General features: G+C 44.6%; 2 protein-coding genes across 3 annotated transcripts; both read right to left on the minus strand.

Moving 5' to 3' along the window:
* Positions 1 to 519: 519 nt before the first annotated feature.
* PKD2 (polycystin 2, transient receptor potential cation channel) lies at positions 520 to 98714 on the minus strand. Of its 2 annotated transcripts, none has more exons than XM_040325795.1 (15): positions 97983 to 98714; positions 89801 to 89914; positions 72222 to 72355; positions 66129 to 66379; positions 62860 to 63084; positions 56999 to 57227; positions 53796 to 53966; positions 51132 to 51313; positions 39600 to 39720; positions 34641 to 34739; positions 19382 to 19503; positions 17608 to 17725; positions 8511 to 8671; positions 4699 to 4846; positions 520 to 1474 (listed from the first exon to the last, which is right to left on the minus strand). In XM_040325795.1, the coding sequence occupies exons 1-15, from the start codon at positions 98533 to 98535 to the stop codon at positions 1235 to 1237; spliced, it is 2868 nt and encodes a 955-aa protein (XP_040181729.1). In that variant the 5' UTR covers positions 98536 to 98714; the 3' UTR covers positions 520 to 1234. The 2 variants fall into 2 exon arrangements, with proteins under 2 accessions (XP_040181729.1, XP_040181720.1); XM_040325786.1 differs by having other exon boundaries at positions 8511 to 8674.
* Positions 98715 to 125607: 26893 nt separating this feature from the next.
* Positions 125608 to 132637, minus strand: LOC120915372 (flocculation protein FLO11-like). The gene is made up of 6 exons (XM_040325808.1): positions 132484 to 132637; positions 132314 to 132381; positions 130196 to 130225; positions 129693 to 129824; positions 128200 to 128364; positions 125608 to 126717 (listed from the first exon to the last, which is right to left on the minus strand). Exons 2-6 carry the CDS (start codon positions 132365 to 132367, stop codon positions 126505 to 126507), a joined length of 594 nt encoding a protein of 197 aa, XP_040181742.1. The 5' UTR covers positions 132368 to 132381; positions 132484 to 132637; the 3' UTR covers positions 125608 to 126504.
* Positions 132638 to 144179: the final 11542 nt, after the last annotated feature.

Below are 144179 nucleotides of genomic sequence, written 5' to 3' on the forward strand. Positions count from 1 at the left end.
ACACACGAGGGAACACAGTTAACCCCTTGATCGGCCCCTCGTGTTAACCCCTTCCCTACCAGTGACATTTACACAGTTATCAGTGCATTTTTATAGCACTGATCGCTGTATAATTGTCAATGATCCCACAATTGTGTCAAAAGTGGCCGATGTGTCCCCCATAATGTCGCAGTCCCGATAAAAATCGCAGATCACCGCCATAACTAGTAAAAAAAAAAAAAAAATGCCATAAATCTATCCCCTATTTTATAGACGCTATAACTTTTGCGCAAACTAATCATTATACGCTTATTGCGATTTTTATTACCTAAAATATGTAGAAGAATATATATTGGCCTAAACTGAGGAAATTGTTTTATTTTTTATTTTTAAAATTGGGGATATTTATTATACCAAAAAGTACAAAATATTGTGTTTTTTTTTTTTCTAAATTGTCGCGCTTTTTTGGTTTATAGCGCAAAAATATAAAAAACAGAGGTGATCAAATACCACCAAAAGAAAGCTCTATTTGTGGGAAGAAAAGGACGTCAATTTTGTTTGGGTACAGCGTCGCAATTGTCAGTTAAAGCGACTCAGTAGCGCATCGCAAAAAATGGACTGGTCATCGGGCAGCCAAATCATCCGGGGCTGAAGTGGTTAAAGGCAAACTAAGTACCGATATTAACATGTTCTGGTTGCCTGGTTTAAATCGTATAAATTGCATTAGCGGACCTCTGACAATGTTTTCTTTAAATTAAATCTGCCTTGCTTGCCTCTCCTCCTGAAAATGCTAGTTGCCTGGCTGTCAGGCAGACCCTTTTGCTTCAGCACTTTGAGGTTGCATTATTAAAGGCAAATAGGCTGTTCACTTTGCAAAGACATTTTCCCTTAGCTTAGTGAATGCGGTGAAAGCTTTGACATTGACTATGATGTCAGATCTTGCTAAATGCAAAATTTTGAGGCCAGCCCCCTTAATAGTTTTTGGCGAAATTTCAGACACAAAAATATAAAAAATAACAAAATTCAACATTTAAAATGAAGGTTTGTTGATCTTATGTTGGAGAAAACTTGGCCTCATGTTCATTGTATGCTTTAAACAGGCAATAACCAGGTCCCTGTTAGGCTACATGCGGCTCTCAGGTGGAGGATTTCTGGCATGGCCTTACGAAGTCTCCAGTTCCTTCTGCTAGAGAGCAATAGGCAACCTACACAAGACTCTATAGTGCACTTTCAACTTTCATTACGCTGTTGATAATTACACCTGGCTATTGGAGACACTGCTAGCCACTCCTCCCCCATCCAGCCCCTCTGTAGACTGGGAAGAGGGAGGCCGTGATGTCTTGGAGCGAGGTTGACAATTAGTTCCGCTTGGAGTCCCCAGTCTGTGGCTCATTTGGGAAGCTGTGTCATCAGATTCCCATCGTTCCAACTCCTCCCTCACTAGCCGCTCCATTTGTTCTTTGTGCAGCTCATTGTCCCGGCCAAGCCGTTCATCCTAGGGAAGGAAATATACAGCTTAAATTAAAGTTAAACTTTGATAATATTCTATAAAGGTTTAGATATATGCTGACTACATACAGTAGATATACACTATATTGTCATAAGCATTGGGGCGTCTGCCTTTACACTCACATTAACTTTATTGGCATCCCAGTCCCAGGGTTCAATATTGAGTTGGCCCACCCTTTGCAGCTATAACAGCTTCAACTCTTCTGGGAAGGGTGTCCACGAGGTTTAGGAGTGTGTCTATGGGAATGTTTGACCATTCTTTCAGAAGCGCATTTGTGAGGTCAGGTACTGATGTGGATGAGAAGGCCTGGCTCTCAGTCTCTGCTCTAATTCATCCCAAAGGTGTTATATTGGATTGAGGTCAGGACTCTGTGCAGGCCAGTCAACTTCCTCCACCCCAAACTCGCGCATCCATGTCTGTATGGACTTTGCTTGGTGCACTGGTGTTGGAACAGGAAGGGGCCCTCCCCAAACTGTTCCCGCTAAATTGGGAGCATTAATTTGCCCAAAATGTCTTGGTATGCTGACGCCTTAAGAGTTCCCTTCACCCAAATGATTTGGACCAGTGCATAAAGCAAGGTCCATGGATGAGTGAGTTTGGGGAGGTGGAACATGACTGGCCTGCACAGAGTCCTGGCCTCAACCCAGTAGAACACCTTTGAGTTTAACCAAGGCAGTGAGAAGGCAAGGAACATCTGAAGAGCCCACTGGCTTAAAGGGTTACTAAATGAAAACAATTTTTTTGCTGAAATGACTGTTTACAGGGTATAGAGACATAAACGTTAACTGATTCCTTTTAAAAATGATTAAAAATAGATTCAATTCTATCATATAATGTGCCTCTAGTTTCACTTTCGGTTTTAAACTGGTTTCATGTTTATGTGAAGTAAAGAGACCCACAGAACAAAAACAAACAAATCCAGGGCAGTGTTTTGTTTTTAAAATGAATCTGATTGGTTCTGAGGAGTTTTAGACACACAGCTTAGACCACAGTGAGAAGCTGCCATGAGTTTTTTCATAAGGAGCCAGACAAGCAGGAAGTGTGGAGATCACAGCAGAATTACAGCTACTTCAAAGCAAAAACGAACAATGAGGACATGAAACCAGTACTGCAGTAAGGTAAAGGAAGCTATTTAGCTAAAAAAAAAAATTCCTTTAGTGATCCTTTAAGTTAGGCTGCTCATAACAGACAAGGCTATCCTACTGTTGGTACTCCAGCAGGTTACCAGGAAAAGACATGCATATATGGAAGGAGCCCCAGACCAAAAAATAAGAGTCCAAATTCATTTACTGATGTTGGTATTAAAAGACATTGCATTATTTTGACCCATACCAATTAAATAAAGAATAGAAAAAAGAAAAAGACAGCTGACGCGTTGACCCCTGATATGCATTGGCTGTCTTTAACCACTTGCCACCCGATGGCCGTCAAATGACGGCTGGGCGGTGCGGCTCTTGTTCTGGCCGGGCGTAATATGACGCCCTCGGCACTCTAGGGGGCGCGTGCACCCGCCCCGTCACTCGGGTACAGATGCCGCAATGTCTGCCAGGCACCCGCAATTGCCCGGTAACAGAGCAGGACCATGGATCTGTGTGTGTAAACACACAGATCCACGTCCTGTCAGGTGAGAGGAGACTGATGGGGTGTTCCCAGTACAGAGGAACACCGATCAGTCTCCTCCCCTTGTGAGTTCCCTCCCCCTACAGTCACATTTACACAGCAATCAAGGTCAATAGTGTCCGATATGTCCACCGCAATATCTCAGTTATGATAGAAATCGCAGATCGCTGCCATTACTAGTAAAAATAAATAATAATAATTATAATAAAAATGCCATAATTCTATCCCATATTTTGTAGACACTATAACTTTTGCGCAAACTAATCAATATACGCTTATTGCGTTTTTTTTTTTACCAAAAATATGTAGAGGAATACGTATCAGCCTATTTTTTTTAAAATGTGGGTATTTATTATAGCAAAAAGTTAAAAAAAAAAAAAAAATTCAAACTTGTCACTATTCTTTTGTTTATAGCACAAGAAATAAAAACCACGGTGGTGATCAAATGCCACCAAAAGAAAGCTCTATTTGTGGGGAAAAAAATATAAAAATGTAATTTGGGTACAGTGTAGCATGACCACGCAATTGTCATTCAAATTGTGACAGCGCTGAAAGCTTAAAAATGGCTTGGGCAGGAAGGGGGTTTAAGTGCTGAGGTGGACAAACAGAACTTTAATAAATGAATTTGGCGCTCCATCCATATATACATGTGATACACACAGACAGTCTGCTGCTTCTGTTGGCTCTTCCTGGTGTTTCCCTTGTTTACTTCCTGCTTCCAAGCATATTACATCACATCCACCCGGAGGGGCTTTGTCACCACTGACCATCTGGAAGGATGCCACCTGTTGGTGACTTATTGATACGCTTTTTAATATCTTATAAATGGGAGTACATATTTATTGTTTTTCATTTCAGAAATAGGTTTTAATAAACACTACACTTAGTGCCGGTTCACACTACCGCGACTTGGGATCCGACTTGTGTCGCCCCAAGTCTTGCGACATGAGAAATGACATTAAAGTGAATGGGATCCGTCTTAATGCACACTACTGAAGTCGCTCCGACTTCAGAAAAGGTTCCTGTACTACTTCTAGGTGACTTCTAGGCGACTTGTACCCATTGATTTCAATGCAAGTCGCCTCCAAAGTCGGATCAGTGTCTTGAAGCAACTTAACAGGAAGAGAAAATCGTTTTCTCAGGCAAACCCCTCCCTCCAACAGAGCTGATTATTGTTTGATTGGCCACTGGCAAAGTCGCCTGTCCTGGAGGCGACTTGAAGTTGCCTCAAAGTTGCCTTGAAGTTGTCTCAAGTTGCCTTGAAGTTGTCTCAAGTTGCCTTGCAACGTTGTGCCGACTTTCATGTTGCTGTAGTGTGAACCGGCACTTAGGTAGTGACACTTTTCTCTCCTTTTTGTTTTGACACAGCATTACCTGCCACGCTGCTTATATCAATGCCAATCGAGGGCCATCGTGATCTGGCTTGTCCAATTTAGCATTATTGGATAAATAAAATGATGCTAGAAAAAAAAAATATTGTACCACATAGAAATCAATTTAAAGCCCTATTATATTCTATAAGAAACAAGAACATTTCATGTTAGTGCTCTATTCAGAGCCCCCCCCCCCCCCCCAAATTAAATATGTACCTCAGTGACTCCATCCAAAATTCTTGCCAGGACCTCTCTGCGCTTCACTTTGGCTCTCTCCATGGCTTCCAATTTAACAATCACGGCATCTATTTTGGACACAATACTCCCAATAGAATGCTCCATCCGATCCACTCTTCTCACAAGCCTATAAAAGAAAGTGTAATGGCTTAAATATTCTGGATTTGTATAGTAGAAACATATTTTGGAATACTGAATCCAAGGAGTTTGTGTAATTTAACAATGCTACGAGGACTGTAAAATACCAACATGAGAATAGTAGCAATGTATTATACATTTTGGAACAAGAACAAACCCCTTGAAAAGGAGAATATTACTGGGCCTTTCAGATGCTGTCATAACCTACTACTACCCTTTTCTGTATAGTTTCATTCATACAAGAATTAAAATTCAGCAATTTATAGGGGGTCCCTGACTTACAAACAACTCCTACTTACGAACAGGACGTATCTGCTGCTCTGCGAATGCGCGGCTATTTTCGACGGTGTGCACATTTAGACAGAACATCAGAAAACAACGTATCTCCCGCTCTGCGCATGCACGGCCATTCGACACATGTGCCATTTAAATTAGGCGCGCTCCCGCGCCGGACCTACTGCGCATGCTCCGTTTCTTAACTCCCGCCGAGCTTTGCACGCCGTGACGTCATTTTTTTGAACGGCGACGCGCGTAGCGTACTTCCGTATTCCCAGACGGCTTACGCAAACGACGTTAAATTTTGAATTTCGACGCGGGAACGATACGCTTGCTGACTAAAGTTAGGGCACCAAAAAAAACGACTAACTTTGCGACGGGAAACTAGACTAGCGGCGACGTAGCGAACGCGGAAATCTGTTGTGGATCCGCCGTAACTCCTAATTTGCATACCCGACGCTGGTTTACGACACAAACTCCCCCCAGCGGTGGCCCCGGTACTGCATCCTAAGATCCGACAGTGTAACACAATTACACCTGTCAGATCTTAGGGATATCTAGATAGAAACAGAGATACGACGGCGTATCAGGAGAAACGCCGTATCTCATTTGTGAATCTGGCCCATAGTCTGTATCTTAGTCTAACCTTCTCAATATAACTAGCCTGGTTAATATCTGATGTATAGCTCTAGTTCCTAATTTATAGCAGTTGAGAACGTGCATTCTTGAGTGACAGATCCAAACCATATTACGCAAATTTAAAGTATAACTAAAGGCAAAACCTTTTGTTTAGTTTTGGATGGAGTGGAGAAGGTTTAGAGAGTTTTTATTGCTGTTTGTGCTCCCATTGGGGAGATTCTTGCTCTCTCTTTGTCATGTTTACCGTAATCATTGAGGCTGCATTCACACCTGAGCATATAGTTTCAGGCGGAAAGTCATGCGATTTTACTGCCATTTTGCCGCAATTTTGTACAGATCAAAAGGTTACCAACGTAAAAAGCAAAAAACTGCCTTTAATCTGCCTAAAAGGAAACGTATGTACTTTTTTGAGCTTCAGGCGATAAAACGCTCAGATGTGAACAGGGGTCATTTAAATGAATGGGATTTTGCTTGTTGGGCTCTTTGGAACTTTTGAGATGAGCGTTTTACGAGCTGAAATCATTCAGGTGTGAATGGGCCCTTAACCACTTTCTGACCAGCCACCACAGTTTCACTGCGGCAGCAAGGCTCGGCTGGGAAAAACGACGTTATGTTACACGCTCCGCCCTGTGGCCACTAGGGGAGCGCGCGCTGCTGGCCCCCGGAGCTAATGCAAGTGCCCGGCAGACGCGATGACCGTCAGGCACCCACGATTGCTCGTGACAGTGAGAACCGGGATCTGTGTGTGTAAACACACAGATCCCGGTTCTCTCAAGGGAGAAATTACTCATTGTCTGTTCATACTAAGTATGAACAGCGATCTGTCATTTCCCCTAGTCAGTCCCAGTCCCCCTTCAGTTAGAACACAGAGAGGGAACAGAGTTAACCCCTTGATCGCCCCCTAGTGTTAACCCCTTTCCTGCCAGTGCCATTTTTACAGTAATCAGTGCATTTTTATAGCACTAATCGCTGTAAATTGTCAAATGTGTTCGATCTGTCGGCCATAATGTCGCAGTCCCGATAAAAATCTCAGATCGCCGCCATTACTAGTAAAAAATAATAATAATAATAAAAATGACATAAAACAACCTTTTATTTTGTAGACGCTATAATTTTTGCGCAAACCAATCAATATACGCTTATTGCGATTTTCTGTCTCCATAAATATGTGGAAGAATACATATAGGGCAAAATTGAGGACATTTTTTTTTTTTAATAATTGGGGATATTTCTTATAGCAAAAAGTAAAAGATATTGTGTTTTTTTCAAAATTTTCACTGTTCTTTTGTTTACAGTGCAAAAAAATAAAAACCGCAGAGGTGGTCAAATACCACTAAAAGAAAGCTCTATCTGTGGGGAAAAAAGGACACAAATTTTGTTTGGGTACAGCATTGCACGACCGCGCAATTGTCAGTTAAATCGGGGGTTCACCCAAAAAAAATTTTTTAACATTACATTCAGCCGAGTTGTCAGAATGACAATCAGCTGTTTTTTTTATTTTATCCCGTACATACCGTATTTTCACCGCCGCTTCCTGGTATGTCTTCTGCGGAACTGGGCGTTCCTAAATGATTGACAGGCTTCCGACCATCGCATACAGCGCGTCACGAGTTGCCGAAAGAAGCCGGACTGCGAGTCGGCTCTATATGGCGCCTGCGCACCAACGTTCGGCTTCTTTCGGCAACTAGTGACACGCAGTATGCAACGGTCAGAAGCCTGTCAATCAATTAGGAACGCCCAGTCCCGCAGAAGACATACCCGGAAGTGGCGGTGAAAATACGGTATGTACGGGGATAAAATTAAAAAAAACAGCCGATTGTCATTCTGACAACTCGGCTGAATGTAATGTTAACATTTTTTTTTTTTAGTTAACCCCCGCTTTAAAGTGACACAGTGCCAAGTTGTAAAAGTGCTCTGGTCAGGAAGGGGGTAAAATCTTCCGGGGCTGAAGCGGTTAAAGTGAAAGTACCAGGAAATTCCACATTTTGGTTTGTCCCAGGAGGGCCCAAGGCACTCCCTTAATTTGCAGGAATTTCCTCTCACTTCCTGTTTTGGCAATAGGACAGGAAGTGAAGGCAAATCTCCCCAATGGGACACAGATGGAAAAAAAAAAATGATGGGTTAGAACTCTACCTTGCTCTATCAAAAATGGGGCAAAAAAGTTGTGCCTATAATTCTACTGTAAAGTGAGTCTGTATTCCAGGCTCCAGTAAAAAAAAAAAAGGTAAAACTAAAATCAGAAAGGTGCAAATTAATAGCATCAATTTTGTTGTCTGTCCTGTGAGGCCCCGTACACACGTCCGAGGAACTCGACGTGCCAAACACATCGAGTTCCTCATCGAGTTCAGTGTTGAAGCCGCCGAGGATCCTCGTCGGCTTCCTCGCTGAAAAGTGTACACACGACTGAGTTTCTCGGCAGAATCCAGCTCCGATCGAGTTTCTGGCTGAATTCTGCCGAGAAACTCGGTCGTGTGTACGGGGCCTTAGATGGGACATTTACTTATAAACGTGTAAAATGAAGTATGTGTTCACTGTAATTCATAAATGTAAACGGTAAGGTTTTTCACCTTCACAGGAAGGACAGGGCTTGCTCCACTCAAAGCCCTGCTATTAAAGCACTTTGTAAAAAAAAAAAAAATTCTACCACTGAAAACGGATGAATGGTTGCATCTGAGTGTGGTATCTTTTAACTGATTCTAAAGAGCAAAAGCTTTCCACCCCATAGCTTGAGTACTTACACTTGGAACTCTTCATAAGAAACACCACTGGAGCTGCTGCCCCTGCGGCGAGAGCTGTGACCGCTGTCCTCATCATCATCCTCCTCTGAGTCATCCAAACTACGTGGAAAGCTGCGACCGCTCATGGGACGAGGTAGAGAGCCACGATCCAGCTCCAGGTCCTCCTTGTGGGAAACAAACATGCAGCTACTGATTGCTGATCATGAGAGATAAAGACAATCTCACAGTCCCATGACATTTACAGTGACATTAAGTAATGCATTTCTCTTTGCTTATTTGTTTAGCATATTGGCTTGTCTATAACGTGCCATCATCACTACCTATTATGTCCTTTTCTGCAACAAAAATCAGCAAAAAATAATAAACAAAAGTGACCTGGATTAAAAAAGAATACAATGAAAGTGAAATATAACAAGGACTGTTACTTTTACTTGGGGAGACACTCCAACCTCCGCTCAGCCCCTCAGCCTGAGGGATAAAATGTGCTGGCTGCGGGAGTCTTTCCTCGCTCCAACATGTCACAAGTCCAAGCAAAAGTGCCCACACACTAATGACGTCAATCCTCCAAAAGGGTGTGCACATCCTGAATAAGCTTTTGGAGCTTTGATGTCACTTTTGTATGGACTAAAGACGGCCATAGATTTTCTTTCTTGCAACCACAGGCTGCAGAAAAGCAAATCACTCACTTCCCCCATCAACGCAGTCAGTGTTGATGGGGGAATGCCTCCCATGGAGCCATTGTGATCTCCAGTCCCCGCCTGGAGAACACAGTGATTACTGCTAGCGACTATAATAGCCGCTAGCAATAATCACATGTAAAATCCAACAGGCTTGCTGTATCCAAGTTGATTGATCGATGAACTTGGGTACATTCAGCCTGTCTATTAGGGCTGCGCATCTTCACCGGTCTCACGATTCGATGCGATTACGATTATCAAGTCCACGATTTGATTCCGCGATGCATCACGATTGCAGCGCAAGTGCGCATGGCTCTCCTCCCAAAAATACTAAAGGAGATGATCAGAGACTGCGGGCATAGTACAGGAGATGATCAGAGACTGCGGGCATAGTACAGGAGATGATCAGAGACTGCGGGTATAGTACAGGAGATGATCAGAGACTGCGGACATAGTACAGGAGATGATCAGAGACTGTGGACATAGTACAGGAGATGATCAGAGACTGTGGACATAGTACAGATGATCAGAGACTGCGGACATAGTACAGGAGATGATCAGAGACTGTGGACATAGTACAGGAGATGATCAGAGACTGCGGACATAGTACAGGAGATGATCAGAGACTGTGGACATAGTACAGGAGATGATCAGAGACTGTGGACATAGTACAGGAGATGATCAGAGACTGCGGACATAGTACAGGAGATGATCAGAGACTGTGGACATAGTACAGGAGATGATCAGAGACTGTGGACATAGTACAGGAGATGATCAGAGACTGCGGACATAGTACAGGAGATGATCAGAGACTGTGGACATAGTACAGGAGATGATCAGAGACTGTGGACATAGTACAGGAGATGATCAGAGACTGTGGACATAGTACAGGAGATGGTCTATATTTCTCCTCCATACAGCCCAGTCCCTGCCTGCAGTGACAATGACTTATCACAGGTGACACATCAGATTCCACTACATGCCCGTACCCGGATCACAGCACCCTCCTCCTCCTCTGTTATTGACAAGATGCACATGAGTAGAAGCAATAGCACTTATTAGAGAATCATACATTAAGTGACCTCTCTGCTTTTTAATATCACATAGATGGTGCCACACCACAAAAAATAGGGCTTGTAGGAATACAGTCATCTTATCAGAGGTTGTACAAATAGGGCTAGCCTGCAATGACACAAGTAATGTGTAATTCAGCTTAGATAACTAAGCTGAATTACACATTACTTGTGTCATTGTAGGCGGTAATGAGATGGGCGATCTGCCTGCTCACCATCCCCCGATCTCCATTCCAGCTCGTCAGCATCAGCAGGGGGTTTGTATAAAACGTACAAGGCATTTGAGGAAAGAAAAGCAGCAGTGAGTCAACTTGTTTCCTATTCACCTACTATTCGAGATATTATATTGTATATAATATAATATCCTGAATAGTAGGTGCATAGGAAACAAATTAAAAGCCTGTAGTTCCTCTTTGCCACTGTTCCACGGCTGCTTTGCTTTCATAAACCTTTAACCCCTGATGTGCGTCTGGGCTTCATAACTGAGGATCTGTATATTTTCTCCAGTTATGAAGCCCAGAAGCACATCAGACAGGTACACAACATCATTACACAAGAGAAGAGACACTGGCTGTCACACACACACACACAGACATAGTACTGTAAGTGTGTCTTACTATGTCTGTGTGTGTGTGACAGCCAGTGTCTCTTCTCTTGTGTAATGATGTTGTGTACCTGTCTGATGACGATGAGGATGAAATGTCTCCTCTCCTGCTGCCTGTGTGATGAGACAACCACAGCCTGGCTCGCTCAGGTCTCTCTCCCTGGTCTGGTCTCCCAGTCCTGCTCCTGCAGCTGCTGCATGTGACTTGATGAGTCGGGTGAAGGGCGGACAGTCTCCCCTGGCCTGTGTGCAGTGCAGTGCAGTTCACACGGCTGCACACAGTGATACAGTACTGTACTGACTGTGCGGCCGACGAGGAAAGCTGAGCGTGAGCTCTGGGGACCGGGACCGGAGTCAGAGAACACATGTCTTCTCCTCTGTCTCACTCACTCTCGAGTCGGACTTGCGACACACTCTCTGGGCAGCTGGGGATGACGTCAGCCTGAGGCGGGAGGCCGGAAAAAAAGCGCCTAAACTTCTGCTGATTCCTGCTCCACTCGGCTCGGCGGACTGCATGACGCGACAATGACGTCATCAACATGCATCGATTATTTAAAGCTACAGCATCGATGCAGAATCGCCGGCGGTCGAATCTCGATGCATCGATTCAACGATTATATTCAGCAGCCCTACTGTCTATACATGGTTTGAATCTTGGCCAGTCGCTGCTGAACCTGCGGAGAGTTGAACCATCTATGGCCAGCATTAGGATTGTTGTTTGCTTTAAATGAAAATCAATGAATTTTATGATAGTGTTAAGACTAAAGTATGCAAATATGTTAATTATAAGCATCCATGATAGAAAGTACTTAATTCTCAAAGAACATCTGGTACAACATGTCACTGCCTGCTAAGTCTTCAAGAGTTTAGGTTGGCAAGAGACATGTTTCTATATTGATCTATAAGAAAAATAATTTCAGTAACCCTCGGAATTGTATTGCAGAATCCTGGTGCAGTTTACTTACCTTGTCACCGGGAACCTGCGATGTCCCCCCTGCAGTGTCCTCTGCCAGATCATCTGCCAGATGTCCTGTGTTCCGGGCTCAGTTCCCTGCGAGCATCGCGTCGCGGCGGCGAATTCAAAAAGTACACAAAACACAACACATACAGTACACTGTAATCTTACAGATTACATTACTGTATGAAATCATTTTACCTCCCTTTTGTCCCTAGTGTTTTCTCCAGTGTCCTGCATGCAGTTTTATATTATATATACTGTTGTTTCTGCCTGGAAACTGTAGATTGTCCATAGCAACCAAAAAGTGTCAGTTTACGTCAAAAGTGGGTTTAGACCAGCAAGAAAACAGCGATAATAAATTAAAACACTTGCAGAATTGAGCGATAGTGAATCGCGGGGAAATTTTATTATTATTATTTTTTATAATTATTTATAGTTTTTTATTATATTATAATCGTGTTTCAAACTTTATTATACCCGAGATGTCTACTAGACTCTTGTTCGGACAGATTTAAGTGAGTTATTCCTAAGAATTACAGGCCTACAATATAAAACGCCAAATTTCCATGCTAAACGATTGTACAGCTTTGAGACGCAAAAATCTGACATAATCATACCTCCATGGAGGTTCAAGAGGAGGTCTGGTGAGAACCCTGTCAACTGGATTTATTAGCAAATTACTTGTTTCCAGCAATCTACCTGTCTCTAAATTGTTTTCAATATTTTTTTTTATAAAGTCGAACATTTACTTTAAAACTAAGAATTCAGTGTTAGATAGACAACATACGCTATGCTTTTCTAATTTGGCATCAACTGTAGAGCTATTGCTTTCTACTGTGGTTCACATGCTGTACAGTCATAATCCACTATTCTAATCAAGCAGCAGCACCTACGGGCCTCGTATACACGACCAAGTTTCTCGGCAAAAACCAGCAAGAAACTTGCTGAGAGATATTTTTTTGCAGAGGAAACCGGTTGTGTGTACATTTTCGACGAGGAAACTGTCAAGAAACTCGACGAGCCAAAAAGAGAGCAAGTTCTCTATTTCCTCGACGGGAATGGAGAAACTTGCCTTGTCGAATTCCTCGACAGCCTAACAAGGAACTCGACGAGGAAAGCGATGTGTTTCGCCCGTCGAGTTCCTCGGTCGTGTGTACGAGGCTTAACAGTGGGGTAGGAATGCAGCTAAATAACTTTTTGTGCCCTTACTAGAGTAGCAGTAGAGCCTTTTTTGAAACCCGGAGAGTTATTTTGCAGCATTGGAAATCACCTGATCCCCCTTCCCATAAAGGACGGTTACAGTGTATGGGAGAAAAGTTTGGAGAAGTACATATACTGTACCAACATAGTGGATGCCCCCATAAATATGATAACCTTTGGGGGCCATGGTTGGACAACCAGAGCATTATCCTGCTTGACCCAGTCTTGAATAGTCTCCCGAAAGGTTAATGTATACCTCCTTTGGTTATCGGTTTTAGCCGAATGGCTGGATAACAAAAGGAAGTTACTTATGCTGTATGTCTTTCATTCACTGTGCCGCTTTATGATAAACTTGGTGGTCTCTGCTATGATTTGCTAAGTTTGTATCATTAAGGCCCCTTTCACACTTATACGACTTGTCCCACGATTTGTGATGTCAAAGTAGCATGACAAGTCGTTTCCCATGATTTTCAATGACAACCATTCATATTAGTACGACTTGAGGTCGTTCCGAACTTCAAAGTAGTCCCTGCACTACTTTGGTCCGATTTTAATGCCACTTACACAGGCATTCCCTGAAATCGCGGCAAATTTGTGGTAAAATCACATGACTTTGAAGTCGCAGTAGTGTGGAAGGGGCCTAACTGATTTTGACTCTGTACATGGAACGGTTGGCTTTCGCTTTGGTTACTGATCTGTTCTAGAATTGCTGTTTTTTTCTTCCTTCTTTTTAATAACATTTTTCCTGATTAAAAAAAGAGAACTTATTGTACTTTTTTGTATATTTTGTGTAGAACTCATACCATTCTAAGGGTATGTGCAGTCTCTAACATATGAACAAGCGCAGTAGAGGTAGCATCTAGTCTAAATACATTTTTGTGTAAGTGTGAAGAAAAAAACATGCAGATAAAATTCATCCTTAATACTCCCCGAAGAAAGGGAACGATAAGAAGATAAGATAACGTTTAGGTGTGTTATTCCACATATTTTGAATTAGTCATTAGCTTGTTTTATGAGTGTAAGTACAGCAATTGACATAATTAGTGCTTGTAATTTCATCACCACAAAGAAAAAAAGGGAGAATATGGTCACAAAGGAGGACACTAAATCTAAAGCAATTAAATCGTAACGTAATGACCAGTGGGTCAAATGTACCCTAGAAATGTGAAAGATAATAAACAAACTCCCCACTGTAAATTCACCTTAGTGACCGAGAAGTGCCCTGCAAGTTTTTCCATGAGCCTTTACAAAGTGCAAAGTCAAAAAGGTATGCTGAATCACGGCAGCTGATTAACAAACCATTGTAAAGGGTTACAGAGGTTTCACCACAGGATAGTGCACACATTGATGTTGTTTTTCAAGAAAAAGTGTCACAAAGCAAACGTTATTCACTATCTGATGCATTGAAATATCACTTTGATTTACAGTGCCTTGCGAAAGTATTCGGCCCCCTTGAACTTTGCGACCTTTTGCCACATTTCAGGCTTAAAACATAAAGATATAAAACTGTAATTTTTTTTGAAGAATCAACAACAAGTGGGACACAATCATGAAGTGGAACGAAATTTATTGGATATTTCAAACTTTTTTAACAAATAAAAAACTGAAAAATTGGGCGTGCAAAATTATTCAGCCCCCTTAAGTTTAATACTTTGTAGCGCCACCTTTTGCTGCGATTACAGTTGTAAGTCACTTGGGGTATGTCTCTATCAGTTTTGCACATCGAGAGACTGAAATTTTTGCCCATTCCTCCTTGCAAAACCGCTCGAGCTCAGTGAGGTTGGATGGAGAGCGTTTGTGAACAGCAGTTTTCAGTTCTTTCCACAGATTCTCGATTGGATTCAGGTCTGGACTTTGACTTGGCCATTCTAACACCTGGATATGTTTATTTGTGAACCATTCCATTGTAGATTTTGCTTTATGTTTTGGATCATTGTCTTGTTGGAAGACAAATCTCCGTCCCAGTCTCAGGTCTTTTGCAGACTCCATCCGGTTTTCTTCCAGAATGGTCCTGTATTTGGCTCCATCCATCTTCCCATCAATTTTAACCATCTTCCCTGTCCCTGCTGAAGAAAAGCAGGCCCAAACCATGATGCTGCCACCACCATGTTTGACAGTGGGGATGGTGTGTTCAGGGTGATGAGCTGTGTTGCTTTTACGCCAAACATAACGTTTTGCATTGTTGCCAAAAAGTTTGATTTTGGTTTCATCCGACCAGAGCACCTTCTTACACATGTTTGGTGTGTCTCCCAGGTGGCTTGTGGCAAACTTTAAACAACACTTTTTATGGATATCTTTAAGAAATGTCTTTCTTCTTGCCACTCTTCCATAAAGGCCAGATTTGTGCAGTATATGACTGATGTCCTATGGACAGAGTCTCCCACCTCAGCTGTAGATCTCTGCAGTTCATCCAGAGTGATCATGGGCCTCTTGGCTGCATCTCTGATCAGTCTTCTCCTTGTATGAGCTGAAAGTTTAGAGGGACGGCCAGGTCTTCGTAGATTTGCAGTGGTCTGATACTCCTTCCATTTCAATATTATCGCTTGCACAGTGCTCCTTGGGATGTTAAAAGCTTGGGAAATCTTTTTGTATCCAAATCCGGCTTTAAACTTCTCCACAACAGTATCTCAGACCTGCCTGGTGTGTTCCTTGTTCTTCATGATGCTCTCTGCACTTTAAACGGATCTCTGAGGCCTCGTACACACGGCCGAGTTTCTCGGCAAAAACCAGCAAGAAACTTGCTGGGAGAAATTTTTTTGCCGAGGAAACCGGTCGTGTGTACATTTTCGTCGAGGAAACTGTTGAGAAACTCGACGAGCCAAAAAGAAAGCATGTTCTCTATTTACTTGACGGGAATGGAGAAAATTGGCTTGTCGAGTTCCTCGACAGCCTAACAAGGAACTCGACGAGGAAAACGATGTGTTTCGCCCGTCGAGTTTCTCGGTCGTGTGTACGAGGCTTCAGACTATCACAGTGCAGGTGCATTTATACGGAGACTTGATTACACACAGGTGGATTTTATTTATCATCATTAGTCATTTAGGTCAACATTGGATCATTCAGAGATCCTCACTGAACTTCTGGAGAGAGTTTGCTGCACTGAAAGTAAAGGGGCTGAATAATTTTGCACGCCCAATTTTTCAGTTTTTTATTTAATAAAAAAAGTTTGAAATATCCAATAAATTTCGTTCCACTTCATGATTGTGTCCCACTTGTTGTTGATGCTTCAAAAAAAATTACAGTTTTATATCTTTATGTTTGAAGCCTGAAATGTGGCAAAAGGTCGCAAAGTTCAAGGGGGCCGAATACTTTCGCAAGGCACTGTATGTAATGTCATGCTTATTCGATTTATTACTGTAATGTTTTGAGTTTTTTTTCTATACCACCTAGTTATTAAAGTGGTTGTAAACCCTCTACGTTTTTCACCTTACTGCATTCTATGTAGTAAGGTGAAAAACCTTCTGTGCTGCCCCTCCCCCCCCTTTTCCAACCTGAGCCTGATTCGTTCCAGCTAAGTGCACGAGCGCAGTGGCTCCAGCCGCTGTCTCTCTCCTCCTTGGACAGATTGATAGCAGCAAGAGCCATTGAGTCCTGCTGCTGTCAATCAAATCCAGTGGCACGGGAGCAGGGGATGGGGCTGAGTCGCACTGTCTATGTCAATGCAAGCAGCAGTGGGACTCGAGAGCAAGCCCACACGCGTGCTGCAATAAAAAGCAGCTCTCCGTGGGGGCACCCAATGAAAAGAAGGGACTGGGTACCCCAGAAGAAGAGGATCGGGGCTGCTCTATGCAAATTTATAGCACAGGGCAGGTAAGTATAGGCATGTTTGTTATTTTTATTTTATTTTTTTACGAGGATTTGCAACCCTTTAAGCGCAGCACAATTATTATACTTTAATGATAGGTCCACACTAAATTATTCACTGTACACTTGCTGCCAAAATGTATTTAAACCATGTCTAAGCATGCCGAGACCCACAAGGTGTACAATTTCTAAATTCTGCTACATACCCCTACGCACAGTTTTATATGCCGCTACCCAAGGCAACAAGCAAAATGCAAACATGTTCAACAAAACACATCTAAAAATGCAAAGAACTTGCACTTGCACCTTTTTATGACACATTTTCTGGTAAAAAAAAAAAAGCTAGAGATATTGAAAAAAATTGTATTTGAAAGACCGCCCTGCAAATACAGTGTGACATAAAATATTGCAACGATCGCCATTTTATTCTCTAGGGTCTCTGCTAAAAAAATATATGTTTGTGGGTTCTACTTAATTTTCTAGCAAAAAAAATACAGATTTTTAACTTGTAAGCAACAAGTGACAGAAAAAAAGCTTAGACATGAAGGGGTTAAGGTCCCATCCACATCTGCGTGGTCCAGTATGTCAACATACGTTGTGTTAAGGCAGCTCATCCATTTAAATGCCAATGCACCACAATGAACCAAAAAATGAACCTGTGCTGCAATACAAGTACATTCCGTAGTGAATTGGGGTGGCATTCAAAATAATGGGTACCACAACACACACATAGTGCATTACCACAACGCAGAGGTGTAAAGCCGACTTTTAGGTTACTCACCCTCTCTTTCTCCAGATCATCCCTCATCTGCTGATGTTCATGTTCAGTAAGTTCCTGGTCTCCATCTTGGTCATACTTGGCAAAAATTGCCTCAATTTCTGCATCTGTGTGGCCTTTCCTGTAGAAAAAAAAAGAATACCCCAGTATTAGACGGGAAATCTTCCAATGGGGACATTAGTTCTGGTGACATGGGGGGTTCTCTTAATTTGCAGGGTTTTCCTCTTACTTCCTGTTCTGGCTATGGGACAGGAAGTGAAGGCAAAATCTTCCCAATAAGACACAGATGGCAAAAAATAAACTGACAGGGGTTATAACCCTCCCTTAAGGCCTCGTACACACGACCGAGAAACTCGACGGGCGAAACACATCGTTTTGCTCGTCGAGTTCCTTGTGAAGCCGTCGAGAAACTCAACAAGCCAATTTTCTCCATTCCCGTCAAGGAAATAGAGAACATGCTTTCTTTTTGGCTCGTCGAGTTTCTCGACAGTTTCCTCAACGAAAATGTACACACGACCGGTTTCCTCTGCAAAAAAAATATCTCCCAGCAAGTTTCTTGCTGGTTTTTGCCGAGAAACCCGGTCGTGTGTACGAGGCCTTACTCTATCGGGAAAAATAAGAAAAAAAGTTTTGCCTAGTTTTACTTTAAAGGATAAGTTCACCTAGTAAAAATAAAATAGAAAAATACACATAGTTTTGTAGGTGAAAAAAGTGCAGTTATTATTCTTTTTACTTGGAGCCTGGAAAGCATTGCATGCTTTCATCTCTGCAGGACTCCTACAGACTTGTCATTGTATCTGTCTGCTCTTACCTCGTACAGGCAGACAGATACACACTGACCGGAAGAATGAATGAACTAACAGAGTGGTCAACAGCACCAAGGTAGTCCACTGAAACTACAAGTAGACAGCTTCAAAGGCTATTTGGACTTGTAGTTTCCCATTCACAGAGAACCGTGAATAAATGACATGACCATGTCGGTGGAGCTCTGCATTGCCACGTTATTTTCAAACAGTGACAGCGGGAGAAGATGCCTGACCGCCCGCTGTCACTTTTTGTACATAACAGTAGCCATATTTTCAAATTACAGCGTCTTATTCAAATGTACAGCCAAAACTGTTTCTTAGGTTTTGGGAAGGGAAAGGTTTAGAACCTCTGTCAGGTTTGTATTGTACGGCAATCCAGGGCTCTGTTAGAGATTTTCCCTCTCTTCCAGTCCTGCTGACACACGGTTTTACCAGACAGGAAGTGATGCAGATTCTCCCTTGCTTCTTGTATGGTGAAATGGTTGTCAAAATTAAAGAAGATAGGCTAAAGCCTCGTGCACACGACCAAGTTTCTCGGCAAAAACCAGCAAGAAACTTGCTGGGAGATATTTTTTTGCCGAGGAAACCGGTCGTGTGTACATTTTCGTTGAGGAAACTGTCGAGAAACTCGACGAGCCAAAAAAAGAGAGCAAGTTCTCTATTTCCTCGATGGGAATGGAGAAAATTGGCTTGTCGAGTTCCTCGACAGCCTAACAAGGAACTCGACGAGGAAAACGATGTGTTTCGCCCATCAAGTTCCTTGGTCGTGTGTACGAGGCTTTACTCTCCCTAACAGAATCCTAGACAGCACATAAAAACCAGCATGAGTTCTAATCCTTTACCACTAGAAAAAGAGCTTTTTGGCTTGACATGCATTTTAAATATACATGCTGCGATTTCTGTTACACATTTACTGTGTGAATATCACTCAAGTATTGCCACCCTATCCCCTCTGTGAACCATGATTTTACCCTTTTAGGTCTTGTCTTAGCTCATCAAAGTTTAGCTTTCCTCCTCCTTGCCGGAGACTCTCTGAAATGTCATCCACCGTAGTCTTCCTCAGCTTAAGCTTCACCAATGCTTTGCTACAGCCCTAGAGAAATGTAAATCTTTATATTAATTTTGCTTCATTGGCATTTTAAGTTACTCTTTAAATTCCAGTCTAGCAAAAGAGTGCCTGTTCATTAAATGGGTGGAAAACAGAAGTGCATGTTGGTGCAGAGGCGACAAGTAAGTGTGCATCAATGCAATGGGGGCAAGTGAGTAAGTGTGCAAACAATGCAATGGGGGCAAGTGAGTAAGTGTGCATCAATGCAATGGGGGCCAGTTAGTAAGTGTGCATCAATACAAAGGGGGCAAGTGAGTACGTGTGCATCAATGCAAAGGGGGCAAGTGAGTAAGTGTGTATCAATGCAATGGGGGCAAGTGAGTAAGTGTGTATCAATGCAATGGGGGCAAGTGAGTAAATGTGCATCAATACAATGGGGGCAAGTGAGTAAGTGTGCATCAGTGCAGTGGGGGCAAGTGAGTAAGTGTGCATCAGTGCAATGGGGGAAAGTGAGTAAGTGCACACTGATGCTGTGGCAGCGAATAAGTGCCAGTCAGTGTAGTGCTTTTAAGTAAATAAGAGCATATCAGTACAATGCCAGCAAGTGAAAGGGTACACATCAGTGCTGTGAATAAGTGTACGTTTGTGAAGTGATGGCAAGTGAATAAGTGCAAAGTGCACGTTGGTGCAATGACAGCGAGGGAACCATTTTTCAGTACAGTAGAGCATAGGTAATCATGCAAATGTTGTGGTAAAAGGGGGTAGAAAGTGGTTGTGTGCAGCTGAAGTGGTGGGACTAGGTCACATACAGGTTCAGTGGTGAGAGCCCAGAGGGGAGCATTTGTGTGCAGGTGTGGCGATGAAAGTGGAGTGGGTAATGGTTATGGGTAGGAGCAGTGGTGACAGCAGGGTAAGGAGCGGTCGTGTAGAGGTGAGGTAATGACAGCAGGGTGTGGAGCATTTGTGCAGTTATGGTGCTGAAAGTAAGGTTTGAGTGTCTGTTTGCAGGTATGTTGGTCAGAGTGGGGAGTGGTTGTTTGCAGGTGGAGTGGTGAGAGCAGGGTAGGTAGCAGTTGTTTGTATATAAGGTGGTGAAATAGTAGTGGGGAGCATTTGTGTAGGTGTGGTCTAAAAATGCAGGGTTGGAAACATCTGTTTGCAAGTGTGGCGGTGAGAGCAGGATGGAGAGTGTCCATTTTTATTTTTTAGGTGCAGTGGTAGGATCAGGACTGGGAACATCTGTTTGAAGGTTGGTGATGAGAGCAGAGTGGTGAGGGTTTGTGCAGGCGCGTCTGTTTACATGCTTTTTGTGGTGACACAGTCTTTAAAACACCCAATGGGTAAAGTCAAATTGTAAAGTTCTGCTAGAACATATAAATGAAATGAATTTGACAATACTTGTGTTGAAAAGAAAGATAAAACTACAAAAGCTCACGCCCTGTGTGTATAAATCGGGTACAATATTAATAGGCGGAGAGGAGAAAACAGTTGTGGTGACTCAGCATGTGCCCACTGTACACTGCTTGCCTAACTCCTCATCTGGTCTCCCTGTGTTGTGAACATACTGACAATGTATTGCAGGGTACCACACGCCCCAACAGCTGATATGCATGGCCATACTGTGTTTTGTTGGTTGCAGTGACTGTATGTACAGTTGAAAAATAAAAGACAACTTATTTTAAGTGATTTCGGAGTGCGGCTGTCCAGTTTTCGTCCTTTCATTAGCTGATATGCATGCACGGTAGCTCATCGGTAGCTCATCTGGCGCCATTTTGGGCATCCACACCTACTAAGCCTGCCCAACACAACAAATATGGCCGCAATATTTCTGCTGATAAAGCAGAGATTAGTCCCATGTGTGTGTAATAATTTTTGTTTTGATGACAGCATTTTCCTGCTCCACATTGCCATTGCTACAGAATCTGATCGCCATCATGTTGAGTTCCAGGTGAAAAAAAACGAAACATTTCTTTATCACCTATTAGGACTCATTCTCATGTCCGTACCAATCCAAACAATCCAGTGAAGGGCCATTTTTACCCGCACAGGTCTATAGTACAGCCACTTGCAGGCAGCCTGTTCAGATCAATGACAGGCAGCCGACTGCACAGATCTCCAAATGCATCCCAAAGTGAATTTGTAAATTTCCAAAATTGTACATTCAAATACATATAACCTGTTCACCTATACCAGGGGTGCCCAACCTTTTGAAGAGAGAGGGCCACTTAATCGACTTGGTAACCGGTCGCGGGCCACAATGAGCGGAGCGGGCGGATGGCAGGTCAGTGTCTCCTCTGTATTTGCAGAGCGGACACAGACACAGCCCACTATACTTTTTTTGCACATTGGATCAGATTGGAGATAGGACACAAGTCGGTTTACATCTGCCACTCCTTAGAGGTGAATGGAGGGTCCAATTGGGTCAGACTGACCGTGTGAAAGGGGCTCAAGGCTGCTTTCACACACATGCGCTGCAGTTTACCCTCCCCAAACTCGCAGAAGTCTATGGCTCAGTGCAGGTAACCCGCAGGTGCACTGCCCTGCAGATCAGTTTGAAAGCAGCCCAATAATCACTGCAGAACAGATATGCCCATATATACACTGTGATTTTTGTAATAAAACTGACCTTTAATAATAGTATTCTATTCTATTCCATCCCAGAGCAGGAGGTCGCGGGCCACATCAGAGGGCTCCGCGGGCCACTGGTTGAGCACCCCTGTACTATACCCACCTCTACTACCTAACATTCTCTTTTATATTTTAAACATCACATCTCTATTTTAACCTGGAACTAGGGAAAAAACTAAAATACTATTTTACTTACTGTGTGTATTTATTTCCCAATAACTATAGTGTAACCGATGATATATACACACATATATATATATATATATATATATATATATATATATATATATATATATATACGCACACACATACATATATACACACACACATATCTCAATAAGAGAGCGACAGCAGAAATGCATCTCTATAACTTATTCTCTGTGGGCACCAGATGTACAAGCAAAACATCCAGTGCCTGTACTGCGCTCTTCCCATGTATGCAAAGCTCTCCCAAAAGAAAATATGGAAGTCAATTACTGTTCATGGCCCAAATTAGCTGAAAGTGAAGCCTCGTACACACGACCGAGGAACTCGAGGGGCGAAACACATAGTTTTCCTCGTCGAGTTCCTTGTTAGGCTGTCGAGGAACTCGACAAGGCAAGTTTCTCCATTCCCGTCGAGGAAATAGAGAACTTGCTCTCTTTTTGGCTCGTCGAGTTTCTCGACAGTTTCCTCAACGAAAATGTACACATGACCGGTTTCCTCTACAAAAAAATATCTCCCAGCAAGTTTCTTGCTGGTTTTTGCCGAGAAACTTGGTCTTGTGTACGAGGCCTGAGTGAGTGAGTGAGTGAGTGAGTGAGAAACTTATATAGCGCAACACATGCGAACTGAATCGCCTCTGGGCGCTTAGTATCCATTCCCTAAGTAAACTTTTTGCCCTCAGAAGAGATGGGTTTTGATTTTTCTTCTGAAGGCCAGGTAGTTCACCTCCAACCGGATGCTGGTTGGTAGAGCGTTCCATAGTCTAGGTCCTTGGAATGCAAATCTTCATTCTCCTTTGGCCTTGTATCTGGCTTTAGGTATCTGGAGTAGATTTTGGTTGGTGGATTGCAGAACGCGATTGGGGTTGTGAGCTTTTAGTTTTTCGCATAGATATTGGGGGGCATTTCCTTGAACACACTTATGCGTTTCTGTCTTTTACTGGCAACCAATGAAGGGATCTCAGTGAAGGTGAGATTGATTCCTATGGTTTTTTCCCAGTCACAAGTCGAGCGGCCGTATTTTGAACGACTTGGAGACGACTGATTTGGTATTTAGGGAGTCCGAGATAGAGGGCATTTGCATAGTCAAGTCTGGAGTTGATAATTGAACCCACCACAACTGCTATGTCTTCTTTTGGGATAAAGGTAGTGAATCTGCGTAGCAGGCGCAGCAGATGGTGAGATCCGCTGACTACTGACCCTATTTGTGCATCCATTGTCATGTAGGTGTCAAAAATGACTCTGAGACTTTTGACTTTGGTGCTAGGGGTGATGGTTTTACCCAGAATGAGCGGGGGTGTTCATGTTGTTGCGGGAAGATTCTTTCGATTGGCATGAAAGAGGAGAAGTTCTGTTTTCGAACCGTTGAGTTTAAGGTAACTCTTGGTCATCCAATTATCTATCAAGGTAAGGCATTTCTCTAGTCCGAGATAATGATCCTTTTTGTTGCAGATGCGAAAATACAGTTGTGTGTCATCTGCATAAGGGTGGTAAAGTAACTTCTGGTTACTGATGATTTCAAAAAGAGGGCGGAGATAGATATTGAACAGAACAGGCGACAAAGGGGGTCCCTGGGGGAAGTGAAAGAACCAAGTTTCACTACTTGTGATCGGTTTTCCAAGAAGGAGGAGAACCAAGATAAGTCACATTCCGCGACTCTGGCTACTTCAGCTAGCCGAGTCAGTAATAATTTGTGGTCTACAGTATCAAATGCTGCGCTTAGATCCAGCAGTACCAGAAGACAAGATTCTCCTTCGTCTGCTGCCTCGAGGGCGTCGTCCCATATTTTGAGCAGTGCTGTTTCTGTCCCGTGACCAGGACGAAAACCAGATTGAAACGGATCGAGTAATTTATGGGTGTCTAGATGAAGTTGTAGCTATTGTACAACTTCTTTCTCCATTACCTTGGAGAAGACATTTAGGCCTGTTATGGGTCGATGGTGGTTTGGGTCTTTGGGGTCAAGGGTGTTTTTTTTTAGAATTGGTTTGATTATGCCTTGTTTCAGCAAGGTTGGCACCATGCCCTCCTTGAATGACTGGTTTATGAGCTGCGTGATAGGGTTTATGAGCTGCGTGATAGCTGGTGCCAAAATATCGGCACATTCTTTCAGTAGTTTAGTGGGGATGATATCATTGGGCGCTGTGCTATTTCGCAGAGTACTGATGATATTTTTAGTGGCATTGATGGAAATGGGTTTCAGAGTGAAATTAGTTGATTGCGGTGGATATATGTGGGTATTAGCTTTGTGATTTAGGGGGGGGGGGTTGATAAAGGTTCTATTTTGCTGAATACTTTCACGGATTTTGTCAATCTTGTTAATGAAATAATCCGATAATTTGTTGCAAAATTCTTGTGAACTCTTGTGAATTGTGAATTCGGGGCCTCTAGACAGACTGGGTTCATGGTCTGGGTGACTAGATTAAAGAGTTTGCGGGGGCGGTTTAGGGCATTTTTGATGATGTTGGAAAAATTATTTTTTTTGGCTTTAAAGATTTCTTTATGGTATTTCTTAGTTATTACCTTGTAAATAGTGTGGTTTTCCTCTGATGAGCTTCTTTTTCAAGCTGCTTCCGCTCTTCTACGCACTTGCTTCAACAACGACAGCTGGTCGTTAAACCAGCTGGAGTTGTTTTTCCGGATGCACGTTTTGCATTTTGGCGCTACTATGTCTGCTGACTGTAGTAGAGCCTGGTTGATGGCATAAAGAGTTTCTGTGGCTGTTTGATGTTGTTGGATTGTTTTTATTTTGTTCCCTAATGTAGTTTTGAAGAGTTCCGAGTGGAGCTTCTTCTGAAATCTAGTCCAGTGTGTTGTCGCCGGTTTTATCGTTTTTTTTGAGGGGGCATTTTTAGTAATTATGAATTTAATTGCATAGTGATCTGTCCATGGTAGCGGCTCATTTTCCAGGATGTTAATTTACAAGTCTTGTCTGAAAATGAGATTGAGCGTGTGACCTAAAACATGCGTGGGCCCACATACTAGTTGCTGCAGACCTAATCCTTCCAAATGGTCAATGCAACTAGTATGTGGGCCCACATACTAGTTGCATTGACCATTTGGAAGGATTAGTTCTGCAGCAACTAGTATGTGGGCCCACATACTAGTTGCTGCAGACCTAATCCTTCCAAATGGTCAATGCAACTAGTATGTGGGCCCACATACTAGTTGCTGCAGACCCAATCCTTCCAAATGGTCAATGCAGGCGTCGGCGACGGGGTCCTGTGAGGAGTTGGCCCAGCAGGAGGTGTTTGATGTTTAGGGTATAGGTGGAGATGGTCTATAGGAGAGTGGTATTGGTATCTTATTTATTTATTTTTAGACGGTACTGCGACACTTTCGCACCGCCCTCGCCCTGATGAAGAGGCGACACTTTGCCTAAAAGCCTCGAAACGTTGGCATCCCTGTCTACACCCATGAGACAGTTTCTTAGAGGGCTTTTGCTGCTTCCCTTGTCGCTTGTACACAGGCCCGGACTGGGACAAGAAATAGGCCCGGGCATTTTAAACTGGGCAGCCCAGTCCCTGGGGGGAGTAGGTCGGAGATGTGGGGCAGGCGTTCGCAGGGGTGATCTTCACACATCAGATCACCCCATCACTATATCACCCTGAACGCCTGTTCCCCACTGTATCCCACCCACACATCTGTACCTCTCAAACCCCCCCACCACACACATCAGTTCCACTCTGTACCCCCTGCACATCTGCCCACCCCCTCATCTCACACACACACACACAAATTAGTTCTGTACCAGTACCCCCTGATCATCTGACCGCCCCCCCCTCACCACACACACATCAGTTCCTCTTTGTACCCCCCTGCACATCTGACCCCCCCCCTCACCACACACACATCAGTTCCTCTCTGTACCCCCCTGTACATCTGACCCCCCCTCACCACACACACACACACACACACATCAGTTCCTCTCTGTACCCCCCTGTACATCTGACCCCCCTCACCACACACATCAGTTCCTCTCTGTACCCCCTGCACATCTGACCCCCCCCCCTCACCACACACACACACATCAGTTCCTCTCTGTACCCCCCTGCACATCTGACCCCCCCCCCCCTCACCACACACACATCAGTTCCTCTCTGTACCCCCTGCACATCTGACCCCCCCTCACCACACACACATCAGTTCCTCTCTGTACCCCCTGCACATCTGACCCCCCCCCTCACCACACACACACATCAGTTCCTCTTTGTACCCCCTGCACATCTGACCCCCCCCTCACCACACACACATCAGTTCCTCTCTGTACCCCCCTGCACATCTGACCCCCCCCCACCACACACACACACACACACACAAACATCAGTTCCTCTCTGTACCCCCTGCACATCTGACCCCCCCCCCCCTCACCACACACACACACACACACACATCAGTTCCTCTCTGTACCCCCCTGCACATCTGACCCCCCCCCCCCCTCACCACACACACACACATCAGTTCCTCTCTGTACCCCCCTGCACATCTGACCCCCCCCCCCTTACCACACACACATCAGTTCCTCTCTGTACCCCCTGCACATCTGACCCCCCCCCCCCCCCTCACCACACACACACATCAGTTCCTCTTTGTACCCCCCTGCACATCTGACCCCCCCCCCCCACCACACACACACACAAACATCTGTTTCTCTCTGTACCCCCTGCACATCTGACCCCCCCCCCCCCTCACCACACACACACACACATCAGTTCCTCTCTGTACCCCCCTGCACATCTGACACCCCTCACCCTCACCACACACACACATCAGTTCCTCTCTGTACCCCCCTGCACATCTGACCCCCCCCCCCCTTACCACACACACATCAGTTCCTCTCTGTACCCCCTGCACATCTGACCCCCCCCCCCCCTCACCACACACACACATCAGTTCCTCTTTGTACCCCCCTGCACATCTGACCCCCCCCCCTCACCACACACACACACACATCAGTTCCTCTCTGTACCCCCCTGCACATCTGACCCCCCCTTACCACACACACATCAGTTCCTCTCTGTACCCCCCTGCACATCTGACCCCCCCCCTCACCACACACACACACACATCAGTTCCTCTCTGTACCCCCTGCACATCTGACCCCCCCCCCCCCCTCACCACACACACACACACATCAGTTCCTCTCTGTACCCCCTGCACATCTGACCCCCCCCCCTCACCACACACACACACACACACACACATCAGTTCCTCTTTGTACCCCCCTGCACATCTGACCCCCCCCCTCACCACACACACACACACACACACATCAGTTCCTCTCTGTACCCCCCTGCACATCTGACCCCCCCCCCCCCTTACCACACACACATCAGTTCCTCTCTGTACCCCCTGCACATCTGACCCCCCCCCTCACCACACACACACACATCAGTTCCTCTCTGTACCCCCTGCACATCTGACCCCCCCCCCCCCTCACCACACACACACACATCAGTTCCTCTCTGTACCCCCCTGCACATCTGACCCTCCCCCCCTACCACACACACATCAGTTCCTCTCTGTACCCCCCTGCACATCAGACCCCCTCACCACACACACACACACACCAGTTCCTCTCTGTACACAGTGCAATGCACTATAAAACTTGACAACAGAGTAACAGTTTTAATTCAAGTGACTAGGTGCAGGCTGCAGCACTGAGCATGCTGCCTGTGCTTTTTTTACTATACCTGAGCCAGCGGCGGTGATAGCTTGACCTCCAGGAGAGCGGCGCTGCTAACTGTCCTCAACAACAGACCCCTCAGCGATCAGGAGGAGGGGGAGCGAATATCACGCCAAGCCCAGAGGTACATGCAGGGCTTCCATCTCACCCGCTCCGGCCGGTTCCATGGATCCTGTAGCACTTACGGCCGGCTGCTCTGTGTCCCGGCTCTCTCCCCTCTTCTTCTGCTAGGCACTCGGGATAGAGATGTTCGGGATGTATTAGCTGGCGCCATAAGGCATGTTGTTTAAAAATGCCGGTCCACTCCTGCCTATTGCTAGAACCGGCCTGGCCCCTGAGTGTAACTATAACTTCAGCGCGGCCGGCCCGCGCGGTGTCTATCCCCTGCATGTGCGGGGACACTGAGGACAGGAGCCTTCTCTTCCGTCTTTAGGAATGCCCGTATAGCGGGAGATGAGCAGCAGCCGCGGTCTGTGTTAACCCCGTCCTGACCACGGTTGCTGCTTACCTCCCGCTGTGCGGCCCAATCATCAGTCCAGGGACCGCAGCCCACCGGGAAAATGCCCGGTGTGCCCTATGGCCAGTCCGGGCCTGCTTGTACACGTATATAATTTTGAATGTGTGTCTCATCATGAATGATGTAGGGTATCGTTGTTAGTTGTCCGCCCTAGGTCGTGCCCTCTTTCTCTTAATTGGTCATTTGGGAGCTTTATATCTTATGCTGTTAACAAATTTTTTCTTTGACACGTTGTCTACGAACAACACTATTTAAACGAAATAAAATTTGATACTTTTGATACATATTTGTTGACTATTTTAGTCCTATACTCTAACCTATCTCCCACGTTTAAAATCCCACTGAGGAAACACACCCCTTCGGGGGTACAGCAATTGGCTTATTTAGGGATGTGGTGAGATCTTGGTTCTTTGTGTACACACGTAAGGGACACCTACATGTTTCTTATAGGAGAGTGGTATGTGAACGGTATGGGGATTTGTTTGCAGTTGCAGAGTGAGGGTTACCATGAATGGAAGTGAGTTCTGAAGGTCTGGTTTGGTGATCGAGAGGTGAGTCTTGTGCATCACCGCCAGGCCTCCTCCTCTTTGCCCCACTCTGTTTTCTGTTAGAATGCGATAATTCTCTGGCACCAGTTCTCCTAGAATGGTGTTACAGTCGGCTGTTATACAGCTTTCTGTGATAAAGAGGCAGTCTAAATCGTGTTGTATGATGAAATCATGGATTTCTTGTCGGTGCTTTACTGCCGATCTTGTGTTTACCAAAGCGCATGAAATGTGCTTTGGCTGGGAAGTACACGTGTAATTTTTGACTGTTGATCGTCGATCGATTCTTAACAGTTGCTTCTCCTTAGAGCTTTTTTGGTGACGGCTGGTAATAATGAGGCGGATGGCTTTAGACCCCAAATGATTTTTGGGGAGTATCTCAGATTAGCAATAATCGCAGAAACGCAGAGTATGGTGATAGTGGTTGAATGTTGAACGGGGAGGTATTCAATGACGATGGGAAAGAAAATTTTAGGTTGGGCCCCAAACTTGCTAAACCATCCCTCCCCGTTGATCCAGAGGAAGGCGAAAAAAACCCTACCGTGTAATGCCAATCTGCAGCGACAGGGGAAAAAATTCCTTCCTGATCCCTCAGGGGCGATCCCTGGATCAACTGCTAACTGGTGGAGGTCCCTGGATTTATTACCAGCTAGAGCTGATGATGGGGGGGCGGAGGGGGGGTATGCTCACCCCTGAGTTTGGTGGCTTTCAGAGGTGGGTGCTAGTGTTTTTTTGGCTGCAGAAGGGGAGTAGGGGGTAAGAGCACAGAGATGTCCCTGTTACTGGGGTGTAGCAAGATGGCCGCCGACCGGGACTAGGCCCGAGCCGGGGCCTGTGCAGCTGGGTAAGTCCGGTCGATTCGGTGGAGGAGGCTCTGGGGCACCGGGGGGAGACGTTGGAGATCCTCCTGGGGCGAGGGGGGGTTTAAGATGTTTTTAAGGGGGATTAATCCGGTGAAAGTGTGGCGCGCCGCGGTTGAAGCCGTGGACTTTCCTGAGCCCGCGTAAAAATTGCAGCGAAATCTTGCAGTGGTGTTGTGGATGGCGGGAGCTGTGGGGCTTACCTTGGGGCGGGGAGATGCTCCGATCGCGGCTGGGGGTGTGGAAGGATAATGATCTGGCCGGCACTACACTATGCTGGGCCGCAGCCGCGGCTTGTCCTGAAAAGGACGGCCGCAAACTGTCCCTGTGGGAGGGCGGATTGTCCTGAGAAGCAGCCCTTACCTTGCCTGATGGTTCTGCGGGAGGAAAGAGGGAGGAAAAAGGGGAAGGAAAGTGCACGAGTCCTGGGTGCTGGGGCAGGGGAGCTGGGAGAACCCTGCCTGTCTGGAGCTAGGAGCCACACGTCCTACTGCTAGGAGCGTGCGCCGATTACTACAAGCACCAGTTCTAGCCCTGGGAGTGAGAGCAGCCAACAAATGCGGATTTGTGTACTGAACCACCAGCCAAGTATTCCCTCTGGATCCTAACAGAGACTCAGCCTACAAATACGGAACATATTAAGAAGAATTAAGGGGTGTAGAGGTCCTGATTTTATATCTTCTAATACAGGGCTCAAAATTTCAAGTCCTGAGCTACTAGCCAGGCCTCAAGGGTTACTCGCTACCAGTTGCCCCACCCAACCCGCCCCGCCCCTAAACACGGCCTCATAAATTATCTCATGAAATGACACCACTAAGGCCGAGTACTCACGATCAAACATGTCCGATGAAACCGGTCCGCAGACCGTTTTCATCGGACATGTCTGCCCGGGGACTTCTGTTCGATGGCCGTACACACCATCGAACAGAGGTCCGCGCGTAAACAATACGCGGGGCGTGTCCGCGGTGTCGCCGCGTCGATGACGCGGTGTCGCCGCAACAATGACGCGGCGACGTGGGCGGCCTGCCTTTAAAAGGCTTCCACGCATGCGTCGAAGTCATTCGACGCATGCGAGGGATGGCGGGCGGCAGGACATGTACGGTAGGTCTGTACAGACGACCGTACATGTCCGGGTGGACAGGTTTCCAGCGGACTGTTTTAAAGCAAGTCCAGGAAACAGTTGTCCGCTGGAAACCTGTCCGATCCGCCCGAAAATGGTCCGCTCGGGCCTACACACGGCCAAACATGTCTGCTGAAACTGGTCCGCGGAGTACGGGGCCTTATGCAGCCTTGTGTCCACCAAACGCAGCCCGTGATTACCATGCAGCCCGTGTTCTCCACATGCAGCCCGTGTTCACCACATGCAGCCCGTGTCCACCACATGCAGCCCGTCTCCACCACATGCAGCCCGTCTCCACCAAATGCAGCCCGTCTCCACCACATGCAGCCCGTGTTTACCATGCAGCCCGTGTCCACCACATGCAGCCCACGTTTACCATGCAGCCCGTGTCCACACCATGCAGCTCGTGTCCACACCATGCAGCCTGTGTCCACCACATGTAGCCTACCTGTGCAGGGGAGGAGAGGAACAGGAGAACCACCCAGGTGATCAGCGCGCAGAGGGGGAGCACATGATAACAGTTTTCATTTTAATTGCAGAGTTCCCGCCGCTCAACGTCATATTCAGCCTCGCCCCCTGGGTGGGGAACTTTGATTGACAGATCACCCGTCACCAGGATTGGACGGGTGATCTGTCTATCAAAGTCCCGGGACCAGGGGGCGGGGCTGGATCTGACAGCGAGCGACGGGGAACACTGCAATTAAAATGAAAACTGTTACCTTGTGTTCCCCCGCGCTGTGCTCTAAACACCCGGGCGGCTCTTTCTCTCTTCCCCCTCCGCGGTCACTGGGAGAAGAACTCCCATTACACAGGCTGCCGGCGGTGCTTGCCCCCCCTCCGGCTCCCAGGCAGCCCTTCCTCGCCAGACCTCAAAATCCACTCGCAAAATGCGAGCAGGCGAGTGGATTTTTTGAGGGCTGTTCTAATATTTGGCAGAGGGAATATATAGCTGTTTATTTTACTAAAAGCAAGTGGACACACTGTGCACTTTGCAAAGTGCAGTTGCACTCTGTAAAGGGCATTTGCCCCAGAGCTTAGTAAATTAGGTGAAGCTTCCTACTGCAAAGAATACCCAATCACATGCAAGGAAAAAAAAGAAGAAATACAGCATTTTTGCTTGCACATGATCAAATGATGGAAGTCAATAAAGCTCCCCCTTATTCAATAAGCTATAGAGCGTATCGGGGTATCTGCACTTGCAAAGTGTGCATTCTTGCCTTTATTAAATCAACCCCATAGTCTCACGACGGAAGACTGTGTGACCACAATAAACCAACACTCATACCTGGACCAAAGCTAGATATGGCTTCTGTCAGCTAGTGCTAGCAAGAAATAAAATATACCATGTATAAGAACATTTATTTGTAATCAATAAACAGGCACAAAATGACAACATACAGTAGAAGTGTGATGTGTAAAAGAGACCAAGGCCCCGTACACACGAGGGGATATCCGCTGGAAACGGTCCGCCGGACCGTTTCCAGCGGACATTCCTCCTCCGGATTTTGATCCGATGGCTTGTACACACCATCGGATCAAAATCCGCGCGGAAAACATCCGTGGTGACGTGTCGCGCCGTCGCCGCGATGATGACGCGGCGACGTGCGCGACGCTGGAGGGTAACTACTTCCACGCATGCGTCGAATCATTACGACGCATGCGAGGGATGGGAGCGGACGGATTGATCCGGTGAGTCTGTACAGACGACCGGATCAATCCGCTGGAAACGATTCAAGCGGATAGATTTCTTAGCATGCTAAGAAATTTCTATCCGCTTGAAATCGATCGGCCGGACAAATCTCCGCGGAAAAATATCCGCTAGGCCGTACAGACGACCGGATTTGTCCGCTGGAACTGATCCGCGGATCAATCCCAGCGGATAGATCCGGTCGTCTGTACGAGGCCCAAGTGGTTCATTGAGTCTGCCCCTTATTTTTTTTACTTTTTAGTAGAGATTTATGTTTGTCCCAGGCATATTTAAATTCACTTACGGTTGACTGATTCACTACCTTTGCTAGAATTTTGTTCCAAGCATCAACAAAAATTTTGGTAAAAAAATATATATTTTTTAAGGTTGAACTTTGAACTTTTCATCTGCTATGAACTTCACTTCATAGTGTAAAAAAATATTCTCCTGAACATTATTCATACAAGTGACACACAGATAGTGATAGGCCCCGTACACACGGCCGAGGAACTCGACGTGCCAAACACATCGAGTTCCTCGGCGTGTTCAGTCCTGGAGCCGCCGAGGAGCTTGGCGGGCCGAGTTCTCCCATAGAACAACGAGGAAATAGAGAACATGTTCTCTATTTCCTCGCCGAGGTCCTTGTCGGCTTCCTCGGCCGAAAGTGTACACACGGCCGGGTTTCTCGGCGGAATTCAGCTTCCGACCGAGTTTCTGGCTGAATTCTGCCGAGAAACTCGGTCGTGTGTACGGGGCCATACACATAAATGACAAACCATAGCTGGCTTTTTTTGATGATGCCCATTTTTTTTGCTTGTCCTAGGATCAGAAAGTATTCAAATCCTCTTAACCACAATTAAGTGAAGGTGAAAGAGAAATAACTACCATATTTATCGGCGTATAACATGCACAGGCGTATAACACACACCTTCAATTTTTTTTTAAAATAAACCACTTGGAAGCAAAGTAATGGTCAGTGCCCATCAATGCAGCCTGGTTAGTGCCCATCTGCAGTCTCAATGCAGCCTGATCTGTGACCATCTGCAGCCTGATCTGCGCCCATCTGCAGCCTGATCTGTGCAGCATGATTAGTGCCCATCTTCAGCCTGATTATTGCCCATCTGCAGCCTCAATGCCGTCTGATCTGTGCCCATCTGCAACCTGATCTGTGCCCATCTGCAGCCTGATCTGCACCCATTTGCAGCCTGATCTGTGTCCATCTGCAGCCTGATCTACATCCATCTGCAGCCTGATCTATGCCCATCTGCAGCCAATCTCCCATCCATGCAGCCTGATGCCCACCTGCAGCCTCACCATCTCTCATGCAGGAAATCACTGAGCCATCATCTCCTGTTTAGGTCTCAGTCGGCAGTCACATACACAGTCCCGCTTCTGCCATCGGCATTGGACCAGCTCCTGTGATTGACGGTCCAATGCCGGTGGCGGAGACGGGACTGTGTGTGTGACGTCAGAGCTGAGTGACAGCCGAGTAAACAGGAGATGACGGCTCAGTGATTCTGGCGGCGCTCGTCCCCCTCCTTCTCTTCCGAGGTACACTATAGACGTATGACACACACCCGTGATTGTCCCCCTATTTTCAGGGGGAAAAGGTGTGTGTTATACGCTGATAAATACGGTATATATACACTGTATATAAATCAGGGAGATGTATGTTTACCCCTTAACGCCAGTGCCTCCTGGCCCTTTAAGAGGTTTCTGATGCCGGAAGGCGGGGGTGGGGTTTCTGATCATGTGACCACCGTGATTGAAAGTCACAGTGGTCACATGATCGGAAAGCTGCCGTTCGCAAGAAGAGATTTGGGGCTTTCTGGTAGCAGCCGGTAATGCCCAAGTCGCATGCTCTCAGCACAGCTCTGTTTACATTCTGGTAGGCATATATGTAGAAATATGTCCTCTAAAAAAAAATTCAACAACTTACCTTTTTTATAAGATCGGACAATTCCATTTCAGTTTTTTGCTGAGCCATATCTGTTTTTACTTCTGAATATGTGTCGCTGATGATGGCTAAAAACATGTTCTGTTGGAAAAATAAATAAAAAAATTCAGGTAATTAAGACGAAAATTACTATAAAAAAAAAACCCAGCCCTAAACCTGAACTGTAATATAAACCAAACCCTCAAACTAAACTAACTTATAACAAACGCAACCCTCAAAACATAACCACTAACTCAAACCTACCCCAGAACCCAATGCCTACCGTAAGCCCAATCCCTAAACAAAACCCCCAAAATGTGTATGTCTGCTAAATCGATAGAAAAAAAACACGTATACTCAGTAAATCCCTCCAATACATGCACATTTTCCAGTGGTTTTCTTTCTTTTTTTTCAATAGGTTTTTATGGATTTAAAATTTTTGGGCAAACAGTACCACTGCAGTAAAGAAAGCGTGATGTGTACATTTCCTCATGTTTTATACCTTTAAAAATTCTAAAACTACAGCAAAATATCCAGTGATCTGGTGGAAATCCAGTGGATTCTGAGCTCCCTGTTTTGACTGACAACACAGGGTCTTGCTTCACTGAAATCTCATCAATGGTTGTCACTCCTGTCTGCATGACTAAGAACGCCATCTATCCCCACCCTCTCTATGGGCCAGATTCACAAAAGGGATACGACGGCGTTTCTCCTGATACGCCGTCGTATCCCTGTTTCTATCTATGCGACTGATTCATAGAATCAGTTACGCATAGATATCCCTAAGATCCGACAGGTGTAATTGTTTTACACTGTCGGATCTTAGGATGCAGTACCGCGGCCGCCGCTGGGGGGAGTTTGTGTCGTAAACCAGCGTCGGGTATGCAAATTAGGAGTTACGGCGGATCCCCGACGGATTTTCGTGTTCGCTACGTCGCCGCTAGTCTAGTTTCCCGTCGCAAAGTTAGTCGTCGTTTTAGGTGCCCTAACTTTAGGCTGCATTCACATCTAGGCAAACAAAATCGCTGCGTTTTGTCCCGCGAATTGCGGGGACAAATAGCGGCGTTTTGTGCCGCGATTGTCCGCCTAGATGTGCCCCTAGATTGTCCCCCTATGGAGATGGTTCCCATCTCCTATGCCGAATGCCGAAAGCCGCCTGAAAAAAAGGTCCGGGACTTTTTTTCAGGCGGCAGGCGTGGAGATGTGAACCATCTCTATAGAGGGCAATGTTAAATCATCCCTCTGGCGTCTTGGGGCGGCAGCGGCGTCACACTACAGGCGACAAAACGCCTAGGTGTGAATGGGGGCTTAGTCAACAAACGTATTGCTGTCTAAAGTATGGCCGTCGTTCCCGCGTCGAAATTTTAAATTTAACGTCGTTTGCGCAACACATCCGGGAATACGGAAGTACGCTACGCGCGTCGCCGTTCGTAAAATGACGTCATGGCGCGCAAAGCACGGCGGGAGTTAGGAAACGGAGCATGCGCAGTAGGTCCGGTGCGGGAGCGCGCCTAATTTAAATGGCACACGCCCATTTGAATTGGCCCGCCTTGCTCCGGAGGCCGCGGGCGTAGTTTTTATCGCAAGTGCTTTGTGAATCAGGCACTTGCGATGAAAACTTGCGGCGGTGTAACGTATCTACGATACGTTACGCCGCCGCGATTCTACGTGAATCTGGTCCTATCTCTCTCCACATGTATACATGGATTTCTTTCCCCGCAAACTGCTGCTGCCCTGCCTACCAAGAGCCTGTGTATGTTGAGAACATATATGCGAATTATGCATTTGCATTTTAACCGCATCTAATTTGCATAACATGCGGGACCGGCTTTCAATGGAGCTGATTCACATATGTCCGGGGCGGCTTTTCCCCCTCTTTTATGATTGGCTGTGGCAGAGGGCAGGGAAGACAATATAGAGGTCTAATAGATCTCAGATGTCTCCATGAAGACACCCTTTTATCACATATGAGACTTGTTAGACCCCTTGTGATAGCAATAGTTTAATGAAAATAAAATAAAAGCAACCCTTTTGCCTTGCACACAAATGCAAACGCATGCAAAGGGTTTGATTGTGCCACATATCAACATGAACGTTGTAGTGAGATCAATCATTTTAGGACCATTATTCACAGTTAACTCTAAATTGAGTGTAAAGGCTTTTAACCAGTTCCCGACTGGCTAACGCAGATATACTGCAGCACAATGGCTTTCCTAGGTGAAATCCCATACAGGTACATCCTTCCCCTTAGTGGCCACCAGAGGGCATGCACACTGGGCCGCTGCACGGCGGGGACCCGATGCGTGTGGCTTGTAGGCACGATCACCGCCGACCAGGCGCGATCGTGTGCATGAGCGCCAGCACGGGGATTGGTGTGTGTAAACACACTAATACCTGTGCTGTCAGGGCAGAGGAGACACTAATAGGTGGATTCAGAAAGACTTAGGCCGGCGTATCAGTAGATACGCCGGCCCAAGTCTGAATTTGCACCGGTGCTAATTTAAGCGTATTCTGGAAACCAGATACGCTTAAATTAGGCTCAGATATGAGCGGTGTAAGTGTCTTACACCGTCGTATCCTAAAGTGTAATTTTTAGGCTGACCGCTAGGTGGCGCTTCCATTGCGGTCGGCGTAGAATATGTAAATCACTAGATATGCCTATTCACGAACGTACGCCCGGCCGACGCAGTACAGATACGCTGTTTACGTAACGCATTATCAGGCCTAAAGTTATTCCATCAAATAGCTGGAATAGTAATGTTAAGTATGGCCGTCGTTCCCGCGTCGAAATTCGAAAATTTTACGTTGTTTGCGTAAGTCGTCCGTGAATAGGGATTTACGTCATTTACGTCCACGTCGAAACCAATAGGACCGTGCAGCGTACTTTGCCGCAATGCACACTGGGATATGTAGGCAGACGGCGCATGCGCCGTTCGTAAAATACGTCAATCATGTAAGGACACCCCCCATTACCATAAAACATGCCCCCTCAGCTAAATTTGAATTAGGCGCCATTACGCCCGCCCGATTTACGCTACGCCGCCGTAACTTAGCAGGCAAGTACTTTGTGAATCATGTACTTGCCTCGCTAACTTACGGCGGCGTAGTGTAAACACGATACACTACGCCGCCGCAAAGTTAGGGCGGGCTTTCTGAATCCAGCTATAAGTCTACTAAGTAGGAACAGCGATATGTCTCCTCACCTTGTAAGTCACATCCCCATACAGTTAGAACACACACTGAGGGAACACACACTTAATCCCTTGAGCGCCCCCTAGTGTTAACCCCTCCCCTGCCAGTGACATTTACACAGTAAGCACTGATCGCTGTATAAGTGTCAATGGTCCCAAAAATGTGTCAAAAGTGTCCGATCTGTCCACCGTAATGTAGCAATACCGCTAAAAATCGCAGATCACCACCATTACTAGTAAAAGAAAAATAATAATAATAAAAATGCCATACATTTTTCCTATAGTTTGTAGAAGCTATAACTTTTGTACAAACCAATCAATATATGCTTACTGACATTTTTTTACCAAAAATAAGTAAAAGAATATATATATACACACATATATATATATATATATATATATATATATATATATATATATATATATAATTGGCCTAAACTTAATGAAGAAATTTGTTTTTTGTTCTTTTTTAATTGGGGATATTTATTATAGCAAAAAGTTAAAAATATATTAATTTTTTCCAAAATTGGCGCTCTTTTTTTGCTTATAGCGCAAAAAATAAAAACCGCAGAGGTGATCAAATACCACCAAAAGAAATCTCTATTTGTGGGGAAAAAAGGACGCAAATTTTGTTTGGGTACAGCATCGTACAACCGCACAATTGTCAGTTAAAGCGACGCAGTGCCAAATTGTAAAAAGTGCTCTGGTCAGAAAAGGGGGTAAAATCTTCCAGGGCTGAATCGGTTAAAGCATCACCTATGGACACCTTTGTGTACTGTCGTTTTTCACCATTTCACAGGTGCACACAATTTAAAGGCTTAAAAGTTATTTGCCATCTGTTTACTTGTTGCACCCCCAATTTTATCTAGGGCCGAAACAACTAATCGATTATGAAAGTAATCAATTTTCATAATCGATTAATCAGCCAGTAACATAATGGGGTTAAAAAAAAAAAAATTAGCCCTTTATAGTACAAAAAAAAACAAATCGCTACTATAAATATTACTTTCACTGTCCCACAGTAAAAAAATGAACCCCTTACAGTAGCGATTATTTGCTCTTTTTGTACTTATTTTTGTTTTTTTAACCCCATTATTTTACTAAACATCTCAGGCCAGGGTCACACCTCTGTTTTTTGGTGCTTTTTGCAGAAACACACTACAGTTCATTTACATGTTTTTCCGTTCACATCCATGATTTTTTTTCAGCTGCTGCGTATTTGGAAAGGGCAAGGACTTTTTAATGCAAAACGGTGCGATTTTGTTTTTTTTGGTTCAATATACTTCAATGGAGAAGCTGCAGAAAAGCATGTAATGTGTTTTTGCGGCAATTTGTGTTTTGTAATCTGCCCAACAACAAATTGGCCCAAAAATTTTTAAAAATGCTATTTTTTTTTTAAGGCTATTATCCGATTAATCGAAACAATAATCGGCCAACTAATCGACTATGAAAATAATCGTTAGTTGCAGCCCTAATTTTATCACAAAATTGGGAATCACATGACATCCATTACATTTTTCTTTTGTATTTTTTTTTTACTGAAAATGTGTTTGATAAACATTTGCGCAAATATTGTGCGACATAAAAAAAATTGAAAAAAAATCCTTTTTTTTTTTTTTTACAAGACCTCTGTTTTCAGAAATTATATCATTGTTTTGAGGGTTTTAGGTCATTTTCTAGCATTTGACCATGTGTATGCAAAAATGAAAAAAATTGCTCCGGACATAAAATAGTTGAACAACAGATCACACCTAGAGATTATTACACATACCAAAAGTATGAAGAAGATAAAAAAGACAAATGATGAAAAATAGATGGGCCCCAATATTCGATCTGCTTCCTCAACCTTGGCAAAGTCGAAATCTCCCAGAATAAGACGGAACTGGGTAAAGCTAAAAAAGAAAGAAAAAATACCAGTTGGTTCTACTTCAAATTTTATATAAATATATTTCAACAAGTAATTCAACATATTTTTTTTTTGCTTGTAAATAGTGAAATAATAAGTCTGAGGCCGCGTACACACGGTCGATCCATCCGATGAGAATGGTCCGACGGACCGTTTTCATCGGTTCACCGCTGAAGCAGACTGATGGTCTGATGTGCGTATAACACCATTGTTCCAAAAACCGATCGGGTCAGAATGCGGTGACGTAAAACACAACGACGTGCTGAAAAAAATGAAGTTCAATGCTTCCAAGCATGCGTCGACTTGATTCTGAGCATGCGCAGGTTTTGAACCAATGCTTTTGTGTACTAACCATCGGTTTGGACCAATCGGTCAGCGGGCCATCGGTTCGATTTTAAAGCAAGTTACCGATGGGGCGTACACACGGACGGTTTGGACCGATGAAACTGAACTTCGGTCCCTTTTCATCGGTTTGGACCAATGGTGTGTACGCGGCCTAAGTGTTCAATCTTTTTACAGGGCTGTAAACCAACATAATAATGAATCAGCCCAGTGGAAACTCTTATTCACAAACCACGTTCTGTGCAGAAAAAGCCTTCTCTGAATATCGTGTCACCATCAAGCTGTGCTCCCTTTATCGTGCTTACCTCCTATCTAGACCTCTAAATCATATGTTAAAAAATGGTGGGAATACATCTCTCCTTGTGTCTCAAAGCGCTAGGTTTTTTTTCAGTATGCAATTCTCAGGGGTCCGTGCAAATGCTCACTTAAGAAGGTGCATGCCCCCCAAAATTTAGAAAATCTGTAATCCATGGCTGGAATCCTCAATGGCCCCTTTCACACGGGGCGGACTGCAGCTGGGATCCGCTTGCTCAGTGGTGGGGATCTGTCCATGGAGCTGAGCAGGCGGATGAAGGGTCTGTGTCTGCTCTGCTTATGCAGAGCAGACACAGACCGCTCTCCTCTATGGGCAGCCAAATGTAAACAGACCGCCTGTTCATTTACACCGGACTATGATCCAATCCAATCCGCTGGACAAAAGGGGAACTTTTTGGCAGATTGGATTGGATGCAGGCAGGTTTAAATGGCCACTTCATAGAGAAGAATGGAGGTTCCGATCCGTTTTTCAGGCAGGACAGAGGAGAACATCAATGTTAAATGGCTTTACTCAGAGGTGCCCTCTTTGGATGTAACTTCCTAGAGTACCGTCTCCAGGTGTTTCTTGGATTTTGGAATGCGCTTGGGGGAAGAGGGGAGGCACGTGTGTGTCTGTTTGTGTGTGTGAATGGTTGGATGCGAGTTCTGTTTGTATTTTTTTCTTGATTTGTGTGTAACTAATAGCTAGATTCAGAGAGAATGGCTTAACTGTGAGCCGGCGTAGCGTATCGCATATACGCTACGCCGCCGTAAGTCAGAGAGGCAAGTGCTGTATTCACAAAGCACTTGCCTCCTAAGTTACGGCAGCGTAGCGTAAATGGGCCGGCCTAAGCGCGCCTAATTCAAATGAGGAACAGGGGGGCGTGTTTTATGTAAATGATTCGTGACCTGACGTGATTGACGTTTTTTACGAACGGCGCATGCGCCGTCTGTGGACATATCCCAGTGTGCATTGCTCCAAAGTACGCCACAAGAACGTATTGGTTTCAAAGTGAACGTAAATTACGTCCAGCCCCATTCACGGACGACTTACGCAAAACAACATAAAATTTTCAAATTTCGACGCGGGAACGACGGCCATACTTAACTAGGCCAGCTATTTGTTCGACTAACTTTACGCCGGAAAAAGCCTTACGTAAACGGCGTAAAAAAATGCGCCGGGCGCACGTACGTTTCTGAATCGGCGTATCTAGTCATTTGCATATTCTACGCCGAACTCAACGGAAGCGCCACCTAGCGGCCAGCGTAAATATGCACCCTAAGATACGACGGCGTAGGAGACTTACGCCGCTCGTATCTTAGCCTCATTTAAGCGTATCTGGTTTCCAGAATACTCTTAAATTTACGGCGGCGTAGATTCAGAGTTACGACAGCGTATCTACTGATACGCCGGCGTAACTGTCTCTGAATCTAGCTATAAGACTGTGTTATGCCATTATTGGTACTGTATGCCGAGTTCCACCTTTACATATGTTGTTCTGAATTGTGTCTGGCTTGCAGGACATTATACACACAGTGGGGTTGATTTACTAAAACTGGAGAATGCAAAATCTGGTGCAGCGCTGCATTGCAGCCAATCAGCTTCTAACTTCAGCTTGTTCAATTAAGCTTTGACAAACAAACCTGGAAGCTGATTGGTTTCTATGCAGAACTGCACCAGATTTTGCACTCTCTAGTTTTAGTAAATCAACCCCACAGTACCCTGTGTCGTTTTTTTTTTCCAATGCAAAAATCCAAATAAATGGCCTTGTCCCTGTTATAAAAAAAAATAAAAAAATAAAAAAAATACAAATAAACAAAATAAATATTTAAACGATGCACCATTTTTATTTAGTTTAATAGTGCATTTATTCTGTGGATGAATCACAGGGTGTGCAAGATTGCTTATTTTCTGAAATATAAGCATTTTTTTTTAACTGCGCAGTGACTGAGATATTTCCTGCGTTGCCTCAATCGGAAAAAAGCACAACTAATTATTGCCACTAGATGGCGCCAATGATCCCTGGTATTAAAGTGTATTACGCCAACACTGCACCTCTGCAAACGATTCACACAGCAAATTTTTAAACGCATATAGGCAGATTCAGAGAGAGTTACGACTCTGAATCTACGCCGTCGTAAATTTATGCGCATTCTGGAAACCAGATACGCTTAAATTAGGCTAAGATACAAGCGGCGTAAGTCTCCTACGCCGTCGTATCTTAGGGTGCAATTTTTCTGCTGGCCGCTAGGTGGCGCTTCCGTTGAGTTCGGCGTAGAATATGTAAATGACTAGATACGCCGATTCACGAGCGTACGTGCACCCGTCGCAGTAAAGATACGCTGTTTCCGTAAGAGCTACGCCGGCGTAAAGATAAAGCTGCCCCTAGTTGGCCTAGTCAATGTTAAGTATGGCCGTCGTTCCCGCGTCGAAATGTGAAAATTTTACGTCGTTTGCGTAAGTCGTCCGTGAATAGGGCTGGACGTAATTTACGTTCACGTCGAAACCAATACGTCCTTGCGGCGTACTTTGGAGCAATGCACACTGGGATATGTACACGGACAGCGCATGCGCCGTTCGTAAAAAACGTCAATCACGTCGGGTCACCAATCATTTACATAAAACACGCCCCCTCATTTGAATAAGGCGCACTTACGCCAGCCCCATTTACGCTACGCCGCCGTAAGTTAGGGGGCAAGTGCTTCGTGAATACACCACTTGCCTCTCTGACTTACGGTGGCGTAGCGTAAATACGATACGCTACGCAGCCGGAAAGATGCGCCGCCGTACCTGAATCTAGGTAATAGACTAGTGTCAGAAAGCATGTGCACAGACAGTAAAGAGCATAGCTTCATAGACCATTAGATACTCTTATTCAAGGTTTATCTTGGGGCCAGTTCACACATTCTGCATTGTAAACCACCAAGTTTTCTCATGTAGGAAATGTCCGTTCTGGCTGGACGTGTAGTGTGTTTTAAATGCACAGCAAGGTTTACCTTAACCTCCCTGGGCGGTATGATTCTTTCCGAAAAAACATGCTGAAAGCGGTACCATTATTTGCAAGGAAATTTGGCGTTTTATATTGTAGGTCTGTAATTTTTAGAAATAACTCACTTAAATCTGACCAAACAAGATTCTAATAGGCATCCCAGGTATGACATTTTTTTAAAAACAAAATTATAAATTATAATATAATAAATAATTATAACAAATAATAATATAATTATAATAAAAATTATTCAATAATGTAATCAAATTAAAATCACTGAAATTTGCTCAGTTGCAGAATTGTTGCTGTCATTATTTTTTTTTTTTTATGACGAATTTCCCCACAAATCGCTATCGCACAATTCTGCAAGTGATTATAATTTATTATCGCTGTTTTTTAGCTGATCTAAAACTATTTTTGACATAAAGGGACACTTTTGGTTGCTATGGACAATCTACAGTTTGCAGGGAGAAAGAACAGTTTTTATTATATAAAATGACATGCATGACACAGGACAGACCACTAGGGACAAGGGGGGGGTGTATTTTTTACATACAGTACTGTAATCTATAAGATTACAGTATACTGTATGTAAGGTGTTTGTTTACGTTTTTGAATTTGGCGCCGTTCTCCGTCCCCGTGCGTCGTAACGTCGCAGGGAACGGAGATCGGCGTCACACGGAGGCACTATGTGAATCGAGCGAGGTCCCGCTCGCTCACACAGCGCGGTGGCATCGCTGGATCCAGGGACAAGGTAAGTAAAAAGTGCCTGTGGATCTAGCGAGGCAAGCCCGAGACTGACTCGGGGTTACCGATCGTAGCAGGAAAATCTAACCCCGAGTCAGTCTCGGGAAGACCGCCAGGGAGGTTAATATGTGTGTTAATAGTGTCAACATTGCATCATATAATTGATTTCCATGCACCATCGATCAACTACGGTGCAGAGAAACACAGAGAGAAATGGAGCTATGGGCAGGGCCGGATTAGGAGACTCATGGGCCCGGTGCTGAGGATTTGGTTTTCCACTAAAATAATACGAACTAGAGAAAAGAAAGACGATAGCAAATGGTCCCAACAGTAAATAAATGATTTAATAAAACTTTTATTTGGTCACTTAATAAAGGGTCACCACTAGAAAAAAATGTTATGCAATAGAAGATATACATTCACTGGCCACTTTATCAGGTACACCATGCTAGTACCCGGTTGAACCCTCCTTTGCCTTCAGAACGGCCTTAATGGGCATGACAAGTCGTTCCCCATGTTTTCCAATAAGTACAATTCATATCTGTGAAACTTCAAGTCCCTGCACTACTTTGGTCCGACTTTGATGCGATTTGAGGTCCATAGACCTCATGTTTACACAGGCATTGCTTAAAGTTGCATCAAAATGACGGGCAAAAATCGCTGTAAAATTGCGCGACTTTCAGGTCGCACAAGTGTGAAAGGGGCCTTACTGGTCATCCTCCTGAGTTTCCAGGAGCCTGTGCTGGGGTGTGCCCAAACTTGAACAGGTGCAGCCACACAGGCGTAATGATAGGGAAGCCTGCATTTGAATTGATAAAGGCCATGGATTGCCCTGATCCCTGACGACAGCTCCCCTCTGAGCACAGGCTCTTTTTTACTCCTATAACCAAAAAGGTTACGCGTTTCGCACTGAGCTAGTGCTTAATCAAGACATGATTAAGCACTAGCTCAGTGCGAAACGCGTCGGATGTTCCCCTGTTCCTTTGCTGTAACCTTGTGAAGTGATGTATTTGCTGTTCGTTTGAATAAAAAGACAACCTTTTTGGTTATTGGAGTGTGGCTATCCATTTCCTCTCTTCGTATCTTATCTATCAGTGCATTGCCAGCACCCACGGTATCCTGAGTCAGTCACTCTACATAGCGACCCACCTGGAGCGGTGATCCTCTTTTTTACTCCTCCTGCAGGCTGTAAGGAGGAGGAAGCCAAATCCTCCTTCCAGCAGCAGCTATCAGCAAACTCAGCAGCGCCACCCCCCCAATACAGCGCCTGAGGCAAGTTCCCACTCTGCTCCCCCCCCACCCCCTGTCCTGGCTGCTAATTATTAATCCTGCCACAGGTGGTACATGCAGAATGCAGAGCTGATCAGGGGAGATCTCTTGGCCCATTGCTTTCCGTGAGCGGCCTGTTCTTTTTTGGCGGCTGGGCCTATATTAAGGTAGGGGCCTGGAGCTGCGGCTCCAATAGCCCCTACATTATTTACGGCCCTGAGCTGTAGTGTAGGATGAAAAAATGCAGACATGCTGCAGTTTAAGTGTGAACAGGGTATACAGAAAAAATATTTTACACATGTGTAAATAAGCACTGAGGCAGCCTCTCTTAACCAGGGTTCCATGGAACCTTGGGGTTTCCTCCTGTGTTTACTAAGTACTCCTTGAGAGGTGAGCAAATTATCTGTGTGGAACTCCATCAGAGAAAAATCCACACATGCTCAGAATCAAGTTGACGCATGCTCGGAAGCATTGAACTTCATTTTTTTCGGCTCGTCGTAGTGTTTTACGTCACGTTTTGGCACGGTTGGAATTTAGTCTGATAGTGTGTATGCAAGACTGATGAAAGTCAGCTTCATCGGAATTCTGACGAAAAATTCCATCTGATTTTATTCCATCAGAAATCCGATCGTGTGTATGCAGCATTAGAGGATACTACATTTTTATTTCCTGTGATTCTTTTCTGTTGCAATTCATTTAATATTAAGATTAATACTGAAACTAATGTTGTTGTATAGACCAATGGGTGTTAAATGATGTTCCATAGGTGTCAAACACACCCTGGACTCCAAATTTAAACTTATTTAACCCTTTCTACAATGTATTGTTTATGCTAAGGTAAATAGGTTGATCTAACACCATAGAGCCCAGGGATTGTTGGAAGATGGCACACAGCTTTAAGTGATATTAAAGTTAAAGCTGAGTTCCGTCCAAAAGCAGAAGTTCCACTTTAACTTCTCACCCCCTTACATGCCACATTTGGCATGTAATTTTGGGAGGGGGGGGGAGTAGGTACTTCTGACAGACACTCACACTTCCGGTCAGACTGCCTAGGCGACTTAAGCAGACACGTCACGGGTCCCAGAAGATTGTCCAGCCATTAAGGAGGCGCAGCGCTACTCGTGCATGCGCAGTGCACACCTGGCTGTGAAGCCACATGCTGTCACAGCCAGGTGCCCACACTGTCGGCACCAGGGAGAGGCGAGGGAGAGAACTAAGGGTAAGGCAGCCGCATTGCTGGATCGTGGGACAGATGAGTGTGTGTTTATTAAAAGTCCACCACTACACTTTTTGGAGCTGCTGACTTTTAATAAACACAAAAACGACTGGAACTCCGCTTTAAGGAATTTTTGAAAAATTAGCTGAACAGCAGAACTTACATGCTCTTGTTTTTTTTGTTATAATGTTTCTTCTCCAAGTTTATTTCTAATACTGCTCCAAGGCCGTGCTGCCAGATTCCAGATATGCGGGTGCCCCTCTAGCTGTCGGGACATATGGATTTCTAACCAGAGTCTCCACTATGTACGCGCTCCCTTTTAGATCTACAACCTTACATGGAATTAATCCCACTACCGCACATGCTGACAGAGCAAGAGGGACACAAAGCCAAACCCACGCCTCTCCACCCCCCACCACAGCAGTGACTGACAGTGGCTCCTAAGTCAGCATGGCTGTGGCTCTGTGACCCTCTCAGGAACACTGTTTCATGTAAAGTTGTAGTTCTAAACATGAGCACTCATGTAGTAGAGACTCTGGGAGAACTGAATGAGAAAAAAAAATATTAATTCTCGATATAGTAGGGGAGGGTTATAACCACTGTCAGTTTTGATGTCATCAATGTCCTATTGGGAAGATTTCCCTACACTTCCTGACCCAAAGCCTCAGAAGGAAGTGACAGGATCCCTGGAAGACTCATTAGATTGAAGATTTTCCCCTCTACTCCTGTTCTCATGACCATCAAAATTTGGGAGGGTGAATCTCTTTAGTGGGGGCATAGACAGCAATAAAAAACTGACAGGGATTCAAAACCATTTACACTAGATCTAAAACAAAAAAGTTTGCTTTCAGTTATACATTAAAGTAAACAGAAAAAAAAAGTTGAACTGGTCCTTGAAGACCACCCTTAAGGCTCCATTCACACCTCATTAAATTTAGCTCGTAAAACGTTCATCTTAAAAGCTCCAAAACGCCCAACAAGCAAAATCCCATTCATTTAAATGGCACCTGTTCACATCTGAGCGTTCTGTTACCTGAAGCATAAGCTGGAAGCACAAAAAAGTACACAAGCTTCTTTTTAGGCAGATTAGAGGCGTTTTTCTGCTTTTAACATTGGTGACCTTTTGAACTGTGCAAAATCACGGCAAAAATTTGCACGGCTTTCTGCCTGAAAAGATACACTCAGGTGTGAATGCAGCCTAAAAGGGCAATAAAAAAAAAATTCAAACATGACATTCCTGGATTTATTATAAAACCAATTTTGGCCTATTCACCTGCAAAAATGTGTGCATTTCAAGTGGAAATCCAATTACTGTATTTATAAGCGTATAACACACACCTACATTTTAAGAGGGACGTTTCAGGGAAAAAAAACATATTTTTTAAATTAACAACTTTGAATTAAAATAAGGGTCAGTGCCCATCAATGCAGCCTGTTTAGTGCCCATCAATGCAGCCTGTTTAGTGCCCATCTGCAGCCTCAATGCAGCCTGATCAATGCCCATCTGCAGCACATCTCACCAATGCAGCCTGATCAATGCCCATCTCATCAATGCAGCCTGATCAATGCCCATCTCATCAATGCAGCCTAATCAATGCCCATCTCATCAATGCAGCCTGATCAATGCCCATCTCATCAATACAGCTTTATCAATGCCCATCTCATCAATGCAGCTTTATCAATGCCCATCTCATCAATGCAGCCTTATCAATGCCCCTTTTTAGCCTCAATGTTTATCTGCAACCTCACCATCAATGCAGCCTGGACAGTGGAGGAAATCACCTAGCCGTCATCTTCTGTTCGGCTCTCACTCGGTAAAAAAAGTAATAAATAAATACGGTGTTTTCTACAGGCTGGTGTACATCTATTCACTTGAGAAACTAAAACTATGTACCAGGTCACACTAACGAGTTTGCATTGCCACATTCGCAGCAACACAGATCCATAGAATTGAAAGGACACAATAGATTTTAAAACTGCACATACCATTTACAATATCACACTGAAAATTATTTGGTAACTTTTAGAACATGATGTAAACTTGACTTGAATTAAAAAAACTGAGAAAAAAACAACATGCAGGTTGTTATTGAAAGATGACTCAAACACTTATCGGCATCCAGTTTGGGCAATGAAAATAACCAAATTGGATGAATTAAGTCTTTCTTCTGTCACACAACACTCCCTATTTGTACTGTGAATGCGATCCCACACACAGACGAATAGTGATGAACCTCCAACCACAATATTGCAGCATATGTGCACAGCACAAACCCGAGCTAATCACTTGTTTACTTCCATAAGGCTTCTATGAAATACATTTGGCTGCACATTTTGTTTACCCCGATTTACAATTTTTACTGCGGCTACAAATCATAAAATCGTTTTCCTCTCTTTGCTAAGATTTCATTTTTTTTTAAATAACCTATACAGTACTTTAATAAGTCACAATTAGGTTGGACTTGATGGACTTGTGTCTTTTTTCAACCTTACCTACTATGTAACTACAATTCACTGCTTTATCTATGAATGCTGTAATCATCATTTCCAAATGCTTGGCTCTTAGCTGGCAGCGGTTTAGGAATACGGTCTTACAAAAATAATACAAGAGTCCTAGGAAAAGAGAACCCAGGAACAGAAAAGCCATCTATCACTTCCCACATGGCTTTTAACCAAACACGTGGGGAGTGTTAGATCACCTTTGTGTTCCTGGGTTCCTATTTCCTAGGACTCTTAAAATATTTTTGTACGGGTATTTGGATCAAATCCCCCACACCATATTATGGAGTGAGTTGGCATCCTATCATCATATTTAATCCCCTGGTTAGATGCGATTTTAGTAGATACCGTCTTCCAATTGGCTGAGAGCTCTAATTGGGAGCCGTTTGGGAGACCTTTTTCAGCTGGATTCTGTTGGACCGACTCCAGTACACACGGGCCGAATGTTGGCTGGTTTCTATTGAACCAGCCGATGCCGCTTGATATTCGGCCTGCGTGTACTAGGCTTTAGCAGTACCGTCTGCAGGCTTCAGTTCTACGAGTTTGGTATTAGACCGGCATCTGTACTTATCACAGGGGTTGACAAATTTGCTTGGAATCTAGGAGCCAGCTAAAAAAGTTAGGAGCCAGAAAATGCACCCCGTCCCGACGTGCTTGCGCACAGACGCCAACACATACGTGAGCAGCGCCCGCATATGTAAACGGTGTTCAAACCACACATGTGAGGTATCGCCGCGATTGGTAGAGCGAGAGCAATAATTCTAGCCCAAACCTCCTCTGTAACTCAAAACATGCAACCTGTAGATTTTTTTAAACGTCGCCTATGGAGATTTTAAAGGGTAAAAGTTTGTCGGCATTCCACGAGCGGACGCAATTTTGAAGCGTGACATGTTGGGTATGAATTTACTCGGCGTAACATTATCTTTCACAATATATACAAAAATGGGGATAACTTTACTGTTGCCTTATTTTTTAATTAAAAAAAGTGTAATTTTTTCCCAAAAAAGTGCGCTTGTAAGACCGCTGCGCAAATACGGCGTGACAGAAAGTATTGCAACGATCGCCAATTTATTCTCTAGGGTGTTAGCATAAAAAATATATATAATGTTTGGGGGTTCTAATTAGAGGGAAGAAGATGGCAGTGAAAATAGTGAAAAATTACATTAGAATTGCTGTTTAACTTGTAATGCTTAACTTGTAATACCAACGGCCACCACCAGATGGCGCCAGCTCACATCTGGTGGTAATAACTTGTAATACCAACGGCTCACCACCAGATGGCGCCAGCTCACAAAAAAAAAAATATATATTTTTTTTCTTTTTGCCCACCTTCCAAGCCAAGTCGCCAGGACACTATTTCTAGTCGCCATGGCGACCTGGCGCCCGGGATTTGTCGATCCCTGACTTATCACATTTACTGCTCTCCAAACACAGGTATAAACACCACAAGGAAGCAATAGAAGTGTCATTTTAAAGAAGACCAACATGATATAAAAGTTTAAAGCCCTGTACACACGGGCCTAATGTCAGGAGACACCAGCTGGTTCCCAAAAAAAAAAAGGCTGACATTTGGACCGTGTGTATGTCGCTTCTGTCAGACGAGCATGCTGGAAATTCAGCAGCCAACTGGCTTCAAGTCAGCGCTCTCAGGCAGAGAGCGCGGATCGGTGTGTTTTTGTGGGGGGCCTGTCAGAACACAACAGCTCAGCAGGGGAGATCGCTGTACTAACTTTGGATGGTTAGTACAGCGGCTCCGACTGGAGCTGACAGTTTTATCTTGTTCAACCCCAAAAAACTTTGTAGTGTGTACCAGGCATTATTAAAACAATGTTTTGTGAGGGTCTACATAAACAATCCAGTCAATTTACATTCAATTAGGTAGGTATTAAATAGTTGTTGGTACACTTAAAGGAGATTGTACAATCAGACTGTAATGCATAAGAAACTGTAGATATTCACGAGTGGCATTGTTTTACTTCAATTTGCTGCAAATTATGATTGCGCATAGACATTACAAACCGCCCCCCCTAAATTACTTACATACAGTCCTGGAAAGTACTGAAGTCATCAACCTGAGTACCAAACACAAGGTAGGCAAATTGGGCATATGCCAGAAATATGATGAAAAACATAATGGAGAAGCCCAAGATATCCTTGGCACAGCGAGACATAGTTGTAGACAATTGGGTCATGGTTCTGTTGAAGTTCACAAACTTGAAGAGCTGTCAGAATATAAGAATCTGTTAAACATGCTGTTACATTCTAAAAACACAAATCACTAGACAATAAAGAGGTTGTAAAGGTAAAACATTTTTTCCCTAAATAGCTTCCTTTACCTTAGTGCAGTCCTCCTTCACTTACCTCATCCTTCGATTTTGCTATTAAAAGTCCTTATTTCTTCTGAGAAATCCTCACTTCCTGTTCTTCTGTCTGTAACTCCACACAGTAATGCAAGGCTTTCTCCCTGGTGTGGAGTGTCGTGCTCGACCCCTCCCTTGGACTACAGGAGAGTCAGGACACCCACTAACACACAGCTTATTTCTCTATCTGCAACGTAGAGAGCGTCCTGACTCTCCTGTAGTCCAAGGGAGGGGGCGAGCACGACACTCCACACCAGGGAGAAAGCCTTGCATTACTGTGTGGAGTTACAGACAGAAGAACAGGAAGTGAGGATTTCTCAGAAGAAATAAGGACATTTAAAAGCAAAATGGAAGGATTAGGTAAGTGAAGGAGGACTGCACTAAGGTAAAGGAAGCTATTTAGGGAAAAAATGTTTTACCTTTACAACCCCTTTAAGGGGGGATTTACTAAAACTGGAGCACCCAGAATCTAGTGCAGCTGTGCATGGTAGCCAGCTTGTTGAATTAAGCTTTGCCAATAAAACCTGGTAACTAATTGGTTTCTATGCACAACTGCACCACATTTTACACTCGTTAGTTTTAATAAATAACCCTCTAAGTGCCTGAAACAAGCATATAGAGGCAGTGGTACCCCAACTGTGCTTTATCTCATTTCATTATGCTGAAGACACATAGCAAGGCACATTTGTTATCCTTCTAATAAGGCATTTTTTTTAAAGCTACTTGACAGGGAGATTGAATAATGCGCTGAACGTAACTACAGGATAGATTAGCTGGCAGGCAAGTACTTGCACTGAGATATGTCAGACACCTGCAGCAACTGGAGGTCGACACCATGGCAGAATTGTATTACAAAAATGTAATTACCTTCTTCTTTTCCAGGCAGGCCTTATTTGAATGTGCTCCCTTTGCTTAAAGCGTTTATTAACCCCCCCCCCCCCCCAAAAAAAAAAAAAACCTGTTCCTTTTATACAGCACAGTGTATAAAAGCACACTGTAACACCTGAAATACCTAGCTGATCCTACCTGGCTATACCATCCCCTCTGTATGCTGAATCTGATATATCAGGACTGCTGAGCCCTGACACTGTAGTTATCCGTACGTACCGCTGTCATCCGTAGCCTGCTATCTGTCTCCTCTGTGCTCTCTCCCCTCCCCTCTCTGCCTGTCAGCTTGTGACATTGCCTACCCCCTCAACTTCTGCTGCTTAAAAAAAAACAAACAAAAAAAACGTTTACATCTTCATACCCTCTGTGTTCTAAACCAGTGTGCCCGTGTGAGTGATTTATTAAAAAAAAAAGCCTGCTATACCTCATTTCACAGGTATTCTCAGCGATCAGTTGACCAGTTTCCGCGGACATGTCCGACCGTGTGTACGGCCTAGCGGACAGGTTTCCAGCGGACAAAAGTTTCTTAGCAAGCTAAGAAACTTGTCCGCTGGAAACATGTCCGTCGGACATGTCCAATGGTTAGTACACCTAATCGGACATGTGCGCTGGTTATGACGTGTAACCAGCGTCCCGAAATCCCGCGCATGCGTCAAATTGATTTGACGCATGCGTGGAAGCATTGCACTTCCGTGTTTGAGAACGTCGGTGTCTTCTACGTCACCGCGTTCTCTGTCCGCGGGGATTTTGGTCTGATGGTGTGTACACACATCAGACCAAAAGCTCCCAGGAGACATGTCCGATGAAAACGGTCCGTGGACCATTTTCATCGGACATGTCTCCTCGTGTGTACGGGGCCCTTCTCTCCTCTCCCGAGTGAGGTCAGCGGGGGAATCTCAGCCCTGCCCGCTGCATCTATCAGACACGGAGAGGAGAAAGCCAGCCGATCATGTGATCACCGAAAAGAGCTGTGAAATGAGGTATAGCAGGCTTTTTTTTTATATATATAAATCACTCACACAGGGGCACACAGGATTATAACACAGAGGGGATGGTATGAAGATGTAAAAGTGGGTTAACAACCACTTTAAGGTATTATTTTAAATTGATCTTCTCGAAGCTGAATTCCAGGGATTACATGCATGCAAGCACTCCTGCTACAGCGCATAGCACTTTTTCCCCCGCAACGGGTAATCAGTAAGAAACATTCCCAACATACCCTCAAAGCTTGCTGACTACACAATAAAGGAATAGCAGCAGGTCATCACACTTTTCCTGACAGCCAGCTAAGAGTACTTGAGTGACAGCATTGCACAATACATTACAGGAAGTTACAGACACAGCTGCATTTAAAAATACATTTACGTGTTTTCAATATATTACTTATATTCACAGAGAGGTTTTATTTTTTATTTAATGAATTTCGACCACAAGTAAAATATATATTAAGATTTACCTTAACCCAAGCAAAGAACACAGTCACAGCAACAATACTGTTAAACTGATTTTGCCAGTAAGCCAGAGATTCAAAGTTCGGAAATGAATTCATGTCCGCCAGGAGTTTATTGAGCGGTCCTTCTACAGATGTCATTCTGTATAAGCGGATTGCCACTGCCACCAAGGAGAACTGCAGGTGAAACAGAAATGAGAAGTAAAAGTTATGCTTAGACCTTAACCATTTAAGACCCGGACCAAAATGCAGCTAAAGGACCTTGCCCCTTTTTGCGATTCGGCCCTGCATCGCTTTAACTGACAATTGCGCGATCGTGCGATGTGGCTCCCGAACAACATTGGCGTCCTTTTTTCCCCACAAATAGAGCTTTCTTTTGTTGGTATTTGATCACCTCTGCGGTTTTTATTTTTTGCGCTATAAGCAAAAATAGAGCGACAATTTTGAAAAAAAATCAATATTTTTTACTTTTTGCTATAATAAATATCCCCCAAAAAGATATAAAAAAAAATGTTTTCCTCAGTTTAGGCCGATACATATTCTTCTACCTATTTTTGGTAAAAAAAAAAATCGCAATAAGCGTTTATTGGTTGGTTTGCGAAAAATTTATAGCGTTTACAAAATAGGGAATAGTTTTATTGCATTTTTATGAAAAAAAATGTTTTTACTACTAATGGCGGCGATCAGCGATTTTTTTCATGACTGCGACAAATATGGCGGACACTTCGGACAATTTTGACACATTTTTGGGACCATTGTCATTTTCACAGCAAAAAATGCATTTAAAACCCACCTCCTTCCCGGGCCTATTCTGGCACTTCTCTCCTACATGTACAAATCATCATTCTTTTGCTAGAAAATTACTCAGAACCCCCAAACATTATATATGTTTTTTTAGCAGACACCCTAGGGAATAAAATGGCGGTCATTGCAACTTTTTATCTTGCACCGTATTTGCGCAATAATTTTTCAAACAGCTTTTTTTGGTAAAAAAAATGGTTTCATAAATTAAAAAATAACAAAACAGTAATTTTTTGGTAAAATATGAAAGATGATGTTACGCCGAGTAAATAGATACCTAACATGTCACGCTTTAAAATTGCGTACACTCATGGAATGGCGCCAAACTTCGTTACTTAAAAATCTCCATAGGCGACACTTTAAAATTTTTACAAGTTGCCAGTTTAGAGTTACAGAGGAGGTATAGTGCTAGAATTGTTGCACACGCTCTAACGCACGTGGCGACACCTCACATGTGTGGTTTGAACGACGTTTACATACGTGGGTGGGACTTACGTGTGCGTACGCTTCTGAGCGCGAGCTACCGGGGACAGGGGCATTTTAATTTTTTTATTATTATTTTTTATTTTACTTATTTCTTTATTTTTTACACTTTTTTTTTTTCAATCGCTTTTATTCCTATTACAAGGAATGTAAACATCCCTTGTAATAGGAATGTGTGTGACAGGTCCTCTTTAAGGAGAGATGCAGGGGCCAATAAGACCCCACATCTCTCCTCCAGGCTGGAAAGAATGAGATCCTGAAAAAAAAATCACAGATCTCATTCAAACTAGCCGCAATTGCGGTTTGTTTACTTACGGGGACCCGGGCATGACGTCATCACATCGCGCCCGGGCCTCCGACGGTCATAGAGATGACTGGTGACCATCTGGTCACCAGTCTTCTCTATGGCAAACATCCGGCGGACGGCGATCATCTCTCCGGGCCCCCGGTGGGACGGGAGAGCCCGGAGAAGCACCGGATGGCGGCGGGAGGGGGGGATGTCCCCTCCCGCCGCCTGTAAGAACGATCTAGCGGCGGAACCGCCGCTATGATCATTCTTATGGTGCGCAGGATCGCCGCCGCTAAAAAATTATATCTCAATGATGCCTCCGGGTGCAGGCATCATTGAGATATCCCCCCGCAAAGCCCAGGACGTCATATGACGTCCACCCGGGATAACAGGTCCCCGTTTTGGACGTCATATGAAGGCGTGCGGGTGTCAAGTGGTTAAAATGCATTGTTTATTGTGAAAATGACAATTGCAGTTTGGGAGTTAACCACAGGGGGCGCTGATGGGGTTATGTGTGACCTCAAGTGTGTTTACAACTGTAGGGGGGTGTGGCTGTAGGTGTGACGTCATCGATTGTGTCCCCCTATAAAAGCGATCACACGATCGATGACGCTGCCACAGTGAAGAACGAGGAAGCCGTGTTTACACACGGCTCTCCCCAATCTTCAGCTCCGGGGACCGATCGTGGGACTGCAGCGGCGATCGGGTCCGCGAGTCCCGCGGTCACGGAGCTTCGGACCGGGTTGCTGGAGCGCACCACGGGCGCGCGCCCGCGACCCCACGACTAGGCTTAAAGGACAACGTACCTATACGTTGATGTGCCCAGCCGTGCCATTCTGACAACGTATATCGGCGTGAAGGGGTCGTTAAGTGGTTAAGAGAGTCATATGGATTAACAGACAGACATGCAAGGTAGCGATCTTGTTTCTGTTCCCATACATAATTGCCTGGTATATTAAAGCAGCCTTTCTCAATCTCTTCAACACAGAGGAATCCCTGAAATAATTTTGTGGTCTCAGGGAACTCCTTCTAAAAGTTACTATAGCTATAGCTCATGATACAATTAGTGTGATGATCAGTGGGAAGAATGCTCTTTACATTTGTGGTCATTGGGAAGAATTACCCCCTTACAGATAGCTAAAATAAACAATGGTGTCAGTGGGAACTTACATGAGATAAAGAAATTGCTCAACCCCTAGCAACCTGTGGAGGAGCCCTAGGCTTTCATGGAACCCTGATTGAGAAACCCTATATTAAATTGTCAGATCTGGTAACCTTGTCTTTAAATACAGTGCACATGTGTGTGTCTATTCCATAGCGAGCAAGAAATACTGCAGTTAAGTTACAGGACAAAAGTCAAAAAAAGTCAGGTGACAATCAATGCATCTATAGCTACATTACATCCCTGCAACCAATTTATTTACTGATGTGTAAATAAATGTCTTAAGAACTCTCTAGCCTAGGGATCCTCAAACTACGGCCCTCCAGCTGTTGTAGAACTACACGTCCCATGAGGCATTGTAACACACTGACATTAACAGACATGACTAGGCATGATGGGAATTGTAGTTCCTGAACAACTGGAGGGCCATAGTTTGAAGACCCAAACTGACAAACTGTCAGCTGTTGTACCTACCACAATAATCACAATATCCAGACAGTTCCAAAGGCTCCTGAAGTAGTGCAGACGGTGAATGCGGATCTCTAGGAACTCCTCCACCATGTAATAAAGTATAAAGAGACAGAAAGCGATCTCACAGGCAGCCAGGAAATAGTCAAATGTGGAAATGTAATGGATTAACTTCACGGTCTGAAAATGCCAAGATGTGACCAGGCCACCGGTAGCTGGGAATTCCACCAATAACCTGCATGACAAAATAAACAGTTCTGTGAAGAGATTTCTTACATCAGGAAGAATCAAAATACCATTTGTTTTTCAATTAATTAACCAAAATATGATACTTTGGGAAAAAGGCACAGCTAATTATACACAGATTCATTTCTGGTATCATATGTTATTTAGAAAGAGAAATACACTCAATAATTTACATAAATGCACAAGATCAATAACAATCAAAGAGACAGCCATGAAGTTATTCACAAGGTGGTATTACACTCCTGTAATACGTCACGCCATGTTCCCCATGTACCCCAAACATGTTTCAGAGGTTGTTCCTCAGCAGGATCCTTTACACACATCTCCTGGGAATGTAGTAAAGTTTCCCCGATTATGGAAACAATTGGAAAACTTTACATCAAAAATTTCTAACAACTTTATACAACTCACATTCCAAAACTGCCTCTTATTTCCACCAATTGCAGGTCTATCCACCCACAACATGAGACTAATCCACACAATATGTGTAGCAATTCACTGGTTGATAGCCCTCTATTAAACATCTTCAGTAATTCCTTTAACCACTTGCCTACTGTGCACATACACCCCCTTCCTGCCCAGACGAGATTTTAGCTTCCGGCACTGCGTCGCTTTAACTGACAATTGCGCGGTCGTGCGACGTGGCTCCCAAACAAAATTGGCATCCTTTTTTTCACACAAATAGAGCTTTCTTTTGGTGGCATTTGATCGCCTCTGCGGTTTTTATTTTTTGGGCTATAAACAAAAAAAGAGCGTAAATTTTGAAAAAAAACACAATGGGGTAGATTCAAAGAGCAATTGCGTCTGCGTAACCATAGTTACGCAGCGCAATTGCTTACCTGCGCCGGCGTTACGAATGCTCCTGATTCAGGAACCTCGTTACGCCGACTGCAGCCTAAGAAATGACTGGCATAAGGCTCCTTATGCCGTCATATCTTAGGCTGCATTCTTACGCAGGCCGCTAGGTGGCGTTCCCGTTGTGGTCAGCGTATAGTATGCAAATTGCATACTAACGCCGATTCACAACCCTACGCGAGCCCTGCGTACGCAGTTTACGTCGTTTGCTATTAGCAGGGGAAGCCAATGCTACGTATACCCGTCGTTCCCGCGTCGTGAAATTTGAAATTTATGTTGTTTGCGTAAGTGAATCGTGAATGGCGCTGGACGCCATTCACGTTCACTTTGAAGCAAATGACGTCCTTGCGACGTCATTTACCGCAATGCACGTCGGGAAAGTTTCCCGACGGAGCATGCGCACTACGCTCGGCGCGGGAACGCGATTAATTTAAATGATCCACGCCCCCTACGGGATCATTTAAATTGCACGCGATTACGCCGGGAATTTTGCCGGAGCGCCCACGCAATTTACGGAGCTACTGCTCCGTGAATCAAGGGTAGCGCAGGTAATTTGCAGGTAATTTGCGGAGGCGCAGCGGCAAAACGGTGTGCTGCGCCTCCGTAAAAACTGTGCAAATAACTGAATCTACCCCAATATTTTGTACTTTTTGCTGTAAAAAATATCCAATTTTTTTTAAAAAATATATTTTTTTTTTCTCAGTTTAGGCCGATAGGTATTATTGTACATATTTTTGGTAAAAAAAAAAAAAATCGCAATAACCTGGTTTACGCAAAAGTTATATTGCCTACAAAATAGGGGACATAATGATTTTTTTTTTTTTTTTTTTTACTAGGAATGGCGGCGATCTGCGTTTTTTTTTTCGGGAGTGCGACATTATAGCAGACACATCGGACACTTTTGACACATTTTTGGGACCATTCACATTTATACAGTGAACAGTGCTATAAATATGCATTGATTACTGTATAAATGTGACTGGCAGGGAAGGGGTTAACCACTAGGGGGCGGGGAAGGGGTTAAATGTGAATCCTGGGTGTGTTCTAACTGTGGGGGGAGGGTGACTGGGGGAGGTGACCGATCTGTGCCCCTATGTACAAGGACACAGATCGGTCTCCTCTCTCCCCAACAGGACGTGGATCTCTGTGTTTACACACAGAGCTCCACGTCCCTGTTCAGTTACTGGCCAATCGCGGGTGCCCGGCGGCCATCGCAGCCGCCGGTGCACGCGCACTGTGTTCCCAGTGACGCAACGCGCGCGCGCACCCTAGAGGCTTTAAATGACAGGACGTCATATGACGTCCTGTCAGAACAATAGAGCATTCCGCCCGCCGTCATTTGACGGCGGGCGGGTGTCAAGTGGTTAAAGAGGAAGTAAACCCTCTTGTAAAAAAAAAAGACAAAGGCATAGCATACTAGCTCATTATGAATTACTTACCTGAAATCGAATCCCCCGCAGCGGCCCTCGTTCGCCTCCTCTGACACCGCCGTAATACCCGGAGTGACTTCTGGGTATCGCTGCTCCGGCGCTGTGGCTGGCTGGAGCGCGCGGGAGCCGCCACTAATGCGCCGTAGACATGGGTGGTGCAATTTTTTGCAAATATTTCCTAAACCTTTTAGGTTTGGGAGATATTTCTTGCACCTACTGGTAAGCCTTAATCTAGGCTTACCTGTAAGTTAAAGTGGTTGTAAAGGGTTTACAACCACTTTAATCCAATTGAAAACACGTATAAACAATATTAACCTTATGAAAAAATATTTCACACCTTAGGCCCCGTACACACGTCCGAGAAACTCGACGAGCAAAACACATCGTTTTGCTCGTCGAGTTCCTTGTGAAACCGCCGAGGATCTCGGCGAGCCAAGTTTCCCCATTGACTAACGAGGAAATAGAGAACATGTTCTCTATTTGGCTCGACGAGATCCTCGTCGGTTTCCTCAGCCAAAAGTGTACACACGACCGAGTTTCTCAGCAGAATACGGCTCCGATCGAGTTTCTGGCTGAATTCTGCCGAGAAACTCGGTCGTGTGTACGGGGCCATACACAATACAAACCTCATTTGTGAAAAAAAAATGGAATCCATGGTTCACCCATTCTAAACATTTCTTCAACCCCGAATGATTTTACTCTATACCCCAGACTATTGATACTCATTAGAAAAATACTGAAATTATAGTTCCCTCTATTTATATTTCATATCATCATAGTATTGTTCTTCCATCTGTTGTTATATAGCCTAATATAATTTTTCAGATATATATACCATATGTATGGCATTTCCATTGATTCTGTACCACTTTTGTTGTATGACGTACTCAATAGAAAAGTTTGTAAACAAAAAAAAAAAAAGAAAGAGAAATACACTGTATGGACAGGGAGAGGGACAGACAGAAATATGTGTCCTCTGTCAAGCCATTAAAATCCATATGCAACATTACAAATCATTTAAGTTGTGTAATCTTAATAAAAAATAAATCCCAGAAGATTGTTAACGTGTTACTAAAGTAATTTTTTTTTAATTAAAATAACAAACATGTTATACTTACCTGCTCTGTGCAGTGGTATTGCTTATAATCGCCGGATCCTCTTTTTCTTGGGCCCCTGGCGGTGATCTTGGCTCCTCCTCTTCTTTTTGAGACTACCGTAGCCAGCTGCTGGCTATGGGGAGAGTGTAGTCTGCGCGTTCCTGACTTGTGTGTCTATGGAGCTTAGACCCGCCCCCACTTCCTCTTCACTGGCATCTGATTGACAGCAGCAAGAGCCAATGGCTTCCGCTACTGCTTAACCACTTAAGCCCCGGACCAATATGCTGGCTAAAGACCCAAGGGGTTTTTACAGTTCGGGACTGCGTCGCTTTAACAGACAATTGCGCGGTCGTGCGACGTGGCTCCCAAACAAAATTGGCGTCCTTTTTTCCCCACAAATAGAGCTTTCTTTTGGTGGTATTTGATCACCTCTGCGGTTTTTATTTTTTGCGCTATAAACAAAAATAGAGTGACAATTTTAAAAAGAATGCAATATTTTTTACTTTTTGCTATAATAAATATCCCCCAAAAACATATATAAATTTTTTTTTTTCCTCAGTTTAGGCCGATACGTATTCTTCTACCTATTTTTGGTAAAAAAAATCGCAATAATCGTTTATCGGTTGGTTTGCGCAAAATTTATAGCGTTTACAAAATAGGGGATAGTTTTTTTGCATTTTTATATTTTTTATATTTTTTACTAGTAATGGCGGCGATCAGCGATTTTTTTCGTGACTGCGACATTATGGCGGACACTTCGGACAATTTTGACACATTTTTGGGACCATTGTCATTTTCACAGCAAAAAATGCATTTAAATTGCATTCTTTATTGTGAAAATGACAGTTGCAGTTTGGGAGTTAAACACAGGGGGCGCTGTAACATTTGGGGATTACTTTGTGTGTGTTTACTAGTGTAGGGGGGTGTGGCTGTAGGACTGACACCATCGATCGAGTCTTCCCTATAAAAGGGATCACTCGATCGATGCGCCGCCACAGTGAAGCACGGGGAAGCCGTGTTTACACACGGCTCTCCCCGTTCTTCAGCTCCGGGGAGCGATCGCAACGGAGCGGCTATAACCAAATAGCCGCGCCGTCGTCCCGGATCGCTCCCCGAGCGGACCCGACTACCGCATGTACCGGGGGGGGGGGGGGGGTCCCGATCGGACCCCCCACCCACGTCAAGCAGAGGACGTACAGGTACGTGCTTGTGCCTGTCCGTGCCATTCTGCTGACTTATATGTACATGAGGAGGTCGGGAAGTGGTTAAATACTGTGTAAAGAGGAAAAGAGGGGAGAATTGACGCAACCATGCACAGCGCTGATCTCTTTTCCCCTCTCTTCCCCTTTACACAGGGCAATGTGGGGGGGGGGGGGCACAGAGAAACTGAAAAGGTAAAAAAATATTTTTGGTTAGCAATACAACCAGAGACTAGTGTGTCTTTTAGTGGTGCCCGTCTGTACAGTATTGTATGTCTGTCAGCCAGTAGACTTATAGAATACAAATCAGAAAGAAAATACTGTGTAAGACAGATTGCAAAAAGACAATCCAGATAGTAAAAAGCAGAGGTCTCCAAACCTTATAATATAAGGGCTACACCATATATTTTAGAAATACTCCGGGTCTGAAATAAATAGTTATAAGTAAATGAATAAACATGCTCAAAGAAAAAACTTCATATCAGAAGTCTCCCACCACACCAGAAGCCATTTCAGGACACAGACTTCCCCCTTTATATCAGAGTCCCCCCTTTCACATCAGAACCCCCATTTCACATTATAGTCCTGCTCTACCTTACAGCCTGCACCACAGGAGCAGCATGGCACAGGGTGGGAGGCCAAGTGGAGCAGGTTATCTAGTGAATGCTGGGGCAGTCCTGAATGTTGCCAACCTGGATCAGCAGCATCAATGGTTGTTCTGGTGCTGGTGGCCGACCCGGCTGCACCATGGAAACACAGGACACAAATACGGGACAAGTGCTGCAAACGGGGGGTGTAGTTTGGAGATCCCTGACGTAGAGAACAATATTGCATAAAGGAGTCAGCTTTCATGCAGCAAGTTCATTTTCAGTTTGGCACTTTCTTAACATTTAGTATAATTCTGTGAATAAAAGCCAGGAATAAGATTCTGGGAGTTTATTTTCCACCCAGGCTCACATTCACTGTCAGATAAAATCCACAAGGTCACATCGTATATTTTGCCTGACACCCCCATTTAACATTTGCATTAAGAAACATACCTCACAATGCAGAATAGGTTAATATTTGCATTGTAAACAGAGAAATCAATAAACACTGCACGGGTGCCTCTGTCCAACCACATGTTTTTCTTCAGAGTTGTAATTTGCGCAGCTGCCTCTTCTCTCTCCCTGGATAGGTCCAAGTAATACCCAGCCCCACTATATATGGCAATGAGGCCCCACTGGCTGCTGCCATTCAAGTCCTTTTCTTTGGTGTATGTCCAGCTAAAAGGAATCAGAAATACAGAAAACAGTTGTAATATCATCCATAATATCTTCAAAACAATATTCGCATGGTACAGAATATTTCCATGATGTTATATGATCCATTATTTGCAAGGATCCCAGAATGATGAACATGCCCTAGCTCTACATTTGTAGCAGTAAAATATACTTGGAACCCCACTGGTCCCTTGACAATGATCATAAAAAAAAAAAAAGAGAAACAGTGGTCAGACTCAAATCAGTCAGAGAATGTAGCAAGTGCGCAGACATTCAAACTGGTGGCCCTCCAGCTGTTGCAAAACTACAAGTCCCATGAGGCATTGCAAGGCTCATACTTACAAGCATGATTCCCACAGGCGGAGGCATGATGGGACTTGTAGTTTCGCAACAACTGGAGGGCCGCTAGTTTGAGACCACTGCATTAGATCATTTCCCAATCCAACTGTTACCAGCTGTGTGTCAGATGACTTTCATCTTAGGTCTATGGGTATGCAAAGCAGGAACAAAGATTGTCTCTGGACAGCCACACACTGAACAAAGTATGGCCTTTATTGAAAAAAGGACAGCACTACAAGTCACAGCAACGTAAAATAAAATAAAACCCAACTGCTGACGCGTTTCGCACTAACACTAGTGCTTAGTCATAGCTAAAAGATACAACAAATGATGAAAGGGGCACTTTTAGGGTGTCATTGTTTATGCAATATAAGCTACTTTGCAAACACCTATCTGGTTGCTCTAGAAAATTATAGCTAGATTCAGGTAGAGTTAGGTCGGCGTATCAGTAGATACGCCGACCTAACTCAGAATCTGCGCCGACCTATGTTTAAGTGTATTCTCAAACAGAGATACGCTTAAACATATCTAAGGCCCCGTACAGACGACCGAACATGTCTGCTGAAACTGGTCCGCGGACCAGTTTCAGCAGACATGTTCGGTCGTGTGTAGGCAAGAGCGGGCAGGATTCCAGCAAACATTTGCCCGCCGGGCCTTTTCCCAGCAGGCAAATATTTCCGGACTTGTTTTAAAACAGCCCGCTGGAATCCTGTCCCCTCGGACATGTTCGGTCGTCTGTACAGACCTACCGTACATGTCCGAGCGCCCGCCATCCCTCGCATGCGTCGAATGACTTCGACGCATGCGTGGAAGCATTTAACTGGCAGGGCCGCCCACGTCGCCGCGTCATCGTCGCGCGGACACGCCCCACGTATTGTTTATGCGCGGATTTCTGTATGATGGTGAGTACAGCCACCATACAGAAATCCCCGGGCATACATGTAAGGTGAAAACGGTCCGGCGGACCGGTTTCATCGTACATGTATGCTCGTCTGTACGCGGCATAAGATACAACGGCTTGCGCTGTCCTATCTTAGGTTGCAATATTTAGGCTGGCCGCTAGGTGGCGCTTCCATTGCGGTCGGCGTAGAATATGTAAATCAGTAGATACGCCTATCCACGAACGTACGCCCGGCCGCCGCAGTACATTTACGCCGTTTCCGTAACGCATTATCAGGCCTAAAGTTATTTCATCTAATAGATGGAATAGTAATGTTAAAGTATGGCCGCCGTTCCCGCTTCGAAATTCGAAATTTTTACGTCGTTTGCGTAAGTCGTGCGCGAATAGGGATTTACATCGTTTACGTCCACGTCGAAATCAATAGGCCCGTGCGGCGGACTTAGAAATGCACACTGGAAAATGTAGGCGCCTGGCGCATGCGCAGTTAAATAAAAACGTCAATCACGTCGGGTCAAGCCTCATTATCATAAAACACGCCCCCTCAGACAAATTTAAATTAGGCGCCCTTACGCCCGCCCGCTTTAGGCTACGCCGCCGTAACTTAGCAGGCAAGTACTTTGAGAATCAAGTACTTGCCTCGCTAACTTACGGCGGCGTAGCCTAAACACGCTAAGCTACGCCGCCGCAAAGTTGCGGCCATCTCTTTCAATCTAGCCATTAGTCTAGTAAATGTCCCAAAGCTAAAATGGAGCTCTAGCCAAAACATTTCCCAGTTTTGGGCAGAGTGGGAAATCATTTAAGCTTCTGTCTTGTTTTTATTTCTGCCCCTTTCCCTGACATTCTCCCCAGGAAGTAAATTGATAAATCCCCAATTAGGAAAGAAAAAGCAATAAAAACCCCAAAAAAAAGCTACCTACTGGTAATACTACCACTTTAAAAAAAAAAAAAAAACATCAGAATTTAAGTTAGCCTGATGGAGGTTTGGAAAAAAACATTGACATTTCCTATTCAGAGCCAACTTTGGTTATCTCCTACCCATGTTACCTCATCTTTTATCAATGATTGAGTACCAGCACAAAGAAGATACTGTTTCAAAACTGGACACACTACTAAAAAGCAAACCAGTCCATGGCCACTCTAGAAATCAATAATAGAACAGTTGGCGTATTCTATTTATTCATACAGAGAGTCATCTAACTCAGGGGTAGGCAACCTAGGGCCCTCCAGCTGTTGCAGAACTACAAGTCCCATCATGCCTTTGGGAGTAATTGTAACTGCCAGCCTTGCAATGCCTCATGGGAAATGTAGTTCCACAACAGCTGGAGGGCCCCAGGTTGCCTACCCCTGATCTACCAGGTTACAGTTTTCACGAGATCTAGTAGCTTTCGCCCCCTCTATATACATTCTAAAACAACAATATCAAAAACTACTACTGAGTAACAAATACATATTTGCTTTGTATTTGAAGGAACCACTAACCATGAAAAGGAAGCTGTTTTATTGAAAAACAATAAGGCCTCGTACACACGACCGAGTTTCTCGGCAAAAACCAGCAAGAAACTTGCTGGTATTTTTTTTTTGCCGAGGAAACCGGTGGTGTGTACATTTTTCGACGAGGAAACTGTCGAGGATCTCGTCGAGCCAAAAAGAGAGCATGTCTTCTTTTTCCTCAACGGGAATAGGGAAATTTGGCTCCCCGAGATCCTCGACAGCCTAACAAGGAACTCGACGAGCAAAACGATGTGTTTCGCCCGTCGAGTTTCTCGGTCGTGTGTACGAGGCTTCAGTCAGTGTCAGAGATACATACGCTGTTCCATTTCGTAGCCCAAAGGGGGCAGTATCTTCACTCCTCACAGAATACATATCATAGCAGTCTTTGATGTCATCTTTTAGATCTTCTGGCACAGTGCAGGACCCATTCCTCACTTTAAGTTGACGGAGACGAGGAACCCCAAGTAGCATGTTCTCAAAATAGACGAAGCTTTGGTTTTCTGTTGTTGTACGGTTGTTGAACCACATGTCCCAATATAGACCATCCAATAGTGGGCCCTCTGCAAACTGTAATTAGGAGGACATTTTTGAATCAAAAACATATAGCAAGGACAAAAATCATACTACCCACTCTAAACGAGGTAGAGTAAAAATGTACAAAATGCGTGTAACTGATATACGTTACAAAATAATGTGACAATATGAAGTACGGCCAGACTGTTTTCTTGGCTGTACTTCTTTTGGGTCACAGGAATACGTTAATGTTTGTTCTCCTGCAACTCAGGGTCAAATGATAGTGAGCTATTGCCCATTAGCAGCTGGTGGGGCAGAGCTGTGCCAATCCTGATATTATTGTCGGGATTCACCCAGCTGACAGCTGGCTCTGACTTTCAGGGCACTGCTGAGCGCCAGATTCAGCACCCCTGCCCCCTCCCCAGCCTGGCACTCTCATAAGCGCTGGAGGAGTAGAGAGGTGTGCAGTGACTGATGGCTACTGTTCTCTGTGGACTGATCTACAGTCATGTTATTGGTCAGTTTTTGGTCTTAGAGCTGGCGTGGGACTGATGCAGTGTCACATGGACGTTGCAGCATTAAAGCGGAGTTCCACCCAAAAATTGAACTTCCGCTTTTCGGAACCCTCCCCCCCTCTGGTGTCACATTTGGCACCTTTCAGGGGGAGGGGGTGCAGATACCTGAATAATAAAGGTATTCGCACCCACTTCCAGGGAGAGACTGGAACTCCACTTCCTGTACAAATCCCCCCTCCCCCCCGCTGCCATCTGGGAAACCCACTGGTCCAAGGAGACACTAAGAAAGCGGTGCACTACTCACGCATGCAAAGTAGGGAACCTCGCATGCTTCACTTCCTGATTCCCTCACTGAGGATGGCGACAGGGGCAGCAGAGAGATGAGTGATCGCTCGTCTGCTGTCGACATCGCGGGCGCGCTGGGCAGGTAAGTGTCCATTTATTAAAAGCCAGCAGCTGCAGTATTTGTAGCTGCTGGCTTTTACTATATTTTTTTTCGTGGGTTCTCCGCTTTAAGGTGAGTATTACAGTATGTTTGTTTTTTTGGTACCCCAACATTTTTCATTTCAATTACTGAGAAAACCATTCTACTTTAGCTAGATATTTTCTGTAAACACATAGGGCTAGATTCAGCATTGATTTTCGCCGGCGTATCTATAGATACGCCGCGTAAATTCAAAGCTGCGCCAGCGTATCTTCTTTCTGTATTCAGAAAGCAAGATACGCCGACATTAGCCTAAGATCCGACTGGCGTAAGTCTCTTACACCGTCGTTTCTTAGGGTGCATATTTACGCTGGCCGCTAGGTGGCGCTTCCGTCGTTTTCGGTGTAGAATATGCAAATGACCTAGATACGCCGATTCACAAATTTACGTACGCCCGGCGCTATTTTTTACATCGTTTACGTTAGGCTTTTTCGGCGTAAGGTTGCTCCTGCCATTATGAGGCGTACGCAATGTTAAGTATGGACGTCGTTCCCACGTCGAATTTTGAATTTTTTACGTCGTTTGCGTAAGTAGTCCGTGAATGGGGCTGGACATAATTTACGTTCACGTCGAAACCAATGACATCCTTGCGGCGTACTTTGGAGCAATGCACACTGGGAAATTCAACGGACGGCGCATGCGCCGTTCGTGAAAAACGTCAATCACGTCGGGTCACCATCCATTTACATAAAACACGCCCCCCTCATACTCATTTAAATTAGGCGCGCTTACGCCGGCCCCATTTACGCTACGCCGCTGCAACTTACGGAGCAAGTGCTTTGTGAATACTGCACTTGCCCGTGTAAGTTGCGGCGGCGTAGCATAAATAACATACGCTACGCCCGCACAAACTTACGGCGGGCTACTTGAATCTAGCCCATAAGATGAAAACCATACCACTGCATATTTACTAAGGTTCGGTTAACATATACAGTGAGGGAAAAGTATTTGATCCCCTGGCTGATTTTGTACGTTTGCCCACTGACAAAGAAACGATCAGTTTATAATGTTAACGGTCGGTTTATTTTAACAATGAGAGACAGAATAACAACAACAAAAACGCATTTCAAAAAAGTTATAAATTGATTTGCATTTTAATGAGTGGGAACTAAGTATTTGAACCCGTCGCAAAACATGACTTAGTACTTGGTGGCAAAACCCTTGTTGGCAATCACAGAGGTCAGATGTTTCTTGTAGTTGGCAACCAGGTTTGCACACCTCTCCGGAGAGATTTTGTCCCACTCCTCTTTGCAGAAACTTCCCAAGTCATTAAAGTTTCCAGGCTGATGTTTGGTAACTCGAACCTTCAGCTCCCTCCATATATTTTCTATGGGATTAAGGCTAGGCCACTCCAGGACCTTAATGTGCTTCTTCTTGAGACACTCCTTTGTTGCCTTGACAGTGTGTTTTGGGTCATTGTCAGGCTGGAGTACCCATCCACGACCCATTTTCAATGCCCTGGCTGAGTGAATAAGGTTCTCACCCAAGATTTGACGTACATGGCCCCGTCCATCGTCCCTTTGATGCAATGCAGTTTTCCTGTCCCCTTAGTAAAAAAAAAAAAACCCCAAAGCATAATGTTTCCACCTCCATATATGACGGTGGGGATGGTGTTCTTGGGGTCATAGGCAGCATTCCTCCTCCTCCAAGCACGGTGAGTTGAGTTGATGCCAAAGAGCTTGATTTTGGTCTCATCTGACCACAACGCTTTCACCCAGTTCTCCTCTGAATCATTCAGATGTTAATTGGCAGACTTCAGACGGCCTGTACATGTGATTTCTTGAGCAGGGGGACCTTGCGGGCGCTGCAGGATTTCAGTCCTTCACGGCGTAGTGTGTTCCCAATTGTTTTCTTGGTGACTATGGCCCCAGCTGCCTTGAGATCATTGACAAGACTCTCCTGTGTAGTTCTGGGCTGATTCCTCACCGACCACAGAAACTCCACGAGGTGAGATCTTGCATGGAGCCCCAGACCGAGGGAGATTGACAGTTTTTTTGCGTTTCTTCCATTTGGCGAATAATCGCACCAACTGTTGCCACCCTTTCACCATGCTGCTTGGGCGATGGTCTTGTAGCCCATTCCAGCCTTGTCCCTGACATCCTTGGACAGCTCTTTGGTCTTGGCCATGGTGGAGATTGGAATCTGATTAATTGATTGCTTCTGTGGACAGGTGTCTTTTATAAAGGTAACAAGCTGAGATTAGGAGCACTCCCTTTAATAGAGTGCTTCTAATTTCAGCTCATTACCTTTATAGAAGACGCCTGGAACACAGAAATCTTGCTGATTGATAGGGGATCAAATACTTATTTCACTCAATAAAATGCAAATCAATTTAAAACATTTTTGAAATGTGTTTTTCTTGATATTTGTGTTGTTTTCTGTCTCTCACTGTTAAAATAAACCTACCATTAAAATTATAGACTGATCATTTATTTTTCAGTGGGCAAACATACAAAATTATCAGGGGATCTTTCCCTCACTGTATGCGAATCGGATGCTCTTTGAACCGCATCCGATTCACATAAAATGTAAATCAGATCCGCTTTTAGTAGAGTCGATACACATATATATGAGCCCTTGCGGTGCAAATTAAAAAGGGGTCCTATGCGTTTTACAGTCTGGATGAGATGCGATTTCAGTGTCAAATTCACACCCAAATCGCACCTGAACTGCTGAATGGAAACCACACCGAAACCAGACCCGCATATATGTGATTCCAGCCTAAACAAATCAAAGTTTTTTGTAAATAAGTAAGGTGTGCAAGGTACCAACATACCTAACAGATAACCTGTAACACAACATAAGAACAGATATCTGGGATCCCACTACAGCTGATGCAATGGGATTATTATATATACTGTGTATTATATATATATATATATATATATATATATATATATATTAGGGCTGTGGAAATTAACTATTAATTCATCGATTAATCTTAAATTTTTTTGATCGATCAAATTTTTTTTGATCGATCAAAATTCTTTTGATTGGTACTCACCTCTCCACCGGCTTCCGGGCCTTCAGGGAGTTCCATCGGAGATTCGGTGACCTCACGGACACCGGCGGGGCTTGCCATGTCAATCTGAAGGGCTCCTTTGCCTTCATATCTGCATGCCGGCGGGACCTTACTATCTGCCACACGCAAGGGCTGTTACACTTCCCTCTATCCCTTCCCTCTATCAACCTGGGATTCTACAGCCATCCACTGGGAGTTGTGATAGTTCCCTTCACGGGACATCTACATGCCGACGGACTGATGTTAACCCCTCCTCATCTGGATTCAGCAGTGGTATCGTTGTACACATTTTTATACCAGTATCATACTTGGCTACAGGTTTTTATGAGTGCTTTTGGTACCATTTGGTATTACTCGCACCATTTGTACAGTTTATGTAGCTACATCGATTTTATCTCCAGTGCAATATTTATTTTGTTACCTATTTGAAGACTATAAAAGTTTTAATGCTATTCCCATCGAGTGCTGTCTTTGTGTGTTTTTTGGTATCCTGCTATCTATTTTTCCAGTGGTTGGTAGCTGCACTGGGAATCAGCCTGCAAGGAGATCAGCTAAAAGTAGTTGTATCTGTATGTGTGTTATAATTAATCGAAATTAGTCGATTAAAAAAAATCGATTAATCGAACACAAAAATTTTGATCAGTAACAGCCCGAATATATATATATATATATATATATATATATATATATATATATATATATACACATTTTTTTCTCAACTATTAGGCTGAAATCGCACAGTACAGAACTGCATGTGAATCGCACAGCGGACTTGTGTGATTTACATGCAGTTCCTAGTGTAGGACTCTTTAAAGGGGAAAATGTACAGAGATATACCTTATATGTTTTTTAGCTTTTCCTGAAAGTACACTTTTAAAGGGGTTGTAAACCCTCAGGGTTTTTGACCTTAATGTAAGGTGAAAATCCTTCCGCACAACCCCTTTAAAAGTGTACTTTCAGGCAAATCCCAGACACCCCCCCCCCCCCCCAACTTTACTTACCTGAACACGATCGATCCAGCAATGGGGATGAGCACAGCAGCTCCAGCCACTGTCTCGGATCCTCATTAGATAGATTGATAGCAGCGGGAGCCATTGGCTCCCTCTGCTGTCAATCAAATCCATAGACATGGAAGCCAGGGGCAGGGCCGAGTCGCAGCAGCAGCAGGACACAGGAGTGCACCCACACGAGTGCCCCCATGAAATGTGGCTCTCCGTGGGGGCACACGAGAAGAGGAGGAGCCAGGAGCGCCACCAGGAGACCCAAAAAAAAGGAGGATCGGGCCACTCTGTAAAAAACCCTTGCACAGAGGGTAAGTATGACTTGTTTGTTAAAAAAAAACCTTTACAACCCCTTTAAAAATATGAGTAAAGATTGGGTGAGAACTTCACAGCTAAGCAAATCCCCAACAATTTTTTTTTCCTGAAACATGCTGTATCCAATAGCCAGATAATCTAGTAGAGAAATGCTAATATTTCAGCAAAAAGATTAAAAATAATCTGACATTTCTAGAATATTTTTATATTTGAAAAATGCTGAGGTTTTCAGTACCCAGTTTAAGGTTTGTATGTACCAACTCCGCATCTACAAAACAAGGCCCTCACTGACTTTTCTCACTAATACTGCTGATGTGTGCAGGACACTATCCTAAAATACCTCCTGCAGATGTACAAGATCCTAGCCTAAAATAACTCCACCCTTCTCAGAAAATAAGGGGAAAAGGTAATGAGTGGCCGGATATTTATAACTAGGAAGGACGGTTTCCGAGGGCAGCATTAGAAGAGCGGTGTAAAAGTCACAAACTGGAATTACCTTTTAAAGCCATGCAATTATATGCCTATAGTATATGAAGCCATATACTATTCAGCACCTCACCTTCCAAAAGTCCTCCTTTTTCATCAAGGTTTTAAAATTTGTCCTCTCAGACTTTGAAACAGGTGTGTCCAGAAATTGCTGGGTCATTGCCTTTGTATAGTAAAACATGCTGGAAGACACCATCCCATAAGATACTACAAAAAAAAGAAAAAAAATACAGAAGTAAAAAATAAACAGTGTATATATGCAGACTTGTCATTGCATAAAAACATACAAGGGAATTTCAGTTGCAATAAAAACTATATATAGTGGTGGCAAGAAAATGTATGTGAACGTCTTGGAATGAACTGTTTTTTTGCAGTAATTTGTTATAAGATGGAATCTGATCCTCATCTAAGTCTCAACAACAGACAAACACAGTGGGGTTGATTTACTAAAACTGGAGCATGCAAAATCTGCTTAGAAACCAATCAGCTTCTAGTTTTTTTTTTGTCAAAGCTTAACCACTTAAAGCGGTAGTAAACCCGCACAAAAGAAAAAACAGGAAAAAAAAAAAAAAAAACCCTGCAAGGCAAAGGCATAATGAACTAGTATGCAGCACATACTAGCTCATTATGAAATACTTACCTCAGAACGAAGCCCCCGTATCGGAGCCTGGTTCACGCAGTGGGAGCCGACATCTTGACCTCGGCGTGTCTTAAGGGATCGCGGCTCCGGCGTGGGAGTTTTCTTCCCGGCAACACTGCCGGACCCTTAAAGGGGTTGTAAAGGAATTTTTTTTTCCTAAATAGCTTCCTTTACCTTAGTGCAGTCCTCCTTCACTTACCTCATCCTTCCATTTTGCTTTTAAATGTCCTTATTTCTTCTGAGAAATCCTCACTTCCTGTTCTTCTGTCTGTAACTACACACAGTAATGCGAGGCTTTCTCCCTGGTGTGGAGTGTCGTGCTTGCCCCCTCCCTTGGACTACAGGAGAGTCAGGATGCTCTCTACGTTGCAGATAGAGAAAGGAGCTGTGTGTTAGTGGACGTCCTGACTCTCCTGTAGTCCAAGGGAGGGGACGAGCACGACACTCCACACCAGGGAGAAAGCCTTGCATTACTGTGTGGAGTTACAGACAGAAGAACAGGAAGTGAGGATTTCTCAGAAGAAATAAGGACATTTAAAAGCAAAATGGAAGGATGTGGTAAGTGAAGGAGAACTGCACTAAGGTATAGGAAGCTATTTAGGAAAAAAAATGGTACCTTTACAACCCCTTAAGGCTCCATTCACATGCTTTTTTTGATGCATTTTGCAGAAATGCAAGGAAATTTTTTAACATCAATGCTTTTTTGTGCCTCTGCGTTTTTGAAAAGGGTCGGGGACTTTTTTTCCTGCAAAAAGCAGCATTTTGCATGCAATAGAATTCAATGGACCTGCATCCAAAACGCAAGTGCCGCGATTTGCGTTTTTTTTTTTAACCTGTTTATAGCTGGTTTTTAAAGGAAATGTAAAAAAATAAAAATTACTGGCTAAGAAAAAAAAAAACGCAAATTGCGGTAAAAACGCACGTCAAAAAATGCAGAAAGCACTGCAAAAACGCTCAAAAGCAACATGCATGGGTGTGAATTGAGCCTTAAGCTGGGGGAATTCAGAGCGCATGCATCACTGATGTCAGCGGCTGCATGCATAGGGAATATCTCCTAAACCATACAGGTTTAGGAGATATTAATTTTACCTACAGGTAAACCTTATTATAGGCTTACCTGTAGGTAAAAGTGTAAAATTTGGGTATACAACCACTTTAAATACTTGCCACTTTCACCTTCTTCCCTCCCAGGCCAATTCTCAGCTTTCATCGCTGTCAAACTCTGAATGACAATTGTGTGGTCATGCAACACTACCCATATGAAATATTTATAGTTTTTTTGCGACAGGTAGAGCTTTTTTTTGTGGTGTTTTAGCACCACTGAGCTTTTTATTTTTTGCTAAACAAATGAAAAATTACCAAAACTTTTGAGGAAAAGAAACAGTTTTTCTTAGCTTCTGTTATAAAATTTTGCAAATAAGTATTTTTTTTTTCTTCACTGATGTGTGCTGATGAGGCTGCACTGATGGGCACTAATTGGCATTGATGGAGCTGCACTGATGATCAGTGCCCCGAATATCAGTCTAAACAATGTATTCACTGGGGTAGATTCAGGTAGGGCTGCGCACTCTTACGGAGGCGCAGCGTACCGTTTTAACGCTATGCCTCCGTAAATTACTTGCGCTACGCTATATTCACGAAGCAGTAGCTCCGTAATTTGCGCGGGTGCTCCGTAAAACTGGCCGGCGTAAGCGCGCGTAATTGAAATGATCCCGTAGGGGGCGTGGATCATTTAAATTAGGCACGTTCCCGCGCCGAACGTAGTGCGCATGCTCCGTCGGGAAACTTTCCCGACGTGCATTGCGGTAAATGACGTCGCAAGGACGTCATTTGCTTCAACGTGAACGTAAATGGCGTCCAGTGCCATTCACGATTCACTTACGCAAACGACGTAATTTTCAAAAATCGCGACGCGGGAACGACAGGTATACTTAGCATTGGCTGCTCCTGCTAATAGCATGAGCAGCCTTACGCAGAAACCGACGAACGCAAATGACGTAAAATGCGAACGCCGGGCGCGCGTACGGTTGTGAATCGGCGTGAGTATGCAATTTGCATACTCTACGCTGACCACTACGGGAACGCCACCTAGCGGCCAGCGTAAGAATGCAGCCTACGATACGACGGCATAAGAGCCTTATGCCAGTCATATCTTAGGCTACAGTCGGCGTATCGAGCTTTCTGAATACAGAAAAGTCGATACGCCGGCGCAAATTAGCAATTACGCTGCGTATCTATGGATAAGCAGACGCAATTGCTTTCTGAATCTACCCCACTGTGCCCGGTCAGACTTGTCAGTTACCAGCTCTCGTTTCCTCACACAGAGACAGCGTATGAGGAAAGGAATGGTGATAACCAGCAAGTCTGTTAACATGTGATCTGCTATGACTGGACGGAGCTGATCATATGGTAAAAGGCCACTGTGATTGGCCCTTTACCGCAATCTGTGATCAGTTGTGTTCTTTGGACACAGCGCTCACAGAGCACACCCAAGACACTTCCCGGGGGTGCCGGTGTGGGAGGATGTCCACAAATGTCCTCCCAGAACTGGGGAGCCAGACATCCTACAAATGTGTCTGGGCTGAAGCAGTTTTGCAAAGAGAAATGATCAAAAATGTCTACTAAACATTGTGCAGGTCTGATCCAGAGTTACCAAAAGCGCTTGCTTGAAGTCATTGCGGCCAAAAGAGGTTAGACCAGCTATTACTCCAAGGGTTTACTTACTTTGTCCTCTAGCACTGTGAATGTTTATGGGATGTGTTCAATAAAGACAAGAGAAATTAGAACGGTTTGTGTGTTATCAGCTTAAAGTGGTTCTAAAGGAAGAAGATTTTTTTATCTTAATGCATTTATTGCATTAGGATAAAAATCCTTCTGTGCAGCAGCCCCCCTAATACTTACCGGAGCCCCATCTTTATCCAGTGATGTTGCACGACAGCCACGGCTGTACGTGGACTCTCCCTCATTGGCTGAGACAGCAGTGGGCGTCATTGGCTCCTGCTGCTATCAAAGTGAGTAATCCAAAGAGGAGGAAGAGGGGCGGGGCTGAGGCTGCGGCTCCGTGTCTGAATGGACACACGGAGCTGTGGCTTGGGTGCCCCCACAGAAAGCTGCTTGCTGTGGGGGGCATTCAGCAGGAGGGAGGGGCCAGGGGCACCGGCGAGGGACCAGAGAAGAGGAGGATCGGGGCTGCCCTGTGCAAAACCATTACACAGAGCAGGTAAGTATGACATGTTTGTTATTTTTAAACAAAAACAAAAAACAAGACTGTAATATCACTTTAAAGCAGGTTAAAATACATTTCAATGCGTTTAGAGGGTCTAATCAGATCCAGGATACAAAGAATCCTATTTTCTCAAAATACAGCTAAACTGCACACAAACACTGGTAAATGCACAGTGTGAATGGTACCAGTGAAAAATCATTACATGCGTTTATACGAGTTTAGAAATGTCCTCAAAATGCCTAAAAACTTAGGGCCAGATTCACGTACCTGCGGCACAGCGTAACGTAACCCGTTTACATTACACCGCCGCAAGTTTTCAGTCTAAGTGCCCGATCCACAAAGCACTTACCTGGAAACTTGCGGAGGTGTATCGTAAACACGTCCGGCGCAAGGCGGCCCAATTCAAATGGGGCAGGTACCATTTAAATTAGGCGCGCTCCCGCGCCGGACGTACTGCGCATGCTCCGGTCGCAAGTTTCCCGACGTGCTTTGCGTGAAATTACGACGCGCCGCCGTGTTGAGAATCGCGACGTGCGTAACGTACTTACGTCGGGAAAACAAAAAAATTCAAAAGCGACGCGGGAAAGACGGGCATACTTTAACATGGTGGAGTCATTTTACACCATGTTAATAGCAGCCCTATCTTTGCGACGGGAATCTAAAACTTGCGACGACGTAACGACGGGAAAAACCTTTGTGGATCGCCGTAACTGCTAATTTGCATACCCGATGCTGGTTTACGACGCAAACTCCCCCCAGCGGCGGCCGCGGTACTGCATCCTAAGATTCGACAGTGTAAAACAATTACACCTGTCGGATCTTAGGGCTATCTATGCGGAACTGATTCTATGAATCAGTCGCATAGATACTCTGAGAGATACGACGAAGTATCTCAGATACTCCGTCGTATCTCCTTTGTGAATCTGGCCCTTAGGCCCCGTACACACGACCGAGTTTCTCGGCAGAATTCAGCCAGAAACTCGGTTCAGAGCTGAATTCTGCCAAGAAACCCGGCCGTGTGTACACTTTCGGCCGAGGAAGCCGACGAGGACCTCGGCGAGGAAATAGAGAACATGTTCTCTATTTCCTCGTTGTTCAATGGGAAATTTCAGCTCGCCGAGGTCCTCGGCGGCTTCACAAGGAACTCGACGGACAAAACGGTGTGTTTTGCCCGTCGAGTTCCTCGGTCGTGTGTACGCGGCCTGAGGTTTGAAAATGCTGGTGGGAATGACGCATGAAACAGCTCCTGTTATGCCACGTACACACGGTCGGAATTCCTGATGGAAAAAGTCTGACTGAATTTTTTCATCGGATATTCCGACCGTGTGTGTGCCCCATCGGACTTTTTCCGTCGGAAATTCCAACGGACTTAGAAAGAGAACACGTTCTATAGGAAATTCCGTTCGTCTGTATGGAATTCCGACGGAGAAGAAAAACATGCATGCTCGGAAACAATTTGACGCATGCTCAGAAGCATTGAACTTAATTTTTCTAGGCTCGTCGTAGTGTTGTACGTCACCGCGTTTTTTGACGGTCGGAATTTTGTGTGTCCGTGTGTATGCAAGAAAGCTTGAACGGAATTCCGACGGAAAAAACGGTCGTGTGTAGGAATCCTGCAAATGTTGCATTCCTCTTGCAGCATCCTGTGTAACATAACGGAGGAAAAAAAAAACCCATTGTAATGGCCGTGACAGGTTGGAAGACACAAACTTACAGGTTAGAGAATGGAGATATACAAGAAGCCAGTGGGTGGTTCAACCCACCTCCACTTGCCCGAAACTGAAATCCCACTTTCAGGAAGGCTCACCCTGTAATTGGCCCTTCTGACCTTTTATCTATAGTAAACACAACACATTCTCACATACAGTTTATTGCTCTAAAAAGCCACAAAAATGCTTCAGCTCACCCATCCCTTATTAGAAAAGTCTTTGTAGGCAGACTGCCAATGCTGAGTCTCCAGGGCTTCACCCCAGTGACTTATTAATACTGTTATCTAGTAAAACACTAACCAGCTCAGTAGGAGAGCACAGACTAAGAGTGAAATCGTGGGGGGCTCAGCAGGAGAGCTATTTGTTTAGATAGCAGGTAAGCTCAGAACATGCTTCCCATTACTCCCTTAGGCCTAGTACACACGAGAGGATTTATCCGCGGATACGGTCCACCGGACCGTATCCGCGGATAAATCCTCTCGAGGATTTCCACGGATTTGGATCCGATGGAGTGTACTCACCATCGTATCGAAATCCGCGCCGAAATCCCCTCGCGATGACGTGTCGCGCCGTCGCCGCGATGATGGCGCGGCGACGTGCGCGACGCTGTCATAAAAGGAATTCCACGCATGCGTCGAATCATTACGACGCATGCGGGGGATCCCTTCGGACGGATCGATCCGGTGAGTCTGTACAGACCACCGGATCGATCCGCGGGAGCCAATTCAAGCGGATAGATTTGTAGACATGTCTACAAATTTTTATCGGCTGGAATTGGGAAATTTCCGCGGATAAATATCCGCAGGAATGTACACACCATAGAATCTATCCGCTGAAACCGATCCGCTGAGATTTTTCAGCGGATGGATTCTATCGTGTGTACGGGGCCTAAGGGATGTATGGCAAAGCATGGAAGACCTGTAAAGAACATGGGGCAAGATTCACAAAGGAGATACGACGGAGTATCTCAGATACTCCGTCGTATCTCTCAGAGTATCTATGCGACTGATTCATAGAATCAGTTACGCATAGATAGCCCTAAGATCCGACAGGTGTAATTGTTTTACACTGTCGGATCTTAGGATGCAGTACCGCGGCTGCCGCTGGGGGGAGTTTGCGTCGTATTCCAGCGTCGGGTATGCAAATTAGCAGTTACGGCGATCCACGACGGATTTTCGTGTTCGGTACGTCGTCGCTAGTATAGTTTCCCGTCGCAATTTTAGGCGTCGTTTGACCTGCCCTAACTTTAGACAGCACACGCATGTGCTGTTTAAAGTATGGCCGTCGTTCCCGTGTCGAAATGTAAAAATGTTTTTGTCTTGCGTAAAACGTCCAGGAATACGAAAGTACGCTACGCACGTCGTCGCCGTTCGAAAAAATGACGTCGCGGCAGGAAAGCACGGCAGGAATTTCGAAATCTACGATACGTTAGGCCGCCGCTAGTCTACGTGAATCTGGCCCATGCTTCTTCAAAAGGGACAGCCATTGCAAGAACATCTCAGTATCCTAATTTGCGGCCTATGAAAAAAAACGAAATGTTTTATTACACAAAAAACTTCAATGCGTGTAAGCACGTCTAAAAGTGCGTAAATGCTAGCCACTTTTAGCATGAATTAATTTTAATGGCCGGGATACATTATTTTTCTGTCCAATGAAATGAATGAACGCCTAAACGCAGTACATGCGTTTACAAGCGTCAAGCATTTTTTCCTGCATAGAAAAGGTGTCTAGGAGAGATAGAAAAAAGTCCTGTGTGCATGAAGCTATATGCCGCGTACACACGATCGGACATTCCGACAACAAAAGCATCAATTTTTTTTCCAACGATCAAACTTGTCTTGCATACACACGGTCGCACAATTGTTGTCGGAAATTCCGATCGCTAAGAACGCGGTCACGTACAACACGTACGACGGCACTATTAAAGGGAAGTTCAATACCAGTCGTGTTAGAAGTTTGGTGAGAGACGATTCGCGCTTTTCAGCCTCGTGCTTTTCAGTCCGTTACAGCGTGACGAATGTGCTATCTCCATTATGAACGCTAGTTTTACCAGATCGAGCGCTCTTGTCTCATACTTGATTCAGAGCATGCGTGGAATTTTGTGCGTCGGAATTGTCCACACACGATCGGAATTTCACGAGAACGGATTTTGTTGTCGGAAAATTTGAGAACCAGCTCTCAAATTTTTGTTGTCGGAAATTCCGACAGAAAAAGTCCGATTGGGCCTACACACAGTCGGAATTTTCCGACAAAAAGCTCCGATCAAACATTTGTTGTCGGAAATTCCGATCGTGTGTACGCAGCATAAGTGTAAAAAAGTAGTAAAAGCTGAACTCCAAGCAAAGCAAAGATGGTCTAACTACAAAAGTCATGTGTATTCTTCCTTGGATCTTGGTGTAGTTCTACCGGTAGATCTGTGCAGTGATCCATTGTAAAATGTTACCTTTGCGCTGGAATTTCCTATAATAAAGACCGCTCACTGCTGGTTCCCTCCCACAGTTCTACTCTCTGCACAGGGCATTTACGACAAAGTGAGGATTTCACCACGAATATTACAAATTAAAAACTGGACATATAAAGACATTTGCTGCCCACAGTGGATTTATATATTTGTGCCTATTAACCACTTGCCGACCGCTGCACAATGATGTACATCGGCAGAATGGCACAGGTGCACAAATGGGCATACCCGTACGTCCCTCTGTCATCGCAGGCTAGCGGGCGCATGCTAGCAGACTCGATGTCCGCCGGTGGCCTACGATCCTGTAAACAAGGGCCTGGATTCAAGAAGCAATAGGTTACACAGCGCAACTGCTTACTTGCCCCGGCGTAACGAATGCTCCTGATTCAGGAACCTCGTTACGCCGACTGCAGCCTAAGATATGCGCGGCATAAGGCTCTTATGCCCGCATATCTTAGGCTGCATTCTTGCGATGGCCGCTAGGTGGCGTTCCCGTTGTGCTCAGCGTATAGTATGCAAATTGCATACTAACGCCGATTCACAACGTTGCGCGAGCCCTGCGTACGCAATTTACGTAGTTTCCGTACGGTGGTTTTTGCGTAAGGCTGCCCCTGCTATTAGCAGGGGCAGCCAATGTTACGTATACCCGTCGTTCCCACGTCGCGAAATTTGAAATTTACGTAGTTTGCGTAAGTGAATCGTGAATGGCGCTGGACGCCATTCACGTTCACTTTGAAGCAAATGACGTCCTTGCGACGTCATTTGCCGCAATGCACGTCGGGAAAGTTTCCCGACGGAGCATGCGCTCTACGATCGGTGCGGGAACGCGCCTAATTTAAATGATTCCCGCCCCCTACGGGATCATTTAAATTGCGCGCGCTTGCGCCGGGCATTTTGCCGGCGCGCCCACGCAATTTATGGAGCTACTGCTCCGTGAATCAAGGGTAGCGCAGCAAATTTGCCCTGCGCCTCCGTAAAAAATGCGCAATTCTACCTGAATCCAGCCCAAGGCATTTCCCTGTTCTGCCTAGTGACATGTCTGACATCTACTACTCCCTGTCATCGGGAGCAGTGATCTCTGTCATGTCCTAGTGAGCTCACCCCCCCCCCCTACAGTTAGAACACACACGAGGGAACACACTTAACCCCTTGATCGCCACCTAGTGTTTAACCCCTTCCCTGCCAGTGACATTTATACAGTAATCAGTGGCTATTTTTAGCTCTGATCACTGTATGTCAATGGTCCCAAAATAGTGTCAAAAGTGTCCGATCTGTCCGCCGCAATGTCGCAGTCCCGATAAAAATCGCTGATCGCTGCCATTACTAATTTAAAAAAAAATGAATAATAAAAATGCCATAAATCTATCCCCTATTTTGTAGATGCTATAACTTTTGCGCAAACCAATCAGTATACACTTATTGCATTTTTATTTTTAACCAAAAATATGTAGAAGAATACATATCCGCCTAAACTGAGGAAGAAATTTGTTTTTGTTTTTTTATATATTTTTGGGGGATATTTATTATAGCAAAAGTAATAAATATTGTTTTTTTTTTTTTTTAATTGTCACACTTTTTTTGTTTATAGCGAAAAAAAAAAAAAAACGCAGAGGTGATCAAATACCACCAAAAGAAAGCTCTATTTGTGGGGAAAAAAGGACATCAATTTTGTTTGGAAGCCACGTCGCACGACCGCGCAATTGTCAGTTAAAGCGATGCAGTGCCGTATCGCAAAAAATGCTCTGGTCATTTTTTGTAATTTTTTACCTACAGGTAAGGCTTACCTGTAGGCAAAATTAATATCTCCTAAACCTGCAGGCGCATGGGCTCTGAAGGTCCAGCGAATCGTCACGGAAATTCAGAGCTCCTTGCCGTAACAGAGAACTCCTGCACGCATGCGCGGGAGTGACGTCATTGCGGCTCAGGCCACTCACAGTGCCGGAGCCAGTAATCCCAGAAGAAACAAGGAGTAGTTTAATTTCCAACCCATGTCTAAAAAATAGCTTTGCGGTTTATTTCTCAGTTCCCAAAAGATGACATAAGGCTGATGTGTATGATGCATTTATGCACATCAGTTATTGCAGATTTCTATTCTATCAGGTCTAGAGGTCGACCGATATATCGGCAGGCCGATATATCGGCCGATATTTGCCCGTTTTGGAGAAATCGGCATCGGCCGATTTTTATCCAAATCGGGCCGATATTTTACAATTCCCGCTAGCGATGCCAGGGCTCCGGAAATAGGCCGGAGCCGCGGCCTTTCCTGATGCTGTGACAGCGGCGGCAATCCGCGGATTCGCGGATTACCGCAGCGGTCACAGCATCAGGAAAGACCGCGGCTTCGGCCTAGCTCCGGAGCCGTGGCCATCTTGGTACACCCAGCGCGGCGTCCCTCCTCTGTTAACGCCCAGAGAGGAGGTGGGGCCCGCGCTCGTGGGACACACACCGCTCTGGTGTCTGTACTACGGGGGGCAGGGGGGGGTGTCTATACTGGAGGGAGATGGGGTCTGTACTGAGGGGGGGTGACACCATTTTTTTGCACCAGTGCCACCTGCCAGTGCCACTTGCTATCTGCCAGTAACAATACCAGCGCCACCATCCAGTGCCATTCGCCAATGCCACCTGCCAGTGCCAATACCAGTACCACCATCCAGTGCCAATTAGTGCCACCTTCCATCAGTGCCAATGCCACCATCCAGTGCCAATTAGTGCCACCTTCCATCGGTGCCATCCGCCAATGCCACCTGCCAGTGCCAATACCAGTGCCACCATCCAGTGCCAATTAGTGCCACCTTCCATCCAGTGCCATCCGCCAATGCCACCTGCCAGTTCCAATCCTAGTGGCACCATCCAGTGCCAGTAAGTGCCACCTTCCATCCAGTGCCACCTGCCAGTGCGATCCAGTGCCAACTAAAGCCATAAGTGCCACCTGCCAATGCCAACCAGTGCTAACTATTGCCACCCAGTGCCACCTGCCAGTGCCATCTGCCAATCAGTGCCACCTGCTAGTACCATCTTTCAGTGCCATCCAGTGCAACCTGCCAGTGCCAATAAGTGCCTTCTGCTAGTGCCATCTTCCTTCCAGTGCCAATTAGTGCCATCCAGTGCCACGAGCCAGTGCCACCAATAAAAAATAAAAATCGGCCTAAAATATCGGCCTCAAAAATCGGCATCATATATCGGCCATCGGCCGCCCAGATTTCTAAATATCGGCATCGGCCAGAGAAAAACCCATATCAGTCTACCTCTAATCAGGTCCATTGAAACTCAGATATATTAGGAGTTTTTATAAATTAACCACAAATTGTGGTTGTCATCTGAAATCTTTTCCTCGATTGATCAGCACAAGATACAGATAAAAAAAACATTAGATTCAGTGTAAAAATAACATAAGCACGCACATTTTCACACTCCGTGAACATCTGGAAGGAGCGATGCTGACTACTGCTGTTCTGTAGAGAAAGGTTTCTTTTATGGCATTCTTGTAATGACATTGATTGTATAAAAACCTCCATAAACAGCAGTGAATGCATCTCTTGCAGAGTTTCCATGGATAACATACCAGCTGAGTATTGTGATTTACACAAAATAGTAAAGTGCCCAGTAGAAGAACTCCTACCATTGTATACAATCATAATACAATAATAGGTTAAATCAGGGGTGCTCAACCTTATAAAGGGCGAGGGCCAATTTGGTAACCGCCGCGAGCCGCAATAAACTGTGGGGTTTTATTGTCCCCCAAAGTGCAAAGGTAAACAAGCCCTTACTGTCCTGAGCCCACTATAGGGCTGCTTTCACACTGATGCGCTGCGGTTTACCTGCACTGAGCCATAGCTTGCATTCAGGAGTTTTGGCACAGGTGGAGCTCACACACCCCAATAGCAGCCAGCTGCTCATATCATGTGACCCCAAGCAGAGCGCTGGCTTGTCTGGGGTCGGGGAGGCTTCCTGTGTATGTAAACTGTCAGCACATATGGGATCAAACTAGTGGTGCACCGAAATGGAAATTTCAGAACCGAAATAAAAAAAAATGTCAGGCCGAAACTGACCTTTCTTTTTTTTAAATAATTACAATTTTTTTTTTTTATGGTGATTTTTTTTGAGGGGGGGGTGGTGGATTGTCAGTGTGTTTTTTTTTTATTATTATTATTATTATTATTATTTACATTTTATTTTTTATTATTATTTACATTTTATTTTTTTAATTATTTATTGCAATTTTTGTTTCTTTTTTTTAATCAGCCCTGTTGGGGGGGCTTTGGTGAGATATCAGGGGTCTTAACAGACCTCTCCCCTCTGAGACAGGGAAAGGGACTAGGGACACATGTTCCCCAGTCCCTTTCTCTGCAGCTTTGGAGAGAAGACAGCGGCTTCTCTTTATTCATAAACTGAAACATTGTAAACACAGTTTACGATGTTTCAGTTATGTGAATTGACAGTCAGTCATCACTGACTCTGTCCATTCGGAACAGTAAGGAGCCAGATTTACCGGCTTCTACCCCGCTCCCCATCCTGACAGCTCCAGGGGGTGGAGGAGGAGCACGGAAGGGGAGAGAAACACGGCGGGGGACACGGAGGGATACACGGAGGGAGAGAGAAACACGAGGGGCCACGGAGGGATACACAGAGGGAGAGAGAAACACGGCGGGGGACACGGAAGGATACACGGAGGGAGAGAGAAACACGGGGGGGACACGCAGGGATACACGGAGGGAGGGAGAAACACGGCGGGGGACACAGGGGAGAAGGAAAAACCGAGGGGAACACGGAGGAGAAGGAAAAACCGAAGGGGGAAAAGGAGGAGAAGAAAACACAGAGGGGGACAAGGAGGAGAACGAAAACACGGAGGGAGAGAGACTGCAGCAAAACGGAGGGGGGCTGGAGGAGGACATGGGACAGTCAGCGGTGATCGTGCGAGCAGTCATTATTGGCAATTTTTAAGCTGTTTCGGCATGTCCCCAAAACAGCTGTTTTCGGCCGATATGTATCGGCCACCGATATATCGGTGCATCCCTAGATCAAACATAGCGGAAGCTGCATTCGGTCCAGGGCTGCTGTCGTATTCACACTGTCAGCTGGAGCTCCTATGACACCCCATTCACACTTGTGCGACTTCAGACATCAAAGCCGCATTACAAATTGTAACCCATGTTTTCCAATGATAACCACTCATATATGTTATCTGCTCCCACTGTTCGGCCCCTTCCATCCTTTTGGGAGACACACAGGTCCCAGAAGACAGCAGGGATTGTGCATGCGCAGTAGGAAACAGGCTGTGAAGCCGCAAAGGCTTAATTTCCTGTTTCCCTTAGTAAGGATGCCGGCGCCTGCACCCGGAGCCGAAGGACGGGTCGGCTTCAGGTGCTGACATTGTGGGCTCCCTGGACAGGCAAGTGTCCTTATAGTAAAAGTCAGCAGCTACAGTATTTGTAGCTGCTGACTTTAAAAAAAGCAAATTCCCAGGCGAAATTCCACTTTAAGGGCACATGGTGGGGAGATGTGTTTAGATTTGATAAGCTCCAATTTATCTTAGCTTGTGAGTGCATTTTTTAGTTTTTATTACAAAAATAAAGGGCATTGCACCAGAGCCTGTGCACTCTTCTGTTCTGTTTGTGTATTCAGGAGTTACCTACAAGATATAATAGAGGTGCTCAGTGCAGCTAACCTGCATGAAAACCGCTGGTGCACTGTTCAGCACCTGGGGATCAGTGTAAAAGCAGCCTAATAACTTTTTATAAGTGCTAATATGCCCATTGCAAGACTGTAGTATATGTGATGTTTAATACAATGATGTTTTCCTCTTCCAGCTTCTGCTGGCATTGCTCTCTCTAGGCTGTTAGAAAGGTCCCAGGTGAAGTGCACTTGGTATCACACACCCCCTCCGGGACAGGAACCAACGCTACAGAGGAAGCATCGGCTTATGAGGCTCCTGCTCCATCTGCCTGTTACCTCCGCTCTGGGATGGCAGGTTGGCAACCCACTGATCATTATATTGGGTTGCTGATCTGCCATCTCAGACCGTGGGCATGCGCTTCCCTGGTTTGTGGTGGTGGGTTACATCAAAGGGCTCCGCAGGCCATGGGTTGAGCACATGCAGGTTAAATGAACATTGGACCTTTTATTGATTAAGAGTATTTGCACATGGTACTGATGTTTGAACATCAGTATTCCTGGCTGAAATTTCTTGTGTTTATTGTGCGAGTTCACAAGTAAAATACATTCTAGCCCTCAGAATGTAATTTTAACCCCTTCAAATTATTATTATACATTTGTATTTGCACGCATTTGTGTGTATAATACTGTCCGGCAACTATTTGCATTTTTTTTTAACTCATCTATACACAACGCATGTTTGCGTGCATGTGTGTACCAGCGCATTGAAAACAATGGGCTACGTTTAGACCACTAAAAGTTTGTATGCCTAAAAACCCTGATTTTTTGCAGTGCGCTACAGGCCTAAAAAGTAAAAAATAGGACAATTAATTTCCTCTCTAACTAAAATAAATAATAATAAAAATAGTTCAATCTGGAAGAGGGGGGCATTGTTTTTTATCTTCCTAACTATAACCAAGATTATGGCAGGAATCCCAGCCAGCAAAAGAAGTCAGAAATGCAAGCACAGTCAGGCCTCGTACACACGACCATTTTCCTTGACAAAATCCATCAAGAAACTTGGTGGCAGAGCTTTTTTGCCAAGGAAAACGGTCGTGTGTATGTTTTTCATCGAGAAAACAAGTTCTCTTTTTCCTCGTTGGGAGTCTCAATTTCCTCGTCATGTTTCTTGTCGGGCTGATTTACGATGAGAAACACGTTCGCGTGTATGCTTAGAAACCCGCGCATGCTCAGAATAAAGTATGAGACGGGAGTGCACCTTCGGTAAAAGTAGCGTTCGTCACGCTGTAACAGACAGAAAATCGTGAATCGTCTCTAACCAAACTTTTACTTAACACGCAGTAACATGAGATTAGTAAAAGCAGCCTCAAGGGTGGCGCCAGTGGAATCAAACTTCCCCATTATAGTGCCGTCGTATGTGTTGAACATCACCGCGTTTGAGAACGACGAGATTTGGTCTTGACAGTGTATACGCAAAGAAAGGTTGACAAGATTCTCGACAAGCCTGACAAGGAACTCGTCAAGGAAAACGATGTTTCTTTTACGACGAATTTCTCGGTCGTGTGTACGAGACCTCAGATGACTAACCGTTAATTTTTTGATGATCATTCCACTAGCATAAACCCTGGAATTGTCCATCTAAATAAATGAAACTTTGCTATGCCTTCTGAAAAAAAGAAAAATCTGAACCACTGATCCTGCAAGAACTATATAGTCCAATATACATGAAACCTTAAAAACGACCTCAATCAAAACCCACCCCGGTTCTAGATGCCCTCCAGTGCCATAAAGTGGGGCAGCATCAGGCATGTGTAGTTTGAGACTACCTGCAGGGGAGGTTGTTGCTATAGAAACTGTGCGATTAGGGCCAAACAGTGGTAGGTGAACAGGGAGGAAGGTAAATATTTTACTAGGTGCGTTGCACTCAGAAGACTGGGTGGGATTTATTATAATTTCAATTTAGAGGTGTCGGAGAACTTATTTTTAAATGCTTGATTTTGATACTATTACTTCAAGGAACTATTTTTGCTTCGTACGTTCTGGTGTGTCGCGTTAATGCGTGTTATAGCAAGCGTTTATGTGTATTGCGTGAAGGCCGCCATTTCAAATGAATGGGCTGTGATTGCACCAAAATGGACAACACACAGTAGTCAGTTAGCATGAGTTGTAGTGTGCTGCGGTGAATGAACGGCACCACAACATGCTAACCCATGTTACCGCAATGCATAGGAACAAAGAAGTGTGAGGGGGCTCTAAGGGCGACCTGGAATTCATACATCCGGTAAGAATTGTACACCACATAAAGAACAAGTAAAACTGCAATATCAGTATTAATACTTATTACTATAATAACAACGCTATCTAGGGATGCATCGAATGTGTTTTTTGGTGGCGAAACCGATAGCAAAAATGAAAAATACACTAGGCAGAAAACCGAAATCGATACCGAATTTGAGACTGGCGACGCGGTACAGGAGATGGTCGGAGACTGGCGACGCGGTACAGGAGATGGTCGGAGACTGGCGACACGGTACAGGAGATGGTCGGAGACTGGCGACGTGGTACAGTAGATGGTCAGAGACTGGCGACGCGGTACAGGAGATGGCCGGAGACTGGCGACGCGGTACAAGAGATGGTCAGAGACTGCAGACGTGGTACAGGAGATGGTCAGAGACTGCGGACGTGGTACAGGAGATGGTCAGAGACTGCGGATGTGGTACAGGAGATGGTCAGAGACTGCGGACACGGTACAGGAGTTGGTCGGAGACTGCGGACGTGGTACAGGAGAACGTCAGAGACTGCGGACGTGGTACAGGAGATGGTCAGAGACTGCAGACGTTGTACAGGAGATGGTCAGAGACTGTGGATGTGGTACAGGAGATGGTCAGAGACTGCAGACGTGGTACATGAAATCAATGCAGCCTCACCAGGTTCCTTTAAATGCAGCCTACCAGTGCCCATCATTTGCCTAAGGCCCCGTACACACGAGAGGATCTATCCGCTGGAATTGATCTGCGGATCAGTTCCAGCGGATAGATCCGCTGGTGTGTACAACCCAGCGGATATTTTTCCGCGGATTTTTTTCGGGCCGACCGATTTCCAGCAGATAAAAATTTCTTAGCATGCTAAGAAATCTATCCGCTGGAATCGGCTTCAGCGGATCGATCCGGTGGTCTGTACAGACTCACCGGATCGATCCGTCCAATTCCCTCCATCGCATGCGTCGTAATGATTCAACGCATGCGTGGATATCCTTATATGACAGCGTCATGTACCCGGCATTAGTATGTCATTAAGGGGGGCAGGGCAGTGTTAGCAAGAGCAGTGTTCTATGCTTGACATGCTGTTAGAAACAATGAGCCTGCTCGGTCTCTTACAGCATGTCAAACAACAAGTCCTGCACTCTTAACCCCTGCGGCGCTGCACACTGATAATGCTCCCCCCCTGCTGATCATACCGACAAGCTGCTTCTTAACGCAGTGTGTGTGCTGACAGCTTTCCTCCATAGAACACTTTCAGCCGCTTCGTCAAGGAGAGAGGGAGGAGAGTACTAGACTGGACTGGGGCTGGACAGGGACGCTCCCAAAAAGGACACCACCGTACTGGGCGACACCAGGGGCGAGGCCCCGCCCCATTTTCGGCACCATTATCGGTGAGATTTCTCTTTCAGGCACATTTCCGAAAGGGACATTTTCGGCCGATATGTTTCGGTGGCCGAAATTTCTGTGCATCCCTAACTCTAACACAAACTCTGGGCACCAAATTAGAAGGTGCTTTGGCAGTTTACAATAGGAGTATCTCAGTAGTGTGAAGTCCATTGAGAGGGAAGGTGAATGAAGCTGCAGAGCTGCAATAGTGAATAGTGGATAAATCTTCCTGGCTATGCAGCCTGATAAGATGTGTACATTGAATGAACAGAATTCCAAATACTTGGGGCTATAAAGTCGGCCACACGTGTATTTAAAGTTTTTTAGTAAGTTGATCCCAGGAACTTCATACTTACGAATACATAAGATAATCAGAAAGCCCACATAGGTGACCAGCTCGCGGAGCACACTCTTCAGGTATTTCTCTCTGGTAGTTATGCGGTCTTCTGTGTATCTTGTACCCCAAAGACCTATACAGGAATGCAAAGGAAATATAAGTAAAAATCTACCTTGGAAACATTTTATTCTATCTTTTTGAGAAAAGTATATGTTCACCCTGCCAGAAATCCAGAGAGCTCATAACTGTCTGTAATGGGCTGACAGCGATGTTCCTCTTCTGCACTGAAATCCCATGCAGTGTTATTAGCTCTGACACTACAGAGCATTTCCCAATTCTGTTGTAGAAAGAGGAGAGGAGAAGGTGTTCTGTAGTGCAAATAAGTAATGAGCAGCCTAGGGTGACATTGCCGCTCCTTTACAGATACAATACAGGTTAGCATTGTCACCCTAAGACAGGAAGGGTGTTATGGGCAGAATCAGCAGGTGGAAAGAAAGAAAAAAAAATCACAGCCACTAAAAGCATGTTAAGCACATTGCTGCTTTGCAGGTCAATTCATTTTGAACAGCACCCCAACGCACCTGAGTTGCAGTGCACAACAAATTATAATGCACCACCAAGCATTATGGTGCAATCAGTTGCTAGAAATAGTGCATGTACCTTTTTCATGCGTTCTGGGGTTTTAGAAGGGGCTGGCTTAACGCAATGGTGCCATAATGCAGGGTTCGATAAATTCCAGGCACCAGGTTGCCATGGTGACTAGAAATTGCATCCTGGTACCTGGGCTTTTGTTAGCCCAGGCAGTGGTGGAACTACAAGGGTCGAACTTGCGCCTGGGCCCTGATGTAAGGGAGGACTCTGCAGACTCTGATGTAAAGGAAGGCTCTGCAGACTCTAAAGTAAGGGGGGCTCTGCAGACTTTATTGTAAGGGGGGGGCTCTGCAGACTTTGATGTAAGGGGGGGCTCTGCAGACTTTGATGTAAGGGGGGGCTCTGCAGACTCTTATGTAAGGGTGGGCTCTGCAGACTCTTATGTAAGGGTGGGCTCTGCAGACTCTTATGTAAGGGTGGGCTCTGCAGACTCTTATGTAAGGGGGGCTCTGCAGACTCTTATGTAAGGGGGGCTCTGCAGACTCTTATGTAAGGGGGGCTCTGCAGACTCTGATGTAAGGGGGGGCTCTGCAGACTCTGATGTAAGGGGAGCTCTGCAGACTCTGATTTAAGGGGGGGCTCTGCAGACTCTGATGTAAGGGGGGCTCTGCAGACAAAAAAAGTTAGGAGCCACTTTTTTAACAAAAAAAAGCTTTGTTTTCTAAAACAAAACCCCTTTCCTTATGTACCCCTAATGTGTATGTTTACAGATTCACGACACAGGGTTACGCACAGTTATGCCTCTCAGCTTTTGCCTATTAACTTGCTTAGGATCCTTAAAGGGGTTGTAAAGGTTTGTTTTTTATTTTCTAAATAGGTTCCTTTAAGCTAGTGCATTGTTGGCTCACTTACCTTTTCCTTCTATTTCCCTCCTGAATGTTTTTTTTTCTTTGTCTGACTTTTTCACTTCCTGTTTCTTCTCAGTAAGCTTGCCCCAATCATTCATGGGGGTTAGTCAGCCAGAACAGCTTACTGAGGAGGAACAGGAAGTGAGAAATTCAGGCAAAGAAAAACATTTTCTAGAAGGGAAATCGAAGCAAAAGGTGAACCAACAATGCACTAGCTTAACCCCCCTGACGGTAAACCCGAGCGTGACTCGGGGTTGGTTTTTCATGTTAGGATCGGTAAACCCGAGTCACGCTCGGGCTGGACGGGCTTACCTTTCGCTGGATCCACAGGCTTGGTTTACTCACCTTGTCCCTGGATCCAGCGATGCCACCCGCTGTGTGAGCGAGCGGGTCCTCCTCGCTCGATTCACAGTCCCCGTGTGACGCCGACCTTTTTTTTCAGGCGGCTTTCGGCATTCGTGAACCATCCCCATAGAGGGGCACATCTAGGTGGACAATCGCGGTACAAAACGCCGCTATTTGCCGCCGCAATTCGCGGGACAAAACGCCGCAAATTTGTCTGCCTAGATGTGAATGGAGCCTTACTGTTGTCTTATTTTTTTATTAAAAAAAGTGTATTTTTTCCCAGAAAAGTGCGCTTGTAAGACCGCTGCGCGAATACGGTGTGACAGAAAGTATTGCAACGACCGCCATTTTATCCTCTAGGGTGTTGGGATAAAAATAAATATATATAATGTTTGGGGCTCCAATTAGAGGGACGGAGATGGCAGTGAAAACACTGGGGAAGTTCCATTAGAATTGCTGGTTTACTTGTCATGCCAACCGCCACCACAAGATGGCGTCAGATCACAGAAGGAAGCATAGGCATGCAGAAGGCTGCAAAGCCGCGGCCTCAATTACCGGCCGACGCGATCACGCAGTGGTGGCGCACGGAGACACAGGATGGGGTATCCTGTGTCTCCTTGCGCCCCCGCCGGGCGATCGCGTCGGGCCGGCTGGTAATTGAGGCCGCGGCTTTGCGGCCTTCTGCAGGCCTAAGCTTCCTTCCCCGGGCGCCAGGTCGCTAATTCTAGTCGCAATTGCGACTGGGCGCCCGGATTTTGCCGAACCCTGGTCTAGGAGATATTTGCAAATCGCCGTACGCCGTTTTGTTCTGCGCATGCGCCAGGGTTAGAAAGGGCATGCTGTTCCCTTTCTAACTCGGGTCATGCCAAGAGCGGAGGCTCCCGCGCGCATGCCACTCACAGAACCGAAGTTTGCGGCCCCGAAAGGAAGAGGGGTGAAGAATGGCCGCTCGCTAATCGCGAGGAAGACAGGGACATTGCAGGCTTTTCCTGCAGGTAAGTATCACATAATGGGCTACTATGCGATGCATAGTAGCCCATTATGCTTTACCTTTGCAGGGAAACAAAGAGGAAGTAACTCCAATCAGGGTTTACTTCCTGGGTCATAGCCTCTCAATGTATCACTCGGCCCCGCCCCCGGTGCGCCGCGTCATTGGATGTGATTGACAGCAGCGTGAGCCAATGGCTGCGCTGCTTTCAATCCATCCACTGTAACCAATCAATGGCCAGGCTGAGCGGCAAAGAGGATGTCGGGGGCGAGCGCGGGACTTTCGATTGGTCAGGTAAGTGTAACGGGGGGGCCAGTATTGTCGGAAAAAACGTTTACCTTTACAACCCCTTTAAAGATTGCTGCCTAAACCAAACCATCCAACTTGAAGGAGCTGGAGCAGTTTTGCAAGAAGAAATGGGCAAAAATCCCAGCGGTAAGATGTGGCAAGCTCATAGAGACTTATCCACAGCGACTTGGAGCTGTGATAGGTGCAAAAGGTGGCTCTACAAAGTATTGACTTTAGGGAGGTGAATAGTTATGCACATTGGCCCGGATTCACAAAGCACTTGCGTCGACGTATCTCCAGATAAGCTGCATAAGTGCAAATATGCGCCGTCGTATCTATGCGCCAGACTCAGAAACCAAGATACGCCTGAAAATAGGCTTCATCCGACCGACGTAACTTGCCTACGCCGGCGTAGAGTGGGCGCATATTTACGCTGGACGTATTTGGCGCTCCCATTGATTTTCTATTCACATATACAAATGAGGGAGATACGCCGTTTCACGAACGTACGTCCGTTCGACGCAGTGTGCGTAAAGTCATACGTCCGGCGTAAAGTTATGCCCCATAAAGGAGGTGTAACTCAGCAGCATCCATGGAAAGGTCTGCACCAGGAACACAAGCCGACGTATTTTACGTTGGACGTGAATATGACTAGGCGTAGGTTACGTTCACACCGTAGGCAGTGATCAGACGTATCTTAGGCAGTTGTTCCGACGTGATTGTGAGCATGCGCACTGAGATGCGCCCACAGGACGACGCATGCGCCGTTCGTTACACGTATGTGTCTGGCGCTCGGCCCATCATTTGCATGGGGTCACGCCTCATTTGCATGGCTCACGCCCACTTCCACTTACGCCGGCTTACGACTAGGAAACCCAGCACAGTTTTGGGAGGAAGTGCTTTGTGAATTCCATGCTTGCCTCTCTGCGCTGCGTTGGCGTAGCGTAAAGGAGATACGCTACGGCGGCATAAATGTGCGCCGCTGTCTGTGAATCGGGGCCAATGTCTGTTTCTATTAATTTTTCCTATTTGTTGTTTGTTTCATAAAAAAAACAAAAAAAACATCTTCAAAGTTGTGGGCATGTTCTGTAAATTAAATGATGCAAATCCTCAAATAATCCATGTTAATTCCAGGTTGTGAGGCAACAAAACACGAAAACTGCCAAGGGGGTGAATACTTTTGCAAGGCACTGTATGATGTAGTATGTTCAGACCTGTGTCATCGGTTGCTAAGATGCTGCTGGCTGTCCTAGCAACCCTTGCTAGCAACCCACGGAGTGTTTGGTGGAGGTAAATAAAGACCGATATGACATTGGTCTTATTTTACTCTGGTTTTCTTAATACCAAATCGGATGGTACTTTTTAATAAATACGTCACACGATAGCAACCTATCAGTAACTTGACAAAAGTTTTCCACCTTGTCCATTCGACAGAAGTCGCTCTCTCACCTAATAAGTGACTTCTTTTGAACTAGGACGGCCAGACCCAGATTGAAATGTGTCTGGCTTCTGCCGAATCATGGGAATTTCCATCTATGGCCAGCTTAGGACGTGGGTGAGAGATCCGGCCCCACAGCTGCATGGAAGATTCCCTGCGCTGTATACAAAGGGGCGGGGATGCTTGTGACATCATTTACCTAACAAGGACACACTCCCATATTGAGACTTTCCTTCCAAACAATGACATGCAGGTGGGAGTTGTGATCTACGCCACAAACGCCACAAACGCCACAAACGCAGTGCATTCGCTCGCACTGGATCGCATGGTACAGAAGTACCATGCAATGTAGTTGCAGTGAGTTTCCAAAATGAGCGTAAGCGCTACACTTGGTGCGGTGCAATATCAGCGCATTCAAAATGTATGGCCGGGAATCGCACCGCACTGCACGTGACAGACACAGGAACGCAAAACCGGTTCCTGTGCGATTTCCCAGTGTGAACCGGCCCTAAGGCTCGATTCACACCTTGGGTTCCCGCATATGATTTTCATGCGACTCCACGTGTCACGCATAGGGCCGCCCAAAAGAAGCTCCTGCTCCTATTTGAGCGACAAGCTTCATGCATTTTTTAACCACTTGATCACTGGGCACGTAAACCCCCTTAATAACCAGACCAATTTTCAGCTTTCGGTGCTCTCACAATTTGAATGACAATTACTCAGTCATACAACACTGTACCCAAATGAAATTTTCGTCCTTTTTTTCACACAAATAGAGCTTTCTTTTGGTGGTATTTAATCACAATTGGGTTTTTTATTTTTTGCGCTATAAGAGAAAAAAGACTGAAAATTCTGTAAAAAAAATATGAATTTTTCGTTGTTTCTGTTATAAAATTTAGCAAGTTTAGTATTTTTTCTTCATTCTTTTTCTTTTGCATAATGTGAAAGATGAAGTTACGCTGAGTAAATAGATACCCAACATGTCACCCGTCAAAATTGCACACGGTCGTGGAATGGCGCCAAACTTCGCTACTTAAAAATCCCCATAGGCGACGTTGCAGGGTATTGTGGGGTATTGCAGAGTATTGTGGGGTATTGCAGAGTATTGTGGGGTATTGCAGAGTAGTGTGGGGTATTGCAGAGTATTGTGGGGTATTGCAGAGTAGTGTGGGGTATTGCAGAGTAGTGTGGGGTATTGCAGAGTAGTGTGGGGTATTGCAGATTAGTGTGGGGTATTGCAGAGTATTGTGGGGTATTGCAGAGTATTGCACAGTATGGGTATTGTGTATTGCACAGTATGGGGCAGGGATGGCTGAGCAGGGATGGATGGCTGGCTGGATCTGTGACTGCATGTGTCACAGAACCAGCCCACAGCACTCGTGCTGCATCTGCTCTCCCCCCCCCCCCCCTCTCCTCTCACACTGTACCATTCGGTACAGAGAGGGGAGGGAGGAACCGGCGTCATCACATGACGCCGGTTTGTTTACAAGTGATCGCTCCGTCATTGGACGGAGCGATCACGTGGTAAACCGCCGCTATCAGCGGCGGTCATGGACATTCCCGTGTGCGCGCCTCAGAGGGCGCGATTCTGGGAGGACGTCCATGGACGTCCTTCCAGAGTTAAGCAACCGCTTTGCAGACGTATTTCGACTGCAGGCGGTGATTAAGTGGTTAAAGACGCGTTTTGATGCGGTTGCATCGCGATTCAGTCACATGACGATCACGAGAAAATTGCACTGCATTTGGGGGTGAATGGAACCCAAATGCGTATTTTTCACCAATTTGCTATGCGATTTGCGAATCCCCAAGTGTGAATGGGGCCTTAACAAAGAAAACTATATTCAGCTCTAAAGAGACTCTTTGGGTTTCCTTGGAAGTAGATGCCGCTATTTTCAAAAAGCGAAAAGCATTTGATCTCAGCGATCTTGGTGTTTTGAATGCTTTTATGGGCAGAGGTGGGATCTGGGGTCTTCTAGACCCCAGATCTCTCCATAAAGAGGACCTGTCACATGCCTATTGCTGTCACAAGGGATGTTTACATTCCTTCTGACAGCAATAAAAGTGATTCAAATGTTTTTTAAAGGGACAGTGTAAAAATAAAACAAATTAATTACCGTATTTATCGGCGTATACCGCGCACTTTTTTGCCCTGAAAATCAGGGCAAAATCGTGGGTGCGCGGTATACGCCGATACCCGCTTTCCCGCACCCAGTTTTGAATACTGCGCCGACATTTACCGAGCGCAGTACACTCGGGTATAGTCGGGCAGTCTCGGCTCCTTCCGCGCTCACGTCCTGGACGTACAGGACGTCAGTGCGAGAGTTGCCGAGCATTGCCGACAATACACGAGTGTACTGCGCTCTGTATATGTCGGCGCAGTATTCAAACTCAGCGCGGGAAACGAGCGGGGAGGACGCGAGGACGCCGCAGAAGGACGCCGGACCCGCTGAAGAGGACACCCGAAGCCACAGACGGAAACCGGCCCCGACGAAGAGGACACCTGAAGCCGCAGACGGACGCCGGACCCGACGAGGCCGCCGCGCAAGACACCAAAACTGTAAGTACAAAAAAAACTTTTTTTCCACAGGATTCGGGGCAACTTTAGGGGTGCGCGGTATACGCGGGAGCGCGTTATACCGCGATAAATACGGTAGAAGAAAAAAATGTAAAGTGCCCCCTGTGCTTGTACACAAAGCTGAACACACGTGTTTGTCCCAAACCCACGCAAACAGCGATCATCCCAAACATGTGAGGTATCAATACGAACGTCAGATCATGGGCAGTAATTCTAGCTGCAGACCTTCGGTGTAAATCTAAAGTAGTAACCTTTAGACCCCTTTCACACTGAGGGCGTATTGCAGGCACTATAGCGTTAAAAATAGCGCCTGCAATCCGCCCTAAAAGTGCTGCTCTATTGTCTCCAGTGCGTTGCGCTAGCAGCACGGTAAAAAAAGTCCTGCTACCCGCACCTTTGGAGCAGTGAAGGCGCGGTGAAGGCGCTCCTCCCCCGCTGCTGCCAATTGAAATCAATGGGACAGCGCGGCTATACAGCAGTTTTAACCGTTTCTCGGGCGCTAGCGGGGGTTAAATGCGTCCGAAATGCGTCCATAGCGTCACCGGTAAAAATAGCAGTGTTTTACCGCTGACGCTATGGGCGGCTCAGTGTGAAAGGGGTCTTAGATTTACACCGGAGGTTAGATTTAGCTTTTAAAGCATTGCCTATGGATAGTAAAATTGACACCATTTGTCGCTGCTGCTGCATGGGGGTGCGCCATTTTAAAGCATGACGTGTTTGGTATCTATTCACTCAGGTGACATCATCTTTTAGATTTTAATTGGGTTATGTATTGTGTTTTTTTTTGCATTACAATTCAAAAAAGTGTTTTTTTTTTTCCAAAACAAAACGCATTTGAAAAACTGCTGTGCAAATACCGTGTGATATAAAAATTGCAACACCCGCTTTATTCTCTAGGGCCCCTGCTTTAAAAAAAAGATATATAATGTTTGGGGGTTCCAGGTAATTTTCTAGCAAAAAATGCTGGTTGTTACATGTAAACAATGAGTGGCAGAAGAGGCCTGGGGGTGAAGTGATTATACAGTATATATATTATGCATATTAGCTATGTGTCAGCTGGGTAGTTACCTCGGAGGGTGTGCAGGATCTTCCCCCAGCCTTCCAGCTCCTGAGTGCGCTCAGCTTCATGGGTGGCAGTGCCCGCTGTAGTGCCAGGCTCTCCTCTCCTCCTCCTTCCCCCTCTCTGCCCCTGTCCCCCCATATTATTGGGGTGATACCCCACCAGGCCAGTACTGCCCCCACTACTAGAGGAGACCAGAGAAGAAGACCTCCGGGCATGTCCAGCAGAGGGATGCCATTCTACATCCATCTCCACCACCGTGCCCTCCTCCCCGTCCTCCTCCTCTTCCTCCATGCCGTCCTCCTCCGCCTCGAAGCCCGGGTTGTCTCGGCTCCATGCCTGGCGAGAACAGGAGGAGAGCGGGGACGGGGTGGACCCTCCTGGGGGCGCCTCTTGTCTGGGCAGAGCGTCCATCTCTAACATGACCCGGGCCGGGAGGCTGGGCGAGGAGGAGGAGGACGGCGCCGTCTTCATCTCTAGATTGCCTTTCCTTCTCTTCTTCTTCTCCTCTCCGTCCAGATCGGGGGGCGGCTGGGGCTTCACACGGCTGGGGTTCACCATCCTCTCCTCTCCCTAGCAGCCATCTTAGCTCCAACTTTTATCCATGAACTTTTCTGGGACTTTCCCTCTGTGATCCCGCCCTCCTTCCTCTCACACAGACCCGTTATCCAGGAAAAGGCTGAGCGCTGTGCTTGGCAACAATGCCACTGCACCTCCCTCCTGGACTTGGTCTACAACTTCCTTCCAGAAGACCAGAGGTGTCACTATGGGTGTCACCCCCTAACAATCACTTCCTTCCTCATCCACAGACCCTTATCCAGCGCTGTGCTTGGCAACAATGCCACTGCACCTCCCTCCTGGACTTGGTCTACAACTTCCTTCCAGAAAACCACAGAGGTGTCACCTTAGCCACCTCTCAGGGTTGTCACCCCGCTAACAATCACTTCCTTCCTCTCACACAGACCCCTTATCCAGGAAAAGGCTGAGCGCTGTGCTTGGCAACAATGCCACTGCACCTCCCTCCTGGACTTGGTCTACAACTTCCTTCCAGAAGACCACAGAGGTGTCACTATGGCCACCTCTTAGGGGTGTCACCCCCTAACAATCACTTCCTTCCTCTCACACAGACCCTTATCCAGCACTGTGCTTGGCAACAATGCCACTGCACCTCCCTCCTGGACTTGGTCTACAACTTCTACATCTCTCAGTGGTGTCACCCTGTCTAACAATGGAACCGCACCTCCCTCCTGGACTTGTGTACAGCTCCTTCCAGAGGTGTCTTCACAGCCTCATTTCCCAGGAGTGTTCCTCCCTTCCCCCCTAAAAATGCCACTGCACCTCCCTCCTGGACTTACTCCTTCCAGGGGTGCCTACGTAGCCTCATCTCTCAGGGGTGTCACCCCCTCTAACAATGCCACTGCACCTCCCTCCTGGACTTACTCCTTCCAAAAGTGTCTCCATAGCCTCATCTCCCAGGAGTGTCACCCTCTCTAACAATGGCACTGCACCCCCCTCCTGGACTTGTTGTGTACAGCTCCTTTCAGAGGTGTCTCTATAGCCTCATTTCTCAGGGGTGTCACCCTCTCTAACAATCACTTCCTTCCTCTGAGGGCTCCTTCACACTAGCTTTGGTCTCTGAAGAGCAATCCAGATTCGACAGGCGGTGAAGTGGCATCGTATCGCCTCCTCACCCCCTGCTTTAACCTCCTGATTTCCGTACTAATACAGCATAACCGTGTGCTCAGCGTGGAACAAGAGATACACAATATTGCACCTGCCTTTACACACAAACTTTAATGGCATCCCAGTCATAGTCTGTAGGGTTCAATATTGAGTTGGCCCACCCTTTGTAACTATAACAGCTTCAAATGTTCTGGGAAGGCTGTCCACAAGGTTCAGGAGTGTGTCTATGGGAATGTTTGACCATTCTTCCAGAAGTGCATTTGTAAAGTCAGGTGCTGGTGTTGAACGTGAAGACCTTGCTTTGTGCACTGGTCCAAATCATTTGGTGGAGGGGGGATTATAGTTTGGGGTTGTTTTTTAGGTGTTGGGCTTGGCCCCTTAGTTCCAGTAAAGGGAATTCTAAAGGAGTCAGCATACCACGGCATTTTGGACAATTTCATGCTCCCAACTTTGTGGGAACAGTTTGAGGATGTCCCCTTCCTGTTCCAACATGACTGCACACCAGTGCACAAAGCAACGTCCAAAAAGACACGGATGAGCGAGTTTAGGGTGGAGGACCTTTACTGGCCTGCACAGAGTCCTGACCTCAACCCGATAGACCACCTTTGGGATGAGTTAGAGTGGAGACTGTGAGCCAGGCCCTCTCGTCCAACATCAGTGCCTGACCTCACAAATGCGATTCTGGAAGAATGGTCAAACTCTCCCATAGACACACTCCTAAACCTTGTGGACAGCCTTCCCAGAAGAGTTGAAGCTGTTATAGCTACAAAGGGTGGGCCAACTCAATATTGAACCCTACAGACTAATAGGTAGATTCACAAAGAGTTAGGCTGGCTTATCAGTAGATAAGCCGACCTAACTCAGAATCTACGCCGACCTAAGTTTAAGCGTATGCTCAAACAGAGATACGCTTAAACCTATCTAAGATACGACGGCTTGCGCCGTCCTATCTTAGATTGCAATTTTTCGGATGGCCGCTAGGTGGCGCTTCCATTGCGGTCGGCGTAGAATATGTAAATGAGGGGATACGCCGATTCACGAACGTACGCCAGGCCGACGCAGTACTTTTGCGCCGTTTACGTAAGAGATAGGCCGCGTAAAGTTAGAGCTAGGCTCTAGTGGAATAGTAATGTCAAGTATGGCCGCCATTCCCGCCGCGAAATTCGAAATTTTTACATCGTTTGCGTAAGTCGTCCGCGAATCGGGATTTACGTCGTTTACGTCCACGTCGAAATCAATAGGCCCGTACGGCGTACTTAGCCGCAATGCGCACTGGGAAATGTAGACACCCGGCGCATGCGCAGTGGCCAAAAAACGTCAAAAACGTGAGGTCAAGCCTCATTACCATTAAACACGCCCCCCTCCAACCCATTTGAATTAGGCGCCCTTACGCCCGCCGCGTTTACACTACGCCGCCCTAAGTAAGGAGGTAAGTGCCTTGAGAATCATGTACTTGCCTCTCTTACTTAAGGCGGCGTAGTGTAAACACGCTAGGCTACGCCGTCTTAAAATTGCGCGCCCGTACCTGAATCTACCCATAAGACTGGGATGCCATTAAAGTTCATGTGTAAAGGCAGGCGTCCCAATACTTTTGACAATATAGTGTATGTTGCTATAGTTATTGACTGATCACTTTATTGATAGATTTTGCAGTTGCAATCGTACATCTGAGCATGCGAGCCGGTGCCGCAGTCATATCATAACGACGCATGCCTACTCTTCTTCATCTGCTTTAGGAAATAAGCCCGGGAATCACAGGCACACAACATGAAAGTCTTGCTCTTGTTCTGCATTCCATTGGGCAGGGATTTTTGTTAACACATGTTGTAGCTAAACTGGAGTAGGCAGGTAAAATAGTATGGAATCTAAAGTTATAGTAAATTGAATTAACCTCTGGGCTTTTTTTTTCAGTTCCCAATTTTGTCCATAGTACATATCGAGCGTGACTAGATGCTCTCCTCCTGTCACCTTATTGCCTGCTTGCTGTGACTCTTTAGGGAGAAGACAGACATTGTTTGTTAGGATGGTTACTAGGCAACAGGGCAAATAACCTTCATTCATTTAAATAATCTGGAAAAAAGAGGGGAGGGTGTGATGGTAAAGGCAAATAGATGGCCATTTGTAGCCTATGTGTGAAGTGAAACTGGTTAACAACATACATGTGTTGCCCTAACGTTACAGGCACAGACCAATATTATGGCCCTTAGCAAAGCTGAAACGTAGTAATATTTCCTATAACAATATTAAAGTGGAACTATAGGCAAAACACTTTGGCCCAGATTCAGGTAGGGGCGCGCACTGATACGGCGGCGCAGCGTCTTGTCTTTACGCTACGCCGCCGTAAATTACAGGAGCAACGCTGTATTCACGAAGCACTTGCTCCGTAATTTGCGGCGGCGTTGCGTAAAAGGGTCCGGCGTAAGCGCGCGTAATTCAAATGATCCCGTAGGGGGCGTGGATCATTTAAATTAGGCGCCGCACGTACTGCGCATGCGCCGTCCCAAAATTTTCCCAACGTGCATTGCGGTAAATGACTTAGCAAGGACGTCATTGGCTTCGACGTGAACGTAAATGGCGTCCAGCGCCATTCACAAAAGACTTACGCAAACAATGTAAAATTTGAAAATCGCGACGCGGGAACGACATCCATACTTACCATTGGCTGCGCCTCCTAATAGCAGGAACAGCCTTACGACGAAACCAACGTACGCAAACGACGTAAAAAACGACCGCCGGGCGCACGTACGTTTGTGAATCGGCATAAGTATGCAATTTGCATACTCTACGCTGACAACTACGGGAACGCCACCTTGCGGCCAGCGGCAGAATGCACCCTAAGATACGACGGCGTAAGAGACTTATGCCAGTCGTATCTTAGGCTACAGTCGGTGTATCTAGCTTTCTGAATACAGAAAATAGATACGCCGGCGCAGCTTTTGAATTACGCGGCGTATCTATGGATGCGCCGGCGTAATTCTTTACTGAATCTACCCCACTATTTTTAAAATTTTGGATACAGTAATGGAGGGTTATAACCAATCAGTTTTTTTGCCATCTCTGTCCCATAGGGGAGATTTATTTTCACTTCCTGCCAAAACAAGAAGTGAGAGGAAATCCTTTTAAAGTGAGGAAATCCCTGGGGTCACCAGAACTAGTGTCCCCCATTGATGGTGTCAGTAGATCAGTGGACATGTCAGTAGGACAGAGATTGGTGTCAGTAGGGCAGAGGATGGTGTCAGTAGAGCAGTGGACATGTCAGTAGGACAGAGATTGGTGTCAGTAGGGCAGAGGATGATGTCAGTAGAGCAGTGGATGTGTCAGTCAGTAAAGCAGTGGACAGTGTCAGTAGGGCAGAGATTGGTGTCAGTAGGGCTGAGGACGGTGTCAGTAGAGCAGTGGACAGTGTCAGTAGGGCAGAGGACGGTGTCAGTAGAGCAGTAGACGTTTCAGTAGGACAGAGGCTGATGTCAGTAGGACAGTGGATGTGTCAGTCAGTAGAGCAGTGGACAGTGTCAGTAGGGCAGAGATTGGTGTCAGTAGGGCAGAGGACGGTGTCAGTAGAGCAGTAGACATAGGGTTGCCACCTTTTCTTCAAGTCAAACCCGAACACTTTAGCAGCCCACGGCAATTTTTTTTATAGTATAACCTATACATATATTTTGCTATTAAACACCATTTCTGATCATATGAAGTTAATACCAAGAGTTCCCCTTTACATCAGAGTCCTCAGAGTTCCCCTTTTACATCTGAACTCGCAGAGTTCCCTTTTACTGTAAGGGGGGACTCTGCAGACTCTGATGTAAGGGGGAACTCTGGGAGCTCTAACATAAAGGATGCTCTGGAAACCATGATCTAAGGGAGAACACTGGGAACTCTGATATACAGGAGGACTCTGATGTAAGGGGGAACTCTGGGGGCTCTAACATAAGGGATGCTCTGGAAACCATGATCTAAGGGGGAACACTGGGAACTCTGATATACAGGAGGACTCTGATGTAAGGGGGAACTCTGGGGGCTCTAACATAAGGGATGCTCTGGAAACCATGATCTAAGGGGGAACACTGGGAACTCTGATATACAGGAGGACTCTGATGTAAGGGGGAACTCTGGGGGCTCTAACATAAGGGATGCTCTGGAAACCATGATCTAAGGGGGAACACTGGGAACTCTGATTTACAGGAGGACTCTGATGTAAGGGGGAACACTGAGAACTCTGATGTATGGAGATGTCTCTAATGTAAGGAGGAACACTGTGGCCTCTGGTGTAGAGGGGAACTCCGATGTAAGGGGGAACACTGAGAACTCTGATGTACGGAGAAGACTCTGATGTAAGGGGGAAAGCTGTGGCCTCTGGTGTAAAGGGGAACTCCGATGTAAGGGGTGCTCTGAGAACCCTGATTCACCTTTGTGTACTCAATCAGAGGCAGGAGAGAAAAGGGAGAGGGGGGGAGACATTCACAGACAGGGATGGATGGGGAGCTCACTCACCCCCCTGGCAGTCAGCACCTCTCATCCAGATGTATGTGAGGCTGCTGGACTTTAAATTTCCAGCCCCAACTTGCCTTTTCTGAGGCACAGCCCTGAGGATTGGAGTGTGGGCAGACACAGAGGGGACAGGGTGGTGGGGAGGGGGGGGGAATAGGTGTAGATCGAGCCGTCTCTCAGGCAGTGTGAAAGAGACAACTGTAGTCATAAACACTGCTGGCAAGCCATAGTCCAGGCTAAATAATGTGTCCGGGTTTCAGGCTTTCTGAAACCCGGACACATGATTCCAAACCCAAACTGTCCGGTGAATCCTGGACAGGTGGCAACCCTAAGTGCACAGTGTCAGTAGGGCAGAGATTGGTGTCAGTAGAGCAGTGGACAAGGTCAGTAGGGCAGAAATTGGTGTCAGTAGGGCAGAGGACGGTGTCAGTAGAGCAGTAGACGTTTCAGTAGGACATAGGCGGATGTCAGTAGGACAGTGGATGTCTCAGTCAGTAGAGCAGTGGACAGTGTCAGTAGGGCAGTGGACTTTGTCAGTAAGTTAGAGATTGGTGTCAGTAGGGCAGAGAATGGTGTCAGTAGAGCAGTGGATGGTGTCAGTAGGGCAGAGATTGGGGTTAGTATTATTTTATTTTGTTATTATTTACTACATTTTTTTTTCTGCCTTCAGCAGGGGGAATCTGCGTCACACAGGGTGATTAGGATATGCCCAGGCACACCTGGCACACCCCCAATGCGCAGGACTATGCTTCTATTCCTGTTCTGTTGGCATTTTTTTCCCACTTTCAATGATAATGGTAAACAGGACAAATACAGAGGGAGAATTTATCTAACCGAGGCACAGATAGCAATAAAAACCCAACAGGTGTTCTAATCCCTCTCCACTCCAAGTTTTGTCTTTAGTTACACTTTAATTCAATGGGGTTAGTTTATGAAAGGTAAGTAGACTGTTCACTTTGCATGGGAATTTTCCCCTAGCTTAGTAAATGAGGTGAAACTCTGCTGACTTTCATTATCCAATCATATTCAAGCAAAATGATTGGGTATTTCACCACCTTCACTAAGACCGTTTGCTTTGGTGAATCAACCCAAGTGTATTTATTTATTATGCTGAATCCTGGGCAAATTTATGAAGTATTTTTTAATGTAGCCAGGTGCTTGGCTAAAAATGGAGAGTAATATAAACACTGGCTACAGCAGCCCCTACGAATATCGGTGGCTGGTGGACAAGACAACCTTGTCCCTTATGACAAATGGTGGGAGGTTCTGCTAATGTGAATCATTTGGTTTTGTGTAAATTTAAGGCCTCATGCCCACTGACGTTTTAAAAAACGGGCTGTAAAGCTAGTACAGACGCCAGGAAAAAAGCGGCGTTTTTAAATCGATTTCGTACGCGTTTTGCATTGAATTCAATGCACGTTTCTCCGTGCTAGCTTTCATCCGCGTTTTTCCTTCTCTATTCAAAATCAATGGTTCCCTATGGGAGCCCATTGATTTGAATAGAGGTCGCACCAGAAGTCGGATCAAGATGATCCGACTTGCGCGGCGACTCGCGCACAGAGAATCTTGAAGGGGAAACCCAGCGAAAATAAAAAAAAACTTTCCCCCACAGGATGATACCAGGCCCTTTTGTCTGGTATGGATCCTAAGGGGAATCCCCCACACCGGAAAAAAAACAGATCCATACCAGACCCTTATCCGAGCATGCAGCCCGGCAGGTCAGGAAGTGGGGCGAGCAAACGGCCCCCCTCCTACACTGTACCAGGCCACATTATCTCAACATGGGGGGGGGGGTTGGTGCCTTGTGGCAGGGGGGGCACTGCGCCCCCCACCCCAAAGCACCTTGCCCCCATGTTGATGGGTACAAGGGCTGATGGGTACAAGGGCCTCTTCCCGACAACCATGGCCGTTGGTTGTCGGGGTCTACGGCGGGGAGCTTAGCGGAATCTGGGAGCCCCCTTTAATAAGGGGGCCCCCAGATCCCGGCCCCCCACCCTATGTGAATGAGTATGGGGTACATCATACCCCTACCCATTTACCTGGTGGAATAAAAATGTCAATAAAAAAACACTACACAGGTTTATTAGGCAGCTCCGGGGGTCTTTTTCCGACTTCAGGGGTCTTCCAACTTCTCCCTTCTGCCGGGCACCACTGCTGTCTTCTTTCAGCTCTTTTACCAGCGGGGGGGCCCGGTCTTCTCCCTTCTTCCGACTTCAGGGGTCTTCTTCCGACTTCGGGGGGTCTTCCGCATTCTCCGCTCTCCGGTTCTTTTTCCCTTCTGCCGGGCACCACCGCTGTCTTCTTTCAGCTCTTTCACCAGCGGGGGCCCGGTCTTCTGCGTCACCTTCTTCTCTTCTTCTTCTTTTCTTCTCTTCTTCGATGTAGACTCAACGCTCTCCCGCTGTAATGCCGGGTGTGCGGTGTGCAGCGATTTATATAGGCCTCTTATGACATCACAGTCCCAGCATGCTCCGGCTGGTGACAACATAAGGGGGCAGTGTAATTATGTCGTCAGCACCCGGAGCATGCTGGGACTGTGACTTCATAAGAGGCCTATATAAATCATCGGAGAAGACCCCCGAAGTCAGAAGAAGACACCCGGAGAGCAGAGAAGTCGGGAGAAGACCCCCGGAGCTGCCTAATAAACTACTTTAAAAAACTGTGTAGTGTTTTTTTATTGACATTTTTATTCCACCAGGTGAATACTCATACTCATTCACATAGGGTGGGGGGCCAGGATCTGGGGGCCCCCTTATTAACCACTTCAGCCCCGGACCATATTGCTGCTCAATGACCGGGCCCCTTTTTGCGATTCGGCACTGCGTCACTTTAACTGACAATTGCGCGGTCGTGAGACAAAATTGGCGTCCTTTTTTTCCCACCTCTGCGGTTTTATTTTTTTGCGCTATAAACAAAAATAGAGCGACAATTTTAATAAAAAATGAATATTTTTTACTTTATGCTGTAATAAATATCCCCAAAAATATATAAAAAAAACTATTTTTTTCCTCAGTTTAGGCCGATACGTATTCTTCTACATATTTTTCGTAAAAAAAATCGCAATAGGCGTTTATTGATTGGTTTGTGCAAAAGTTATAGCATCTACAAAATAGGGCATAGTTTTATGGCATTTTTTTTTATATATTTTTTTACTAGTAATGGCGGCGATCAGCGATTTTGATCGGTACTGCGACCTTATGGCGGACACTTCGGACACTTTTGACACATTTTTGGGACCATTGGCATTTTTATAGCGATCAGTGCTATAAAAATGCATTGATTACTATAAAAATGCCACTGGCAGGGAAGGGGTTAACACTAGGGGCAAGGAAGGGGTTAAGTATGTTCCCTGGGTGTGTTCTAACTGAAGGGGGGGTGGGACTGACTTGGGGAAATGACTGATCGCTGTTCATACATTGTATAAACAGACAATCAGGCATTTCTCCCCCTGACAGGACCGGGAGCTGTGTGTTTACACACACAGCTCCAGGTTCTCGCTCTGTAACGAGCGATCGCGGGTGCCCAGCGGTGATCTCACCCGCCGGGCAAACGCGTCGGGACCGGGGGCGAGCGGGGGGGAAAGCTCCATTCACATCTGTGTGTTTCCAAATGCATGGAAAACCACATAGAAAATTAATGCTTTTCCAAGTGTTTTGGAAACCCTGCGAATGTGCATTGTGCTTGTGTTGTCATTACATGTTAACCACCTCAATACAAGGCATTTTCACCCCCTTCAGCGCTGTCACACTTTGGGTGACAATTGCACGGTCATGTTACACTGTAACCATGTGACATTTTTATAATTTTCTTCACACAAATAGAGCTTTCTTTTGGTGGTATTTAATTAATTCTGGGTTTTAAATATTTTCCAAAAAATACAAATAAAGACAGAAAAAAATAAAACAAAAAAGATTTTCTTAGTTTCTGTCAGTAAATCAGTAATTTTTCCCCTTCACTGATGGGCAATGATAGGCTGCACTGATGGGCATTGATGAGGAGCCACTTATGGGCACTGATGAGACAGCACTTTTGGGCACTGATTAGGTGGCACTGATGTGGAGGCACGAATATGCCGCACTTATGGGCACTGATATGTGGTAATGATGAGCACTGATAGGCGGCACTGATGGATGGCACTGGTGGGCACTGATGGGTGGCACTGGTGGGCACTAATACGTGGCACTTTTGGGCACAGATAGGCGGCACGGATAGGCGGCACTGATGGGCACTGAAGGGCGACACTTATTGGCATTGATGGGCAGCAGTGATGGGTAGCAGTGAAGGACATTGATGGGAGGCAGTGATAGCAAGCACTGACTGGCATCACTAATGGGTACTTATTGCTGGAACTTGTGGGCACTGATTGCTGGCACTGGCAGGCACTCATTGCTGGCACTGGTGGGTCCTTGTTGTTGGCACTGTAGGGGGCTGATCGGCACTCCTCTCCTCACACTCTGTCAGTGTGAGGCATGGAGCGCCGATTATCAGCATCTCTGTGTTTACATGTGACCAGCTGTGACTGGACACAGCCGATCACATGGTTAAAGAGCCGCGGGTTAACCATGGTTAACCACTTCCATAACGGGCCTATTCTGGCACTCCTCTCCTACTTGTAAAAATCAAAAAAAATTTGCTAGAAAAGTTTTTAGAACCCCAAACATTATATATGGCTGTTTTTTAGAAGACACCCTAGGGCAGTGATGGCGAACCTTGGCACCCCAGATGTTTTAGAACTACATTTCCCATGATGCTCATGCACTCTACAGTGTAGTTGAGCATCATGGGAAATGTAGTTCCAAAACATCTGGGGTGCCAAGGTTCGCCATCACTGCCCTAGGGAATAAAATGGCAGTCATGGCAACTTTTTGTCTCGATTGTTTTTTAAACGCCTTTTTTGGGGGAAAAAATGGTTTCATGAATTAAAAAATAACAAAACAGTAAAGTTAGCCCAATTTTTTTGTATAGTGTGAAAGATGATGTTACGTCGAGTAAATAGATACCTAACATGTCATGCTTTAAAATTGTGCACACTCATGGAATGGCGTCAAACTTTGGTACTTAAAAATCTCCATAGGCAACGCTTGATTTTTTTTTACAGGTCACTAGTTGAGAGTTACAGAGGAGGTCTAGTGCTAGAATTGTTGCTCGCGCTCTAACGCACGGGGCAATACCTCACATGGCGTTTTCATATGTGGGCGAAACTTACGTGTGTGTTTGCCTCTGAGTGTGAGTTACCGGGGGCAGGGGCGTTTTTAATTTTTTTTATTATTATTTTACTTAATTTTAGGGTTGTCCTGATACCACTTTTTTTAAGACCGAGTACAAGTACCGATTCTTTTTTCAAGTACTCGCCGAAACCGAATACCGATACTTTTTTTTTATCTCATGTGACAGCGGCACATGTGTCAGTAGTTTTTTTTTTATCTTTAACATTTTTTTTTACATTTTTTTTAAAAATGTTTTATTTAAAATGCTTTCTTGTTTTAAGGGGGGGGGGGGTGGACCGTGTCAGTGTGTTTTTTCTTTTATTTTTTTATTATTTCCTACAATTTTTTTTTAATCTTTTTTTTTTTTTCTTTGGTCCTTGACCTCTGACATCTCCCCTTTGAGACAGAGAAAGGACTAGGGACACATGTTCCCCAGTCCCTTTCTCAGCAGCATCAGCTGCACTGAAAATGAATGGAGTGAAGACAGCCGCTTCTCTTCATTTATAAACTGAAACATTGTAATCACAGTTTACAATGTTTCAGTTATGTGAATAGACAGAGTCAGTGATCACTGACTCTGTCCATTCGGAGCAGTAAGGAGCCAGATTTACCGGCTCCTACCCCGCTCTCCATCCTGACAGTTCCAGGGGGTGGAGGAGGAGCACGGAGGGAGAGAGAAATACGGGGGGGACACTGAGGGATACGCAGAGGGAGAGAGAAACACGGCGGGGGACACGGAAGGATACACGGAGGGAGAGATAAACACGGCGGGGGACATGGAGGGAGGGAGACTGCAGCAAAACGGAGGGGGGCTGGAGGACACGGGACAGTCAGCGGTGATCGTGTGTTGGGAAGTTGCAAGCACCAATCACCGCTGATTTTAAAGCAGCTGAAAGCTGGGGGGGGGGGGAGAGAAGCAGAGAAATTACTATTAAATCTATACAGCGGTGATCGGTGCTTGTAACTTCCCCATGCACTGATCACCGCTGACAGTACAAGTATCGGGTGAAGCATCGGGAGCATTTGCCCAAGTACAAGTACTCGGGCAAATGCTTGGTATCGGTCCCGATACCGATACTAGTATCGGTATCGGGACAACCCTACTTAATTTCTTTTTATTTTTACACTTTTTTTTTATTTGAATTTTTTTTATCACTTTTATTTTTATTACAAGGAATGCAAACATCCCTTGTAATAGGAATGGTTAGTGACAGGTCCTCTTTCTGGAGAGATGCAGGGTTAATAAGATTTAATAAAAGGTTAATAAAAATTCACAGATCTCATGCTGACAGCCGCGATTGTGGCTTTGTTTACATCCGGGGACCCGGGCGTGACGTCATAACGTCGCGCCTGGGCCTCCGACGGTCATAGAGATGACCATCTGGTCACCGCAAATCTGTATGGTACTCATCCGATTCTTTCTCCGGGTCCCCGATGGAACGGGAGAGCCTGAAGAAGTACCAGATGGTGGCGGTGTCATGGTCTTACCTCTTGCTGGCTTCTTTCATCTGACATGTGCTGGCGGCCATGTTGGTTTCTGGGCTTCTTATAACTTACCACACCCTGCGGCTCCTCCTTCCCACTGGGAGGAGCTGGATGCCTTGCATATATATAGGAGGTCTGTTGCTTCAGTTCCCTGCTTGGTTCTCTTGTATTCACATGCTCCTGAGATTGTGCTGCTGCTTTTGGTTACCGACCCGGCTTCCACGGACTACCCTTCTGGCTCCTGATTCCTGGCTTCGTTCGGACTACCCTTCTGGCTCCTGATCTCTGGCTTCGTTCGGACTATCCTTCTGGCTCCTGATCCCTGGCTCCGGTGGAAGACTGCACTGTTTGATCTTCCGTTTGGACTTTTACCTTGCTGTTTGGTTTTCAATAAAGCCTTCCTATTTCATTTATCTATTGTTGTACGTCTGATTCATGCTTCCGTGACAGGCGGAAGGGGCCTATAAAAACGATCAAGCGGCGGAGCTGCCTCTGTGATCATTCAGCATCGTCCGACTTTAAATAATGATATCTGAATGATGCCTGTAGCTGCAGGCATCATTCAGATATCCCAGATGAAAGTCCAAGATGTCATATGATGTCCTTGGGCTGGAAGTGTTTAAAGAGATCGGGGTTGCACCGTGTCCTAGCAACACAACGCGAACAACGCACTGCAAACCCCTGCAAGATCCGCACTGCCCTGCCATTATTTGACAGTGGGCGGGCCGAAAGTGGTTAAAGACACTGCGGTAAAGCACCATGCTTGGCTCCAAAAAAAAATAATGGAGCTTCTCTGGGGCGATTGTTGCGTGTAGGGCAGCCCATTCAAGTGAATAGGCTGCCCTATGTGTGGCGCGTAAAATTGCTCCAAAACAAACACATGCGAGTTGGAATGGGAACTTTCGCTACGTGGAGATGTGAACGATCCTGACAACAGAGTGTCCCTCCTAAGTTCTTACATAAAGATGGCTGATTGTACAATCTATGAAAATTTTTCTTTAGATTTACCTGTACTATGGAATAGAGAACACAATCCATTCAATTCGTATCAATTCAGACATGCCCTTGTACTACATAGCTGATGGGGGATCTAAAGGAGATTGTACTATCACATTGTATAGGAAGTAGGTGGAAGGGAGTATTTTAAAACCTCCTGTGGATAAGGAAAGTGAGAGAAAAGCACATTGGTATGACGGGCCAGAAATGGCATTGGAAAACAAATTTATTCAATAGCATATTGACGTCCGAGAAGTGGTTGTGTTATCCTGACTGGACGTCTATTGACGTCCAGCAGGATAACAGCCACCACACGCTCCGTGGGGGCGCGCATCACGGCGATTTGGTGGTGCGGTGTGTCAGTCTGACACACCGCAACAACGATCTCGGTAAAGAGCCTCCGGCGGAGGCTCTTTACCACGTGATCAGCCATGTCCAATCACGGCTGATCACGATGTAAACAGGAAGAGCTGTTGATCGGCTTTTCCTCACTTGCGTCTGACAGACGCGAGTAGAGGAGAGCCGATTGATGGCTCTCCTGACGGGGATTGTTTATCAGCGCAGTCCCCCCTCGGATGCCCACACTGGACCACCAGGGAAGCACCTAACATGTGGATGGCCAGGTAAGTCCCCCATGGCAATCCACATGTACAAATGTATCCATAATAAATGCATAACATATGCCACAAATGGGCACTGACTGGAACCATCATGGCACAAACAAAATGTGTGATGCCCAGAAATGCCACCCACCAGTGTCATCAGTGCCACCCACCAGTGTCCATCAGTGCCACCTATCAGTGCCCATCCATGCCCATCAGTGCCCACCTATTAGTGCCCGTCTGTGCCACCTATCAGTGCCACCCATAAGTACACATCAGTGCTGCCTATGAGTGCCCATCAGTGCCGCCTATGAGTGCCCATCAGTGCCGCATAACAGTGCCACCTATCAGTGCTGCCTATCAGTGCCACCCCATCATTGCCACCTCATCGGTGCCCATCAGTGTCCATTAGTGCAGGCATATCAGTGCATGTCATTGAAGAAGAAAAGGTACTTATTTACAAAAAAAATTAACAGAAACAAAGAAAAACATTGTTTTTTTCAAAAAAAATCGCTCTTTTTTTTATTTGTTGCGCAAAAAATAAAAACTGCAGAGGTGATCATATACCACCAAAAGAAAGCTCTATTTGTGGGAACAAAATGATAAAAAATTTGTTTGGGTACAGTGTAGCATGACCGCGCTATTGTCATTCAAATTGCGACAGCGCTGAAAGCTGAAAATTGGCTTGGGCAGGAAGGTGTATAAGTGCCTGGTATTGAAGTGGTTAAAGTGTTTGAAGAGATTAGACGGTCGTTAAGCTTTAGAGCCGGTTCACACTAACGCGACCTGGGGGGCAACTTGTGTCACCCCAAGTCGCGAGACATGAGAAATTACATGTTAGTCAATGAGGGCCGTCTTAATGCACACTACTGATGTCGCTCCGACTTCAGTTAAGGTTCTTGTACTACTTCAAGGCGACTTCTAGGCGACTTCTACCCATTGATTTCAATGGAAGTCGCCTCCAAAATCTCTGTCTTAACTGAAGCAACTTTACATGAAGAGAAAATAGTTTTCTCAGGCAAACCCCTCCCTCCCACAGAGCCGATTATTGTTTGATTGGCCACTGGCAAAGTCGCCTGTCCTGGAGCCGACTTGAAGTCGCCCCAAGTTGCGCTGAAGTCGCGCCCAGAGTCGTGTTGCCCCTGTGTGAACCGGCTCTTAGGCTTTATTGGCATTTGGGCATTCCAGGAGTGTGCGCAGTAGTGAAAAACATGACTTGTTCATGGCATCCCAAACTCAGCAGGGAAACACACATTTGCCATTTCCAAATCACAACAAATGCAGCAAAACCTGCGGTAAAAAAACTTTGCTATTTGTTGTATGTGTGTCACACGAAAAAAAACAAAAACGTGGGAATGAGGCCTTCAGTTTCATTCCATAACAAAAATGTTCTCCCACTTTCATCCGTAGGGGTTGGTGGTACAGGGGACATAATACAAAGAGCACATGCAATGCTGTAACATAGATTACATTGTTGGTGTTGCAATTATTGTATTATTGTATTGCTTAATAGGAATTTTTTCCCCAGTAATCATTTTGCTTTTATTATGTACTTTGCAATATCTACAAGTGTTAAAAGCATAACAATATGAACTCTGACAATTAGCCAAGTTTTTTAAACCCTCTCTTTGATCTATAGTAACTGGGCAATAATAATGTTCCCATAGTGGGAGCCCTCCTGCTGGAAAAGAAACAATTGCCAACACATGATTTCCGAAAAGTGGTGGTGGAGGCCTGACCCGTTTCCACTTAATTCCTCTATGTCACGTCCACAAAAATGAATGGTCTTATTATCCCATTCGAATGAGAAATGCATTATCAAGTCATTATTATTCAGAATAATTCACAAAATCACATGTATACTTCCCATCTCCATCCTATACTATTAACAGATCATCAATATAGCGACCGTACCAGCATATAGATTCTTTGTAAGGATTATTTTCTGCTAAGGTAAAAAAACTCATCTGACCACCCCATGTATTAATTAACTAGAGATGGAGAGAATTTGGCTCCCATTGATGCTAATTAGTTCAGAAGTTACCGGGACATATCAGAGGCACAGGAATGGTGTTATCACATATTCAGGACCTGCAATGGAGAGCAACTACAAGTTGAGTTACATTAGATGTTAAAGCGGAAGTTCTCCCATAAATGTTTTTTTTTAACTTCGATTCCCTTAGATTGATGCTCGTTGTGTCTAGGGGAATCGGCTAGTTGTTTTAAAACCCGAGCAGTACTTACCGTTGTAGAGGGCGATCTTCTCCGCCACTTCCGGGTATGGGTCTTCGGGACTGGGCGTTCCTTCTTGATTGACAGTCTTCCGACAGGCTTCCGACGGTCGCATCCATCGCGTCACGAGTAGCCGAAAGAAGCCGAACGTTGGTGCGGCTCTATACTGCGCCTGCGCACCGACGTTCGGCTACTTTCGGAAAATCGTGACGCGATGGATGCGACCGTCGGAAGCCTGTCGGAAGACTGTCAATCAAGAAGGAACGCCCAGTCCCGCAGCCCATACCCGGAAGTGGCGGAGAAGATCACTCTCTAAAAAGGTAAGTACAGGTTAGATTTTAAAACAACTAGCCGATTCCCCTAGACACAACGAGCATCACTCTAAGGGTAAAAACAGCATTTTAGCGGTGAACCTCCGCTTTAAGGCCTCATTCACACGAGGCGGACTCCGTTGCTACGGAATCCGCCTGCTCCCGCCAGCTCAGCAGGAGATCAGTCCGCAGATCTCCGCTGAGCCAACGGATGACAAGCTCCTCTCTGCTCACTGAGCGGGGAGGGGCTTGTCGGGCACCGCTGTCTCCTATGGAGCGATCTGATGAAAACGGACAGCATGTCCGTTTTCATCAGATCTTACCCGATCCGATCCGCATGGATGGATGGGGACGTGTCCCCTATACGTCTGTTTTTAGCGGATCGGATAGGGTCGGATGTCAGCGGACATGTCTCCGCTGACATCCGATGCTCCATAGGGATGCATGGAGCGGCCATTCAAGTCCGCCGTCAAAACTGACAGGCGGACCTGAACGATCCGTCCATGTGAATGGGGCCTAATGCTTATTACTCCTTGATCCCACACCATGTGGCAATAATAGCAGTCAAAAGTGCCTGATCCAACATGCTGGATTTTTTAAAGATAAACAAAACAAATAACTGCACAATCATATGCTTCATTTAGTTTTTGACTCCTCTATGGCCAGATTTACATTTAAAGTTGACAGTCGATTTGTTAAACTTGTGTACTGTTTTTAGCGCGTAGTAGCGCTTGGGTGTTACTTAATTTCATTAGTCAGAATAAATCATTTATTCTGGCCATTGAAATGAATTCATCCTCAAGCGCTGAGTAGGCCTAACCCACGTGCAACATCTAGCGTTTTTCTGGCAAAACTCTTCTTTCCTGTACACGATTCTTCTGAGTTCAGGAGAGGAGCATTTGCTAAACTCTGCTGCTCCTAAACTCCTCTAAAAGTCTGTGTGTGCATGGACGCATAGGGGTTGATTTACTAAAGGCAAACAGACTGTGCACATTGCAAAGTGCAGTTGCACGCTGCAAGTGCAGTTGCACGCTGCAAGTGCAGTTGCTCCAGAACTTAGTAAATGAGGTAAAGTTTAAATTTACCAAAAATACCCAATCGCATGCAAGCAAAATAAAAAAACAGCATTTTTTGCCTGTCCATGATTGTATAATGGAAACGTGAGTTTAGGAGCAGCAGTGTGCATGAGTGTCAGAGAAACAACCAGTTCAGCCGTGCCAGCCGCATCCCTGCGTGCATGTATGGCGGAAAGGCGCTTCCGCAAATGCGCGTTCGCGGCCCGATGGAATGGCGCGCACGCATGCGCACTAGTGCACACCCAATCGGCACTCTGGCTAACCTATATAAGGCTGCCCAGGTATTCTGACAGATTGCTGCTTTGTCTTCAGCTTCCTGTTTGAGCCTGGTTCCTGTTTCCTGTATCTGACTTCCTGTTGTGACCCGGATTGACACTGACTACTCTGCTCTTCTTCTGGATCTGACCGTCGGCCTGTTTAACGGACTCTGCCTCCTTGCCTTGTTTCTCCACTTTTGCTCTGGACTCTTGTATCTACAGCCAGTATTATGGAAAGAACTGCACCCACCTGTGTTTGAACCTCAGCCTGTTCCTGTTGGGGTATCCTCCTGTGGCCATCCGACCCACCAGTCACCGCACAGCTGCCCAGCTCTACCCAGACCATCTTGCAAGACCTACCCTTCCTGCTGGTAGCCAATGCCTCTTCGTGCCATCCACCCCCTGTATCACCTACAGGGGGCGGAGTGCGCCTAGTCGCAAGGGTGAACCGCTCTCGGCATCTTGGCCTCTGTAAGTACTCACCTGACAATGAGGCCCTAAAAGGGTTTGTTAACCATATAACCCTAGTTTTTTTTTTTAAATACTTATACTGTGTGCTATGCCTAACTATATTATTAGTGGGGCTGGCAGTGAAAATTCTTAACCTTTTATTTGTACTAATAGTGGCGGGGATGGGGGGGGTGTTGGGCAGAGACACAGACCCGGGTTTTAACAGGCAAGAAGGATGGGGTGAGGGGGGAGAGAGGAGAGCAGAGCAGGGCTGCGGTTGACGGAGGGACACAAACTGACCACAGTGGTCAGGGCTCAGTAGCCCTGGTTATCGTGGTCAGCGCAGAGAGGGGGATACAGGAAGTGGAGGCATCAGCCAGGTTTTTTTTACAGTTTAGAGAGGGGGCAGATTACACAGCACAAGCACTGTGCTGTTTAATCTGCTTTAAAAGAGAAGTGTTTTTTTTAAAATATATATTCATACTTACCTAGGTGAATGCAGCATCAGACCGATGCTGCATCTGTCCCCTGGTGTCTCTGCACTGAGAACCGAGCCACCGAACACCGATGGCTTGGTTCTCTCACCTCTCAGAGTGGAAAGCTGCTGCCTGTCAGTCAGCGTCTCTCCTGCTCTGATCCTCCATGCTCATTGGAGCGATGAGCTGTGGAGGGGCGGGGAGCGGCCATGTCAACGTATCAGTTAAAAAGGAAAGGAATGTGGGGCTTTGAATGAGGCAATTGACTTGTGGAGGTAGAGTGCTTAGTAAACATTATTTATGTGTGACAATAGTATGAAACAAGTAAAAAGTATTTTCATATATACATACACATGCACACATGGCATGAACATAATGGATACTTATATGTCAGCTTGGCAGCACATGAGAAGTAATGAATATTGAAAAAATGGTATGAATACAAATATGTAAAAGTCATTGCATTTGGCAATAAGATGAATGATATCAATCTTGAGCATGATTAATTGTAGATATAATACAAGATATTTCCTATTAACAGGCATATGCTATAGAGCTGCTGTAAAAAAAAAAAGAGATACACATGCACATAAATAGATAGTACTCAATGAGTTTTGAATGTATTAAAGGTATATTTGGGCCAGCGAATAGGTAATGAGCCAGTCTTGACTGAGCACCCCATGGAAACTTGACGGGTTTCATGGCTATATGTCATTCATCAGGAGTTGGGTACAGAAATAAAAGGTAGGCTAAAGCACTGTGCTGGGCTAACATCGAGGAAGATGGGACCCCAAAATGGTTGTCTGTTCCGGAGTTGAGGCAAGGAACCCCACCTCGGCCAAGAAAACATCCACATAGCATGCCCGATCGCCACAACACATTCCACATGTGTGGTGATGATTGCAAATATAGTGTTGTGTGTATATCCAGTGAATGGGCTGTGTGTGCTACCTCACCTGGTGTAAAACACATAGTGAAAAACAAAAAGCTTCTCAGTCAAGGCAGCTGGCGGATCCAGACTCCCATTGCCGACTGATAGCAGTGACGTCATCGGAGAGCGTACTTCAGAACGCACTCCACTGAAAATGGGTCACAGGAGGGCAAAACGAATCGAACTCATGTGACCCATAGACAGGGCCACCATCAGGGGGGTACAGGCAGTACACCTGTAAGGAGCCCGGATGGCAACCCCCTTTAAAAAAGAGGTTCCCAGGGGCCTGGAGGCCCACAGGGCCCCAGATGGCAACCCCCCCTTTTTTATTTATTTTTTATATATATATATATATATATATATATATATATTTTTTTTTTTTATATAAATAATATTATTATTATTATTATTATTATTAAAGGGCCCAGAGATCCCCAGGGCCCCCGAATGGCAACCCCCCTTTTTTTTATAAAAAGAGTTATTTTTTTAAAATAATTTTATTTCTTTTTTTTTCTTTTTATTATATATATATATATATTTATTAAAGGGCTCAGAGGTCCCCAGGGCCCCATGTGGCAAACCCCCTTTTTTTTTTTTTTTTATAAATGTTTATTTTTATTTTTTTATATATATATATATTTTTTTATTTATTAAAGGGCCCAGAGGTCCTCAGGGCCCCAGATGGCAACCCCCCCCCCCTTTAAAAAAAATTATATATATATATTTTATATTTCTTTTCATTAAAGGGCCCAGAGGTCCCCAGGGCTACCCCCTTTTTTATATATAATTTTCTTTATTTCTTTTTTTTTTTTGTAAAGGGCAGCACCCCCCCTTCTCAATTTCAGGCGGCAACACCCCCCCCCCCCGGTTCTCTGCTCCAGGAGGGCCCATGCCTGAAGCTGTGTAAGGGGCCCCATAATTCCTGATGGCGGCCCTGCCCATAGATAGGAGAAGCCCAGCCTAAAAAGCTACATTATTACTGATTATATAAAACACCCTCAACTAAGATTTATGCACCGCGCCACAGATAAATAAAATGAATGAAACAGATTATAAGTGAGCAGCCACTTTCAAAGAACACAGTATATATATAAAAAAACTACCAAATATGAATACATAGAGGTAAATAGTAGCGCTGAGATGAAACACATAGCGTTACACACCAACTAGTGATTGTGTGCAAAAATGGAAAAAAATCCATAAATAAAACTTGATACAACAAGATGTATGGGCCGATAGTTGATATCTTGATTAGACACCACATCACATGCACAAGGGTAGATAATATATAGCAGGGAAATGCAATCAGCGGACCTCCAGCTGTTGCGGAACTACAAGTCCCATGAGGCATAGCAAGACTCTGACAGCCACAAGCATGACACCAAGAGGCAGAGGCATAATGGGACTTGTAGTTTTGCAACAGCTGGAGGTCCGCTAATTGCATATCCCTGATATATAGGATAGCATTGTTAGAGAGATGGATAGGATAGGATTCCAAGAGAATAGTGCCTTACAAATAAAGATCCGAAAGTGCACTCTAACCAACAACAAAGGGTATTTATCTCTGACTTTCATTGTCAATACAGGGAAGTGGAGGATATTTTTAGAACGTACAGTGTACTGGCATATTCTCTGTATGGATAGGGATTTGGAGCCGGTGTTGCCGGACCGCCCTAGATTAATTTATAGGAAAGTACTTAATTTTGGGGATCATGTAGTAAAGAAAATTTTAGATGCACCAGGACAACAAAAGTTACATATAGATAAAAAAGGTTTCTTTACATGTAGGAAATGTGTTGCGTGTAGGACAGTACGCACCAGTAATAGGGGACATACTAATTTCACTAATTTGGAGGGAAAAACCTTTCAAATAGATGAATTCATTACATGCAATACGTCATATGTTGTATATTTATTGAGATGATAATATGTCCATGTGGCATATCCTATATAGGAGGGAAAAAAGATTGTTGAGGATATGTATAGCGGAACATTTGACTAACATAAAGAACGGTTTCAAAAAGCATAGCGTATACTTACACTTTAGGGAGAAACATAATAGAGACCCTACTCTGTTACAATTTGTGGGATTGACTGTATGTTTCCCTCTTGGAGGGGTTCTTATTGGGTGAGGGACCTCACTCCGAGGGAGACCAAATGGATATTTTTGATGAAATGTCTTTCACCTAATGGTATGAATATAGAACTTGATTTAAACTGCTTTATAAAATAATTTTTAAAAGCTATTTGAGAGCTAATTGACTTGGATTGTTTGATCAACTAACTGCGGATCAGGGGTTGACATTTTAAACATGTAACAAATGTGTAGTTATTATAATATATGTTTATTTGTGATTTTTTTAGGATTATAGAAATTTTAAATGTGGATTTAATTCACATATTTAATGTTTGGTCTAGGATTATTAACTATGGACTGATTGTATGATAGTTTTGCATTATATTAACAAATGTCGGTTGATTTTAGACAGGGCTTTTTTTCAGCAGGGGTAAAGTCTATTGTTACTGGGAGGTCAGTTGTCGCTGGTAGAGGATCTAGTGTTGCTGGAGGGCTCCTGGGAGACATCAACTGTTGAGGGAGGGGTCTAGTGTTGCTGGCTACAGGGGATCTATTTAATTCCTATCATATACAAATTACTTGGCACCACAAATTGATACTTGGTTCTGAATCCATTACTGAGAGGTTGGTAGGGAGTGGAACCAAAGAATGGTGCTCAGAGGTGGGTAGGGAGTGGAACCAAAGAATGGTGCTCAGAGGTAAGTAGAGGGTTGGAACCAAGGAATGGTGCTCGGAGGTGGGTAGAGGGTTGGAACCAAGGAATGGTGCTCGGAGGTAAGTAGAGGGTTGGAACCAAGGAATGGTGCTCAGAGGTAAGTAGAGGGTTGGAACCAAGGAATGGTGCTCAGAGGTGGGTAGGGGTGGACACAACAGGTGACATGGCAGTAGGGAGTTCCTGCACCTATTCTCTGAGAAAAAAAAGCCCTGATTTTAGATCATGCTTAAGTTACATGGATTGTAGAGTGAGTTATACGTGGTGGATTGCCGCAGGGCACTGTGAGGGCAGAGAAGTAATTTTCTGTCATTTGCATAAGTGGGAGTATTTAAGATGGTTGCCGTGCAGTACAGCCAATCCCAGGACGAAGTCGGTACGACAAAACGTGTTGGAACCGGAAATGACATTCACACACCACCGGAAGTGACAATTTGTGTGTTTTAAACTATTAGGTCGGGTGAGAAGTGACACATACCCTGTGTCCGCCGCAACAGAGTATTTCTGGAATCTCCACCATTTGAATGCGATATTATTGTGCCTGTTTGTGAGTATATTTTCATCGGGCTGTGCTTTAATAAATGTTTTTAATTGATTTGATGATATCACACTATTTGGAGTCTCCTTTTTCCTGTATATTATCCGATGGGGAACGTGTACTGACGGAATCTATTTGAACCCTGAGGTGGTTAACTGCTTGTTTGCCAAAACACAAGAGTGTTTCTGGTGAGTTTACATCAACCTGGGGAGCGGAGACACGCGGAGACACGCTTGTGCACGTGGTGTGGTATCGGATCAAGATATCAACTTGATGTATCAAGTTTTATTTATGGACTTTTTCTCATTTTGCACACTATCAATATTTTATGTGTTTCATCTCAGTGCTACTGTTTACTGTTTAGTATCTCTGGAATCACAATTGCATACTGCACAATAATATGTGGGCTACCAGATCGTGAAATGTGGAATCCTCGAAAAATTAATACACATAGAAAACTGTATCTGAGGGTGAGGCAGCTGCATGATCAAAAAGACTGACATCCCATTGGCCACTCCTCAGACCCTCTCATTGATCAGGTCTGTCTACACCCTCCTCAGAGGCCAGAAAAGAGAGACTGCATCAGTATTCTAGAACTCTACTTTAGCATCAAACAAGGAACATCAGCCAAGATTTATAAAAGAACACTGACCCATCTTGCTAATTTACTGGGCTTTGCTTAGTATTTTCATGCCTAATCTCTTGGTTTTCTGTTACATTTTTGTCTCTTTTTCTTTGTAATAGGCTCCATTGGACATTTTCTGTCGGAATTTCTGACAGCAAAAATTTGAGAGCTGGTTCTTAAATTTTCCGACAACAAAATCCGTTCTCGTAAACTCCAATCGTGTGTAGACAATTCCGACGCACACAATTCCACACATGCTCTGAATCAAGTACGAGACAGAGACGCTCGGTCTGGTAAAACTAGCGTTCGTAATGGAGATAGCACATTTGTCACGCTGTAACGGACTGAAAAGCACGAGGATGAAAAGCGCGAATCGTCTCTCACCAAACTTCTACTAATACGACTGGTATTGAACTTCCCTTTAATAGTGCCGTCGTACGTTTTGTACGTGACCGAGTTCCGCTCGGAATTTCTGAAAACACTTGTGTGACCGTGTGTATGCAAGACAAGTTTGAGCCAACATCCGTTGGAAAAAAATCCACGGTTTTGTTGTCGGAATGTCCGATCATCTGTATGCGGCATTAGAGTGTCATTGATGCGTATTGGTACGTATTGGTTACAGTGTGGTGTGATTTGACCAGCCATTGGTCACAAGTTGGTGCAGGTGTCAAAGGTCTGACACCGCCTTCTTCACACCTACCTGTGCTGGACATTTTTACACTGCTGTATCATCTGCATTCACTTATTTCTAAAAGAGTATTTGATAAAATATGTATTGCACCAGCTGGAATAAGGACTGTTGGCCAGTTCCTATCAGCCGTTCAAAGCAGACCTAATACATCTGTATGTAAACCAATCCAATTGTTGAAGAAAAAGAATCAATGTAGTCAAATATACACAATATTCCACTGTTGCTGAGTACTGTTTTGTAACATTATTGGTACATGTTTCCAAGAGCAGTGACAAGTTTCCGATGCCATATATTGCCTATTAGCCCTAAACTGACCAGAATTGGCTAACAGAATTTGTGAAAAATGTACATTTTCAATGGAACCCACCAGGTACCAGGTTACCCAGGAACTAGGAAACCAGGTTTGGGGGCACACTGCACAATCTGATTTGTCAGAAATTAAATACTTTACCGGTTTATGTGCATTAATCAATTTTGCTATCAAAGTTAAACCAACAGGAGTGCATAGGGTTTGCTAGCAAAGCTCATTGATGCTGCCCATCTAATACTAGCTTGGAGAAAACTGGATTTGTTCTCTCATTTTGTTTCTGTTTCATGCAAATCAATTTGCTAATCTCCAATTAGATAGAATTAATTTTTAATCTTGGTTATTTTTAAAAATAGTAAGGTGATAACATCTTTTCCAGGTGCTGCTTCTTCAAATCAACATGATGACAATTTCCTAGGTGCTTCCCCTTAAATGCAGCATGAGAACAATGGGCCAGATCCACAAAAGGGATACAACGGCGTATCTACTGATACGCCGTCGTATCCCTGTTTCTATCTATGGAACTGATCCACAGAATCAGTTTCACATAGATAGGCAGAAGATCCGACACGTGTAAGGGACTTACACTGTCGGATCTTAGGATGCAGTATCGCAGCCGCCGCTGGGGGCATTTTTTCGTCGAAATGCTGCTTCGGTATGCAAATTAGCACTTACGGAGATCCACGAAGCGTTTACGCTTCGTTTTTTCTCCGTAAGTATTAGTTTGCCGTCGCAATATTAGGGCTACTTTTACAAGGCCTAAACTGTTTAGGCCTTGTAAAAGTAGACCCTTCTATCCCGCGTCGCCGTTTTTTTTTTTTTTTTTTTTATTTTTTTTCCCGCCGCAACTGGATTTTTTTTTTACGCCCGTCGCGATTCTCAAAACCCGGCGCAACGTAAAACCGTGCAAAGCACGTCGGGAAAATGATGTCGTGAGCATGCGCAGTACGGCCGGCGCGGGAGCGTGCCTAATTTAAATGGGACTCGCCCCATTAAATTAGGAACGCCTTGCGCCGGCCGGATTTAAGTTACACAGCCGAAAATTTCTAGGTAAGTGCTTTGTGGATCGGGCACTTAGGTAGAAATTTTCCGGCGGTGTAACTTAAATTGAAAAAGTTACGTTGCGCTGGGTTTTTGTGGATCTGGCCCAATATTCTCACCACATTCTTCTAATTCCATCTGTATATTTCACACTTCTTTCGCTATAGCTGTGACAGTTTGAAAAAGAGGCTTGAGCGGCCTTGAAATACATAGCCCCGTCCCCCACATCCAGATGACATCACTTCCAGTCTGCTCTTCATCCCACAAGAAGCTCTCTGCCCTCTTGTTGGTTTCCACTTCCTTGTCTAAGCTGTCATCCAGCCTGGCGTCCAGACTTTACAGGCTGCAAGTTGTAGGAAGAGGCTCCCCATCCCAGATGCATGAGCCTACCGCTGGCAAATTACCTACACAAAGTGCCATTTCTTCTTCTAATGCGAGTTACCAATTTGCAAGTATTTGTCAGTACTATTAATGCTGCACTTAGTTTGGTGCCCCCCCGGTGTGTTCTCTCGGTCCTGCTGGTGTATCCTTCCACCCAGGACTACTATCTTGGTCTGAGTTGTTGTGAGACTGTCCATCGGAAGCCCTTACTATGTGATGAGCCTGCTTTTAACTATGACAATGTGAGTTGCTATTTGAATTTTCACCACAATAAATCTGTTAATATACTACAATCAGATTGCTCACTGCTGCTCTTCTTATCTGTCACAGTAAAGGGGCTGCTACTGTATATCTTTAATTATGTCCTTGAACCCGAATTCAGCAGTAGCTTCACCAAGTTTTAAAGCGAAGTCCTGGCCACAATTTCACTTTTTAAATATAAATACCCCTGTAATACACAAGCTTAATGTATTTTAGTAAAGTTAGTCTGTAAACTGAGGTCTGTTTTGTTAGGTTGTTAAAGCATTTAGACACTTTATAAAATAGAAATTGACTGGGGCCATCTTAAGTGTGGGCATCATGAAGCCAGACTGTATGACTTCCTGGATTTCAGCCTTACAGATCTCGCACATGCTCAGTGCTGCACAAGCAGTGTAATAGGTTTCAGATCAGGTTTCAGCACCTGTACTGTCCAAGTCACATGATTCTTCGAGACTGGGGAGTGCACAGACTCCTGGAAAGTTACACCCACTACATTCCCAGGAGTCTGTGCGGTGTAGGTTAGGAAGCTTAAGCACCTAGGTGCAGGAAGAGGGAAGATTAACTATTCTGCCTAGCAACAACATTTTGAAGGCATCTAAAAAAAAAAAAAATTTTCGTAAAGGACTAATGACATTTTTTTAAAACTACTGATGTAATGTTATATTTATGGGTGGAACTCCACTTTAAAAATGATATTAATAAATGTATTACACAGTCCCAGTACACAATGGCTCATGCAGGACTTGCCTATTCTGATTTTATCATAGACCTCTAATAATAACAACATAACAACTGGACACAGAAGAGAATAGTGTCTATAGATCTTTATTAAGATAAAAAAAATGATATTGAATTGAGGTGATTATACAGGAAGTAAGGTAGGTGATTGTGATACTTAAACTTACTTAATTTCTATACAGTCATTACAAGTCAAGTATAAATGCATGCAGTAGAAAGAGGTGTATTTCTGCATTGCACAAAATACTGGAAATTGCATATATGTCCCTAGTGTTATGAAAGTAGTCTATTAGTGATGTATCAATTATATATCAGCAGCAGATACAGTAAACATTCATATCCATAAGTTATCATGGAAGCTCAGTTTTGAGCCAATACAGTAATAAAGGCCACCCATACACACTGATTTGTTACACTGGCTATGGAAAGCGATACATCACTTATTTAAATTCACGGGAAGAATCTATATCAGCTAGGGCAGTGATGGTGAACCTTGGCACTACAGATATTTTGGAACTTCATTTCCCATGATGCTCACCTACACTGCAGAGTGCATCAGCATCATGGGAAATGTAGTTCCAAAACATCTGGGGTGCCATCACTGAGTTAGGGGATTTTACATCTACTGTAAGTGATGGTGGCGCTAACCAAAAGATCATGCAGATTTATTTTTACATTGTCTCATAATTAGGCTAGAGTTAGCATGTCCATGTCTAATATAGATATCTATCTATCTATCTATATATATCTATATCAGACATGGAATCTATAATGGTTTGTAAGGATAGAAGGACCTAAATCCTAAATTTAGAACAAGGTTGGATACCCTACAAGCCTTTACTTTAACATGTGCAGGCATCCATGTGAGGTTATCAATAGCGAACTGCATTAATTACATTACATAAACCATTCACGCAAATAGGAAGACAGAAGGCAGAAACAATAAATGTCATGATCTGCTGACACGTTCAGGGCTGGAAGATGGGAGTATTTGTTGTTCTCTCTTCTGAGCTCTCTTCAGAAGTGTCAGGTACAGTGGATGTCTCCAGGATACCCTGCAATAAGTTCTGCTTAGTGCTGTGCTCGTGGCTATCTTCTTCTGAACTCTCAGATGTGTGGCTACTGATGCTCTCGGTGGTTGTACTTTCAGAAGAATGCTCTGAGGAGCTGCTGTGAGGTTTCTGTTCCGAATACAAGACAAACGCACTTAAGAAAATGAAATTATTGCTGGAATCTTCTTTTATGCTTTAGTTGGAGCAGTATTTCTAAACATAAGTTGGATGTTTAGCCTGTGTGCAATTACTCTGGAGGCACAGGTGCAGTGCCCTACTGCCTGCAGCCTATCAAAGTCTGGCGCTGGACAGGACTGAATGCTGTAGTAAGTGACACTTGTATTTGGTACCCTTTGCATTATGGGACGAATGACCAGAGCGCAGAATATCTGCGTTTTAGGCATACGCCCCTCTACGCATAGTGCCAAAAACGCAAGTCCTCTTTGGTACAGTGATTATCCCGTTCCAGCTGCAGGGTATTTCAGTCTGCCATAGTGTTTCACAGGTTGCAGGCAGAGGGGCTGGACACTGCACCTGCACCTCCTGGGTGCACTAAAATGCTGGGATTGGGCGCACACAGGCTAAATGCCCAGTGTGCATGTGGCCTTAGTCTTTAGGCACCTTCATACTCGTACACAATTGGTGGTCAACTTTCCTGATATAGGGGGCCTCCTTGTGATAGTAAAGTAAAAAAATAAATAAAACGTGGCTATACATTTACAATGTAGTACAAAAATAAAAATAAATTTCCCTTGGAAAGAGTAAGGGAAAGTTGTAACCACTCTTAGATTTTTTTGCCATTTGTGTCCCATTGATAATCCATAACTTCCTCTCCCATAGCCATAACAGGAAGTGAGAAGAAATCCCTGCAAATTAAGGGAATTCATTGGAGCCCCCCAGGTCACCAGAAATAGTGTCCCCCATTGAAAAATGTCCTCTCTATTACTGTTCTGGGGACAACCCAAAATTTGGGATTTTTTTTTTTGCTTCCACTTTTGATGATCATGGCAAACAGGACAGGGTGAATTTCCCAAATGGGGCAGAGGTAGCAATAAAAACCTAACAAGTGTTCTAATCCATCCCCACTCTATCCAAACTAAAATAAAGTTTTAAAGATATACTTTAAAATCTCCACCCCCCACCCTGCATGAATTCAAATGTGTGCAAGGCACGCATGCATGTATAATCTACAATTGTACAGCACATACTTGGCCCTGCATGCCAGAGTGGGAGAAATTATTCTAGGTTCGTTATTTATTAAAATTAGGTCTTTCAAGCAATCCCTACAGCCAATTTGGGGTATTTTGCTCTTTGGCGAGCACACACAGTTTAAAGGCTTAACATATGTGGTATCTATTTACTGGACACAAACTTATGCTTAAATTTTTAATATAAATGATGAAGCCTGAGCTATTTCTCTCACTCTAGCATGCAGGGTGATACCAGAGTGAGTAAAAAGGTGTCAATTCTATTGTGTGATAAAATGAATTTATGTTTTTTAGTACGATAACATTTAAAAAGTATAAAAGGGATTTGTGAAATGTAATACTTTGCATGTTTATCACTACTGTGATCAATTATATATCATCATTCAATCATAAGGCGTATTACCTGTCCAGCGGCACGTTTGCGGCGCAGGTTTTCTGTTAGTGCTTGACCAGCTGTTGCCCCATCGACGGTAGGAACAGTTCTTAATTCTTCAGAAGAGGAGGAGTCGGAGGAGTCGGGGATTGAGTTTGAGATAGATTTACTGTGACTTTCACTTGAAGATACAAACTATGGGAAAAATATTAACACATGCGATTAAAAACTGTAACACATGTAATTAGTAAGTGTGCATATATCATAACTGCCTAGTCTCATGTATAACTATGAATGCGGTATAATTCTGGGATTAGAAATTTCTAGTTGTTGTTCGCATTGCTTTAATAAGGAGTCAGGGAGGCGTGAGGCCCAATCACATGCCTCCCTGATGGTATGGAATGATGGATTGCTAGTGTGAATCCATTCTTAAAGGAAAACTGTAGCTTTAGGTAAATTGTATTTATACTTTTTGGGTTATGTGTTTTTAACTTAACATTTTATTTTTTTGTATATGTCTAATTAGTTCTGATATAGTAAATTAAGAAAATGTGCAAAACATTGAAAAAACAAACAAACTACTCTTTGCCTGTTAATGATAATTCCAACCCCTACTAGTGAACTTGTATTTGCTTGAGTTCAGAAGATTTCAGTGAATACATTTTTGCAACAGTTTTAGCAACCCCCCAGGCATATAGAACCTGTTAAATGGACACCGTGGCTCTGTGGGAATGGGTTAACATGCTGGGGAATGTTAACATACAGATCGCAGACAGGAAAGAGTTACAATTGCCCCTACACCCCCCCCCCCCCCTACGCTTTTCAAATGGGTGGTTCTAACCGGACTTTTAGGTTGCTGCTCTGTCATTTGTTCCAAATGAAATCTGTAAACTCAGGCGGTCCTTGGGGACCTTTCTGCTTAATGACAAGTCCTAATACAGCATATCTCCACTTTAGCACGACCACTATGATCAGGTTTGCCTTTCAGGTTTTCAGGCAGACCTAATCGGATGGTCCATTCACTCTTTTGGACCAGTAAGTGTAAATGGACTTGGGTCAGTTCACACCTGCCTACCTCCGATCCAGTAAAAACAAACGGAAGGGAATCTATCCTCCTCTGTGTAGGCAGATCGGAGGTAGACAAGTGTAAATGGAAAACGGAGTCCGTTTACACGCAGCCACCCACAGCGGGCTCTGTCCTTGTCGGCTCAGCATAAACTGAGTGGACATGGACCTGTCATCTGCCCGCCCTGCTCTGATCAGCAGATCCCCTGCTGATCGGAATGGAATCATCCCTGTGTGAAAGGGTCATAAAACCTAAACTACATAACCCTTCATCATAATGCTACTGAGCATTTCAATTTTTGTTATCAGCCACCTCATTTGCAGCATAATCAAACCAGCAAGTACCATAATTGGCAGCAAGCGGTTGTTCATAAAGTAACCCTTGAGACAAATTATGCTTATGTCTAAAGCAGTCTTTGCGGGGACTGTTGTAGACTGTTTATTCTTGTTACATTTACCTGTCTTAAAGCACGTCTAAGACGCAGGCTGTCACCTCTTGGTTGATTGGTTAAGGGCTCAAGTGTAATATTTACTGCAGGGGGGATGGTGAACTCTTCTGATGAAGAAGTATCGTGGCTTTCAGGTGAATCCTTCAAACATGGGAAAAAAGAAGAATAATTGATACCCAAGCAGTTTTAGAACTTCCATTAGTAGTGGTCCATTGATAGAATGAAGACCTAACCTTGACAGCCTTCCCATGAACAGCATGCTGGGGGCTCCTGTGCATGAACTCAGGAATTGTAGTTATAGAATGTATGTACTATAATTTAAACCAATAATGATTTCTTAAGTGTATCTAAACACTTTGGTTGATGGGGCAACTATATGGCAAATGAAATGGACCTCTTAAACTAAGGCGTAATGGAAAAACAGAAATGTATAGGGAAAAATAGACAAGGCTTGTATTATGTGACATTGGTCCTGCAAACAAACACAAAAAAGATCACATTATAATACTAACCATGTGAGAAGAGTTTGAGTCTGATGATGTCTAAAAAAAAAAAAAAAAAATGAAAAATTATATTACAAATGTTATCTGATAAGAAAACACCCTGTCTGTAAGATGGTTTTCAAGTTCAAGCTTCGCCTCATTTTTGAATAATCTTGAATGTACAAATTAAAATTTGACACGTAAAATAACAGACACTACTCCTCTCAGTGTTCTTACACAGTATAGGCAGAAAACAAAACCAGTATGCAGGTATGTACAAATTTACCACTATAGCAAACAAGATTAAATTATGAATTGGATCTATATTTTGTGATCCGAACACCACTCCATTCATTAGAAATGGATCCCCGAAGTCTGCTGAGAAACCATTTTTTTCAGGGAGTGTTCATTTCTTGGCTACCTTGCAACTCTCACTAGTAACCTGCAAATCAGTATTGTATTCCATAATGACTAAAAAGTTCCTTAATCGGGAGGCTCTCATGCTATATAATTTTGTCTTGACTAAACACCTGTGATAAATTACCTTAAATGTAACTACTGCAGGCAAAATGTAGTATATGCTTCTCTTTCACCTTGTCTTAGCCTTTTCAATATTTTTACCCCAGAGAAACCCTTACAAAATGTTTTTCAAGTCTCAGGGAGCCTCTAGTAAGATTAGTCCATCTGGGGTCATTGGAAAAAATGGTGGTGGTAAGTGGGAAGAATGTCCCTATTACCGTGGATGGCTAACATGACACCCTTGCAGCTATGCCGCTGGCTCTGGAAAGTGGCATTGGACCTTGAACCATGCCGGTGCCATCAAAGAGGAGATCAGTTAGTCACAGCTCAAGAAGCCCCTAGGCAACCCTGAAGGAACCTTAGGGCAGTGTTTCTCAACCTTTTTACAGTCAATGCACCCTTTAAAATGATGCTTCCTTTTGGGGCACCCCATTCTAAAATGTAAAAAAAACTAAACTAAATAGTATACATAACCTAATAACATCCACACACCCAATGTTAGAGGTAATTTATTCTTCCACAACATACTGGCACTCACTAGTATTCCAATGTTTCTCTTCTCCCTCACTCAGCTAATATGACCCCCATGCTAATAGAGAGGGGCAGGGAAGTGGTAAAAAATGATAGCACCCAACGGCTGGAATTTTGTAATGGTGCACAATGAAAACCTGTGGCTTTGTGTAATTAAAGGGCAGGCTTCATCCACCCACTGGCTTGTATATAATTTTGGGGCAATTTTTAGGCACCCCTGAAGAAGCCTGAGGGCACCCCAGGGTGCCTGGGCACCTTGGTTAAAAAAGGCTGCATTGGGTTTCACAAAACCCAGGTTGAGAATGGCTGCCTTTTCAAGCTGAAGCTTAATCCTATTTATTCTATTGCCATTAATAGGCGAGTTAGAGAAAATATGGAACAGATTAGAGATGCAAACCAAAAGTAAAAATAAGGCTCAATTTTCAAAGCTTTATCACAAGCATACTAGTCTCTATTTTCAGCAATTTTTTTAATTTTTTTTGACAGTAAAATATTTTCAGCCATTTAACTGTAATGTTCAAGTCTCCTTGGACTTTTCTATATATAACTAAAAATGTTTTTGACAATAGGCGTCCTTAGCCTGGTGTGTTAGCTTAATGAATTGAGCCTATTGTACATGCCAGTTATCACAGTATTTTATAGTAAATCTGCATCAATTTTGAATACCTCAAATGACAGTTATATCTTTATGTACCGTCTCTCCTAAAGGTGTTTTGAATATAGTGTCAAAGTGATACTAAACACTAGATGAGTAGGGGAGTAAAGACCACTGGTGGGCCCATGTTGCAGCCACAAGCAGTTGTTACTACCCTTCTTTTTTATATAAAATACCCAAACTTTACCAATGCAATGCAAACAACATTTAAACAGGTTAAAAAAAGCATCATATTTGTTTTTTTCACTGCGGATCTGTCAGTGAATGACTTGCTCATTCATTTCTGACTGCATTGCTAACAGCATGACATACTTATTATTAGAGGCAAACACTCACTGTAAAAGCTTATACAGTCAAAATATAATCTTAAATATACTTGGCTCCAGGATTCTTTTGCCCACAAAAAATCATTTTATAAACCATAATGATCTATAGATACTTACGGGATATGCGTAGGCCAAGCCGACAAGGCACACAATGAACACAGCAGTTTTCATCTTTGAATCAATATCTGAAAAATATAAATTGAATATTAATACCGTGCATAAGTATGGAAATAAATGAAATGAAAGCAGTGAAAAGATCAGCGGACGAAGCTGATTATGTGTCTTACCTTGGCTGATCTCTAATCCAGATGATACTGCAAAATGCAAGAAGCTCTCCTGCACTATTGAGCAGTGATTCTGCGAAATCAGATGCAATGTTTTGCTGTGTAAGGGCTTAGGAGTAGGAGAATTTAAACAGTTTCTACAGGCAGCATCATCCAATCATCATCAGACTTGGAGAGTGACACCGTGAGGTTTCTCACCACCTGACCTGCCCACACTCACCCACACTTCCTCTTGGTTTTGTGGTATTTCTGTCAACAGAACGCAAAGTCGTCTACACTAACATTATTGTTGATGTACAGTGTAATTAACTAGTTTCATTCCGATGCATACTATTTAGCCATACGCAGGCAGTTTAAACAGTGATTTTATTATCTTTCGATTTTTCTGAATAGATTACTTTTGTGGTCAAGGTACTTACCTGTTTAGATTTCCTGGAATTAAATGAAGGATTTGTAATGACTAATACAGTCTAACCACCAGAAATGTAAGCTCTGAATTATTACATCGGATTAAAAAAGACAAATTACAACATACAAGACTTTTTGCAATAAAACAAGATTTTCAAAATGTATAAATCCAGTGTTCTCGTTGTTATCCCACAAGATGAAACAAACAAAAAAACAAACAAATATATATAACTACAGCTTGAAATAAATTTCCACAGTTACATTTTGGCCATAAGCGTCTATTTACACCTGTGCAGAGCATATGTGTTTAACCACTTCAGCCCCGGAAGAATTGGCTGCCCAATGTCCGGGCCATTTTTTGCGTTTCGGCACTGCGTCGTTTTAACCACTTGGCGTCCGCGTCATAGCCGAATGACGGCTAAGCATGGACCCCAAATGCCTGGAGGACATCAATAGACGTCCTCCCCTTCGCGTGCTCCTGCAGGGCGCGCGCTCGCTGTGATTGCCCGAGTCACTGAGACTCTGGTGATCACGGATCCGAGTAAGGGGCCGGTCCCGGCCCCTTACCACCTTACCAATGACAGCTGATCACGTGATGTAAACAAAAGCCGGTACTCGTTTTTTTCCTCCTCACACTGATAGCGTGAGGAGAGACAAAGAGCCGATCACCGGCTTTTGTGAAAGGGACATCGGTCCCAAGAGGAAGGAGGCACATCTGTCCCGTGTGCTGCCAGTAACACCTTCCAGTACCCCCTGCTAGTGCCACCTGCAATTGCCCACAGTGCCCACCAGTGCCACCTATCAATGCCCACAAGTGCACCTATCAATGCCCACAATTGCCACCTATCAATGCCCACCAGTGCCACCTATCAGTGCCTCCTATCAATGCCTGCTCAGTGCCACCTAGTAGTGCTGCCTATCAGTGCCCATTACTGCCACCCATAAGTGCCCATCACTGTCACCCATCAGTGCCCATCACTGCCAGCTATCAATGCCACCTTTTAGTGCCACTTATGAGTGCCCACCAGTGCCACCTATCGATGTCCTTCAGTGCCACCCATCAGTGCCACCTCTCAGTGCCGTCTTATCGGTGCCCACCAGTGCCGCCTTATCGGTGCCCATTAGTGCAGCATATCGATGCCCATCAGTGCAGCCCATCGGTGCCCATCAGTGCAGCCTCATCAGCGTACATCAATAAAAAAGTAATATTACCCGTTTGCAAAATGTTATAACAAAATATAAAAATATATATATATATATATATTTTTTTTTAAATCTGTATTTTTTTTTGTAACAAAAAATAAAAACTGCAGAGGTGATCAAATACCACCAAAAGAAAGCTCTATTTGTGGGGAAAAATTATAAAAATGTAATTTGGGTACAGTGTTGTATGACCGCGCAATTGTTATTCAAAGTTCATCGGCGCTGAAAGCTGAAAATTGGTCTGGGCAGGAGGGGGGTTTAAGTGCCCAGTAAGCAAGTGGTTAACTGCAACATTGCACCCAAACAAAACTGACGTCCTTTTTTTCCCATAAATAGAGCATTCTTTTGGTGGTATTTGATCACCACTGCGGTTTTAATTTTTTACGCTATAAACAAAAAAAGCGCCAATTTTGAAAAAAATGCAATCTTTTTTACTTTTTGCTATAATAAATATTCCCCAAAAATATATATAAAAAAAAATTCCCTCAGTTTGGGCCGATATGTATTCTTCTACATATTTTTGGTAAAAAAAAAAAGCAATAAGCGTATATTGATTGGTTTGCGCAAAAGTTATAGCGTCTACAAAATAGGGGATAGTTTTATGGCATTTTTTTTACTAGTAATGGCGGCGATTTTTATCATGACTGCAATATTGCGGCAGACACATCGGACACTTTTGAGACTGTTTTGGGACCATCATTTATACAGCGAACAGTGCTATAAAAATGCACTGATTATTGTGTAAATGACACTGGCAGGAAAGGGGTTAACCACTAAAAGGTGAGGAAGGCCGTTAAGTGTGTCCTAGGGATTGATTTTAACTGTGGGGGGGTGGGCTACGAGTGACACGACAGTGATCACTGCTCCCGATGACAGGGAGCAGTAGATCATTGTCAAGTCACTAGGCAGAACAGGAAAAGGCCTTGTTTACATGCCGCTCCGTGACACGATCATGGGACACCGGTGGACATCGAGTCCGTCGGTCCTGCAGGCACGGTCACGGAGCTTTGCCTACCCGTGCCATTCTGCCGATGTATATCTCTAGGTTAGGCAGTCGGTAAGTGGTTAAAGAGTTTTTTTAGGCATATTATAGGTGTATTACAGGTATTTTACAGGCGTTTTGGCTTGTGTATCAAGATGTTTATTTCCTGAGCTGGGAAGGTGAAGAGAGCAGTTATATAGCAGTGGCTCCTACTGAAGCCCAATGGGCTGAAAAACGCCTGAATATACACCCGGAAAAAAGGCTCATATACTTTTTGAGTGTATGGCATAGAGTGCAGGATGGTAGAATGTACACATTGTGAACAGGAAGGAATGGGAATGTCATTCACTACAGCAAAAGCCAATCAATGGGTCCTGGCCAATGATTTATGACCGGAATGCGCGCATGCGCCGTTCGTTAGGCGCGTCATTTACGTGGGGTCACGATTTATTTCCATACAACACGCCCCCTACCAGCCTACTTTGAATTACGCGGACTTACGCCGGCCCATTTACGCTACGCCGCCGCAACTTACGGAGCAAGTGCTTTGTGAATACTGCACTTGCCTGTCTAAGTTGCGGCGGCGTAGTGTAAATAGGATACGCTACGCCCGCACAAAGATGCACCTTCCTACGTGAATCTGGCCCTAAATGTCTATCCATAAATGGAAGCCTCCACAAGATGATTAGAAGCAAAATCCAGCAGGAACTACAGAGTATTAACCACTTCAATACCGGGCTTTTATACACACCTCATTACCGGGCCTATTCTGGCACTTCTCTTCTACATCATTCTTTTGCTAGAAAATTATGCAGAACCCCCAAATATTATATATGTTTTTTTAGCAGACACCCTAGGGAATAAAACTACGGTCATTGCAACGTTTTATCTTGCACGGTATTCGCGCAATAATTTTTTAAACGCCCTTTTTTTGGAAAAAAATTGTTTCATGAATTAAAAAAATAACAAAACAGTAAAGTTAGCCCAATTTTTTTGTATAATGTGAAAGATTATGTTACACTGAGTAAATAGATACCTAACATGTCACACTTTAAAATTGCCCATACTCATGGAATGGCGCCAAACTTCGGTACTTAAAAATCTCCATAGGCAACGCAAACGGGGACAGGGGCGTTTTAATTTAATTTGTATTCTTTTATTTATTTTTTTACTTATTTTTTCCTTTTTTTACACTTCTTTTCTAATTTTTTTTTTTCACTTTTATTCCTATTACAAGGCATGTAAACATCCCTTGTAATAGGAATGGTGTGTGACAGGTCCTCTTTATGGAGAGATGCAAGGTCAATAAGACCCCACATCTCTCCTCCAGGCTGGAAACCATGAGATCAGTGAAAAAATAATTCACTGATCTCATGAATACTGTTGCTTACTAGCCGCAATCGCGGCTTTGTTTACTTACGGGGACCCGGGCGTGACGTCATCACATCGCGCCCGGGTCCTCCGACGGTCATAGAGATGACTGGTGACCATCTGGTCACCAGTCATCTCTATGCTTCCTGCCTACGCCGGACGATTCTTTATCCGGGCCCCCGATGGCACGGGAGAGCCCAAAGAAGCACCGGATGGCGGCGGGAGGGGGGGGATGTCCCCTCCCGCCGCCTGTAAGAACGATCAAGCGGTGGAACCGCCGCTATGATCGTTCTTATGTTGTGCAGAATCGCCGGCAGAACAAAAGGATATCTGGATGATGCCTCTAGCTGCAGGCATCATTCAGATATCCACCCGCAAAGCCCAGGACGTCATTTGACGTCCACCCAGGATGGGAGATCCCATCTGTGGACGTCAAATGACAATGGGCGGGTATTGAAGTGGTTAAAGAGAAGAGAGGCGCTTCTAAGTGTAGCAATATGTTGCTAAATGTTGTACCTTCATTAAATGTAACCATATTGCTACACTTAGCGGCACCTCTCTTCTTTTTTATACTCTGTTGTGACATGACGCTACTGTATTTGTGTATCAAGACATCGCTTGTATATCAAGTCAAAATGTATTAACAAATTCTCCTTGTCTTGCAAAACGCTCCCAAACCAAGTTACCCTCAAAGCAAGGTTTTACTGTATAATGTAAGCTCTAACGAGCAGGGCCCTCTGATCCCTCCTGTATTGATTTGTATTGTGACTGTACTGTCTTCCCTGATGTAAAGCGCTGTGCAAACTGTTGGCGCTATAATAATAATAATGATACAGAATAAAAATGGGAGATACTTATATGCATATCTTTTATCCTACATTACTAGCAAATGATACTGCTGCTTCGATAAAACTTTATGCAGCCATACTGTATGATCACCCTTGTGTTCCTGTGTGTTCCTGAGCCCCAATGTAGACTGAAGTGACTATTGTCATATTCTCTGTGCTGCAAGTGCTGCAAAATTTGGTATTTTTGAACTGTGTAGTTGGTGATAGAGAAAACTTTCCTTGGACTGAAAGAAGAGAACTGAATGAAATAAAATGAGCTTACCTACGTTACTAATACTGAAAATAAATCTCGGATATTTTGACTACATCATAAAAAGACAGGACTCACTTTGATACTGGTAAAGGCATAGACGTCATTGCTGAAGCCATGAATATGAACCTAAAAAGAGCTCAGAGCAGATGCTGTTTACAGACAGGGGTGGTGTGCCAGAGACTACAGGGTCACAGAGTTGGACTTGACTAAACAACATCAAACACAATGAGTTATACTACTGTAGTTGTGGGCATAAAGTTTTGTAAAGTCTTCATATCATGCACATCATATAATACTTATTTGTGTATCACTGAGGAAATGCTGCTTTTTAAGCAATCTAACCTAAAATAGATCTATTTCCTACACAACCACATGATTATTTGCTAATGACTTGGAGCATGGAAAGATGGGCATATAAATGCTGTGGCTAGACAGACAACTGATGACAAACACTTAGTAATGACATGCCAACCTCTAGCAGTCTGGTTGTCATGTTTCACTGCACACAGGAATATTAAAACAGGCTCTATGCTGTATTTCTTTCTTATTTTCCAAACCGATTCAGCACTTGAAGGATTTGAAAATGAAGGATTCTGATATTTCTACTATAACATACCTGGAATAAAGTATTTTTAAATAGGATGTCTTGTGACTGTAACATTTCCTGGGAAGCTCATGAAGTATTAGTACTCAGTTCATAACAATAGTTTGTCTGGTCTTCCTATGCAGCAAGAATCTCTGATGTTGGCTGGCTGGATCCCAAACCGTATTGTAGTCTGTTATGCAGATATAAAAATGTAAAATACAGAATGTTAAAGGGGCGTTTCACCAAAATCTGATAATTCCGTCTTTGGTAGATGCTGTAGTGTTAAATTGGCCCTTTCATGCGCCCATGTTGCTATACAGGAGGGAAGATTTATTTCCTCCCACCCACTATCTAGGTGATGTTTTGTGATGGGGACACTGCTAGAGCTGCTGGATCTCGATACTGGCTGACACTAAGGCCCCTTTCACACAGGGCAGTGGAGGTGCGCTAAAAATATATACCGTCAGAATTGCAGCGGGATTCGGCCGCTAGCGGTGTGGTATTAACCCCCCGCTAGCGGCCGATAAAGGGTTAATACTGCCCGCAATGCGCCTCTGCAGAGGCGCATTGCGGGCGGTATTACTGAAGTTTCCCATTGTTTTAAATGGGAAGGAGCCGTGAAGGAGCGGTATACACACCCGCTCCTCTAACCGCTCCAAAGATGTTGCTTGCAGGAGATTTTTTTTGTCTCCTGCAAGCGCATCGCCTCAGTGTGAAAACCCTCGGGCTTTCACATTGAGAAGGCTGGGCAGGAGTTTTTCAGGCGGTATTTAGGCGCTATTTTTAGCGCCGTACCGCCTGAAAAACTCCTCAGTGTGAAAGGGGCCTTAATAAATTTTGGCCAAAATGTTCATATCTTTGGTAAAAATAACCCAAATCGTGTATATTATTTGGTCTTTGTGAAAGTTATAGAGTCCACAAGCTACGGTGCCAATCTCTGAAAATTGATCACACATCTAATTTCTTGAGACCTTAACATGCCAGGAAAGTACAAATACCCCCTAAATTACCCATTTTCGGAAAGTAGACATTCCAATGTATTTAGTAAGAGGCATGGTAAGTTTTTTTAAGTTGTAATTTTTCCCCACAATTCTTTGAAAGATCAAGTTTTTTTTTTCTTTTTCACTAAATTGTCATATTAGCAGGTTATTTCTCTCACATAGCATATGCATACCAGAAATTACACCCCAAAACACATTCTGCTATTCCTCCTGAGTATGGCGATACCACATGTTTGAGACTTTTACACAGCGTGGCCACATGCAGAGGCCCAACATGCAGGGAGCAACATCAGGCGTTAAATACATAAATTACACATCCAATTTCCTGACTACCATTACACTTTTGAATGTAGAATGTTTTAGGACAATGGAAACGCTCCACAAATGACCCCATTTTGGAAAGAAAACACCCCAACGTATAATCTATGAGGCATATCTTTTGAACATGTCATTTTTTTTCTAAGTTTTTGGAAAATGTGGAAAGAAAAATTAATTACTTTATAATACTACAAGTAAAAGTAATTGGTCCCTAGTCCCCAAATTAGGTATTATTTTTATTTATACAAACATGAACAGATTAATTGTTGGTGAGGAAGCAATTAAGGTCAAGTTCTATATCATCCCCCACAGCTACTACCCTTTGTTCCACTTGACCCTCCCTTCTAGATTGTAAGCTCTAACGAGCAGGGCCCTCTGATCCCTCCTGTAATGAATTGTATTGTGACTGTATTGTCTTCCCTGATGTAAAGCGCTGCGCAAACTGTTGGCGCTATATAAATCCTGTATAATAATAATAATAATAATAATAATATTAAGACCCTGAGGCTGCATCGTACGTAAACGGTACAGCCATTGGGTCTCATTTTGAGATATGGACTTGGTGAGATCAGTCCCTCTCAAATGGTTAGTAACCTTATCGATCCCATAAAAGGTCATTAGTTTGGGGTCCCTATTGTGACATTGATCAAAGTGTTTGGACACACTATGATTGGGATACCCTTTAAGTATATTAGCCACGTGCTCATTGATTCTAACTTTGAGCTCCCTGGTAGTGCGCCCCACATATTGCAGGGAGCATGGGCATTCCAGGACATACGTGACAAATCTGGAATGGCAGGTGATTAGTGGTTTGATGTTAAATTCCTGTTGGGTTACATTAGATTTAAATTTTAGTTTTTTCTTGCCCTGTCTGTTGGTGGCCTTACAAGACCTGCACCTGGTGCAGTAATAAAAAGGAGATCCATCTAGAAAAGTAAGAGTTTCTTTGGGGGGATCTGGTATGTTGGGTGCTACCATATTTCTCAAACCAGGAGCCCTTTTGTATATAAATTTGGGTTTTGCTGGTAGTACAGCAGCCAGATCTGTGTCTTTTATTAAAATAGGCCAAAATTGTTTAAAAAAAAATTCAACACTTTTATACTGGAATAAACAAGTGGGTGACTAAAGCGCTAGCCAACAGTGAAAATTAAAAATGACCAGTGAAAAACAAAATTCAACACTTTTATACTGTCTATGGAAACCAGATAAAAAGGCTATGTCACCTTGATATGGAGCCTTAGTTTAGGTTTAGGTGCTAATAGAGTTTGTCTGTCCATATTCAAAACAAGGTTTTTAGTGGACATGAGATGGGTGGGGTTATATCCCTTTTCTTTAAACCTCTCTGTTAGCATATTTGCCTGTGTGTCAAACTCTATAGGCTGGTCACAGTTTCGGCGCAAACGCAAAAACTGGCCTTTGGGTATGGCTCCCAACCATTTGGGATGATGACAACTTGTGAGTGGGACAAATCCATTACGGTCTGTCGCCTTAAAATACGTTTTTGTTCTAATTTGGTTTCCCTTTTTAGTCAGTGTGAGGTCAAGATAATGAAAAGAACACAAAGCTGCGCCTTGTAAGTGTAGCAGTTGAGTGGTTAATTTAAAACATATAAGAATATATAAAAAAACCTACTCACAAAGCAGGTGTAAAATCGAGCATGGGAATATGAGTGCTGTCATCCGCGGGGATCCGGGTGGTGGTGATCATCACTCGCGCTGGATAGCAAAGACTTCCTTGCCTCAAGCGGCGGCGTCGGCGGGGGGCCAAGCGCCCTCGGAACCAAGGAGAAGGGAGCTGGTTTCCAGGTGTGCTGCGTTACTGACGTCACTTCCGGGCGGGGGAGGATGCGCGCGTTCGGGACATTCGTGTCCCTTCATCAGGCATTGAAACGGCCATTTTAGTGAAGGGCAATATAGCCACTAGTCATTGAGAGGAAAATACAATGTTACCACCCACAACCAATGCAAAAGATAGACCATGCAAACAAAAGGCCTGATTAGTAATAGACAATATACAATACTTAGCATTAGCCAATGGTATGGGATAAAGGATGTGTACATACAAAAATGGGAATCTACAGTTTCATTCAGCACAATGTGCGCATGGAAAGATCCATGAGCGCATATGTAATTGTTACATTCATAAGCAATGCCAAACCAATACAGGGGCATATCGCACAGGGAAAATGAATGATACATATATACTATCTGATTAATTATGTTCATACTCAAGTTGTAACCACACAAATGTGGCTAATAACGCTAATAAAATATATGGGGAAGAATATAAAAACAGAACAATGGTTTAGTCTATAATATAGACATCATCAAAATCCAGTGATCACATGAAATAAAACAATTATATGTTGGATGTTGTATATAGTCTAGACATCATAAAAACCTTGTAATAGCATACAGAGAGGTAAAAAGATTGTATGGATATTATGTATGGAGTGGATACACATACACATATAAAAGTACGTATGCATAAGCACATGTGATATATATTTAAATAGATAGAAAAATTTATAAAAAATGTATATATAGAGACAAAGATCTATCACTATGAATAAAATACCAAGGTATAAATGCAGGTACACGTCAATATTATAATAAAATATTAATTTCTATTCCCTCGTTTATGCCACCAGGCGAGAGACTGTCGAGGGTAAATATGCAGTAATTCTCCCTCTCGCACAAACGCTTATAGCGTTCTGCTAAGGGGAGATGTCTGGAAATGGCCTCTAAGACCCATACACGAAGCCCATCTGTGGACTGATCGTGATGTTCTTTAAAATGGCGAGCTACACTACTTCTCTAGTCCCTGTTCCACAGTATTTCTATGCTCGCCAAACCTTTTTCGGAGGGCGCGTATAGAAGAGCCCACAGGGGCAGGTGAGGCAGTATATGACAAAATCAGATCCACAAGTAAAAAACTCAGGTATGATATATTGTTTGCCCTTACAAGTGAAATGCTTTTGTCTATGGGTGACAAATTTACAGGTAAGGCACCGTGGTTTTCTGCATTGGTACATACCCTTGATATGAAAAAACGTAAGGGAAGCACTAGCATGGGGCCTGGTATTCTTATTTTGACTAGGTGCTATCAGAGATTTAATATTCCTAGCTCGTCGATAACTGACCAATGGACGATCAGAGATAGTAGACTTCAAATGTGGGTCTTCCAAAAGGATAGGCCAATGCTTACGAAGGATCTGCTCCATTCTGCGAAACTGGTTATGAAATTGGGTGGTGAACCTAACAGGTTGAAGGAGATTGTCAGACTTTTTGGCCGAAGTTTTGTCAACATCTGTCTGAAGGTATTTTTGGAAAGCACCTTCCACCAATGTTTCAAGGTAGCCCTTGTCAGCAAATTTGTTTTTCAATAGGTGCCCATGTGTAATATAATCTTCAGAACGGGTGCAATTGTGCTTGAGCCGACAAAACTGGCTCTTGGGAATATTGTTAACCCAACTCGGATGATGACAACTACTATAATGTATATAGGAATTTCCCGCTGTCGGCTTAATATAATTTTGGGAGTGGATAACATTATCATTGTCATGGGACAATTCTAGGTCCAGAAAAACTAAGGTTTGTTCGTCTGTAACATACGTAAATGATAAGCCCATATTATTGGAATTACAGTGCTCTACAAATGGTGGGATGGAGCTGTCAGGGCCGTCCCAAATGATGATGTCGTCAATATAGCGACCGAAAAAAATGAGGTGTGCGGCAAAAGGGTTATTGGTCCAAACATTACATTTTTCCCAATATCCCATCGTCAGGTTGGCATAGCTCGGGGCAAAGTTTGCCCCCATGGCCGTCCCTTGTGTTTGGATGTAGCAGTCCCCGTCTACCTCAAAATAATTGTGGGTTAGGCAGAACTGCAAAAGATCCAAGAGAAAGTGTGCTTGTCGACCGTTTAACATAGAATCATCGTTAAGATAGTGTTGCGTTGCCAGGAGACCTGTATCGTGTGGGATAGACGTATACAAGGATACCACATCTAACGAGAGCCACCTATAGGTGTCTTCCCATCGGTATTTTTTAAGGGTGTCCAAAAGTTGAATCCCGTCTTTGATATAGGACGGGAGAATAGCCACCAAGGTCGAAGAAAGTGATCTATATATATAGAGAAATAACTAGTCACACTTTCCATGGCAGCAACTATTGGTCTACCTGGTGGATTTTCCAAATTCTTGTGGACCTTGGGGAGATGATAGAAATATGTTTTTTTGTAAAAATCATGGACAAGGAAGGCAACCTCTGTTTTGGTAACCAAGCCCTCACGTTTGGCCTTCTCTACTAATTCTGTGATGGCTTACCTTGAGTGGAGTCCATTTTGCAGATTTGTAAGCTCACCCTTGCAGGTACACACAGCCCACGGTAATAAGGTAAGACACTACCTGGGCTGTGAGTCTGTGCACGGGGGCAAAGACCCGGAGCAGCGACGGGGAGGTCCTGGGTTCAATTCCACCTGGGGCACGACCACGCCTCGCTGTCCGTTTGGCACGGTAGCGACCGTGACAGTTCCCCCCCTTAAAAACGTCCTCAGGGCGTTGAAAGGAGCTTCCTCATAGGCACAGTCTGTAACGTCCAAACCATGGGGAAACAAAGCACCAATGACAGAGTCCGAAGACTTTTACTTTTTCTTTTTGGACTTCGCTGCTTTTGAAGTTCTGGTAGGGGGTGCACTCACTGCTCGTAAAGCTCGTTCAAACACTGCT

Source organism: Rana temporaria, chromosome 1 (genome assembly GCF_905171775.1).
Source record: "Rana temporaria chromosome 1, aRanTem1.1, whole genome shotgun sequence".
NCBI lineage: Eukaryota > Metazoa > Chordata > Amphibia > Anura > Ranidae > Rana > Rana temporaria.

What these genes read in the sequence shown, in the direction of transcription:
- PKD2 (XM_040325786.1), bottom strand. Translation starts at nt 98,535, where the DNA reads ATGGTGAACCCCAGCCGTGTGAAGCCCCAGCCGCCCCCCGATCTGGAC. An exon ending in GATCCTGCACACCCTCCGAG is followed by an intron (nt 89,915 to 97,982) that starts GTAACTACCCAG and finishes ATTCCTGTATAG; the next exon opens with GTCTTTGGGGTACAAGATAC. An exon ending in ATGATCTGGAGAAAGAGAGG is followed by an intron (nt 8,675 to 17,607) that starts GTGAGTAACCTA and finishes GTTTCCCACAAG; the next exon opens with GAGGACCTGGAGCTGGATCG.
- LOC120915372 (XM_040325808.1), bottom strand. Translation starts at nt 132,367, where the DNA reads ATGAAAACTGCTGTGTTCATTGTGTGCCTTGTCGGCTTGGCCTACGCA. An exon ending in GCTTGGCCTACGCATATCCC is followed by an intron (nt 130,226 to 132,313) that starts GTAAGTATCTAT and finishes TTTTTTTTTTAG; the next exon opens with ACATCATCAGACTCAAACTC. An exon ending in ACTCAAACTCTTCTCACATG is followed by an intron (nt 129,825 to 130,195) that starts GTTAGTATTATA and finishes CCATGTTTGAAG; the next exon opens with GATTCACCTGAAAGCCACGA.